General features: G+C 46.0%; 3 protein-coding genes and 2 long non-coding RNA genes across 7 annotated transcripts in view; 2 read left to right on the forward strand and 3 right to left on the reverse strand.

The window, feature by feature from the left end:
* The window catches only part of KCNIP1 (potassium voltage-gated channel interacting protein 1), a 342,478-nt gene extending 327,837 nt beyond the window's left edge, over nucleotides 1–14,641 (reverse strand). The window contains exon 1 of the mRNA XM_029942876.1: nucleotides 14,511–14,641. Coding sequence (XP_029798736.1) covers nucleotides 14,511–14,598 — 88 coding nt within the window. The 5' untranslated portion in view covers nucleotides 14,599–14,641. The remainder of the gene's footprint in view (nucleotides 1–14,510) is intronic.
* A 14,911-nt stretch (nucleotides 14,642–29,552) lies between these two features.
* Nucleotides 29,553–32,203, reverse strand: LOC115294839. The gene is made up of 4 exons (XR_003910178.1): nucleotides 31,942–32,203; nucleotides 31,462–31,522; nucleotides 31,197–31,309; nucleotides 29,553–29,840 (listed from the first exon to the last, which is right to left on the reverse strand). It is a non-coding gene; the product is annotated as an uncharacterized LOC115294839 (long non-coding RNA).
* Nucleotides 29,962–38,853, forward strand: LOC115294838. The gene is made up of 4 exons (XR_003910177.1): nucleotides 29,962–30,303; nucleotides 30,672–30,822; nucleotides 31,297–31,402; nucleotides 38,510–38,853. It is a non-coding gene; the product is annotated as an uncharacterized LOC115294838 (long non-coding RNA).
* Nucleotides 38,854–62,318: 23,465 nt separating this feature from the next.
* LCP2 (lymphocyte cytosolic protein 2) lies at nucleotides 62,319–106,424 on the forward strand. 2 transcript variants are annotated; one of them, XM_029942880.1, is made up of 21 exons: nucleotides 62,319–62,657; nucleotides 67,222–67,284; nucleotides 73,048–73,094; nucleotides 81,967–82,032; nucleotides 82,473–82,519; nucleotides 83,133–83,170; nucleotides 86,011–86,212; nucleotides 88,382–88,479; nucleotides 90,001–90,067; nucleotides 90,170–90,253; nucleotides 92,828–92,853; nucleotides 92,962–92,981; nucleotides 93,079–93,186; nucleotides 94,916–94,946; nucleotides 97,141–97,153; nucleotides 97,830–97,959; nucleotides 99,319–99,368; nucleotides 101,732–101,826; nucleotides 102,444–102,521; nucleotides 104,012–104,167; nucleotides 105,685–106,424. In XM_029942880.1, the coding sequence occupies exons 1-21, from the start codon at nucleotides 62,580–62,582 to the stop codon at nucleotides 105,805–105,807; spliced, it is 1,620 nt and encodes a 539-aa protein (XP_029798740.1). In that variant the 5' UTR covers nucleotides 62,319–62,579; the 3' UTR covers nucleotides 105,808–106,424. The 2 variants fall into 2 exon arrangements, with proteins under 2 accessions (XP_029798740.1, XP_029798741.1); XM_029942881.1 differs by having other exon boundaries at nucleotides 62,321–62,657; nucleotides 82,473–82,504.
* A 1,399-nt stretch (nucleotides 106,425–107,823) lies between these two features.
* On the reverse strand, nucleotides 107,824–116,022 carry C6H5orf58 (chromosome 6 C5orf58 homolog). Of its 2 annotated transcripts, XM_029942882.1 has the most exons (4): nucleotides 115,924–116,022; nucleotides 114,058–114,130; nucleotides 113,218–113,317; nucleotides 107,824–108,102 (listed from the first exon to the last, which is right to left on the reverse strand). In XM_029942882.1, exons 3-4 carry the CDS (start codon nucleotides 113,309–113,311, stop codon nucleotides 107,951–107,953), a joined length of 246 nt encoding a protein of 81 aa, XP_029798742.1. In that variant the 5' UTR covers nucleotides 113,312–113,317; nucleotides 114,058–114,130; nucleotides 115,924–116,022; the 3' UTR covers nucleotides 107,824–107,950. The 2 variants fall into 2 exon arrangements, with proteins under 2 accessions (XP_029798742.1, XP_029798743.1); XM_029942883.1 differs by lacking the exons at nucleotides 114,058–114,130; nucleotides 115,924–116,022 and having other exon boundaries at nucleotides 113,218–113,318.
* Between the last annotated feature and the right edge of the window lie 21,583 nt (nucleotides 116,023–137,605).

Consider the following 137,605-nt stretch of genomic DNA (forward strand, 5'->3'; position numbering starts at 1 on the left):
GGCTCTGGATGTTAAGCTCGTTCTCTGAATGGAGTGCTGGCCCTCCTGTCCTATCTGCTACTGGTACTCGGATTCTAGGTAGGGAAAGGGAAGGCAGAGAGAACGTTGAAGTCTCTGACTCTGTTCTGGCCAGCATGGGTGATTTCAGTCAACCAGCCATTTTCTGAGACCCAGGAGGTTTGATTAGGCTACAATTGTGAGGAGACATAACCTCAGGCCTTATAAATAGCAGTAACACATAAAGGCAAAAACAGGCGATCATTTGTTGAGCTCTTGATTGACACAGCATTGCACTAAACACTTACATGCATTACTTCAATAAACCTGCAAGACTGATATTATTGTGTCCACTTTCCAGCAGAGACCAAGACTCAAAGAGGTGATGGGACTTCTGAAAGTCAAACAGCTTCCAAAGGGTAATGGTTGACTTCAGAGTCTGATGAACCCCACAAATCATCTTCCTCGAAAGTCCTGAATCCCTAAGGGCTGGAGCACTGGCAGGCCACTGTCTGCAGCCTCCAGTGGCCTTTGCTGTTGACTGGTCCCTTCACACACCCACAGAAGGGCCTCTCAGCCAAATGGAAGAGACTAGAAAATAGTGCCAGTCTTTTCCCTGTGGCAACACTACCCTCTTTCCACAGGAAGAATAAATCTAAGATTAACTAAATGACCCATAGCTATAGTGACAGAAAGGTAGTTTTCAGGATGGGGCGCTAAGGAACCACACAAATGGCTCAGGCCTTATCACAGGATCACTGATGTCTTACCAAAGGGTAAATGTGAATGGACAGAAAGACACAGGAAGGTGGAATACAGAACCAGGCCCTTTAATAGGAAGTCAAGGCAGAGACTGTAGGGAAAGGGAAGAATATTCAGAGGCCCAGAATCAAGGCCACTTTTGCTGCCCACTTTGTAGGTGGGCCTTGGGCTTCTCATCTGCCTTGTCAACCCCTCAGCTTCCACTGAGTCCTGCTATGTGTCAGGTCCTGCCTCAACTGCCGGGAAAGTGGTGACGGCCACAACGGTTCCTGCCCCCACTTCCCACTCTTAGTGGGCAAGCTAGACCAGAAGCGAGTGAATCAATGTGTAATGTCATTGCATGAGTGGTGAGTGTTATGTGGAAAAACAAGGTGGTGTCAGGGGACAGAAAGTGCCTGGTGTGTGTGTGTGTGTGTGTGTGTGTGTGTGTGTGTGTTGGTGGGGGAGATAAGCAGGGGGTGCTGGACCATGGGGAATGTGTCGGACAGAGCAAGGTAAGCTCTGACACAGAGTCCAGTGGGGGTGACAGGAGCTGCGCAGTCCACACGCTGATGGTGCTGGTGTGGCTGGGATGCACCGCAGGGAGAAGGAGACCAGAAGTGGAGGATGGAAATGCAGAGGGAAGATCGAGCAAAGCCTGTCAGCCCCCGAGAAGTCTGCATTTGACCCCAGGTGTGTCTAGAAACCACTGGTGGCAGAGTTGTGAGCAAGTGGATAATGGGATTCCTTTTGTATTTTAAAATTATGGGAATGGATGAGTAGCAATGGATGAATGGATAAAAGAAATAATGGTATATCCATACATGGAATATTATTCAGCCTGCAAAAGGAACGGACTTCTGACACACACATGGATGAACCTTGAACACGTTGTTAAGTGAGGTAAGTCAGATGCAAAAGGACACATACTGTGTGATTCCATTATATGCAGTACCTAGAATAGGTAGATTTATACAGATAGGAAGTGTGTGGTGGTTACCAGTGTTGGGGGAGGGGGAAGGGGAGCTGGTGTTTAATGAGGACACAGTTTCAGTTTGGGATACTGAAAAGTTCTGGAGATGGATGGCGGTGATGGTTGACAATGGTATGAATGTATTTATGGCACTGAATGGTATGCCTAAAAATTGTAAAAATGGTAAATACTATTTTATGTATATTTGCTGCAATAAAAAACATGGGAAAGGATGCTATGCAGAGACTTGTCTCTGAGGATAGATTACTTTTCTTTCTAGGGTTGCCATAGCATGAAATCACATACAGGGTGACTTGGTAGAAATTATTTTTCCATGGTTCTGGAGACTGGAAGTCCAAGGTCAAAGTGCTGACAGGGTTGAGACCTCTCTGCCAAGACCTTTGTCCTTCACTTGCAGGTAACTGCTGTGTTCTTGCCGAGTCTTCATGTGGCCTTTGGTTTATGTATGCCTTTCTCCTTTTTAATTTTTTCTATTTACACATGTATTTCATTAGGATTTTATAATTTGATACATTAAAATTTTTTTTTAATGTTTTATTTATTTTTGATACAGAGGGAGACAGAGCAGGAGAGGGGGAGGGTCAGAGAGAGGAGACACAGAACCAGAAGCAGGCTCCAGGCTCTGAGCCAGCTGTCAGTACAGAGCCCGGATGCGGGGCTCAAACCCACAAACGTGAGATCTGACCTGAGCCAAAGCCAGAGGCTTAACCAACTGAGCCACCCAGGCGCCCCAATTTGATACATTTTTAAACATTTAAAAAAAAATTTACATCCAAGTTAGTTAGCAGATAGTACAATAATGATTTCAAGAGTAGATTCTAGTGATTGATCCCCTACTTACACACCCAGTGCTCATCCCACAAGTGTCCTTCTTAATTCCCCCTGTCCATTTAGCCCATCCCCCCACCCACAACCACTCCAGAACCCATTTATTCTCTGTATTTAAGAGTCTCTTATGGTTTGCCCCCTCCCATTTTTATATTATTTTTGCTTCTTTTCTTTTATGTTTATCTGTTTTGTATCTCAAATTCACATGTGAGTGAAATCATGGGATATTTGTCTTTCTCTGACTGGCTAATTTTGCCTAGCAGAGTACACTCTAGTTCCATCCACATTGTTGCAAATGGCAAGATTTCATTCTTGTTGATTGCTGAGTAATACTTCATTATATATATATATATATATCACAACTTCTTTATCCATTCATCTGTCAATGGACAGTTGAGCTCATTCCATGCTTTGGCCACGGTCAACAGTGCTCTATAAACATTGGGGTGCATGTGCCTCTTCGAACAGCACACCTATATCCTTTGGATAAATACATAGCAGTGCAATTGCTGGGTCATAGGGTAGTTTTATTTTTAATTTTTTGAGGAACCTCCAAACTGTTTTCCAGAGTGGCTGCACCAGTTTGCACTCCTACCAGCAGTGCAAAAGAGTTCCTCTTTCTCCACATCCTCGCCAACATCTGTCATTGCCTGAGTCATTAGGTTTAGCCATTCTGACAGCTGTGAGGTGGTGTCTCATTGTGGTTTTGATTTGTATAACCTTCATGATGAGTGATGTAGAGCATTTTTTCCTGTGTCTGTTGGCCACCTGGATGTCTTCTTTGGAAAAGTATCTATTCATGTCTTTTGCCCATTTCTTCACCAGGTTATTTGTTTTTTGGGTGTTGAGTTTGATAAATTCTTTATAGATTTTGGATACTAACCCTTTATCTGATATGTTATTTGCAAGTATCTTCTCCCATTCCATTGGTTGCCTTTTAGTTTTGCTGTTTCCTTGCCATGGTGAAGTTTTTACCTTGATGAGGTCCCAATAGTTAATTTTTGCTTCTGTTTCCCTTGTCTCAGCTGTGTTGAGTAAGAAATGTTGAGTCAGAAGTTGCTGAAGCTGAGGTCAAAGAGGTTTTTGCCTGCTTTCTCCTTTAGGGTTTTGATGGCTTCCTGTCTCATGTTTAGGTCTTTCATCCATTTTGAGGTAATATTTGTGTATGGTGTAAGAAAGTGGTCCAGGTTCATTCTTCTGCATGTTGCTGTCCAATTTTCTCAATGCCATTTGCTGAAAAGACTGTCTTTTTTCCAGGGATATTCTTTCCTGCTTAGTTAGCCATACATTTGTGGGTCCATTTCTGGGTTCTCTTTTCTGCTCCAGTGATCTCTGTGTCTTTTTTGTGCCAGTACCATACTGTCTTGTATACTTTGTAATACCTCTTGAAGTCCAGAATTGTGATGCCTCCAGCTTTGGTTTTCTTTTTCAGGATTGTTTTGACTATTCAGGGTCTTTTCTAGTTCCATTCAAATGTTAGGATTGTTTGTTCTAGCTCTATGAAGAATGCTGGTTTTATTTTGCTAGGGAGCCCACTGAATATGTAGATTGCTTTGGGTAGCATAGACATTTTAACAATATTTGTTCTTCCAATCCATGAGCATGGAATATTTTTCATATTTTTGGTGTCTTCAATTTCTTTCATGAGCTTTCTATAGGTTTCAGTGTATAGGTTTTTTCATCTCTTTGGTTAAATTCATTCCTAATTATTTTATGGTTTTTGGTGCAATTGTAAATGGGATTAATTCCTTGGTTTCCCATTCTGCTATTTCATTATTGGTGTATAGAAATGCAATCAATTTCAGTGCATTGATTTTATAACCCTGAGACTTTGCTGTATTCATGGATCAGGTCAACAGTTTTTTGGTGGGATCTTTTGGGTTTCCCATATAGAGTATCATATTGTCTGCAAAGAGTAAAAGTTTGACTTCTTCCTTTGGATGCCTTTATTAATTGCTGGGGCTAAAACTCCCAATACTATGTTGAATAACAGTGGCGAGAGTGGACATCCTTGTCATGTTCCTGACCTTAGGGGGAAAGGTCTCAGCTTTTCCTCATCAATGATACTAGCAGTGGGTCTCCTGTATATAGCTTTTATGATCTTGAGGTATGAACCTTTATCCCTACTTTCTTGAGGATTTTTATCAAGGAAGCATGCTGTATTTTGTCAAGTGCTTTCTCTGCATCTATTGAGAGGATTATATGGTTCTTGTTCTTTCTTTTATTGATGTGATGGATCATATTGATTGTTTTGCAGATATTGAACCAGCCCTGCATCCCAGTTATAAATCCCACTTACTCGTAGTGAATAATTCTTTCAATATATTGTTGGATCTGGTTGGCCAGTATCTTGCTGAGGATTTTTGCATCCATGTTCACCAGGAAAATTGGTCTGTAGTTCTCCTTTTTAGTGGGGTCTTTGTCTGGTTCTGGAATCAAGGTAATGCTGGCTTCATAGAATGAGTTTGGAAGTTTTCCTTCCATTTCTATTTTTTTTTTTTGGAACAGCTTCAAAAGAATAGGTGTTAACTCTTCTTTAAATGTTTGTTTGAATGTTTGGTAGAATTCCTCTGGAAAGCCACCTGACCCTGGATTCTTGTTTATGGGGTGATTTTTTTATTACTAGTTCAATTTATTTACTGGTTATGGGTCTGTTCAAATTTTCTATTTCTTCCTATTTGAGTTTTAGTAGTTAGTTTATATGTTTCTAGAAATTTGTCCATCTTTTCCAGATTGCCCAATTTATTGGCATATAATTGCTCATAATATTATTGCTTGTATTTCTCCAGTATTGATTGTGATCTCTCCTCTTTCATTTTGTGTGTGCTTTTCTTCTTAAAGGACACCAGTCCTATCTGATCAGGATCTTACCCTGTGACCTCATTTAGCCTTAATTACCTCTTTTAAGGTGTAATCTCCAAGTACAGGCATATTAGGGGGTTAGGGCTCCAACAAATGAATTGGAGGGGTGGCACAGTTCAGTCCATAACAGAGGGTGACAGTGCTGAGGGGTCTGACCTAGAGAGTGTTCCTTTAACACTGCCTGGAATCTTTAGTCACAACCTTGGCTCTGCCACCTTGGGAAGTTATTCAACGTCTCCCACCCTTAGATGAGAATAGTGAGCATAGGTAACTTGCAGCTAAGACTGGACTGAATATGAGGACCCTCGGAAAGCCCCAGCAAATAAACAGCCCTCAAGGGATTGTGGCAATTATTATTTGCTACATGGTTCCTGTTGAGTGTGGAATGATAGGCTGCTGTTTCTGGGCTTGCAATGCACAGGCAGAGTTAACCAGCACAAGGATGCCAGCATGTTCTGCAGCCCAGCATGACTCCTGCTGTCCCAGGCTCCAAATGACAGCTGGTTCCAAGCTGATGTTTGCAGATAGTGAGCGGCAAGTCTGGACTTGCCTCTGTCTGCCTCCTATAGATGATTTGAAAAATGCCATCCAAACTGATCCAGGGTTAATCAAAAGATTACAGAAAGAAAATTAGGGCAGGCTAACCCTGGCCTCCCAGACTCAAGCATCAGAATCACATCTCTCTCCCTGACTTCTGCTCAGCTTCTACTCCCAACCCATCTCTTTCCAGCAAGAGGTGGAAATTGGCCAGACTGACATGAGAGCCGGAAGGCTTGCAGGGTGACAGGGAGGCGTTTTATTTCCTTCCTGTGCTTGCAGTGTGAGCTGTCTGGCCAAGTCTCCTGTAGTTTCTGTTTGCCTGGAAAAGATGGCCCTCGATGGTGGTTTGCAGTGTAGATGGGGGACTTAGGTCTCAGGGGAATTGTCTGTAATTGTGCTGCTTTGGTCAGAAGAGAGGTCTTAACCTCTGGTTTCTGAAAGGAATCTTGGTCAAACTGAGGGCTCAGCTTTTTCTTCATTGCTTTCCCATCCTGGATCTGAGTTTTAGAAATGGAGGGCATGAAAATGAGAGTGGCAAATTGGGAACTTGGAGGCAGACAGCCTGACTTCCACTTCCAGCTCTGTTCCATGCTGACCATGTGACTCAGAGCCTGGCCCTTCCCTTTCTAAAGCTCTGAATTTCTCATCTGTAAATGGGCCTAACTTGAGCTCCCACCTTCTCACACTCTTGTGTGTGCACAGTGCTTAGAGCAGAGTCAGGCCCAGAGCAGATGCTGTGACGAGGATTGCAATTATTGGTACTGAACCCTGTAACTCTGAAACTGGACACGAACTTCAAATCAGCAACTCTTTCATTTTAGAGATGAAGAAAATAAGGCCCAGAGAAGGAAGACACTTACTCTGTGAGCAAATGTGAAGATTTGAATTTGAACTCAGGCTTTGTGCCAAAGCTGTTATTCACTGTAGGTCTAAGAACATGGAGTGGACATATGGTGGCTCTAACCAGAGAGAACCAGGGTTAGCTTTGTGTTCATGGCCTTCCTGACCTCACACCAATAGGAGAAAGGGGTTCTTCTGCCTCCAGACTAGGATCTATGAGGAATACAGGGAGGACAGTCATTGGTGGTGGCAAACACCTTCCCTCACATCTTTTCCTGGGGTCCTGGGCTCCCTTCTATCCAGCTGGCCTGGGGAGCCTCTGTTGTCTCATCTCCGCTTCCTCTCCTCTCCCCAACCTCTGCCCTTCTGTGGGGCCCTCAGAGCCTGGGTCTTCCTTCCTGCCCTCCTGGTTGTGGTGCAGATGGACACTGAGGGGACACTGGCCAGCTGTGGTGGACATGCAGTGTAGGCCTTCTGCTGAGGGACCAATCTCACAGAGCACATGAGAACTGGATGGAGGGGGACCAAACCCTTGCTCTGTATTGCACTGACCCAACATGTCATCAAGGTCATTCTGATTGATCGCTTCTGTCACACTCCAGCACAGAATTCAGAACAGGAAGATGAGACCAGGCCTCCAAAAGGGACTCTGGCTACAAGGCCCAATTCTGTTGGGTAGGGAAGTTTCAGTCACTGTATATTCAACATACATCAGCTACTCAAAAAATGAAAACCAAACCCAACACATGAGCCTTTGTAGGGTTCATGTCCTCATGGGAGGGGGGTAGGAAATACATAAACCACTAAATGAAAAGGATCATTTCAGCTGTTGACAAGGTTTTGATTACAGAAGTTGTAATCGAGAGCGATAGGACCTGGGGGTGGGGGTGACTTTGGAGGAGCAGCCCATCTGGAAAAGAGCTGGAAGAGGACAGAACCCATAGCTCACTTCATTCAGCAATGCCTCCTTTCTCCTGGCTACCAGTGCAAGGTCTCATCACATGAGAAGACAGGGGCAGAACCTGACCTTTACCAAGCAGCTGCTAGGTGCTACATACTGCATGCATCACATGCACCATCTTGCTCAATCTTCTGGTAGCCTCATGCAGTAGGAATTACTGGCCCCACTTTCCAGGGGAGGACAGAGACTCAAAATGGGAAACAGCTTGTCCAAGGCTATCCTGTGAGGAAGTGGAAAGGATTTTAACCCAGGGTTGGCTGGCTCTAGAGCCATTCTTTGGCTTTCCCTGCATCTTCCAGGCTTCTTTCCTGGCTACATCACATGCCACCTCCACACTTGGGAATCAACAGCTCTCAAGGACTTGGGGCCTGGAGTCTAGTGGGAGAGGGGCCAGGGAAGATTCTGTAACCCTGTGAGGTCTGGGGAAGGTGAAAGTCACACTGGCATGGTAAGCAATCTCCAGGTCTCCAAAGACCAATTAAGACCTCACTTGATCCACTCCACCCTTGTCTTGATATCACAGCCCATGGAGCCCCTCCCACCTGCCAGAGGGGCCCATTTCCAGCTACTTTTAATTTGGAACAAACTAGCCACTCCCCCATGATCCTGAAGTTAATAGGATGTCTGTGCAGCAGTGTCAGGATAAGCAGCCCTGAACAAATTATTCCTGCCTAGTATTAGAGTTATCTGGAAGAGAGGCCTGGTGGCCCTAAAGAAGGACAGCTTGGGGTGGTGGGGGGCCCCACCTTCCTCTGCTACGGTACTTTGGGGGCCCTAGAGAGCACCTGGCCAGCCAAATGGGCAAGAGAGTGATGGGCATGATGTAGGGGGCCAAGGATGAGAGGCAGACAGGCTAGTGGACGTGGAAAGAGCCCAGGCAGGCTTATTCCCCACACTGGTGGGCACTGACTATGACTAAAGGGGCAGGCATGGACCAGAACCCCCAGCAACTGAACGCTCTGCCTATGACAAGGCACAGACAGCACTCAGAGGCTCCTGAATGCAACCAGGAACCTAAAATGACCCAGTGCCAGCCCATACTGCCAGGACAGGAACTGGCTGGGACCTGGGGTGGTGGGAACTCTCTCTGGCCCCAGCCAAGGGAAGTGCACACAAGCTGAGCTTCTCATGGGACAAAGGGCATCCTCTTTTTGACAGAGTGCTCTGTCACATCACACAGACCCCAGGGCTCCCAGGGTGAGTGCCGTTACTTTCCCAGAGAATTCTAGTAAACAGCGAGTCTCTTAACTCCAGAGTGTCTGGTGCCTAAAACCTTGTGTATTTCCACACTGACATGACCACTCCTCACACTTGCCGTATAAGAAGGGAGCGTGGCGGAGAGGGTCCCTCATAACCTTGGAGCCCATTCAACATCTGGTAGGTGCCTTGGCCCCAGTGTACCTATCTGAGAGATGAGAGTGACGCTGGAAGAGCGTGTATGTAGACGTCTTGCTGACCTTGGCCTGCAGAGTGTTCTCTTCCCCATACAGCTCATTCCTTAACTCAGGCCATGCCACATTAAGGAATTTGTCACAATCCTTTGGAAGATGGGTGGCTTCCCTGAAGAGCCCCAGCTGGTACAACAGTTCTTGACAAACCCACCTACAAAATTAGTGGGAAGCTGGGGGCACTCTTTGCCAGTGACAGATCCCCTCTGAGGTGTCTTCTCCAGCTCTGTGGCATGGAGAGGCAAGCACCTGGTCTTGGCCCCAGTGGGACCTGGGTTTCAATCCCAACTCTGCCACTTACTGCCAGCTGGGCCACCTGGCTTAATTAAAGGTCAGTTTTCTTATCTGTTAGAATGGTGATTGCAATATCTATTCCGAAGGTCAGGACTGGGGCATGACAGGAGAGATGCCTAGGGCACAGAGGTTAAGGAGGGACTCACCCTCAGCTCCCTCCAAGTGCAGGGTCACCACTTGCCTTGCTAGCTGCATTCTCCTCACTGAATTAGGAAACAACCTTGTGCCGTTGGTACTGTTATTATCTCCAATTAAAAGTGAGGAACCTTAGCTGAGGGAGGCTGTGTACCTCACCCAAGCTCACACAGCTGGTAGATGACAGAGCTGGGACTCAAGCTGGGCCTGCCTGAAGGCAGAGCCAAGTTCAAGGTCAGTTTCTTGAAGGGAAGAGGCAAGAGGAACAGTATGTCTCTGACAGGTCTAAAGCACAGAGAGAAACAACCGGCCTTCCTGGGAGAAGGAAGTTGGGACTCCAGGGCATTGTCCCTAAGATATATCTTACAAGGTCAGCCCACCACCCCTCCCCCACCCTGCAGCCATGCGGATGGCCTGGACAACTAGAATCTTTCCTGGATGGCATTCTTCCTTCCTGCTGGCTTTGGCTTCACCATCTGTGCCTGCGGTGACAGATGAGTTCCCAAAGTGCAGAAGGAGATGGGCTTTTAAACCTCCCCAACCAGAGTGGAGGCTGAGCAACTTCTGCTCCCACCCGTGGCTTCACCAGGCTCTCAGGCTGGGCTTCTGCTCAGCTAAAGAGCCGGGTAGGGCTTGGCTCTGGGTCATGCTATTAACATCTAATCTAAGAAGGTAATCGGGTGTGGGAAATGTCTCAAAGGTTGGTCTTAGCACTAGGTAGGGCCTTAGGAAAGCAAGTTCTGTAGAGGGGAATCAAATCTTCTAGAGAGGCCACTCTGAGAGGCTGTGCTGGCTCTGAAGAAGCAAGCCTTAGTGAGATGGAGTCCGTGCCCTGAGGCGCTCACAGTCCTGAGTATCAGCTAATAACTGCAGTCACATCAACAAACATTTCCCGAGCACTTAATATGCAGGGAGCTTTATATACACAACCTTGTTTAACCCTATAAGGAGGACTTTGTGATTCCATTTTATAGATTAGGTCCCTGAGGCCAGAGAGATGAAGGACCCTGCAGGAGACTTCCTAGCCAGTGTGCAGGGGACCCAAGGATGTCCCAGCCCAGCAACCAATTGTGCTTTCCTCTGCGTAACTGATTTACAAACTTTTTTTTTTCAAGTGAGAGAAACTCATTCTTTAAATTTCAAAGAAATTCAGTACATAAAACAAATCAAAGTAGCGCTGAAGGGGCACGCATGGGTGTCTCAGATCTTCCCCCAAACAGCCTCCCCTTGTGGGGACAATTAAATACCCCTCCTGAGACACCGAGAAAGCTCAGGGAGGTTCCGAACCATTTGTCTGGCTGGAGGCTCCCCCTCTGGCCGCAGATTCAGGTCCTGCAGCTGGACAGAGTACAGAGAGCCTACACTGAGCAACTCTGGGACAGGAGCTTGCACAGTGAGTTCTAGAAAGCTCCCACTCTAAAATCTTCTCGGGGCCCTCAGCTGGTGTCTGTGTCCTGAGTTGCTGTTTCGTCCATTTAATGCTATTGGTGATGCGGCCACTGCCGGCCAGGCACTTGACAAGTAGCTCTGGCCACCGGAGAGCATGTGATCCCTGCCCCCACGGGGCTCAAGTCCAGTGGGGAAGACAGCCTTTAGCAAACATATTTTTTAAAGGAATTGGGATCACAGATTGTGGTCACAGCTATAAAGCAAAAGCTCAAGGTCAAGGATATGTGTCAGCAAGAGGACCTGATCAGTTCATCCCTGAAAAGGGCACCTGTGAGAAGTCTGGACCCCCGCCTCAGCTTAGACCAGAGGGAAAGGGATTGCTAAGCTCAAGGGCAGGCGGTTGGGGTCCGGGAATGGAAGGACGGGGAGGGGTGGTCGTGGGCTTTCCCTGTTCTCCAGGTATTTCCAAGGCAGGTAAGAAATAACGAGTTGCCCCTGTGACCAGCAGGTACCTGGTCCTACAGAATCTTTACATTCCTCAGTTCTTTTTTTAAAAAATGTTTATTTATTTATTTTGAAAGAGAGAGAGAGAGAGAGCAGAGGAGGAGCAGAGAGAGAGGAAGAGAATCCCAAGCAGGCTCCACGCTGACAGTGTGGAGCCCACTGTGGGGCTGGACCTGAGCCAAGATTAAGAGCCGGGCCCTAACTGAGCCACCTAGGCACCCCTACATTTCCCAGCTCTGGAATGGAGAAAGAAAAATCCTTCTAAGGGCTGGATTATTGCAAATTGAGGACTCAGGACAATGAATAATGAGTAAGGGAAATCACAAACCCAACAATCATTAAACTAATGTAATGTGTCCACGTAGCTCTAATCTATAGTCACCAGGGCTGGCCTATGCATAAGAAAGACCTTTCTTTGCTCCCCTGCTCCAGCCCTGGCCCTGCTCCCATGGTCATTTATTTGACAAATATTTAGCAAACACCTGGGTTGGGCAGAACAGCAGTTTCCCAGCGCGTGCCTGGCGCGGAGCCAGGGCTGTGTGTAAACATTAGGTGTTCTCTGCAGACTGGAGAGACACAGTCTTGCCCGGTCACCCACTGGGAACCGCTCCCCTGCTCTCCCTGGCTCTAGGAAACTCAGTAAGGATGCAGGTCAGAGAAAGGCCAAGTGGCCACTAGGTCCCCAGGGTGGATCCCTGTGAAGTCCTTTTTGTGTCCCATGGATCTTAGCCTCTAGGATTCTGGGGGACATCCTGCCCTGCTGTCTGGTTTCTCTGTAGAGGCCAGCACTCCAGTGCCACGCTCTCTGCTAGTGCCAGCCTGCTTCCATCTGCCCAGTCCTGCTGATGGCCATGCATTCAGCCTGTGCCTCCCCAGCACGCACATTTCTTGATGGAGGACTTGTGTCATATCTCCATGTGTCTAGTGTCCAGCAGTTAGCGTGGCACAGCGTAGGTGCTCAGTGAATAAATGTCAAGCAAATGATTGTAGGCAAATACGCAGAAGACTGTATCTCCCCACTCACTTATTCAAATAGCCATCTATCCACTCTCTCTCCTCTCTGTCCCTCTCCTTTCTCTCTCCCTCTCCCCCTCCCACTTTTGCACGTGCTCTCTCCCTAATTGACTCATTTTCTCACACTTATCCTTATTGCTGGGATCTCGCTCTCCCTCAGGTGCTGCCTGGAGGGCACAGACTCACCTGTGGTCAGCTACATTAGAGGCCTTTTGATTCAGGTCCTGCAGACAGCATGGCCCAGGTCACTCTCTCCAGACCCAGGCCCATCTCAGCCCCTGACGGCTCCCTCCCATCTGTAGAGGGGTACCAGGTCTCAGCTTCCCTGGTTCCTTTCGATAGTGCTAAGAGGTAAACAGGTTGCAGGTAATGGACTCATTTTACAGATGAGGAGGCTGAGGCTCAGAGAGCTGAGGCTTGCATGGAGAGCAAAGCCAGAGTTGAGACCTAGGTTTCCTGAGTCTGAGCCAAAGCTCGCTCTTTCTGCTATGCCTCTGGGAAGCCGAAGCTGCCCCTCAGCCCTCCTCCTCTGAGATCATGGAATCCGTGACGCGGGGAGAAAATACCATTTTTCTGGAAGGATTGAATTTCGGCAAGGGCTCTGCTCTATCCTCTAAGCCTGCCTCTCTCCTCCTCACCTCTGTCCATCCTCCAGGGGCCCTAGTGAATCTGCCCACAGCCTGGGCCTCGGAATTGAGCGGTCTGTCTCCCTTGAGTGTCCTGGAAGGCAGCGCCCTATTTCAGAAGCATAGTGGGGTCAGAGCAAGGGTGACGACGGGGCCCGAGGAAAGAGTCAGGCAAACCCCATTATCTCCCTCCCCCACCTGCCTGCTGCACAGGCTGGACCTGCCGGGCCCGAGGCACCTGCCCCATGGCATCAGAGCTGGCCACACGCAGCCTTTATCTTCTCTCCTTGTCATTTCAAAAAATCCCAGTCAAGGGTTTGTGTCCCTCCCTCCTTCCCTGAATACCCTGCCTGCTGCTTCCAATGCGTCTCCCCCAAAGACTCTTTCCTCCTGAAAGAGGGCATGAATATTTAAAGACTTTTTTTCAGCCAGTGAAACCACATCATGCTGCTGCTCTCTCTTTAAATTTTATCTCCAGAAAGTTAGCCCGAGCGTCTCTGAGCGCCTCACCCTCCCTGGCACAGTGTAATCGGGGGCCCCAGGGACAGGAACGGCCCTGAGAAGTTAGCCTTCCCTCTCCAGCCTGGGGCTGACTCATGTGCACACAGTCCTGGGTCTGTTCCACAGCCTCTTTCTGGGCTGCCTGGGGAGTCGAACCTGCCAACCCCCTGCCGCCCCACTTCTTGGAGAAGTAGAGAAGACAGACATTGACATAGAGGACATTGACATTTCAGAGGGACGATGGGCATCCCAGAAAGCAGAATGATGTACAGAGCCCCAGAAACGCAGGACCTGGAACCCAGTGAGAGAAAACTCTCACCACACCAGACCCAGAGCTGATCCAAATCCGAATCCTGTGCTCGCCCAGGCATGGTGGATCCCAGCCCCACTGCCATTTCCTGCTAGCCTCCCCACGCATCTCTGTTCTACAGAATTACTCACAGCCCACCGCATTAAATCTCTCCTTTATCAACAAGACACAACACTCCCTGGATAACTTCTTGAAACTCCAGTCACACTAAGCAGCTTCCAGTGCTCTGGGAAGGGCTCTGTCCCTCTGCTCGTCTGTAACCAATCAGCCACACACCACCAAATCCATTTCCAAAGTTCCAGGCAATTATGGCCGGCTGAGCTCCCTGGCCTGGTGCCTGCCTGCTCAGAGCCAGGACCCAGGCTGTCAGCGACCCCAAACCTGAATCCAAGCCACCCATTTCCCCCCACCCTCCTCTGAGACCTCAGCACACCAGAACCGCCACAGTCACCACACCAAGGCACTTGCCATGTTGGCCAGCCACCGCATTAAGACAGAAGACGAGGGTCAAGGCCAGGCTCCCTACCTTTGCTGAGGGTCCCAGTGATGAGCTTAAAGATGGTCTGGGCAAATTTCACGAACCCAAGCTTGCATCTTTTGGAGCAGCCGCTCATGGTGGCAGAGGGAAGGCAGGCTCTGCTGTCAGCGCCCAGAAGGGAAGGCACCCACCTTGCGCGGTCCTGGAACTTGGAGCCAGCCTAGGCACCCCCTGAGAGACGGATGGACCCCAGAAGCTCTGGGAACAGAAGAGCTGCCTCTGCAGTGAGTCCAGCGTCTGCATCCGGAAAGCCTGCAGGGCACGATGTTTGCTCCCTTCCTCCCTCCCTCCACCCCCTCCTGCTGTCCACTCAAGTCCTCACCAGGGGAGGATCTGGGGATGCCAGGGCCGGGAGAGGGACGCACTGCCAGGGCACAGGGCGCTCCGAGGGCGCTGAGGAGGAGTGATGCTGAGCGGAGCCGGCGGGGAGGAGCTGGAGCTCTCCCAGGCTTTGCTGTCTTTCTTACATGGCAGTGGTAATGTAGCAATTAATACTCGAGTCAGAAGGGAGGGGACAGCTACGCAAAAACACTCCGCTCAGCAGCTCCTGCACGCTCTCCCGCTCTTTCCTTCCTGGTTAATCTAATAGATCAATTCTCCCAGCCTCGATCGGGATGTGGGAAAACTCCCCTCAGAGCCAAAAGCTGAGCTCGCACTCAGTGGAAAGTTCGCAGGCGGCAGCTCAGAAGCCTGGTTTGCATCATGAAGGCTGAGTGCGGAGCCCGCGGGAGCTGGCCTGTGCGGTTCCTGTGCGGTTCCCGGGGCATCAGCGGCAGGGGCCCTCTCCCTCCGTGACTCGGAGGGCCAATGCCTCCGACCGCCTCGGGCTCCAGGTGCCCGACTCCAAGTCGGCTGCCCCACCAGCTCGCAGCCCCGACACAGCTGGCTAGAGTCTGTGCGCTCTCATTAGGATAGCAGTGCAATCAGGGCTTTCCGTGATGATGAAAGTGTTCCTCAGAAATGCCACAGGGGAATTGGATGTGATCACAGTATAATACTCTGAGAAGTAAAACTGCAAGGCGATATGCAAATATCAAGCCCAGGGTGCAAATATGCTTAATAAGAAGTCTGGTTGCCTTTTGGTCCCATGGACTGCACAGGTCGGAAGGGACCTCAGCGGATGTCTCATGCCACCCCCTGTACAGGGCATGAACCTCCCCCGTGACACCCCCACTTTAGTTTCCTTGGCGATTCAGAAGGTCCTCCTGGGCCATGAGCATGGGCACTGTCCGGGCACGTGGCCCCGAGCAGCAGATAGGAAGCTACTTTCAGCTGAACAAGGCTATACCGGGGAGAGCCTTTCTCTTCCCTCCATCAGTCCTTCTCTTCCTCTCTTGTCTCCTGTTATCTGCTTCTCTGGGAGGTTGGAGAAGAACACATTGCTTAAGAACCAGAGAACGAGAACGGGCCACCAGTTGATAAAATGCCAGATAAGTGGAATTCACGCTCCACGCCTGATTTCTTCCATCTTCCATGAGTCATGTAGAAGCGAAGCTTGAAGCAAAGCTCAGCCCTGGGGGGTGCAGGGGTAGGGGGGGTCACCGTCAAATTTCAGCTCTAAGACCAGGCCCTGGAGACAGCCCACAGCACAGAGCCCCAAAGTGGCCTGTGTGCTCTGACTCACCAGCATGGTATGAGTCACAAACACACAGAGAAAGGCGTTGTGACAGAAAATAATCCCATTGTTATCTCAGGGTTTGAAATTGCCACACTATTCACTCTTTGCCTTCAGGTATTGAAGGTCCCAGTTAAAACGCACATGGTATCTGGGAGGGTTAATGTCTTTTGTTCACTTATTCAGTATTCATTATTTACCAAGCTCCCGGGATGTAGAAAGCACCAAGCCAGGCCAAGTGGATGCACAAGGTCAGGGCCCTCCCGACCGTACGGTGGATTCATCATCAGGCACCAAACCCTTGTCAAGAGTCCGTTTGTCTGATGAACTGTGTCCACTTTGCAGAATCTTAGTGAAATGGAGACACAAAGCAGGTAGGTGTGAAGAAGGAGAAGAAGGGGCACCTGGGAGGCTCATTCCGTCGGTTAAGTGTTCGACTTCAGTTCAGGTCATGATCTCCCAGTTTGTGGGCTTGAGCGGTGTCGTGTTCTGCTCTGACAGCTTAGAGCCTGGAGCCTGCTTCAGATTCAGTGTGTCCCTCTCTCTCTGCCCTCCCTTGCTTGTGCTCTGTCTCTGTCCTCTCAAAAGTAAATAAAAATGTTAAAAAAAATTTTTTTTTAAAAAGGAGAAGGGAAGAACTAGATCATGGAACACACCTGGTGGGCAAGGAGCAGACCGAGATCGGTGCTATCTCCACTGGGGAGGGAGAGAGAGTTTAGAGAAAGATGGAGGGAGAGGCTGTGGCAGCTACCTGGCCATCTGCCAAGGAGAGTGCTACCCTCTGAACTTTGGAGAACAGAACTCCTAGCTACACCCTGGTGCTTCTCTCTCCCATCCCACACGGGGCAGGGACGCTGAAGACTGAGAAGCCAGAAGAAACAGTGGCTGTGACTTTAGTGGCATTAAGCTAATGCCACTAAAGGACTGCCTGGGGCCTCAACCCTGGCCAGGAATCTGTGGGAAAAGGGACTCCCAGAAGGCCATGGGCCGCATCTGTTCCTGGATGACAGGAGATGTTTGGGGGCGTAGGGCATTTGGGCTCCAGCTCCAAAACCTGGAATCGCAGCATTTGGAACATAGTAGCGGGGAAGAAAACAACAGCGCTGTTTGTCTGAGGGAGCTGGCAAATCCTGGGAGCCAGTATCTCAGCCCCCTCCAGGTAAGACAGGTAATGGTTGAGAGCACCACCCTTTGCTGCAGGCATTGAAACACCTGCTGCTCGTTCATTCCACACATATGGATGCTGAAGACACAGCACCTTGGGCTCTGCCCTGGACGCTGAGCACACAGTGAGGATGGAAACAAGTCCCTGGGCTTACTGGGGTCACATTCTTGTGGCCAAAGGACATTGGGTTGCATACAGGACTCTGCTGTGAAGGAAAAGAGAGCTTATTGAGCGGGTGGAGAGGGATGGGAGCTTCTAGGTTCCAGAGTCACTGAGAAAAGCTCTGCTCCATTAAATGACCTTTAAGCAGAGACCTGAACCAGCCACAAAGCCTTTCGGGGTAATAACTGTTCCAGCCGAAAGAACAGCAAGTACAAAGGCCAACGACAGGCCTGAGGTTCTAGGGTCTGCAATCTAAGAGCCTCAGTTATTCCTTCTGGAAAATGGGACTAATAACCCTTACCTCATCGATGAAATCAATGTGCTTAATAGAGTGTCTGGCATAGTAAGCCACTCTGTCAGTGGCAGAGGTCATTATTACTGCTCCTATTATGGCCACTCTTGTGGTGCTGCCCGCAGGCCTGCCCCAGCCCCTAAAACAGCTCCATAAAAGTAGAGGCCATATAGGTAAAGCTTTGTGATTACCAAAAATCCTAGAGCTAGGCTCCAATTTTTAATCTCCCCTCGTAGTAACTCAAACACTAAGCATTTCAGATTCTCCGCTGATCTCAGTAAGGACCAAGTATTTGAACTCTCAGCATTGGAGAAACGACTTGGGCCCAGAGAGGGTCAGTGGGCTCCAAACTAGCACATGGCAGAACCCCCAGAAATGTGGGCAAGGTGTTTAGTGTGCCAAAAACATTCCCCACAAAGGAAGGCCCGTTGCATCAGTATTAAATTCATGATAGAAGAGTATAGGAAGGAATCGTTCTCTGCCCAAAGACCAGACTATTCTGCAACTAAGGGACAGAAAAGGCCACACAGTAATGGAGCATTCAGGTGGCACCAGGGAAATTAGATCATCAGCAGGTTTGTAATTAGTCAGACTCCCTGTCACAGATGTGCATTAGCAGAGGGAACTTGGGAAGACAGTTACTGCCCTGCCTGACACTGTTTACAGGAGTCTTCACACAGCACTTCCAGAGGGCGGAGGAGAGGCAGATAGGCTCCAGATGTCGGCGTGGCCCACAAGAGTGTGCTGAGCCCTCCGAGAGCAAGGCTAAGAGAGGACAGACGTGCTGTCCTTTAGAAGGCTGAAAGGCTGTCCTCACGATGAGGACAGGGACAGCAGCATTCACTGACAGTCTTACGTATGCAGTTATCTTCACACATGTAATCCTTAGAGCCCTGTGAGCAGAGTATTATTATGTTGCCCCTTCTATAGATGAGGAGAGGAGACGGGCCCAGAGAGGGAAAGGAACTTGTCGATGGCCACACTGATAAGGCAGAATTTGAATCTAAGACCACTTGACATTTGACTCTAAAATTCATGGAAATTTAGGGCCCCTGGGGTGTCTCAGTCAGTTAAGCATCTCACTTCAGCTCAGGTCATGATCTCGTGTTTCCTGGGTTCAAGCCCCACATTGGGCTCTGTGCTGACAGCTCAGAGCCTGGAGCCTGCTCCAGTTTTGTTGACTCTTTCTCTCTCTCTCTTTCTCTCTCTCTCTCTCTCTCTCTCCCCCCTACCCCACTCACACTCTGTGTCTCTCTCTCTCTCAAAAATAAATAAACATTGAAAAAGTTTAAAATTCATGGAAATTTACTTCCTATCTCACCAAGGCTCAAAATTAAAGCAACTGGCAATTTGAGGAAGATGTATTTCACTTTGATTTGAAAGAAACAAGCAGCTATTATAATCATAAACTCCCTGTTCCTGGAAACATAATGGAGTGAGTTGAGACAAAGGCCCTGGGAAGAATTTCGTACCCCCAGCATGGCTGTGGGGGTAGGTGGGGAGGTGGAGAGGGGCGTGGCCAGGCACAGATAGAGTCACACAACAGCCAGGAGACAGCCACACCAGGTATTTTGACAGCAAGAATTTCACATCAAGCCTTGTTATCCGTGTATCGGAGAACTGACAAGACAGAGGGGACACTGAGGAATCACAGAGGTGGTAACTAGAGGAAGCAGCTGCCAGGTTTAGCCCCCGGCAGGGGACAAAGAACTGGGATTCTCAGAACCTAGAAGCCTGGGGGAGGGGCTCTGTGTGGCAGAGACCCATTCCTCTGAGGATGGGATGCCGCTGGCTGGCTGGTGCTGGTGTCTCTGAAGCGGAATTATGAGGTTGATTCTGGGAGTTCAAAAAATACGTATCAGAAATGAACCGGAACCTGATGCCACTGCTAGTTGCACTGGGGACAAGGGCAGGAGCAGAAAGCCTCCTGGAAGGAACGTGGCCCTCTCCTCCAGCCTGCAGCCTCCTTTTCCCCTGCTGGCAGAGCCTACCTTGGGGCTGCTGGCAAAGCAGAAATGTGGCTTGCAGCAGAGTCCCAACCATGCATCACTGAGCAGAACCGAGAAGGGAGCTCTTGGAGCTGCAGGTGAGTAGCTTAACCAGCTTGGTCTAGGTGTCTTCCCTTCCAAAATTGTAGAATCCCACCTTGTGCCAGGCACTGAGGATACACCCATAAGTAAGACAACACCCCTTCCCTTGTGGAAATTGCATTATAGGGGTGGAGTGGGATAGGGGTGCTCAGGCTATAAGCAAGCAAACAAACGTATAAGGTAAAGGATTTCAGAGCATGCAAATATTTGAAGCAAATGGTGACCTGTCTGTATTTTCTAACGAGCAGGATAGGGTCCTCTCAGAGCTCGCCAACCAGTTCATGATAGACTAACCAGCCATTAAGATGAAGAGGTCAGATTCCATGGGAGTCATGGTCATTATAAAAATAATCACCTTGATTTGCTAGACTGTTACCAGACGCTGTGCTGGGTGTTGTATTTGGATTATCTGGGTCTTACAACAAGCACCTGAGGTCACTATTATTTATTACACCCATTTTACAGATGAGAAAGTAGAGGCTCAGTCAGATTTGGTGATTTGCTCCAAGGGAGGAGGTTGAGCCAGTGGGACTGGTGACTGATCAGAGGAAAGTCTGGGGAACAGGAGGGGGTCAAAAGCCACCAGTAGTTTTGCAAACAAAACCAGGAAAGATGTAAAGAGGATCAGTTCTGGGGAGGGAGATAATTACAGATTCCACATGTCTTGGGGATAGACACATCCAGCTGGTAAGTGGAAATGAAAGTGAGGAGGAACTCAGGAGGGAGGACCGGGATTCCAGAATTCTCATAAATAAATGATTTTTTTTTGTTGCTGCTCAGGAAAAAAATAATAAATGTGTTATCCCAGCAGGCCAAACATATTAGCATCTAAATACAGGCTTACACAGGTGGGTAAAAAAGGCAATTTCCTAAGAATTAAATCAGATTTTATTTTTTTCCTCTAATTCTCAGGAAAAAAAATCCCTTCTGCTTCCATGGATCCTCAGAGAGGGAGGAATTCGCCTTGCTTGAGGGGCACGCCAGCTCCATGTTCTCAGTGGACCCTGCTGTAATTATGAGAAACTGATGCCTGAGGACCGATGGAAATTCATCAGCACTGCTGGCTGGACGTCCTCAGGCTCATTTGCGTGGAGGACAGGGCAGCTGCTGGCTGGGTCCAACGTCCTCTGCACTGGAGGTGTCAGCAGATCCCCAGGGCCCGGCTGTGGGCTGCGGGAGCCATGCCCTCTACAGAACGGGCAAGAAGCAGTGGTGTGCGTCCAGGCAAAAACGGAGAAGAGACCAAGTTGGGCCCTGAAGCCACCCCTTCTCCCTCTGTGTCCCCAGTTGCTGCCCTATGGCTGCCCACTGGCATGTCCTGCCCATTGCTGTCTTCTGTCCCCACAACACACTACGCTCACAACCGGACTCAGTCCTGGAACCCCATGGGGACCCCTTTATTTTGTAATCATGGAAAGAGAACACTCACTTGTAACCAGACACCAGAGGCCACGGGTGTGGGCTGTGTTTGCTCCAGGCTGACCAACAGAGAGCTCTGAGACAGGCCAATTTAGGTCTCAGGGCTGATTCCCCCCACTGCCTCCCAGAGTCACTAAAAGCAGCTCCTCAAAATGCAGAGATAGAGCTTGGGTCCCAATTCCTAGATGGGTCCTGGATGCTTCTATTCTCCTAGTTTCTCATCAACATACACCTGTCCTGTGTGCCCAGTAGTCAGGGTCCTGCTCTTTGCAAATAGCCCACAAGGCTTCTCCATCATTCTCCAGCTCAACAAAGCATATCATCAGCCTCTGGGACAGCCGGGCTGCGACACTCGGAATCATTGTCGACTGGCTCTCAGACCTCATCCTCTTCCTCTCTGTATCAGTTTACTGTGTCTGCTGTAACAAAACACCTCATGCTGAGAGGCTGAAAACAGCAGGAAGTTCACCTCTCACAGTTCTGGAGGCTGGGAAGGGTTGGCTTTGGGGAGAAACTGTGCCTTTGTGGCTCTGAGGCAAGGTGTCAATAATAGCAAAGGGGAAATCAGTCATGGTGCCTGGTCCCTTTTGTTTTTGTGATTCTTTCACCCCCTTCCCCCACAAGTCAGGTTCTATCCGGCCAGGTCTGCTGCAGAATAGGGGAGCTGGCCTCAATGTTCACAGCCAGGCCAGAATAACTGGTCCCCTCTACCTTTAAGGCCCCACATCTAGACAGTGGGGAGAATGGTCACATGACCATTCACAAGGCCAAACCACAGGCAGCTCCTGGTCGAAGTCAGAACAATCTTTCTAGAATCCATCCAGAGACAGTGATGGAGGGAATTGGAAAGGAAGCATTTGCCAGTTAAATAAGAGTCCCTTTAAATATTCATCCTCTTATTGGTAATTACATCAGTGTCCAGAGGGGCTTGGCAGAGTCTTGGGTGGCTAATGGGCAGGCGGGAGACAGAGGTGCATTTGCATAGGGCACGTAGTGGGGTGCTGAGGAGGGGCCGTTTCCCATACTCTTGTATGATTTTCACTGCGGATCCGGATCACCGCCCCTTGTCACCATGCCTCAGACAGCAAAACCAACTCAACTCTTAGAGGAATTCAAGCCAGTGCCAAGCTGGTGGGTTCCGGGAAGGGCAAGAGGCAGTAGGCTGCCGGAGGTAACTCTAAGCTTCATTGGGTGGTTTGTGTCATTTTTCTCCATCTAGCCTATAACCTTGCTCATGGTAGGAAGGTGTCTGTCACTCCTTTTACCAATACCCCCGCCACCCCTGACCCCAGGAGATCTCCCTGCTGCAGAATCAATACCCCTGACTTTTGCACCACCTTCATGCTCCTATAAACAGAAGAAAGGTGGGCAGCCCCCTGTGTCTGTTTCAGCCTCAGTTTCTTGTCTGTGATATGGTTGTATAACAGCTTCCAGGTTGGGGGTATCTAGATGAGGATAATTGAAATAGTACATGAGAATTTCATTTCTAAATTGCAAATTGTACACAAGCATTAAAGGTCATAGGTTTTAAGAGGCAGTGGCCAGCTCCTACATCTCCAATTTATGTGACTTTAGATAAAGGAAACCATTTAAGCCTCAATTTCCCCATCTGTAGAATAAGGGTAATAATAGTACTAACATCATATGATTATTGTATTCAGTGAAAATGTGTGTAGGACCTGGCACATAGTAAGTGCTCAATAATGGCAGCTATTATTATCCGCAGTCTCTGTTGTCATTATTGTTGTAACACTAACCAGAGAGCACACTATACAGATGAAGAAACTGAGATTCATAACTGGCCTGTCTGGGGTGTTCCGACCCCACATGGAATTATCTGGAATCTTGAATTATTGGGAGTCTTGCCACCTTACTACCCACAGTTCTTGTCTGCTTCCTTACTACTCATAGCTCTTCTCTCTCTCTCTCTCTCTCTCTCTCTCTCTCTCTCTCTCTCTGGCAGGAGTCTGAGAGCTAGGTGTCCTTGGGCTTCCAAGTCCCAGAGCAAGAGGACAAAGGACTGGACATAAGGTGAGTTTCCTGGGCCCCCTTCCTTCTATGGCTCCAGCTTAGGTTGGAAAGGGTATGAGGCCCTGCGTCCCTAGAAGTAGCAGTGAACTATGTCCTCACAGGACACACCTAAGATGCTGCCATGTAGATGGAAAAATGCTTGGGTTTGATTCTCTGACTTCCAGATGGGGAGCAGAGACCCCTCAAAAATAATTGTGCAGTGGGAACAAAGAGAGGCATTGGAGCCCCTCTCTGGGGCCTTCCACATCTCCCCCTGCTCTGGTGTCCATCCTTCATTCTCTCCCCTCTCCTGTCCACATGAATGGGGACCTTGGAGAGAAATAAAAATGTCAAAGAGAGAAAGAAGTTATTTTGCCATCAGCTGGCACCTAAATTCCTTTTAGGGAAGGACTTGTCTTTGTTGGGGTCTGGGTCCTAAATGTCGCCTTGATATACAAAAGTTGACAGAAGACACAGGAAAAAATGCTTAAACTTCTCTGCTATAGGAGCAAACAGGAGTTGGGATGGGAGAGAACTGATGGGGGTTCAGGAAGAGGAGAGGGAGGCTGACCTGCAGGCACCGGAAGTAGCCAGAGGAGTAGTCTTGGAAGATGCATGTCTGACATTCAACTTCCAGTCATCTGTGTGGCTCTGAGGGAAACTTCTTCTATGTCTTATGACGTTGGCTACACCCAAGGGATTTGTCAGATTTTTTTTAATGAAATTAGGAGAAGGGGCTATATTACAAATTCAGATAGATTTGATGTAGAATAGGTCCAGGGCACGTAGGAAACCAAGCGAGTCCCTAGCTGGCTTAATTCAGTGAGGTCCAGGTGACTGGGCAAAACTCTACCCTACCCATAACCCCCACCTCTGCATAATAGCAGAGAGGTTGAAAAGGTGAAGGGTCTGCTACTTGGTGGGGGGACATGCAGACAAAACTCATTTGAGTCTTGAAGGATAAGGTCTCTGAGCTGATTTCTCTGTTTCAGACAAAATAGAAACACCAACAACAGCTTGTGTATTATCTTCCCAGAGTGCTTTCCCATATTTTGTCTCTTTTAACCTCAGTTCTTTCCATTTTTAGACAAGGAGACTGCAGCCCTGAGAGGTCATGTGACTCGTTCCCAGGTACACTGGCCAGGGTCTGCTCCTTACTGCTCTTGGACCTCTGCTGACTCAGCAGAGCCCAGGCATCTGGTTGCAAAAGTTTGCTAATCATTAGGATGCTAAGTGGCTCCAAAAATACTGGGTGGTGGCTTCCAGGAGGCAAAGCTGAGCCTGGAAGTGGGAGTCGTGACCAATCTTTGTCATGATCCACACACCCCTGCCCCTAGCCCAGGTGTGGTGGTGGTGGTGGTGGGCTGGCATCAAGGACAAGCCCAACAGGACCAGAAGTATGTGCCTGATGTGGCAGAGGAAGGTGAGGAGGCCACCTCCAGTGGAGGCCTGGGGGTTGAGCTACATGCAGCTAGACCCAGGGATCCGTATGTGCACAGCTGGAGAAAGTTCAGGTTCAGAGACAAGTACCACAGAAGAGTGAGCATTCCAGACAGCTCTGCTGCAGAGTTGTTGCTGTCCTTGGTAGCCACAGGAGGTGTCATTTTTGACCAGGACTGACCCAACCCTATCATCTTCGTGATGGGAAGGAAGTTCTGTGGAGGTTGCTTTGTGCCTAGGATGCTGGTGTTTTCTGCACTGCCCCAATGCCTCACTAGAGGGAGCCCAAGTTCCCACTCCCCACCTGCCAGGTGTGGCCTCCCTTCTGTCCAAGAGGGGAGGTGCATCTAGGCAGCCCTCCCTCCTAGTATTGGGGAGGTCACAGCCAACTCTGGAAAATGTTTTCAGGAAGCACAGGCAGCAAAGACTACAAAATGGTGCTCTTTCTCCTCACAGCTGGTGAGAATTTAGGACCCACACACTGAATCTTGTGGTCTGTATTCTACCCTAAGCCTGTTCCCCCATCCCTGAATCTGAACTCTTCTTAACAAGTCCCACCAAGCACAGAGTCCCGGAAACCCTGACACAGGATGGGGGACGGGAGCGGCTCAGCTGTGTGCTTGGCAACAATGATAAGACCTGTCAAGGAGGCAATTTGGTGGTCAGACCCGTGGGCTCTGGAGTCAGAAGATTTTGTTTCCAAATTTCCCCCAACTAGATTTGATTGCCAAGAGACTAGGAACATTGTCTATCTTGTGTACCACAAAATCCCCGATGCCTGGAATAGAGTCTGGCACACAGAAAGCAGTCGATATTTTATGAATAAACCAGTGGCTCTGACCTTCCTCCTTCTTTAACCTTGCGCTGGCTACCTCATCTCTTTGAGCCTCAGTTTCCCTTTCTGTAAAGCGGGACAAAAACATACTTACCAGACAGGTGGTGATGAAGACTCAAGAGTATGTGTGTAGTATCTAGTAAGCCTCTAACAATAAATAGCAGTGACTAGCAGTTCGTATGTGCCAGCCACTCTCTGAGGTCCTGGGTATGCCCGTGTGGCGTTCATGGGTGTACATGCGCTTGTGTGTCCTCCCAGGAGGGTGGTTCCATTATTATCTTACTTTTACAGTTGAGGAAGCTGAGACACAGAGAGGGGCTGTGTGCATCCAAAGTTGTTCTGCTGGTAAGTGGTGGTGGAAGCAGATTTCTAAGCCAAGTAAGTCTGCTTCCACAGCTTTGCTCTCATGCTTAGAAACTGCTTACTTCAAGTCCTTCTGGATCTGGTATTCTGCAAACAACGATGTACTGTTTTGGGTCATTTTGTGCAGGGGACAAGACGAGTCTCCAGCCATCCTTTTCTGCACCAGATACTTCTATTTTTTTTATTTTTTAAATGTTTTATTTATTTTTGAGAGAGAGACAGCATGAGCAGGGGAGGGTCAGAGAGAGAGGGAGGCACAGAATCTGAAGACAGGCTCCAGGCTCTGAGCTACTTGTCAGCACAGAGCCCACAAACTGTGAGATCATGACCTGAGCCGAAGTCCGGTGCTTAACTGACTGAGCTACCCAGGCGCCCCTGCACCTGACACTTCTAAGGCCTATATGACCACAGGCACCTGAGAGCTGATGAATTGAGTTGCCCAAGGACGTGATGATCAATCACTAAGTGTCAGACATGGAACCCAGCCTTGCATCTTGCTGCTGAGTGGAGACAAGATGAGCTCAAGGAGTTCCCTGCCAGCCCTAGGGGCTCTCAGCCTTGGGCATCCATCAGAATCTCCCAGGATGCGAGTCAAGTGAGGATGCCAGTGCCCACGCCCAGCTGGCAGATGCTGATTCTGTAGGTAGACTTTGGGGCCTGAATCTTTTGACAAGCACACTGAGCCAGCGTTCTTTCTACTTTGGGAAATCTGCGGGGGGAAAAGATCTACTAAATGGGTATGGAAGGAATGAGCAGGCCTGTTTTGGCTTTTTAAGAAAGAGGGAAATGCCAAAGAGATGTTAGTCTATGGCTAGTTCCCCGTGCCCCGTCACTGCCAGCCCCCGTCCCCCACCCCCCACAAACAACATTCCCATGGCCCACCCTCCAAGGGATGTGTTGAGTCGCCTCCAAGGCAGCCACCCAGCCCTACCAATGGGAAGAAAACATTAAGCCTGGATAGAGGGACTGAGTAGGGAATCTGAGCTCCACCCTTTGTCCTGCTCTTCCACCTCCCTTTGCTTCCACTGGAAAAAAGAAAATTGCCAAGTAATTGCTCCGTTACACCCCCCGCTGATCCCTGGTCTTCTTTCTTGCTGAGATTATAATTAGGGAATCAGTAAATTTAAATAGAAAATCCATGAGCAGCGCAGAACTTTCATTTTTCAAATGCTGTTTCCTGTACCTTGTAAGTGCCACTTGTGGGCATGTGGCAGGGCGAGGCCCCACATCAGGTGAAGGCAGGAAGCTAGAGAGCCCCTTGGCTCTTTGCAAAGGCACAGGAGCAATACCAGCAGCCTGGGGAAGAATTTGCTGTGTGCAGGAGGCTGGGCCAAGTGTTTCCCAAGCTTTGTCATATCCATCCTTGGAGGTATCACTAATTTTATTCCCATTTTACAGGTGAAGAAACTAAGGCTTGGAGAGATAATGATTTGCCCAAGGTCACACAGCTATTAGGGGACAGAACAAAGACTTGAAGTCCCATGCATCTGAGCCCTTAGCCTATGACTACACTGCAATTTGACTGCTTTTCCAATGCAGTGTTGGCCTAAATTACAGGTTCTAGTAAATTCCAATTCCAGGTTGCATGGTCCCTCTTCTTCCCCACCAAAGCCTGGATGCAGCCACAGCCTGCCTTCTCCCTTGTATCCCCAGGATTCTCAGGTCAAAGCCAAGCTCCTGGAAGGGTTGAGACAGAAGAAAGGAATTTTGTCTGTCCAGTGAGTTGTAGTTTCTCCCTGGACTAGTAACACTGGGCCCTCAAAACAGCCTCTCTGGGCAGGAGGACCAATCCCTTCACCTCCATCTCTATTTTAGAGATGATGGAATCAGAGCCTGCAGCAAGAAGAAATGACTTTGCCCAAGATGCCTTAACCATTAGCTACAGGCCGATGGAGTTGTGTTGGGTGCCCCCTGGCCCCTGCCAGAGCAGAGCTGGTTCTACAGGGCTGGGATCGGGTGGTAGGCAATGGGCCTGTCCAAACAGAAATGCAAACAGGCGATAGGCAGGGCAAGGAAAGGAAGCTCACATTTCTTGGTCATGTGTTAGCTGCTAATTGGAAGGGATTTTGGAGCCGTCCTGTCAACAGTGCTTTTTGCTGTGACTTTCTGCATATCATGCAAAAAGTGAGAGTGTTTTATGGTCCTCATCTGGATGAGATGATGTGAGGACCAGCTGGGATGGTGGATCTAAGCTCGGACTCAGGGCAGTGCTGAATACATGGCAGTTGGGTACAGAAACCAGTAGCTATTGCCTTGTTTAATATTATTAACAATTCTTATAATAAGGCTGTGAGGTATGAATATCTCCATTTTCCAGATGGGAAACCAAGGCTCTGAAAGATTAGGTGATTTGATTCAGGCACACATCTCATAAGCAGCAGATCCTGGGTTCTGACTGGGGGCTGTATGATCCCAGGCCCACTGTTCCCCTTCCATGACATGATCTCCAGTGTGGGGACAACAGTAGGACAGGGATATGCAGGGACAAGAGGACATAAAGTGCCCCAGACAGATCAATCGATGACCTGGGCCTCCAGGATGAGTTTCTGTGCCTTGTCTACTATATTTCTCAACCATCTTGCAGAAAAATCCAAAAGGTATAAGTCATCCTATAGGACAGGAACAAAGGCCCTGGGGACCTTGCTGCTGCTTAACTGGCCCTGGTCCCTATGGAACTTTCCTGGGTTGCCAGTCATCTGCTGCGAGGGTTTGCTATTTAGTAGTAAATAAGAACAAATCCCCCTTTAAGCCCTTTCTGCTCTCTTCATATCTTATTTATGATTTTTAAAAAATACTTAAGAACTATCTCACTTTTTTCTTTCCCTTTGCCCTTTTGATTTTTAGTGTTTCTCTCTGGTTTTTTTTTAGGTTTTTTTTTATGTTTTTTAGTTATTTTTGAGAGACAGAGATAGACAGTGCAAGATGGAGAGGGTCAGAGAGAGAGGGAGACACAGAATCCGAAGCAGGCTTCAAGCTCTGAGCCAGCTGTCAGCCCAGAGCCTGATGTGGGGCTTGAACCCACAAACCATGAGATCATGATCTGACCCGAAGCCGGATGCTTAACCAACTGAGCCACCCAGGTGCCCGTCTCTCTGTCTCTTTGTATCATATTCTGCCTCCCACTTTCCCGCTTTGCTTCTGACTTTGTCTCTTGGCTTGGGGACATTGAGTGGGTTAATCTCTGAAATCAGAAGGAGCGTCAGACCTCCTCCTTTCTGACACTCCCCTCCCCAAGCACCCTGGCCTCCTGGGCCCAGCACCAGCTCAGCACCTTGGTGAAGGCAAACCCTTTTATGTATGGCTGTAATTTTCCCTGGCCTCAGAAACTCACAGCTGAGCTCTCTCCTCATATTCCTAAATGTAAATAAACATCATTCCCAGATGGGAAGGGCAGGGTCATAAATTGGCTATGTTTCTGCAAAGCAGGACTTTTTAACCAGAAAAAGGCAGACTCTGGTCTTCCTACCTGGAGGGGGCAGAGAGGAGAGAGTCCAGAGGGCCCAGAGAATGGGAGGGAAAAAGAAAGAACAAGTGAAGGCAGGGGAGAAGGAGAGAGGGGGATAGAGGGATGGGAGAGACTGCAGAAAGGTCCGTGAGAGCCACCCCATCTCCCTCACATTGTAAATAAAGAATTTAAAATTACGTTTTCCATTTCACTGACAAGGAAACTGAGGCCACAGCAGCCTCAGCGCAATACAGAAGAAGGCAGATTTTTCTTCACAATTAACAGCGGTGCAGCAAGGCAGGGACGGAGGGAGTTTTGGAGCTCCCGAGGCCCCAGGAACTGAAAAACCACATTCTGCATCCTCTTTCTTCCAGCGGAACGGAACTGGCTCTTCTAGTCGAAACCTGCTGTTCTGCTGATTTCGCTTTGCATGCCAAATGCATCTGGGGCTTCCGCAGTCTTCCAGAGAAACAGCACATTTCCTAGGGAGCAAACACTGCTGCTTGATTCTTGTTCTTTTCAGTTTGGGGGTCCATCCAGCAAACAACAGTCAGATCCTCTTTGCTAAGAGAGGTTGTGCAAGGATGCAATCATCTTAGCAGGAAATGGCGGCCAGACAGGATACAATGGGGGCAAGGGTGTTGATTCAGGGTTCAGGAGAGGCCTCACCATATAAGGGATGGAGGGAAACCCCAGGTGACAGGCTCCAGCCCCCTGGACATTCCCGTGCTTCTCCTGGCACAGTCTGCAGCATGCTTAAAGCAGTAGCATTGGGATTTTCATCACACTGGGGCCAACCCAGGGCTCAGGAGCTAATCGGCCGTGCAGCTTGTGACCCTTGGAGAAAGGCCATATTTTGGCCAAACAGCATTTCCTGTAGCTGTGGACTGGGTGGTGGGGGGAGAGGTGGGAGAAGAGAGAAATGCTGCTCTGCCCTCTGCTGGAGTAAGCACAATCAGATCCTCATGGGGTGGGCACAATCAGATCTCCATGTGGAGGGCACAATCAGATTTCTGTGGGGAGGGCAGAATCATATGTGTGTGGGGGCAGACACAATCAGATCTCTGTGGGCCGGGCACAGTCAGATCTCCATGGGACAGGCACAGTCAGATCTCCGTGCGGAGGGCACAATCAGATCCCCATGGGGAGGGCACAGTCAGATCTCCATGGGATGGGCACAGTCAGATCCCCATGGGAAGGGCACAGTCAGATCTCCATGGGGAGGGCACAGCCAGATCTCCATAGGGTGGCACAGTCAGATCTCCAGTAAACTGTGGCCTGGGGAACAGGCTCTCACATCTCTCTGGTTTCAGGTTATCTGAGCGGAAACCCTTTGAGCCCCATTCTTTGGGAGTGAAGGAACCTTTGAGACGTTGCCTGGCCATTGTGGAATCTTGGCACTGGGCTTGGAGAAGACAATGACCAGAACTCAGAATGGTTTTGACATGTCTCAGCTCTTGTGCTGTAAGACGTTTTCTTTTCTGATAAACCTTCACTAACAATATTTGTCTGTTATGTTCCCTTTTCTCCCAAAAGGCAAGTGTAGGCACCTACCCCACCTCTGGGTTCAGTGATGTGTCTTCTGTTTCCTAAGTGACTATCTGGGTTTCTTTTCTTCCTGTGATTTGTCTGGACGGTGCCATTTTGCACTGACCTCTTGTCTGGGGTAAGTGCCTGGGCACCCACCCACCCTCGGCCTCAGAAGCCCTCTGTGACCGGTGACAAGTGCTGGTTTTGGGTCACCAGAACAGCCCTGTGGCAGCCTCCGAGTGCCCTGGGATGGATCAGCTGCAGGAGAGCTGCTCTCCAGCAGTGCTCACCATCAGAGCTAGACTCACCATCTAGAGGACTGGATGGAGGGGTGGCAGGCAGCTAGGGATGTTCTCAAAGTCTGTTGGCTTTGCTTGGTTTGTCTCTCTCCTCTCTGTCCCTTTCAAGGACAATGGGTAGTCTGCATGTGGATCACAAGAACATGGGGGCAGAACGGAAGATGCCTGATCCAAGTCTTCCTGAAGACCCATCTTCCCCATTCTCAAGGAGCTGTGTAAGCATCCCTCATGGATTCCAGGGTTCCCCTCCCCAGCAGCCCCATGCCCCTCCTACCACCATGATGCTTTATGAAGAGAAGACTCCTTCCCCAATTCTTTGATTAGTCTGAGCTGGGCTGAGGAGAGAAAACACTGTGGTTACAACAGATCTCACCATGTTTCCTCACACACTGAGGGTAGGGGGAGGACTAGATGGAGGGGTGGCAGGCAGGGCTGGGAGCATGCCATGGTGTTCTCATTTATTGTCTCCCCAAAGGCACTAGCTCCTAAAGAAAAGTTTGAAAGCGCCAGTAACTAGTTGTGGTGCTGGATATGCATGGCCTCAGTTTTCATTCCCGTGCCTTCCCTTTGCATTTAATGTGAGCACATACATGCACATACTTCCCTCACCATCCATGGTAGAGTCTGCACAGTTTATATTAGCCCCCTTTCCCATGCTCTGCCCCCGTCCATATGCCACACCCGTGGCACCAACCCCAGGCCTAAGCCTCGTCCCAGGAACATGGGCCTTTACCAGGAACAAGGGCATGCTTACCCCTGGAGAAAGATGGGCAAAGGGACCAAGGACCTTCCAAGCCACGGTACAGATGTGGGAATTTCCCCGTGGGCCAGAACCTCCTCTCCTTCTCAGCAACTCCTCTTGGCCTCAAAAATAAGAGGGCGGTCTTATGCCCCCAAACAAAATGGAATTGCCTGTGACTCATACCTGGCCTTGTTGGTTGAGAAACCTACTTCCTGGGGTTGGAGGGTGGGGGAACTGTGAGGAACTGGGATCAGGGTGTGCTTGCGCGCGCGCGTGTGTGTGTGTGTGTGTGTGTGTGTGTGTGTTCACAGTTGGCTTCTTAGGAAAATGATCTGGAGAGGCCCAAAGTCGGTTGGGACATTTTTTGCAAGGAGAAAACAAGAACTGAGTGAGAACTAAACTACTTCAGTGTCTTGAAGCCAAATTATCTGCTCCCATTCTGTTGGGAAGGGAAGGCACTTTGGAGGCAGGTTCCGGGGGCCCTCGGAAGAGGCTCTGTGGGATGTCATTCTGGAAGCTCCCAGCTCCCGCCTCCTCCTGGGCTTTTAAAACCTCGGAGAGGCCACACTGCCTTCCTTCCTCTGCCACTGGTCTTGACAGGCTGATCTGCTTCGGGGGCAATGGGGACTGTCGTCTGGATCTTGAGGGAACAAGAAGTGAAGCTGTTTTGGTTTCTGTTTGCATTTCGTTTGTTATTGTCACAAATGGGAAATATCAATTGACTTGGATATAAAATGGGGAACTGAGACACAATGCATGATTTTTGCCATTTTCTCATTCTTGTAGAATAGGAGTGAAGAACGAAGGTGCTTTCTAATGGTACAACTTTTAGGCAACAAGGTCATTGTTATAAGCGAGAAAAAGAGAACAAATGGTGTTTGTTGAAACTTACTATTTTACCAAATGATCTTATTTAATCTTGAAATTTTTTTATTTTTAGTGTTTTTTATTTATTTTTGAGAAAGAGAGAGAGATAGCGTGAGCAGGGGAGGGTCAGAGAGAGAGAGAGACAAGCAGATGCTGAAGACAGGCTCCAGGCTCGGAGCTAGTTGTCAGCACAGAGCCTGATGTGGAGTTTGAACCCACAAACCATGATATCATGACCTGAGCCAAAGCTGGACACTCAACCCACTGAGCCACCCAGAGACCCCTGATCTTATTTAATTTTACATCAGACTCAATGACAAGGGTACTTATGTCCCCTGTTATGGTGGGGATGCTGAAGCTGAGTGGTGAAGTGACTTGTCCAAGGTCTTATATGTAGAGATAAATGCCTGAGAAAGGATTTAAAATCTGGGCTGACTATTGCCAAACTTCTGTGCTTCCCAAGTTCTCACATCATCCCTGGCTCTCTTCCCCTCATCCCCACCCCTTGCCTATAATCACTCTTCTCCCAGGATCCTGAGTAGATGTTCTAGAAACAGTCCTGGACCAGGAAGTAAGGGCTAGCCTTGGACTTTTTCTAGACAGGGATGCTCTCTGTCCCCTTGTTCTGGCTCTGAGATAGAGCCAAAAGTTTGTCCAACAGCAACCTGAGTGGAGCTCAGGACAAAGGTGGTCTCACCTGAGACCAGGTGGTCAAGGAAGACCAGGTAAAGTGACACTGACAGTTCAATGCAGAGAGAAGCCACAAACTAAACTCCAAACAATGCACATGTGCTATGTTTATGTATTCACTTACTCCTTCATTCACTGAATAATTAGCTGAGCGTCTAACTTGGAATGAAATGCAAACTCTTTTCCATGGCCTGCAAGATGCTACATGATCCTGTCCCTGTAGACCTTTTCAAACTCATCCCACCCCTCCACTGCTTACTCTGCTCTTTTCTGTCCCTCAAACACACAAAGCTCACTCCCATATCAGGACTTTCTGCCACTCTTTTCTTGGCTGCTTCTTCACTACCATTTGGGCCTCATTACAAATACCAGCTTCTTATAAGGTGACCTGACCATTCTTTATAAACCAACACCCTCTGTGACACCACTCTGGTTAATTTACTTTCTAGTAAGTCTTGCTCACCTATCTTGCTTTTTGCTTCTCTTATTTCCATATTCTGTGTCCCCCCCTCCACTAGAGTTAGGGGTAGTGAGAGCAGGGCCTTCATCTATCTTATTCCTCTCTATATCCACAGAGCCTAGAAAATGGCTGATACATGGAGGATATTCAGAAATATTTGTTGGATGGATGGATGGATGGATGGATGGATGGATGGATGGATGGAGGATGGATGGATGAATGGATGGATGGATAGATGGATGGATAGGTGGATAGATGGACACAAACATTGACAGATGAGTATATAGATGGATGAATAAATGAAGTGATGAATTGATAAATAGATAGATAAATGGATTGATAAATGGTATATACTAGGTACCAGGTCCAAGTAGGGGTATAGAGATTGAAGAGTTGACTGTGAAGTAGAGATCTTCTCAGAGTCAGGTAGATGTGACTAGGTAGAGTAGATGTTCTGGGAGAAGAAAGAAGCATATCTGGGGTAGAAAGGAGGAAGAGGTCTATTCTTGCTGTGGATGATAGGGAGGTGACACTTCCAGTCATGAAAGATAACATGGTGATTAGCTAGGTGATCAATGAATTTAAGAGTTTTCTCTATAGCCCAGGAAAAGGTAAAGAGGCTGAACTCAGTCTTATGCAGCTTAGAAACTGCAAGCTGTTTCATTTGGTGAAACATAGGGTGTGAAACATCTTGTGTTGTTCACTGCTGCAACTGCAGTGTTAGCATCTAGTTAGTTACTCTACTATTGGCATTTGATAATAGTACTCAAGACTAGGTACTCAAAAATTATTGTTGAAGAGAGGAACAAAAGGAGAGCACAGTGAGAAGTAAGACTGGCAAGGTTGACCAGACTAAGGAATTTAGACCTTAGCAGGAGGACAATGGGAAGTCACATAAAGATTGATAGGATGTAGGTTTCTGACAGCCACCCACCCCACTGCAGCACAGGAAATGTGCTGGGGAAAGGCCATGCTGAAACAGAAAGCAGTTAGACTATGGTAGAGTCCCAGTGAGAGATGAGAGGTGGTCCAGGAGAGATGAGAGGTGGATTGGGAGAGAAGTTGGGGAACTGAGCTATGAGAAGATGGTTTATATGAGGAGGTAGAGAGATGCCCCAGAGATCTGAGGAAGAGAGACTTTACAGGATTTCATCCTTGATTCTTTATGGATGAGGAAGGGAATGGAGTGGGAATGGAAGGAGAGGAAGGCTCCCAGTCTCCAGCCAGAATGACTACATGCGGGTCATTGGAATAAACAATGTACTGGGGAGGGGAGATATTAATTATGCAGCTAATGAAAGTTATGTTTCAGGATTGCTCACTTCCATGGGCCACTTTCAAAACCCTGAACCTGATTTGGTATTCACTGCTTTAGTTTTCTCAAAGAGCCTTTCTCTATCCAATTATAGAAGCTCCAGGCCTTACCAAGCCTGGATCTTCTTCTGGAAAATAATGGAGATAATTTGGGGGGAAAGATTGTAAGTTCCATTTGGAGCATGTGGAGTTTGAGATGGACGAAAGGCCTCCAGTTGGAGATGTTTTGCAAGGAGCATGTGTGGTGGTTAGAGCATAGGTCAGCATTCAGATCCTGGCTTCAAGCTGAGTGAATCTGGGCAAAGTGTTTGGGAATCTGTCTGTGCTCAGTAAAATGGGACAATAATATTAGTAGCACTTTCCTGAGTTTGTTGTAAAGATCAGGTGAGATAATGTATGTAAAATACTTTAACGGTGCCTAGGGCACGGTAGGTCCTCACTACAAGCTATGTGTCAGCTCTTGGTATTCTGCGGGGAAGTACAGATCTGAGGGTCATCAGAGTGGTGGAAGCCTTGGAAGGATCGCGCAGGAAGAATGTGTTAGGGCATGATAAGAAGGCCAAGGATGGAGCTCTGATGTTTATCAGGGTGATGAAAGGAAGAGGAACCAGCAAGAGAGGCTGACAAGGATCAGCCAAAGGGGTGAGGGTGGGGGGAGGAGTGGGTCCTGGAAGCCTGAGGAGGAGAGACTGTCCAGCGGGCACTTGGTCATGAGTGTCACCTGCTGCTGAGCGTCAAGGCTCTGGCGTGGGCTTTGGGGAAGTCATGATTGAGTTCGCCTGAGGGATTCAGAGTGGCTCTGGACACTGAGAAATGAACGTGTGTGCAGAGAGCAAGCGTAGACCATCCTCCAGAGGACCCTAGCCATGGGAAATGGAGAACAGAGGGAGAGAAAGAGAGAGAGAGAGAGAGAGAGAGGGAGAGAACTTTGGGGTGGTTGGTTGGTTTTGTTTCTGGAGGACACAAGTTATTTAAAGATGAAACTCACAGGCTTTGGAGCCTGTGAAGAAGAGTTGCAGCAAAAGATTTGAAATTTGGGAAAACAATGAAATAATTGATAGGAAATGTGAATGATCCTGGAAGGATCAAAGACAAAGGGAAGGTTGAACTCCTAATGACTCTCGAGTCTAGAAGGAAGGGGGTGAATGAGGAAGTTATAAGTTAGTGTGTGTGTAGGAGGACAGGAAGTGGGGAGTTATGTCTGTTGGCCTCAGTTTTACTCTGTGAAATGGGATAATAGGTTATCTGTGGAAATAGGCGATACATAGCATCTCTCCAACTGCAGGGCATTTAGGAGAAATTGTGACTAAGAAACTTAAAATCTCAAAGGAGAAACCAGGGCTGCGGGAACCAAAGCTGACGACGAAGCTATTAATAATGTCCTTATAAATTATTTCATATCAAGTAATACAAAGCAATGAACACCACACCAAGAGAAGACAGCTTCAGAGGCACTTTGCACATCTTTATTAGTACTGCGCGGTCTCTGTAATTTACTATCCTTTGTTTGCTTGCTGGCTGCTCGAAGCTTTTAAGGTTCTCCCTACCCTGCAGTTTAAACAAAACGCTTACAAATTTATTTTTTTAATTATGAATAATTTCAAACACACAGCAAAGTTGAAAGAATTTTATAGTGCATACCAATGCTTCTATCATTAACATTTTACTAAGCTTGTTTATTTAAATAAGCTTTTCATTTTAGGATAGTGTTGAGTCAACAGAAAAATCGTGAAGAATAGTGCAGAGCTCCCACATCTGATGTACCACTTTCCTCCATTATTGACGTCATACAATAATATAGTACATTTGTCACAATCAATAAACTAATAGTGATGCATTATTATTAGCTAAGGTCCACAATTTTTTCAGATTTCCTTAGTTTTTGCCTAATATCCTTTTTCTATTCCAAGATCCCATCCAGGACTCCACATTACATTCTATTGTCCTGTTTTCTTAGGTTCCTTTCAGCTGTGACATTTTCTTAGGCTTTCCTTGCTTTTAATGACTTCAACAGTTTGAGAGATAATGGTCAGGTATTTTGTAGAATGTCCCTCACTTGGGATTTGTCTGATGAATTTCGTTTTTAGAAAATTAATTAATAACTTATTTTTCCATCTTTATTGAGATATAATTGACATATAACATTGTGGGTGTTTAAGGTGTACAGTGTATTGGGTTGACACACTCACATACTATGAAACAATTGCCACAGTAACTTAGTTAACACCCCAACATCTCATATAATTAGCATTTCTTTTTTATGGTTAGAACATTTGAGATCTACTTCCTTAGTAACTTTTAAGTTTATAATACAGTACCATTAACTATTACCCCCAAGCTATGACTGATATTTCCCTGACTGTCCCCATCCCCCAGATTCTAGCAACCACCCTTCTACTCTGTTTCTCAGAATTAAACTTTTTTAGATTCCACATACAAGTGAGATCATACAGTATGTGGCTTTTTCTGCTTGACTTATCTCTCTTACCAAAATGCCCTGTATGTTATCACAAATGGCAGGAATTCCTTATTTTTTAATTTTTAAAGTTTATTTATTTTGAGAGGGAGAGAGAGAGAGGCAGAGAGAGAAGGAGAGAGAGAATCCCAAGCAGGCTCTGCATTGAAGTACAGAGCCTGATGCAGGGCTTGATCTCAGGACCCCTGAGATCATGACCTGAACCAAAATCAAGAGTCAGATACAACCGACTGAGCCACCCCGGTGCCCCAAATATTCCTTCTTTCTCTTGGCTGAATAATCTTCTGGTGTGTGTGTGTGTGTGTGTGTGTGTGTGTACACCATATTTTCCTTATTCATTTGTCTATCGATGGACCCTTAGCTTGTTTTCATACCTCACCTGACATGTTGATCTCCCCATGATTACAATGGGGTTATGGGTTTTGGGAAGAAAGATCACAGAGGTAAAATGCCATTCACATCACATCACATCAAGGGCACACACTATCCACATGGCTTATCATTGTGGATGTTGGTCTCGATCACCAGGCTGAGTTAGTGTTTGCCAGGTTTCTCTACTGTAAACTCTTTTTCCTCTTTTCATGTGTCCCCATTGGAAGGAAGTCACTGTGTGCAGCCCACAGATGAAAAGAAGAGAGCTGGCTCTACTTCACTGAGGGCTCATACTTGTTTTTCTCACCCACCAATTAGCCACGCCTCCATCCATCATTCCATATTTAGAAAAATATATATACCTCAAAATAAATATGCAAATTTATTTTCTTTTGTTGCAGGTGATGGGATGTGAAGGGATTATTGTTCCTGTGCCCTGTCTAGTCCTTATCCTAAGTTTCAGCTGTATGCACCTTCTGGGTTCTGCCTTCTGGGTCCCACTGGGATCCCTAAATCACAAAATACTGTCAGTCATCAAAAGGAAATAAGCACGGACTGTTGACTGCATTTGGTTTCAAACCAAGTAGATGTTTCTCAAGGTCATTGCCAGTCTCTGGTCTGCCACGGCACCGTCTTGCCAGCATACGTGGGCAGTTCCCTACACACCGGCTGCCTCTGGCCTGTTCTTCCATTGCTTATAGGGCTTCAATGCAATAAATAAAGAGAATAAATAAGCCTCTGCTGATCTTTTGGTTTCATTCTTATGTCCTAATTCCCTCTTTTGCTAAGGATCTCCATCGAAAGGGACACTAGATTCACACACTGAAACTGAAATTCTCCAAATCCCAATACATATGCATACATTAGATTTTCATTTCACATGAAGTGAACTTGGAGTTGAGGACAGATATGTTGTGTTTCATAACATACATACAACAGAACATAACTACCACACATTTTGCAAATATGCCAAATTAGATACTTTGTGCTGATGTGCAAATAGCTGCATGGGTCTAGCCCCATGGGAAGAATAACTAGAGGCTGTTGGATTTGATATGAATTTGGCCAATTGTTGCTTAAGTAGAAACTACTTCAGAGTCTCATCTTTCAGCCCTCACCATACTTCTCTGTTGACACTCATCACACTTTGTCCTGTCTTCCGTCTCTTCCATCTATGTCATCCCGGATGTCCCATGAGCCCTGGACATATGGTGATCAGAACAACCCCAAATGATTTGCTGGTTGGATGGATAAATGTAATTTCTAAATATTTTCTAAGAAATGCCTGATCTTTTGCTTATGCCGTTCAGTCTTCCTTCCTCAATTCAGACTTATTAGTAGTGATGGCTGACAACCTTCAAAGTATATTGTTGCTTCCAGGATTTAAAAAAAATTACATTTTAAATTAACACACAGTAATACTGACATTTATATGACTGTGTGTAGTTCTATGAATTTAATATCTTGGTGTGTGGCAACCACCACAATCAGGATGTAGAACAGGTTTTAACACCCCGGAAAAAGCCCTTCTGCCCCACCTTTGTAACCTTACCCCCACCCCACCCCCACATTCCCAGACCCTGGCAATCACGGATAGTTCTCTATCACTACATTGTCTTTTTGAGAATGTCGTATGTATGGAATCTCATATTATATAATCTTTTGGGACTGACTTCTTTAACTGCAAATGATACCTTTGAGATGTTGCATTTTTCAATAATGGCTCATTTGTTTCACTGCAGACTGACATCCCATGGTATAGACGTACCGCCTTTGTCTGCCCATTCACCAGCTGAAAAGGCATCTGGGGGGTTTACATTTCTTGACAGTTATGAATAGAACTGCTATAAACATGAATGTATGGGTTTGTGTGAACATAAATTTTCATTTCTCTAGGGCAAATACCTAAGAATGGGACTGCTAGTTCATATGGTAAGTGAGTAGTTAGCTGTATCAGTAATGGCCAAACTATTTTCCAGAGTGGCTGTATGATTTTGTATTCTCACTAACGGTATGAAAATTGAAATTCCCTTGCTATCCAGCCTCTTATAATGGAGCAGGCTTTGGATCTGGGACTTCATTTTCCTCCTGACTAGACCAGCAGTGTGGGATCCCAGGGTCAAAGCCAGCCTTAGCAGTGTGCGTCGGTGCATCTGAGAGCTTAGTGACCTAGCGAGGTCTGCTTCCCCAGCCACATGGATGCGCGCACTCTCCTGGAGGCACAGCACACTCCCTCTTGCTCCGGGACTTCTGGAAGCCTTGAGTTTTGATTTGCATTTGCATTATTTGCATTTTTTGTATTATTTGACTGCTACTCTTTGATACCTTCTCTATGACAAGCACTTTGCTGAGCACTGTCTTGCTCTTTATTATTGTTAAATATCTCAAACACAGTACATGATGATAAATCCCAACATACCCCTCCCTCACTCCAATTTGAGTAATTAATATTTTGCCCATTTTGCTTCAGATCCTTTTGTTTTAAAACTTACAACATTACAAATACATTGGAGTTTCCCTTCCCTTTGTTTCTCTCTCCCTTCCTAAAAACAGTTGCTTTCCAAAAATTGGTAGGCAGTCTCCTCCATGTTTTTATACACTTACTACAAATGTAAATATTCATAAAGAACATATGGTATTGTTTGCTTAAAGCCTTTCCCTTTTTTTAAAAAAAGTAATGTTTATTTATTTCTGAGAGAGACACAGAGACAGAGTGAGAGTGGGGGAGGGGCCGGGAGAGAGGGAGACACAGAATCCAAAGCAGGCTCCAGGCTCTGAGCTGTCAGCACAGAATCCATGTGGGGCTCAAACTCACGAACCATGAGATCATGACCTGAGCTGAAGTCAGACTCAACCAACTGAGCCACCCAGGTGCCCCAGCTCTTACCCTTTAAAAAATGTTTTTAAATGTTTGTTTACTTTTGAAAGAGAGACAGAGACAGAGACAGAAACAGAGACAGAGGCGTAAGCAGGGGAGAGGGCAGAGAGAGGGAAACAGAAAATCTGAAGTGGCTCCAGGCTCTGAGCAGTCAGCACCGAGCCCGACGGGGGACTTGAACTCATGGACCATGAGATCATGACCTGAGCTGAGGTCGGACGCTGAACCCTCTGAGCCACCCAGACACTCCAACACTTTCCCTTTTTTATTGTGATACGAAACATAACATGAAATCTATTAACAAATGTTTATGCATAGTATACAGTAGTGTCAGCTGTATGCACTCTGCTGCACAGAAGTTCTCTGGAGCTTTTCCGTCTTGCAGGACAGAAATTGCAGACCCATTGAACAGCAACTTCCACTACCCCTTCCAGACCCGGCAACCACCATTCTACTTCCTTCTGCTGCTAAGTTGTACTTGACTACTTTAGATCCTTCATGTAAGTGGAATAATGCAATTTATCCTTCTGAGGCTGGCTTATTTTGTTGAGCATAATGTCCTCAAGGGTCATCCTTGTTGTAGCATGTGATAGGACTTCTTTCTTTTTTAAGGGTGAATCATGTGCCCCCCCCCCATGTTCACTATGGCATTATTTGTAATATGGGGTGCCTGGGTGGCTCAGTTGGTTAAGCATCCAGCTTCAGCTCAGGTCATGATCTCACAGTTCATGCGTTCAAGCCCCAAGTCGGGCTCCGTGCTGACAGCTCAGAGCCCTAGAGCCTGCTTCAGATTCTGTGTCTCCCTCTCTATGCCCCTCTCCTGCTCATGCTTTCTCTCCGTCTCTCAAAAATAAATAAAAATGTTTTAAAAATTTAAAAAAATAGCCAAAAGTGTGGAAGCAGCCTAAATGTCCTTCAATGGATGAATGGATAATGAAAATGTGGTATAGCCATATGATTAAATATTATCACATCTTTTCCCTTTTAATATATTACCAAACTTAATCTCTTTGCATATTATTATTCCCATTTTACAGGTGAGGAGACGAAGGCCCAGCTAAATTAAATGATTCACCCAAAGATCAATAGTAAATAAAGGTGACTTGCAAATACCTGCTTGACTTAAACGTGGCCTCCCTCACCCCTCTGCACCTCCCTTGTCATACTCCACCACAGCACAGAGAAAGGTCAGCACTCCATTATTCCTGTGGCCCTATGCTAACCAGTGCCACCGCACCGACACCAGAGAGCCACAGGGATGGATTCCCTGCCTGTCTTGCTCAGGAGGATAGGGACTCGGGTCTGACACCTGGGAAACAGGTAAAAAGTTCTCAGTGAATGTTGCAAGAAAACAATGAACAAGCAGAAAGTGGCTTGGATCTAAACTCCAAAGTGAGGGCAAGCTTCATCCATGACCTTGACGCCAGCTGAAACCCTTCATTTTCTAATTCACGGGCTTCCCAGAACTTCCCTTTATATTCAGTAAAACCCCTACTTGCCTCTATCATTTGCTCGTTTGAGCTCGACAGAAAAGCCTATCTCTCTGGCTCAGCTTTGGTTTGGATGGTACTTCCAGGTAAAGGCTAATTGACCAATCGCAAGTGGAAACTTAAAGATCGCCCATCACAAGTGAAGAGGAGGTATCAAGATTCACATCCAGGACCAGAATCTGGCCTTAGACTCTTTTCTGAGGTTTTTCCCACGCTATTGGAGTCTCGAATTTCAGACCCTCATATCTCATGATCGTGGTTTTTGTTTTCTCTAAGATTAACCAGTTCTATTTGTTTATGATTTTATATTAATACAATTAATTTTTTTAACTTTAAAAAATCTTTTCCTTTTTCTGAACAACGTCCATGAAATCATGAGTTAGGTGAGCTCATTGTATTTTTCTAACACATGGCCTTATATGTGTGTGAACACCGTGCACAATATTAATATCTGTCAAACGTGTGTGTCCTAAGTCACAGCGCTGTGTGTGCCATGCCAGCAGATCTCTGCATAATACCGAGCTGCCGTTCTGGGGGTGCCTGGGTCTGGCCACCCTGACTGCATGACTCAGGAATTAATCTGGTGTGTAGGCCTCCGTAGGAAAATCGAACCAAAGAGTCACACTCTGTTATAGCTCAGGGCTCCAGACCCAGGCTAGCCCAGGCTGCACTAGCTATTTCCTGATACGTGAGTTGTCTAGGAGGGGGGTTTCTGCTAAGGACCTATAACCCAGAGCTACATTTCCTTATCCATAAACTGGGGTCAAAAAATGCAGAATATAAAAAATTTCTTCTTCTTTTTTTAATGCTTATTTATTATTGAGAGAGACAGAGCACAAGCAGGGGAGGGGCAGGGAGAGAGGGAGACACAGAATCTGAAGCAGGTTCTAGGCTCTGAGGTGCAGAACCCATGCAGGGCTCGAACCCTCGAACTGAGAGATCATGACCTGAGCCAAAGTCAGATGCTTAACACACTGAACCATCCAGGCGCCTCAAAAATCCAGACTCTTAAATACAAAAAACAGACTGGTGGTTAATGTGATGAGCACTGAGTAATGTAGGCAATTGTTGAATTACTACAGTATACACCAGAAACTAATATAACACTGAATGTTAATTATGCATCAATAAAAAAACTTAAAAATTAAATTTCATAAAAAGAAGAAAAAAGGATCTCTGGAGATCAGACTAGGTTTTTAGTTATAAGCAGCAGATACTGACTCTGCATGAAACAACAAATGACTGGCCTTGAAGAGCTGGGGGGCTGGGGCTCAAAGAACTGAAAGGAATGGGAACAGGCTGGGAAGTGGGCAGCCAGCCGTCGTGGATCTCAGAGGCCTAGGCGATGCACCCATAGTGCTCCAGGTGGTCCAGCGGAACCCATGTCTCTCTTCATGCCTTGAGCTCAGGGCTCAGAATCCTGGGACATGGCGCCGGATGGGCCATGTCAATAGGGGAAAGGGGTAGGGAAATTGCCCCCTGAGATTCTCCAGCATAATACAAACCCCTTCCATGTGACCGCCCTGATGGGAGCAGTCCCTGAGGGATGTGCTAAGCATGGATTGGAAGCAGGGAGGTGACTTTGGATGGTGAAAAGTGGCAACCAACAAACATTGACCAGTTCAAACTGTTTTGAGAATTTGAAATAATTTGTCTAAAGTGATTGAGGGACTGCTTAGTACCTAAATGGTTAATTCTATGGCCTGGGAAGATATATGGAAACCTGTAAGGTAAGGTAAAGACAGGAACTCCTGAATAGAAGAATAGAATAGAATAGAAAATGGAATAAAATATAAAATAAAATAAAGTAACATAACATAAAGTAGCATAAAATAAAATAGATCACTAGTTATCTTTCTGGGAGGACTTGAAAGAGCCAGTGTAGAACTACACTTAAAACTCCCTCTTTTCCAGGGGTTCCTGGCTGGGGGGCTCAGTAAGTTAAGCATCCAACTTCCACTCAGGTAATGCTCTCATGGTCCACGGGTTCAAAACCTGCATCGGGCTCTGTGCTGACAGCTCAGAGCCTGGAGTCTGCTTTAGATTCTGTGTCTCCCTCTCTCTCTGCCTCTTCCATGCTTGTGCTCTGTGTCTCTCCTCTCTCTCAAAAATAAATATTAAAAATAAATAAATGTTTTTAAAAATTCCCTCTTTTCCAGACCAAGCCACCAGTTATGAACAGCAGTCTCTAATACAAGGCTTCTGCAGATAGAGCCAGTTGGAGGCAGGACTTACATTGCCAAAGGACACTTAACTGGAAAACATTGCCAAAGGACACTTAACTGGAAAACAGCACAGCCTCCAGAATGCCTGTGTCCTCAGGAACGGAAGGGGCCCCTGGGCTACGCTGCTTAGCCAGCACTCTGAACCAGAAGGCACACTTCACCGCCTGAGAGACTGGTCTAGGATGGAAAGAAAAATATAACATCACAAGAGAAGGTTTAACACTAAGGGATGACTGGAGCATCTGGGTGACTCAGTCAGTTGGGCATTCAGCTCTTGATCTTAGCTCAGGTCATGATCTCATAGTTCGTAGGTTCCAAACCCATAGCAGGCTCTGCACTGACAGCATGGAGACTGTTTGGGATTCTCTCTTCCTCTCTCTACCCCTCCCCTGGTATGCTTTCTCTCTCTCTCTAAGTAAATAAACCAAAAACAAACAACAAACAAACAAACAAAAACAACTAAGGGCTGTTAGTTGTTAAACTAAACTTAACCTTGTTAAAAGACCCAAGACCATGCTCTTTTCTGGATATAAGAGAAATGACACTTTGGTAAGTGTTTTTGCCAGAATGAAACAAAAACAGCATCCTTTTCTCTACAAGTCTCCAAACACCCAGTTTATAGGTACCTTCTGGCATTTCCAGTGCCAGTTTGCAGTCTGGGGCTCAGCTAGCTATAAGAATTACCTGGGAGTCTGCGAATGAGACAGACCTCTGGGGCCCACCTGGAGACCTGAGCTAGGGCCCTCACTGAGACCACAGGATCTGTGTTTCCCTAAGTACAACCCGCAAAGGAGTCTTTGACCTGGTGGCCAAGCCTGAGTTAGCTCTTCCTTTGACCTGGATAAGGCTTTATGAAAATACAGTCTGTTAAGCCAAATAATATTTCATGGGGCATATTAAGGAACACTGAATTACAAAACAAAATAGGGTAAATAGTCAAAGAAATTAACTCATCTCCTCCCATGAGAATCATCGCTACATTAGTTTGAAATCATTCTTAACAGTTTAACAGATCTCTTAAGGACCTCAACTAAACAATTTATTATATTGGTTCAGATTATTGTGCCTACTTAATAACAGTTCCAGCTACTATGTGCTGGAGCCTCACTTGGTACCCTGTGGGATGGGTTTTAAACACCTGATTGCATTTAATTCCCAACTAAACACATCATATCACATAATGTGATATGATTCCATTTCACAGCTGAAAAAGCTGAGGCTTGGTACAGTTTTACCTAAGTCAAAGTCAAGATTCGAACCCCAAAATCTATTGACTTCTATGCTGTGTTTGATAGGATCACTCTGGCATTTAAAAAATCATTGTTCCAAGTGTGATGCTGATATTCCCACCAGTCACCCTTGGCATAAACCAGATAACTGACGTTTCTCTGGGGCTTTTCTCTGGTGGGCACTGGGGCACCATCCACCATCCCACTGAAAGCAGGTGGAGTGAACACCAAAGCAGCCTTGGCGGGAGGAAATGGCATAAAATGATGATACGTGCCCCTCTCCCCTGCTGCCAGGAGCCAAGATTAAAACTTCCTTGGTAGAGATCCGTGGGTGAAGTGTAGCAAAATTATAAAAGTTCATACCCTCCACCTGAGCAAGTGTACATCCAGCAATTTACCCTAAGATGCCTGTGTGTAGCAGTTTAGTTGAAAGAATGTTTGCTTCTGAGTTGGTTATAATAGTGAAATTTGGAAACTACCTAAGTATCCAGCCATGGGAAATTATCGAAGTCAGTTCTAGTACCTGCATATTGCGGGACGTGCTGCAGCCACTTTAAAGCTGCTTTGGGATGCTATTCAACCGTGTGGGAAGTTGCTCACAATACGCTGAATATATTTAAAAAAAAACGAAGAGGTTATAAAGAATTGTATGAAGAGTGTGATCCCATTATCACAGTGCGAATTTTTTTTTAAAAAGGAAATAAATTCTGTGTTTAATTTTTATTATTCTTACTTCTTGTTTGTATTTTGTTGTTTCCATAATGACTGTGTTTTAACTTTGTAGATAGGAAAAAAGCCATAACTTTGTTCAAACAAAATAAAACATGAAGGTAACAGACAACTTGAAGGGATCTGGGTGGTACATGTGTATAAAGGCACTGGCCTCCTTACGGGCCCCTCTGGCTATCTCCCAGACCTCTGCCTTCTGACTGGCTCAGCACTCCAGACACCCAGGGATTCACAACATTCTAAACAGGGGTGCCTCGGAGTCTTCCTGGAAATGCAAAAATCCCCACAGGCCGTGTTGGTTATGTCATAGGAAGTCTGGTTTCCGTGCTTGCTGTCACAGGGTGCTTGCGACACGTGTGCCTCTGACCCTCCAACCCTGGCTACGCCTGCAGATCCCTCCAGTTTTTTCACTTTTAGGAGAAACCAAAGAGAAAGCAAGCTGAAAAGTCAGCTTCTGGAGGGATTCCCACACCTTGGATAGTCAGAAACGGAAATGAACATGCACTCTGGTTTTCTATGGCCCAAATGATAGGCTGGCGGCAGCCTCATACTTGGGACAGCTGGACCTCATAAAGCTCATTCACTTATGTGTGCCAGGCACCTGTCACTCCTAAGGACACCATGTTGACCTGCCTTCTCAGAGACACCCTTCTAGTGGGAGAGAGAAGCAGTCAGATGACCACTCCTGGGTGGCGCTACATGGGGGTAGGTGCAGCACACCCTGAAAGCCTTAGGAGAGAGTCCTACCTCACATTCGGAAGCTCAAAGAAGTCTTCCCAAAAAAGTGATGCTCAGCATTGATAGGGAAGAGACTTAGAGAAGGGACCCTTTACACATTCTCATAGAAGGGACAAGATAATGTTCTTAATTTGTATTGAGTCATCTGAAGTGATTCTTGAGGTACTTTCCAGATAAGTGGATTCTGTCATGGGGCCCTAGAGCCAGGTGATTAGAGAAGAGCTGAGAAGCAGCAGGAGGGCTCCATAAGTCTGGGGAGGCAGGGGAACGGCAACCAAAGTCAAAGCCAGGCATCAGGACCTCCTCAGCTTGGATCTGAAGGGGTTGGGGCAGAGAGGGAGAATGAAGGTGTTTGAGGCCTAGACAGAGATGGAGGGGGCAGCAGACGCTGAGAGGCAAGCAGCTCTGAGAAAGGCCCCCAGGGGGAGCTCGAGGGAGCCACTGCTGTCAGCTCTCTCCACTGTGACTGTTGCTTTAAGCTTCCTCAGCCTCTGGTGCCAGTAAGAGAAAAAGTCTGATAGGGAGCCCAACCGGAGAAAAGAGGGACAAGGATAGAAAAAGAGCTGATTGACATTAGGCCTAACAGGGGAGATAGAATATACTACTTAACAAAGAAGGGCTGGCAATAAGAGGCAAAGATGCCCCTACTCAGTTAGTGGTTAAGAAGCCTGGCAACACCCTGTGACGTCCCCAAGGTCAGCCATGCACCGCCCCAGCCTCGAGATGGCTTGACTCAACCCAAGACAGCTTCCCAGCCTGGCCCCGCCTCCCAGGGATTGCTTCCTCCCTGCTGTGTCTGGCACCCACCCAGCATGAGGTGACCTTTCCCGACCACCCAATGGGGATGATACCTCCGCTGTGCTTTCTCACAGCTGACATGTCTCCATGTGTCCACAGCAGTCCTCCCTCCCGGAAACGGCTTTCTTGCTGCATTCATTGTTTTCTCTCCCACTGCTCCCTGAGGGCAGGGCCCTGTCTTGTTCATCACCATAATCTAGTGCTTAGAACAGTGCCTGGTACATACTATGGCTTGACACAGAATTGCTGGATGAATGAATGAATGAATGAATGATAAATAATGAATGGTGATTATGTCTGGGGGAAAGAAAACTAGGTCCAGAATTAGACATGGACAGGCCCAGTATTAAACTCAACTCCATCACCTGCTCTGGGATAATCTTGAAACACAGGGTCCCGGTTTGTAAAATTAGCTATGCAAGGATTGTGGATTTGCAATGTGCCTTATACAGGACAAGTGTTCTAAAAGGTAGCCATTTAATTTTATTACAACGATAAAGAATAAGGAGGAGAATTTTGCTGTTAAAACAGAGGAGGGATGGGTAGGCGTCCAGAATGGCCAGCTGGTAGGCTGGGGAGGCACACTCCCTGCATGGGTCAGGAAGGGGAGGTGGGAAGGGGAAGACGCTTGACCCGCTCTAAGGCCGTCTAGGCCATCACACAGTGGGAAGGAGAGGCTAAGCTGCCCGGTGTCTCAGCTCTCAAGAGTAGACTGAGTGTGGTTGCTTAGGCCACCCCTGGGCGGGTACCCGGGCAAACTCATGACCCACCATGATTGCTCAGAAGCATGAGTACTTCAAGGGAGGGTGCTGAGCTAGCTTAGCTCCCCAACCGCACTCCCTCATCAGGCCCCAGACATGGGGCCGTATCTGTAAACTTTACTGTGTAGACAGCCACGATAGAGAAACCAAATGGGGTATCTTGGCGTCTTGTTCCCTTTCTTTCACATGATGCAGCTGACTGTTCAGATATTGCCATTGAGTCAGGACTGCAGAAAAAGGAAAATTTAGCCAAACAGAAGAATACAGCCTAAAAAAATGGGGAAATGAGGAAAGACACAGCCGGGTCATTGGGAAAAGCACACAGAGAAAAAAAACACTTATTGAGAGCTCTGAGAACAAAGGGAAACTTGAATGAAGTGGTGGGAGAAGGGGAGAGTACAGGGACAGGGGTGGGAAGTCTGGGACTCCAGTGCAAGCTGTCCCTTAACTGCTGTGTGGGTGTAGAACAGTGGCTACCCGTCTCTGTGCTTGAGTTTTCACAGTTATCATCTGTTTCTCGCTCCTTACCTCTATCATTCATTCACTGATTCATTGATTCAAAAATACATCCCAAGTACCTAGTTTGTGCCGGGACTGCTGTGAGCACTGGGAATTCAGTAATGAGCAAAGCTGACAAAAATCCCCAACCTCACATTTACTCCCCACAGTAAACAAAACCAGGAAAATATGCTGTATCCTAGTTTAGGGTAAGTGCTAAGTGGGGGAAAGTAGGGAAGGGTGACAGGGAGCCTTTTCTGAAAGGATGACTTCAGTCCAGGGTGAGTCAAGACCTAAGGAAGTAAGGGAGTGAGCCAGGATGTCACCTGGGAAAAGTGGGTACCAGGCAGAGGGACAGCCAGTGGGCAGGGCTGCCTTGAGTGTGAAACTTTCTCATCTCCATTCCTTTCAGTGTTACCAGCCAGCTTGCTGTCTGCAGCAGCTCCTCGGGGGCCTCCTTGCCTCTGCCCATGAGTAGGGTGACCCTGCAACAAGGAAGTCAGACCCCAGCACTTCTCTGCTCAAAGCTGGCCAGGTGCTCCTACTACACTCAGAACAGATAGTGGTCCTTCACTCTCTCCTGAGCCTGGCTCTCTCCTCTCTCCTTAGTTCACTCCTTTCCAGCTCCTCTGCTATAGCCAGGCTGCTGTTTCTGGAACACATAAGCAGCTACAGCCTTAGGGACTTTGCCCATGGCCTCTGTCAAGATGTCCTTCCCTGGTTACCTGAGTCTGGCCTCTGACTTTATGCAGATGCCACCTCCTTCAGAGAGCCACCCTCACCAACCTGTCCACACGGGCAGCCATCCCTCACTGTGCTTTCTCTGTTTTTATAGCATTCATTACTCCTATCATTTTATACATTCATAGTAATAGCTGTAATTGATCAGATGGTTACTGAATGATGAACACTGTTCCAAACATCCAAGAATTAATTTAACTTCTCCCTGAAGATGGCATTATTATTAACTACATTTCTAGATCAATAACCTGCGATACAAAGAGGTTAAGAAATTTTCTCAAGGCTCCCAGCTGGAGAGCGTCAGGGAAAATTCAAATCCTGGAGCATCCGTTATTAGCCATGACACGCTGGACCAGCACTACCCAAAAAACTTGGTGATGATGGAAACAGTTCTGTGTCCATAACCGTAGCCATTGGTTACAAGTGCCTATTGATGGGGCACCATCGGTTGGGCATCTGACTTCGGCTCAGGTCATGATCTCACAGTCCATGAGTTTGAGCCCCGCATTCAGGCTCTGTGCTGACAGCTAGCTCAGAGCCCGGAGCCTGCTTCAGATCTTGTGTCTCCCTCTCTCTCTCTCTCTGACCCTCCCCTGCTCACGCTGTCTTTTTCTCTCTCAAAAATAAATAAAACATTAAAAAAAAAAAAAAACAAGTGCCTGCTGAGTGCTTGAAATGTGTGTGGCCAAGGAATTGAAATTTTAATTTTATTTCATTTTAATTATTTTTAATTTAAATAGCCACATGTGGCTGGTGGCCACCATAGGATAGTGGAGCCCTAGAGCCTCCTATTTGTTGTTTTGTTAATGTCTGTCTCCCACATGAGGACAGAATTTCTCTGTGCCTCAGTTTCCTTATTTTATAGTGGTAAAAATACTACATATGACTGTTGTGAGCCTGTTGTGAATATATATATCACACAATTTTATTACATTTTCTATCTATCTATCTATCTATCTATCTATCTATCTATCATCTATCTAGTATGTAAAGGGCTTAGAACGTAGTCTGGCACAAAGTACATACTCAATGCTTGTTAATTATCATAACCATTACCATTCCTATTATTATTATGAGGCTCCAAATGTTCAAGGACTTTGCTCACTGGTGAATCCCGTTACGTAGAACAACCTTAGCACATATTAGGTGCTCAATAAATAGTTTTTGAATGAATAAGTGAATTGAATTACATGGAACTTGGACAAAAATCAACTGCCACAAACTCAAACTCTTTGGGGACCTGGGCAGGGACTGTAATAATGAGTGAAGAGGAATTGTCTAAGATAGTGGAGGAGGACTGGGGACTATGGCAAACTGAAAAGAACATGCTCCAGGTAAAGGCTTTCAAGATTATTTTCTGGGAGTGGGGACAGCAGGGAGCACTGTGGTCCCAACAAGACACCCATAGCTAAAAGGTGCATGTGAGCTGTCACTCTGGGGGACTTCACTGCTCTGTAATTACAAGTGTCCAGTTCTCTTTCCCCGTGATTCAACTCTACACATTCCACAGTCTTGAGGCATCCTTTCTTTGTATGTAAAGCACTCCTGGACCCAGGACTCAGAAAGCCAATGCCAGAGATGGTGCTGAATGAGGATGCATTTGTTCATGAAGGTGCCTCAGACAAATAAAGGAAAGTTTTCTAGCTTTCCTTTATTTCCTACATGTGGTAGGAAAGAAGGGAGGAAGGAAGGAAGGAAGGAAGGAAGGAAGGAAGGAAGGAAGGAAGGAAGGAAGGAAGGAAGGAAGAAAGAAAGAAAGAAAGAAAGAAAGAAAGAAAGAAAGAAAGAAAGAAAGATATGTGAATGGCTTATGTAACAGGAATGCCAGTCTTGGAAATGGCAGCTGAGTGGACAGCAATGACAAGGAAAGGATTCAACACAATGCCCTGTGTCTAGAAAGAAGTCTTTTTTGGGACAGAGTCTGAGGTCTGAAAACAGTGCCTGTGATCTACCTTCTTGAGCTCCAGGGGACATTCATTTTGTTTTGTTGCTGAACAGAACAGTTGGCAAAATGGCCTACACCGTTTGAATTGCCATTTCTTTCTTTCTGCAGTGCAGTTGTGTTTATGGAAGGCACAAGTGCATACGACGCACCTGGATGCCATTCTAAGAATCAGCATCCCTAGTGTGAGTCACTACTGTGTGATCCTGGGTGTCTCTCAGGCACGAATTAGGTCAGCAGGCACTTCCAACATAGAAGGCAATATGTCGTTCAGAGTCTAAGTCAGAAGTGGCTTGCAGGAACTCTACGTCAACACGGGTCGTGGTTTTTTAAAACTTAGTTGATATATTATTCTTCTACTGCTGCTATGACAAATTATCACAAATTTAGTGACTCAAAACAATACAAGTTCATTATCTTACACTTCTGGAAATAAAATCTCTGACTGAGGTCTTACTAGGCTAAAAAGAGGGCTGTGTTCCTTCCCAAACGGTCTAGAAGACAATCTCTTTCGCTGCCTTTCCCCACTATCACTCACGGCCTGTGGCTTGTGGCCTCCTTCCTCCATTTTCAGAACCAGGACATCACATCTCTGTGCCTTTCTTCCACAGTCACATCTCCATGGACTCCCTCTTCTCCCTCCCTATGCTACGCCATTGTCAAGGACTCATGTGATTACATTGGCCCCACCCAGATATTGTGGGATAATCTCCCTATTTAAAGGTCAGCTGATCAGCAATCTGAATGAATACTTTTTTGCCATGTAACTGAATATATTCACAGATTCCAAGATTAGGACATTGACTGAATTGCCTTTATTTTTTAAAAATCTTTATTTTTGAGAGATAGAGAAAGAGTACGAGCAGGCAAGGAACAGAAAGAGAGGCAGACACAGAATCCAAAGCAGGCTCCAGGCTCTGAGCTGTCAGCAAAGACATGACCTGAGTCAAAGTTGGACTGAGCCACCCAGGCACCCCCAGACTGCCTCCTTAGACTGCCTCCTTAGACTGCATCTACTTTTTTTTTTTTGACATAAAATCAAGTTTTCTAGCTTTCCTTAAGTAAATTATCTGGTGACTGGTGACACTGGGCCCCAATCTTGCACAAGCAGGCCCTCATTACAACATGGTGACAATGAGCTTGAACTGAGCTGTTCTCTCTTTGCCCCAGACTTCACCCCTTCTTATCATCTTTCTGACTATTGTCCAGTAAGTTGCCATTTTATTTCCCTGAGCCACTGCTTTTCCTACCAACTTTTGTCACTCACCTGCATGTCCCCCTGCCTGTATCAGCCTGTGAACTTCCTAATTAATAGGAAAGCTCAACTCTGTCACTTTTGCTATCTGTCTTCTTTCAGAGGTATCACAGAGTAGTGTATGCAGTTGATCCCTACCCACATGTGATAAGGGGAGCTTGGTGTTACGTGCAACCTGGGAGATTCACGGTAATGGAGAGCTAACTGCCCCTGTGGGCCGGTGCCTGGGAAGGGATGAGTGAGTCAGGTGAGCTCCCAACAGTGGACAGTGCTGGCAAGGATCAACATCTACCATGTGCCAGGGACTGTACTCTGTGCTTGTGATATTCTTTGGTTGAATCCTCCCAACGGCTCTCTGAGGTGGATCTTACTATTTAGTTTTGCCTCTCCCCCTGTCACAACCATGGCATGGAGAAGTTAAGTAAGTTGCCCAAGGTCACACAGTGGGAGAGTAAGTGTTGGGGTTTAGACGTGTTACTCTGACTCCAGAATGATTCTTGACTCCCATGGCTTCTGTCAGTAGAGAGAGAGAATTGCATGTGGGTTCAAGATTTTGTGGGGGTAGGCTTGGGAGGAGAGGCTGGACCACAGGCATCATGCTAGTGGGTTCTCCAGAATGGACTTGAGTCCATCTAAGTTCCCAGGTTCATGCAGGAAACCACTGAAACAGGGATGAAAGTCCTCTGTCAGAGAATGCTGCAGCTTGGGGAAGTTTTGGCCTGAAGTTGCTTTCGTGAGACTTCCTAAATCATAAGCCCAGCAGTACCGGAGTACGAGAGGCTTGTGAGAGGCCATGAACTCTATAACAGATTAACTGGGAACAATGGTAGGGTTGGGGAGGGAGGCGGGAAGCTTGTTGTGAGAATCTAACACTTCTGTTAGCTTTTCACCACATTAAAATTAGAACTGTGAGCCCATATAGTTTCCCAGATTTAAAACTAGAGTGGCCCCTCCAGGTCAAGGCAGTGCTCCGAGGAGGTCCCATTGAATAGCTGGGCAGGAAAAGCCTCGAGGCTCATGGTCATATGCTTGAACATACCTCCACCTAGGTGACATGGGAGGCTTCTGCCTGTGACACATGGGATTCTGACTTCTTGCTAAATGCAAACACAGTCCCCATTTGCCAAGACAAGTAAGGCATAGAGGATTCTATTTGATGAGGGCAGATGACACCTCACAAAAGACTAGCCAAGGCACCAAGCCTCACGTCGGGCTCTGTGCTGACAGCTCACAGCCTGGAGCCTGCTTTGGATTCTATGTCTCCCTCTCTCTGCCCCTCACTCACTCATGCTCTGTCTCTCTCTCTCCCTCTCAAAAATGAATAAACGTTAAAGAAAAAAAAAAAACTATTCCAGGACAGGAGTAATCCATTCCTGGGGGCTATCCTGCAAATGGGCACCCTATTCAGTTACCGCATGCTTAACCCGCCGAGCCACTCAGGAGCCCCTGGAATAGTTTTTATAGTGTCCCTTCCCCTTTCAAAAAGTCCCAGTTTAGCTGATACTATAGATGATCATCCTCTGATGATCCTCTGTGAAAGGTTTCAAAATAAATCCTCTATATCAGGTTCTTGGTATCTTTTTTGTTTCTATCTCCAAAGAGAAAATGGATAGAAAATTAATCAGCTACTGCAAAGTCTCATAGAAAGTGAGAGCTGCAAAGAAGCTCTAGAAATTGTCTGGAGAAACAAAACAAGCATACGGCATCTCTATTACAGTCCAGACGCCGTTCAGGCGCGTAAGATGAACACCATTGCTCTCAAAAGTGCCAAGAGGAATGTTAAGTATTATTAGCCTCTTGTAAAGAAGAGGAAGCTGTAAAACAGCCTCAAGGTCAGACATGGGTTGATGGCGCTACCGTGATTAGAATCCAAGCCTGGGACCTCCCACCTCCAAGCCCACAGCTCTTAACCTTACCCTAGCCACAGCATTTTCCTCCCCTTGACGTTTTTTTTGACAAATGAAAGAGGTCCATGTATCCTGAGAGAGTTATGAATTTTTTATTGTGCTGTGATCTGGATATTTGTGTCAAATTCATATATTGAAATCCTAATGCCCAATACAATGGTATTAGAAGGCACGGCCTTCCTGGGGTGCTTAGGTCGTGAGGGTGGAGCCCTCCTGAATGGGATTAGTGCCCTTAGAACAGAGATTGCACAGTGCTCTCCAGCCTGTTCTGTCACAGGAGGGCACAGACAGGGGGTGCTGACCATCACCAGGAAGAGGGCTTTCACCTGCACATGACCACGCTGGCGCCTTGATCTTGGAAGGCCGGCCTCCAGAACCGCAGGAAATAAATTGAAGTTGTTTGTAAGCCACGCAGTCTGCAGTATTTTGTTATAGCAGCCGGAACTGGGGTCAGACAAGTTGCAAACAGAACCCAGTTCTGTACGAGATGTGAAACAAGGTAACTTACTAGACAGATACAGGCTATTCACATATTTACAAGGATGGTTTTAAGAAGCCGGCTTGAACATGAAGAAGCCAGACAACTCTGGTGACTCCAGAGAGGGGCACTGCAGGCTTCCTAAGGGTCCCAGCTGGAGTGAATGTGGGCAGTCACTCTCCCCCCTTACTCTCCTCCTCTCTTACAGCACCCCCTTCCCACCCCCGAGTCAGCCCCACTCAGGTGAGTTGTGGCCCCTCATCATCTCTTCCTACTTGCAGGGTGTGTTTAAGGGATCCAGTGGGCCTGTGGCACTCACCCAGCTTTAGAATTGGCAAGGCTGTATTTGTTTTAGTAGAGAGAAACATATATGTTTCAAGATCCATTATTTTAGAACTCAAATAGAGAATAATCTCTCTCTCATAGCCTAATAAATACAGTTGGCATGACCTGTTCTGGGTAAATACTAATTATTCACCTAATAAAATTTCCATCCTTGGAAACTGCATCTTTCAGAGGAAAGAGTCATAGCATCAGATAGGTCTGATTTCAAATCCAAGATTCCATTTCTGATTATTTGTGAGACCACAGACAGGAATCTGTTCTCTGCAAGTCTTTCTCTGCCATCGGCAAAAGGGGTATATATCCTCTATCTCCCTTTCCCAAAAGCACTCAAAAGGATCACATACATATAAGATTCTAGCATTCCTTTCCCCAAACCCTTGAGGTCTCACGGAAGAGTTGGATAGACATAGTATGTGTTTTCTAGATCTTCTCCCCAAACCTCTAACCCACCCCTTCTGAGGAACCCATCGGCTATTCCAAAACTGTGCTCACAGGAAAGTTCTGACACTCACAGGAAGTAAGGAGTAAAGGACTGATAAGGACCACAAAGTGACCCTCCTATGACAGTGTACTGGAAGATGCATTCTGTCTGAGTCAAAAATCTGGAAAGTCAGATAGAAGCTGGTGGCCAGGGCACTGATATTTTCAAGGCAGGAAATGCAGCCAACATCAGCAGCTCTAGAAATAGTGAGGGAGCCACAAGCCCCAGGCTGCAGGTGAAGCAGGAAAGTCCAGACTGCAGGTTAACAGCTAAGTGACTTGGCGACACTGAAAGGACAAGTCATAAAAGTAGCAGAATGAAAGGAAATCCACCTAAGTCCTGAGTTGGCATTCCTGATCCACATTTACTTGCTATGGGGCTGTGGGAAAGTGAATTTTGGTCTCTCAACATCTGTAAAATGGGAGCACTGCCATCTAGTCATAGGACTTTTGTGAGTATCAAAAGGGCTGCCCTTCCCCCAATTCTGCCCTCTACAGCGTGCCCGAGGAGGGGGGCAACACCTTTTCTCTTTTATCGAGATGAGAAGCCTGCCTTCCCCTCTCCTGCCCCTGCCCACATCCCACCCACCCCTGTGGGTGCTTGGGGAGTTTCCCTGGGTGGTGGAGCTCTCTGAGGATAGGCTGCTGAAGTCAAAAATAGGGCGGATGAAGAAGGGAGGCCTGACAGGAAGTCCAAATAAGCACTTCCTCCCACCCACTTTCAAATTTCTGAGGTGCCTCAGTGAAAACAGTGGAGAAAGAGACAGAGAAGATGAAAAAAAAAACACATGTATTCTTTCTGAAAAGAATGAAATTGTCAGCTCTGAGGAAGTGGAAAATATTGCTTCGGATTGTCTCACATGCAGCAGCTGATGCCCGCTTTCCTCATGCATGTCCCAGGACGGGGGAGGTGATGACAGTGTCCCGTGTGGGGAGGGAGGGAGGAGAGCCCGGGGGCTGTCAGGACAGAGTGCAGTGTGAGCTGGAGAAGGGCTGCGGTGTCCTGGCACCAGTCTCTCCCCACCTTGCCCACCCTGCAGCCTGCAGGCGCACAGGAATGAGCACAGGTATGTGCATCCGCAGTTGCATGGCAGGTCCGCCCCTCCTAGGGCAGGATTCGGTGTCTTTGTGTGTGGCCACTGGGTGTGTGGAGCCCAGGAAGGTGGTCAGGGCCCCTTCTCGGCCTTCCTGCTTTCCCGGTACAGGAGGGAGGATTCCACACTTTCACCACCGGCCTCTGAGAATGCAGGGGAAAGCTGTCCCCTCCTTGTGAAGGTGACAGCTGTAGTCCTGCTCCCTTACAGGCAAACCCACCCAGGCCCTAAAGAAAGTTCAGTAGCAGTTCACTTTAGTCGTACCTCATCAAGTGGCACATCTAGCCATAAAACGTTGGTGGAGGTGAGGCTGGGGTGAAGCCACGTGAGAGCATTGTCTCTCCATTGCCCACAGTGCTTCATGTCCTCACCCTCTCTGGGCCACATGCCACCACCTTTCTCTCTTCCCAGCCGAGACCCTCTGACAAATCAAATCCAGATAAGCACATCCTCCTACCCACCTTCTAATGCCACAGGGACCTCTCCTAGGGGGGTCAACACACCCTTCCCTCCAAAGTCCCTACTTTCCATTCTCTCCTGGTCTCTAATGACAGCTCCCCAGACCCCTGCCCCTGCTCTACATGCAGAAGCTGTAGCTCCCAATTCTCTTCTAATGAGTGGCTTATCTTTCTCACCCCTGAAACTAGCTGTGAAGAAGACAGTTATCTCCCCACCTGATTCTGCTGTGGGTTAGTGGGAGAGAGGGGGGTTTCAAGTCCAGATGGGGTGGGGGGGGATACTGGGGAGATCCCCCACTCTGGGTTGTGGTATGAGATTCATACATCTGCTTTTTGTCCCTAAGGTCAGAAATTTGACGCATCGCTCCCTACAAGCTCCCTTTCTTGTCCACAAGCTCATTGATCGCACTTTTAAAATCCCTATTCCGTGAGCCCCTGTTCCCCCATGCCAGCACATCACTCTTATTGTGTTGGGCTGTGAGACTGTTTGCCTTATTCCTGGTCTGGAGATAATATCGTAAAGCTTTAAGAGGCCTCTGCCAAACTTCCCATTTGCTCCTTCATGAGTCCTGGGTTTCTCCACCTGCTTGAGGGAGAGGGAGAGAGGGGAGAGGGCATTCCCACCCAGGCCATGGCTTTAATCACTACACCTTACCTGCTCCTCTCTCTGCTCTGCTTCGTGCTTGAGGCCAGGACTGATGTCCATTTGAGGATTGGTGTGAGCGGGCCTGGCCTTCACCACACTCTCCCCTCTGCTGTGGGCGGCACCCAGAGGCTGCTATGATGCCTTCCCATTTTACAGGCAAGGAGGCTGAGGCTGGGCCAAGGGAGCCAGCCTGCATGGGATCACCATGGTCTTCCTGGCATTCTGAGCCTTTCTCGGGGACTAACTGGCCCTGCCCCCCAAGCTTCTGGAACCCTCAGCCAGAGACAGGAGATGTGAAATTCATGAGTGTTGAGAAATCACTGAGGACTGAGGAAGAGGAAAGGCGTCAGGCCCAAGGCAACCTGCTTCCTTTCACGTCACCTGCTCTGGCCAACCCAGCTGGCTTTGTGAGGAAGGGGCTGTGGTTCTATACAGACTGGTCACCAAAGTCCTGCCTTCAAAAGCCAGTGGCTGGGTTCTCTTTGTGACTTGTCCAGACTGGCCATCTCCTTGCTCTTCTTCATGGAAAGGAGACTGATAGAGTAGGACAGAACACAGGCCCTGGAGACAGAGATGAGTTTGAATCCCTACTCTACCTGGGTGACTTATGTAACATCTCAGAGCCTTGAGGTGGCAGAGAGGTAAAGACAGGGGCTCTGGACCCAGAGAGTGTCCCAGCTGAGACCTGGCTGCACAACCAACTTGCTGGGTGTAAAGCAGCACATAGCTTTACCTCTCTGAGCCTCAGTTTTCTGTTCCATAAAATAAAAGAGATGATAGTGCCAGGATACATGGGTGGCCCAGTCAGTTAAGCATCTAACTCTTGATTTCAGATCAGATCATAATCTCACAGTCCATAAGATCAAGCCCCATGTCACATTCTCTCAAGATTTCCTCCCCCTCTCTCTCTGCCCTCTCCTATTCACATGTGTACTGTCTCTCAAAAAAAAAATAAACATTAAAAAAATTAATGCCGATATTTAAATAAGACAGTGGCAAGTTCTTAGTCTAGTCCCTGGCATGTGAGAAGGACGTCCCCTGTTTCAGCTGTGATGATTCTTATCGTCATCATCACCTGTCATCCATGTTTCTTACCTGCCGTATCTCTCTTCTAAATGGGCTCCATGCAGACTATAGATGGCAAGGATGTGGAGAGACAGGCACCCTCCTACACTGTTGGTGGGAACGTAAACTGGTACGGTTGCTCTGGAAAACAGTGTGGAGGTCCCTCAAAAAATTAACAATAGAACTCCCCTATGACCCAGCAATAGCACTGCTGGGGATCTACCCAAAAGGTACAGGAGTGCTGAGGCATAGGAGCACATGTACCCCAATGTTCATAGTGGCACTTTCAACAATGGAAGGAGCCTAAATGTCCATCACCTGATGAATGGGTCAAGAAGATGTGGTTTATCTATACAATGGAACACTACATGGCAATGAGAAAGAATGAAAACTGGCCATTCTTAGCAACACGGATGGAACTCGAGGGTGTCATGCTAAGTGAAATAAGTCAGGCAGAGAAGGACAGATACCATGTGTTTTCACTCATAAGTGGAACAGGAGAAACTTAACAGAGGACCATGGGTGAGGGAAGGGGGAAATAGTTGGGGAGAGGGAGGGGGGTAAACCATGAGAGACTCTGGAATACTGAGAACAAACTGAGGGCTGAGGGGGGAGGGGGAGAGGGGAATGGAGGTGATGGGCATGGAGGAGGGCACTTGTTGGGATGAGCACTGGGTGATATATGGAAACCAACTTGACGATAAACTATAAAAGAAAATAAATAAATGGGCTCCATGCATAGTCCATCTTGACCACATTTAGTGGATAGCTCCTTCAAAGGAACCTAACATTTAGCTAGACCCTAATTCAATTGCTGTGTTTCTGTAGATATTTATTCTCCTGAGTGGGAGTGAACATTTTTTGAAAATGCTTCTACTTGTAAGGACGATCTTAGATATTCCTTTCCACAGGTTCTGTGTGTTCTGTTTGCTCATGAAACACACACCAACAAGCATACCCATAGGTCCAGAATGTCTTCTCATTGCTCTGTCTTCCAAGGGTCTGCAAATATCAGCTAATTCCATGACATTCTTAGACTAGTCTACCTGAAAGTGATTTCTCTCTCTCTCTCTCTCTCTCTCTCTCTCTCTCTCTCTCTCTCTCTCTCTCTCTCTCTTCAAAAAGCTTTTTGTCATGTGCCACTATTAGAAACACCAAGTGACCTCTCCCACCAACACTGGGCTTTAGAACAGCAGGGTTGTGCCCTGTAGAGCATAGTTAGTCATTGAGAGCTCTTAGGTACCAAGCCTTGGTGCAGAACCCTGGCGGGGCTGCCTTGGTTGATGACTGACAACTCAAGCACCCCTGGCAGCACACGTTATGGGCCACCTCCCAGGTGCCGGGCCTGGAATGAAATGTGCATCTCCTCTAAGCTCACAATGACCTGGAGAGGCTGGTGCAGTGAGAGTGGGCTCTTTAGATTGTGTGTAAGTGAGAACTGTGCACGGCCAAAGCTACCCTTGAAAAGGCTTCAAGAAGTTACTTCCCCAGGGACCAACACAGTGTCACCCAGTAAGTGCGACAGAGCTTGATCCTTTCGTCAAACATCAGAACTGCTGGCTGTGTGTGTGTGTGTGTGTGTGTGTGTGTGTGTGTGTAGCATTAGCTGAAGTGGGGAACCTGTATTTAAAGACTGTGATGTTGCACAAATGTATTTGCTTTCATACACCAGATTCACCCTCTACCAATGACATACTTATACCATGAGAGGAGCACAAAGTCTGAGATCAGCTAAGAAAGCAACAGATTCCTCTGTCCTGTCACAGGGCCATTCCAGGAAAGGTACTCTTTGGGTAGAAGATATAGAGGAATGAATAGTGACTACAGTCTATGGTGGAAATGGTGGAGAACATAATCCATGGCAGCATCAGCAGCGATCATTATTTTTTTGCTCTTAGTATTTTTCCTTAAATGCTGTCCAGTTACCTGCATCTAAGGTTTATGTGTGCAAGAAACACTTTCTCTGTTTTCCTATTTTACAGATATGGGCGACTCAGATTCCTAGATTGTGTGAGTTGCACAGCATGGGAACAATCATGCCAGGAGTTAAGCCTGGGTGGCCTACTCACTCACCCAGAATCCTCTAGTACCTGTAAGGAGGCAGCTGAAGGGATGTCGGCATTATCCTTCCGGCAGAGACTTAGGGATGGTTGGAAAGCATTAAGAGGCCATGCTCCTTCCCCCGGCAGTTTGCTGATGTGGGAGATTATCTACACGTTAGGTCAACCGTCAAAATAGATTTTCATCTGCAAAGACCCAGCCACGTAGGACTGCAGTATAAACATCTGGGGGCCAGGAGTTCTAATGGAAACACGCTTGGACTCACACTGGAGTCTAAGTGCCTTTCACTGCCCCTCCCACAGGGCTGGGGTGGCCAGAACTAGGGCGAGATTACCAACCCTGTCACTCTCTCTACCTCTCCAGCCCCCAGAGCTAGGCTTCCTTGTTTACTTATTTAGAGCCTAGCAGAGGAAGTGGTAAAGGAAACTTGCTGAGTCGTTTTCTGAGAAGAGACCATATTTGTTCGCAGAGGAAGCCGTCGCTTTCTGGGATCTGGTTACAGCAGAAAAGACCGCTGCTCCAACAAGGGTGTTCCAGACAGTAACTGGAAGTTGGAAGAGCCAAGGACACCTCCACGCTCTGGACTTGGGATTCTCTGTCCATGGGTGCAGTTCTCGTGCTCAGCTTGTGACTTCTGTCCTGGGAGAGCAACCATGGCATTGAGGAATGTGCCCTTTCGCTCAGACGTCCTGGCCTGGGACCCCGACAACCTTGCAGACTATTTCAGGAAGGTGAGTCTTGCTCTTTTGTTGGTGGTGAGGTTGACTGGCTGTGGCAGGCTGGGTAGAGCTTGAAGAAGGAGCCAGAATGTGAAAGGGATAAAATATAACAGAGGAACTTGCAACCCCATGGCTGCCTTCCTAGTTGAGCAGGTGCTATGTAGATTTACGTACACCACTGAGTGTTCTTGGCAAGGAGTTTTGGGGAGAAGGGGGGCCCTCAGTTGGATGTGTACCTACTAAGCGCCAGGGCTCATGTTTGTGCTCTGTAGTTACTGTCCCACTTAACACTCCCCAGTACTGCTGTCCTTCTGGTTGAGCTGTAAAATAGACTCTGGGAGCTAAGATAACCCAAAGCCCCAGGGACTGCACAGGACAGAAGTAGGATTCCAGTCACACCTGCTTGGCTTCCACGTCCATGCTCAGAGACTCAGAACTACTGTAACCACTAATGAGATCAAGGCTGCTTACTAGAAAGGGGTGAATGGAGCCCTGGGCCTGAAAGAAAGAAACGGCAGGGCAAGGGGGATGGACGAGGTTAGGATGAACAATGCCAAGAGGGCGTTTGGGCAGTCATTGCTCTTGACTTGAAAGAGGGTTCCTTAAGCCCTTACAGAGAACAGAGTCTCTTTGGAGCTTTAGGAGGGTCTTGTGAAGCAGGTGGAAAAACTGCTACGAGCTCCTGGTTGTGATTGGGAAACTGAGGCCCTTGACAGGAAGAGTTTTGCCAGCAGAGACCAAGCTTGTGGCAGGTCTGGTACTTGAGTATTGCCGATCTGCCTTACAGACTTGGAGGAGTTGCTCAAGGACCCCTGTGCTTGGCCATGTGCTGGGGGGACCACAGGTCACACATCTGCTGGGGCAGATCCTAAGACACATGACTCAGGAACTGTATACCCTGTTCAAGGGATAAAAAGACCAGCAAGGGACATCTGAGTTTCTAACGCCCCCCTCCCTGAAAGCTGGGATGGAATTCAGTTGACACTCCAGATGGTTGTAAAGATGAGATTTTTAAAGCCATGACTTTAGGGGTGCCTGGGTGGCTCAGTCGGTTGGGTGTCCGGCTTTGGCTCAGGTCATGATCTCACGGTTCGTGGGTTCGAGCCCCACATTGGGCTCTATGCTGACAGCTAGCTCAGAGGCTGGAGCCTGCTTCAGATTCTGTATCTCCCTCTCTCTGACCCTCCCCTGCTCACACACTCTCTCTCAAAAATAAATAAAAAACATAATAAAAAAATTTAGAGTCATTTAAGTCAACTTTCTGTGTTTCCTGGGGGGTGGAATGGGGCTCCCCAGGACACAAGACACATGGAGTCTATAGTAGCTAACTGTTCTTCCTCACCCCAAAGAAGAAAGATGTGAGGATACAGAGTCGGGTGTGGCATGACAGAGGCACAGCCCACAGACCCTGTTATCTGCTGTTTTGTGTACAACGCATTTTTGTTCTTTTCTCCAAAAGGCCACAATAAACTTTAGGCGTTCATCACTGTGGGGGCAAAGATGATTGGGACAAATGACTTTTGAAGGATTTTTCTGAATGTTTTTCTTAAATTAGAACAAATAAATTAGGGCAAGAAGGTGAAATCTGCCAAGATGCTATAAAGTGTCATGTTAGCTCAAATGAAGAAAGGAGAAACTAATTGAGAATTACTGAGAAGATCCTGGAAACAGACCAAGATGCATAGACAGGCCCCATTTTCAGTGTGAGGAGAACTATAGAACCTGGTTGGGCAACAGCAAAATCCATGAGCAAATCTTCCCTTAGTGCAGGGAGATGGATTACAGATCAGGGTGATTCAGGAAGATGGCCATCTGCCTGAGTTTGGGGGCAAGAGAGAGCTAGAGACTTGTCTACAGCACTGGGACAGGTTCCTTCTGCATACATAAAACAAAAAGCAAACAATGATGGTAGATTGAGGAGATTGCAGGGAATCTGTGATCCAGGAAGTCCAAGCCCCTCCATAGACTCAGATGGACACCCTTCAAATCCTGAGCTCCTCAGCTCCCCCAGAGAGAAAATTTTAAGTGAACTGACCTTGGAGTCATTTGAGGATGAATCTTAGTCATCAGATATCCTATTCAAAGGATCAGTGAGCAGGTGCAACTTCTAATGAAGCAGAGGGGCCAGACCCCCATTGGAGACACATCCCAGCCAGCTCTAAAGTCCGACAGGTGGCTCTACCACCTGCTAGCTTGCTGACCTTCCCTTAGTTACTCCACCTCTCTGTGCCTCAGCTTTCTCCTCAGTAAAACAGAGATACTAACAATAACTACCCTCATGGGATTGTTGAAAGAATGAAAGGAAATACAGCATGTGAAGCATTCTACAGATTGAGGGGCCAATTCATGTTTGATATTTCCTTTTTCCTGCTCTGTTTGCCAGACCCTAGCTGGGGAGGCCCATGCAGATTGGTGGCCTTTGTATCTTATGTGTTAGATATGTGTAGCTCTGTCTGGAACATAAGCCCCTGAGGAGAGAGTCATGTTTTGGATTTCTTGAACCCCTCCAGTTTCTTCTGAATTGGCAGGATCATCCCTCAGCAATGCAGTAGAGAGGCTGTGGCTCAGATCCATGAGTTCTAATCCCAGCGATGTTCCCAAACTACTGTGGGACCTTAGGCCAATCACTTCCCCTCTCTGGGTCTCAGTTGTGCCATCTACAACACAAGATACCTGCTCTAGACCACTGCCTACTGAAGCTGGGTGCTCATAAGAATCCTCTGAGTGCCTGCTAAAATACAGATTCTAGCTCCCAAGCTCAGGTAATGACTGGATCAGAATCAAACATCTAGGGTGACCCTAGTCTTCAGGGCTGTCTGTCTATATAGAGTCAAAATCAGCAGACTGCAAAATCAGAGCTTATCTGATAATAATGACAGCAAAAATGATGAATTAAAGGCACTTGAGTATTATAAGAACTACTCCTTCTCCTTTTGCGTGAAAATAAAAAAGGGAGGGAGGGGTGATGGTCATGATGGGGGGCACTTGTGGGGAGAAGCACTGGGTGTTATATGGAAACCCATTTGACAATAAACTATTAAAAAAAAAGATGATCAAGCTGCCTGCGTTCCACATTGACCTCTAAATCAGTTTTTTCTGAGCTTTCTACCATTTATTCCACCCTTTCAAGCCAAGAGACTACAACAATTATATTCATGTTTTAGATTGGTTGACCATAAAAAAAAGACCATGATTTGCCACCAAAAGAGGCTGCCACAAATTGTGAGCCTCACACTTGTGCTGAGAACAGAAGATTCTCTAGGACAAACATTGAACCTTAAATGCTCCAGCCCGAGATATACATTTGGAGATACCTCAAATGCAAATTCTTATGTGGTTGAAGACAAGGTGAAACAGAAAACCGATAAGATTGTCAATTAATGTGACTTTTTGGGAAAGCAACCAAGATAATTCCCATTGATCTTAGAGCTCTACTCTGAAAATCCAGCTTAATTTATCTTAAACAGAGGCATGCAAAAAGATATCTGTGATAGTCTAAAGTTTGATCTGGATGGTGTATTAGGATACACTAAAATTTATTCACTGGCTATAAGTTATACTGTTACTAGCAAAAAGGAGAGCATTCCTAACAGAGACATTAAAGCCTTGTTCTGAAGCCCAATTGTCCCCTCTGCCACCTGCTACCCATGGACCTCATGCAAGTTACTCTCCATCTGGAAGATGTGAGGGTTAAAGACTTAAGGCTGGTTGAAATACATAGAAGAGTGCCTGCCTTGTAGCAAGCACTCAATAATTACCAGTAGTTTCTTTTGCCATTATTGGAACAGCAGTTTGGTAAACAACCTAAATGATCAGCAATAAAGGAGCAATTTAATAAAATGATTGTTTAAAATGTTTGCAATAACATGAGGCAGTGCCTATATTAATCACTTTAAGGCAATTTTAAGAGAAAAAAGCCAAGATAATAAGATTAAATATGAATTATAACCTTGGTTATATTTAGAAATATTCTTAGAATAAAGCATTGTGGGGCACCTGGGTGGATCAGGGGTTACGCATCCAACTCTTGATTTCGGCTCAGGTTATGATCTCATGGTTCATGAGCTTAAGCCCTGCATCAGGCTCTGTGCTGATAGCGTGGAGCCTGATTGGGACTCTTGTTCTCTCTCTCTCCTCTCTTTCTCTCAAAAATCAATAAATAAACATTTTAAAAAGAATAAAGCATTGTAAGAAACACATCGGAATGTTCGCCAAGGCAGTCTTTGGGTGGCGAGACAATGGATGCTACCAATGTTCTTTCTCACCTCTTCTCTCCCTGCCTGAGGAACATGTGGCCACAGCCTGTATAGGCTTGAGACCATTCCCTTTCTGTAGGGGCTGGCCCCCAAACCTTAAATTGAGGCAGTTTCTCCATTTCAGAGAGTCCCAAGGGGCAAGTGAAAGCAGGGTTGAGGTGAGGATGGGGCCCCTCTGTGAGATAGTGGGGGGAAGGGCGGGAAGGGGGTCTGGCTAGCCACAAGTGCCACAAATTGCTAAGCTTCTGGGGCAGGCAAACGAGGGGAACCAATGGTATGGGCCTGCCTGCTACTGATATCACCTTCCCCTCTCTTTGCAGCTGAACTACAAAGACTGTGAAAAGGCAGTGAAAAAGCACCACATCGACGGGCAGCGGTTTTTGGTAAGTCCTGGCCAGCTTGACACATTGAGACCAAAGCTGTCCCACACTTTAACCAACTGTAGCAGGGCCAGCTGGTCTACCCTGTCCTTGGGGATGCCCAGGGTCAATGCCTGTGTTCAGGACCCTGACACAGCCCTACCAAATTCACGTAATTGGGTGTTTGCCAATGAAACACACATTCATTCTCTCTACTCCCTTGTATTGCAAAGAGTTTTAAGGGTAAGACTAACATGCAGCTCTACATGAGGACTAAGTCATGAAATAGAAAGGGGTGCACCTGTGACCAGTAGCGAGTGGCTGGGAGGTGGTCTGAGCGTTTCCCTTGAAATAGCACCTTTGCCTATAGACAAGATAGACCCTGACTGTACCAATCCAGCCCTTCCCAACTCATGTTTCCTCATCCTTCAGAAAGAAGCAGGAACAAGACTTCAAAGGTCTAATGGGTAGATGGTCCCAATTTAGATTTGGAGTGAGGAGGGCAAGATAAGTTGTGTTTCCCTGCAAGGCATGGTCAGTAGCAGTGAGGGAACTGGGCCATGAGACCTCAGGTTTAGAATGGGCCAGAGAGGTCACGTGCTCCGGCTTTCCACCCAGCACTCCAATCTGTTTCCTATATTGCCTTTCTGCCACTAACGTCTGCTTGAATTCTTTTAGTGATGGTGAGCTCACTACTATGCATAGTCATCTGTCCCTTTCTAGGCAGCTCTTAAGTTTTCATGCTGAGACCAAACTGTGCCCTGTTGGTCTGAGTTTTGCTTTCGTGTGCCATTTAAGACACATTTATGCACTGCTTCACCTAAATCATGCATGCATTGATCCATTCATTCACTTCACAGGCATTTTCTTGGGCTCCCTTTGCATACTGGACCATGCCACAACCTGAAAATATGGAGATGGCTAAGATGTGATTTCTGCTTTCCAGAAGCTGGTTGTATAGCAAATAAAAAAGTACTTTTGGAAGGCTCTAACCACCCCCTTTGCAAGGGAGGAAATGTATACAGAGGTGTGATGTGAATGTGCACTGAGGTGTGATGTGAATTTTCTAAGTCATGTACCTAGTAATTGGACTAAAGTACACATTTAATTTACTCTAACATTAGATGAGGTTTTTTTTTAAGTTTGTTAAATGCTTATTCATTTTTGAGAGCTAGTGTGAAAGCAGGGGAGGGGCAGAGAGAGAAGGAGACACAGAATCTGAAGCAGGCTCCAGGCTCCGAGTTGTCAGCATAGAACCTGACATAGGGCTCAAACCACAAATAGTGAGATTATGACCCGAGCTGAAGTTAGATGCTAAAACAACTAAACCACCCAGGCACCCCAATACTGCATGAGTTTTTAACAATGTTATTTCCTCATACTGAGCTTTGAGCCTATGGAACGCCTGGAGTTCTGTTGTTGCTTTTGCACATTAGTACTCAATGTAAGTATTTCCTTCTGGTGCCTTCAGCACTGAGAACTGAAATCGAGACTTATCAGTGCTGAGTGGACAAGGAGTAAGACATCTTTGAGGATGGTCCTGCTGACAGCCCTGATGCTCTGGGTCACCTTGAGCAAGCACTCGACTTCTGTGAGCCTCTCTCCTCTCCTCTTGCACACAAGCACTTTGGACTGGTTCGCAGTGGGTGACAGTCCCTTCCAGTCCCCACAGCACTCCCTGTGTGAACTGCAGGCCTACTAGGGCAGGATTGTCTCCGTGGCTGAGAGGTGGTGTCTGAACAGTTATGTCTCCTATGCTTTCATGTAGGATCTACCAGTCCCTGGAGACTGCTCTTCTGTTTATTGTGTGAGCAGGAGGAAGTGGAAAGAAGGAGACTAGGAGCCAGGCGAGCAGGGAGCAGAACGTGGGGCCTGACCCCACAACTGGGGTATTTAAAGACAGTTTCTGCTGATACCCACCCTCCACGCCAGGTGCTCTGGCTACAGTGTGAGCTCTGATCTGAGCTCTAATTTCTCATCTATCGCTCCTGCTTTTATAATACCCAGGACCATTCTGCTACTGAAGGCAGAAGTAGGAGGCCATAGTCTCTCTGTCTCTCCTCTTCACTGTTGGAGCAAATAGGTCCCTTGAATCTGTTGTGCTGCCATTTTGGTTTCCCAGTGAGAAGAGTAGGACCTTGTCTGGTGGGAAGGGGTGCCATGCTTTCAGAAGTTTGAAGAAGAGGACGAAATGTGTTAGGAACCTGTGTCAGTTGGGAAGGTGTGTGGCTGTCTGTAACAGACACCTGACCACAGTGGCTTAATCAAACAGGGCTTTATCTTTCTCAAGTGATAAGGAATCTAGAGTAGGCTCTAGGGGCTGGTGAATTACTGAAAGAAGTCACCCAGAACGCAGGCCCCATCTAGTCATGGAAAAAACTTGTGGCTTCTGTCCTACTGGTTGTAAGTTGGCTATGCCACCTCTAGACCTGCCATCCGCATTCCAGGCAGGATGGAGGGGGAAGGGCAAAGAGTAGAAGGCACACAGATGCGTGGGGAACACCTCTCCTTGCCTTCAGGAAAATAGTCACCTTTCCGGGAGTTCCATCCTGTAGACTTTGGGTTATATCTCACTGGCCACAACTGAGTCCTGAGAACTCTGCCATCTTCTTCTCTGAAGAAGTGTAGGGTGTTCAGTATTTTGGACTTGGTACATTTACTGCCCTGAACAAAATCCAGGTCCAGTCAGTAAGGGAGCGAGAGCGGGGATACCGGGCAGGCGGGCAGCAGTGTTCACACATGGCTCTGCCAGGTGGGGGCCATCTTGAAAATGCACACACCACATAATCACACTCCTGTCAGGGCACAAGTGATCATACAGGTAACCCAGACTTGCTGGAGGCTTTAGAAGGAGGTAGAGGAGGGGGTACATTACACAGTGGAACTCTCCAAAAATCCTATTTAAATATGTCTCATCTCTCCACCCAGTTTCTGTCCCTGTTCTAAAGGCCTTTCTCTTTCCCAACATCCTGCCTCTCTGTGTCTCCAGCCCTGCTCACATCCACCCTCTGGTTCACACTTTTCCTCAGATTCCCTCAGCTTACATCATCACCTTGGCCAAACAGTCAGTGGTCAGTCCCCAGCTCTCTGGCAGCCCCCGCGAAGTCCTGCACTCTGCATGCCAGCTGACATGAGTCTGGGTGCATCCCTGAGAGAAAGGAGAAGCAACTGTGTAGGGGTGTTAAAATTGAAATTCAAAAAAATTCATTTTTGAAAGACAGAGACAGAACACAAGTGGGGGAGGGGCAGAGAGAGAGGGAGACACAGAATCTGAAGCAGGCTCCAGGCTCCGAGCTATAAGCACAGCACTTGATGCAGGGTCTAAACCCACAAACCGTGAGATCATGACATGAGCCAAAGTCGGAGGCCTAACCAACTGAGCCACCCGGGTACCCAGTGTGGTAGGATGTTAAAATTAAAAAAAAGAGAGAGGGGTGCCTGGGTGGCTCAGTTGGTTGAGTATCTGGCTTCCTTAGGTCATAATCTCGCGGTTCATGGGTTCGAGCCCCATGTCCAGCTCTGGGTTGATGGCTACCTCAGAGCCTGGAGACTGTCTTTGGATTCTGTGTCTCCCTCTCTTTCTGACCTTCCCCTACTCATGCTGTCTCTCTCTCTCTCAAAAATAAATAAAACATTTAATTTTAAAAATTAAAAAAAGAGAGAGGCTAAGAAGCTTGACCAAAAGCCTGATTGTCAAATTGGTACAGTCACTCTGGAAAACAGTATGGAGATTCCTCAAAAAGTTAAAAATAGAACTACTCTATGCCCCAGCAGTTGCACTGCTCTATATTTACCCAAAGGATACAAAAATACAAATTCAAAAGGTCACATGCACCCTGATGTTTATAGTAGCAGTAGCAACAATAGCCAAACTATGGAAAGAGCCCAAATGTCCATTGAGTGATGAGTGGTATATATATGCAATGGATTATTACTCAGACCTGAAAAGGAATGAAATCTTGCCATTTACAACTATGTGGATGTGTGACTAGAGTGTATTGTGCAAAGTCAGAGAAAGACAAATATCATATGATTTCACTCATATGTGGAATTTAAGAAGCAAAACTGATGAACATAAGGGAAAGGTCAAAAGAAAGAAGGAAGCAAACAGTAAGAGACTCTTAATGACAGAGAACAGAGGACTGATGGAGGGAAGAAGGTGGGGCATGGACTAGATGAGTTATGGGTATTAAGGCTGATGAGCACTGGGTGTTGCACGTACGTGAGGAATCACTGAGTTCTACACCTGAATCCAATTACCATATATGTTAACTAACTAGAATTTAAATAAAAACTTGAAAAGAAATAAAAAAGCCTGATTGTCTCAGGACTCTGGGCCAACTCCCACCCCGATGCTGCTGCCAGGTCTACTGAGGGGGCTGGGTCAGACACTGCTCCGAGAGCCGGAGCCAATGAGCCCAACAAACACATAGCTAAGATGCCCCCGCCCCTGTGCCACTGGGTTCCAAGGGGAGTGTGCCCAGCTCTTACCCGGAGGCAGCAACAGTCTGCCAGGCTCCCAGTCCAGAGCAGAAGAAGCAAAACCTCCAAGAGCCAGCCAGACCCCAGCTTATTATTATTTATTTTCAAAATAAATTATTCAGTAAGGTTTATTATGCATATGGGGTGTGTCAAGCACTGAGCCAAGCGCAGGACCCGTATGATCTCATTCAGTGCTCACAACCCCTGAAATGTGCTCTTATTAGTACAATGATTCCTATTCTACAGGTAAAGAAACTGAGGCTCAGTGAGCCTAGGTGTGTGGCCCAAATCAGAAAGCTGTTAAGTGGATGAACCAAGCTTCAAATCCAGCCTGACTCCAGAGCTTCCATCCCAACCGCCCGGTTTTCTAGCCTCACTTAGAATGTCAGCGATCCCCTTCCCTGGCTCAGCATTCATTCCACGGATAGTGTGCTCAACCTCTCTTCTATTTCCAGTATAAGCACCCTGCCTCCCCTCCTCCCTCCAGGGCACCTTCTTCTCTTACCGTCGTTCCCCCCTGACTCCTTCCCTCCAGCATGGGCCACCGGGTCCCTCAAAGGGATCAGTTGTGGGAAGAGAAAATTGATCACAGATATCACAGAGCAAGGTTCCAGTTCCAGCTCCATTACCGACAAGCTAAAATTCCCTTAACATCCCAGTGCCTCAGCTTTCTCATCTATAAAATGGGAACACTGATAGTTCCTAAGTCAAAAAGGATTGATGTGAGGATTAATCAAGGTGCTAGTAAGGCAAAGGCCCAGAGTCAGTTCTTCACAACATGAGTTCCTCTCTGCTTTCCCCTCTCTGTTCCCTCAGGCATTCCCACATCTAGAGAATCCTACTAATGACCCTGATGAGAGAGGCTTTTGGGTGTGATGGTGGTATCAGGGCACAGATTCCTTCTCTGGGCTGGCTTCTCATGGCTCCTGCATATGGGGACTGAGAGGGACTTTGAAGTCAGCGGTAAGGGCCTCGGCAAGAGGTCACAGTGTGACCAAGTTCAGTCCACAGGACAAGTGATTTAGTTTTACAGGTTAGTTCTCATGGTGCGTGTTTGTTTGCTTAATTTAAAGTTATTTGTCAATATTTCGAACTCAGGAAATTACACATAAAATCCAGATTTGGGGGTTCCCTTTGAAAACATAGATCTGGCAACTCCAGGCCCACAGGCTCTTATGCAACATCTAGAAGCTCTGGCTTTGGATACAAGTGCCGAAGGCCCCAAGACTCCCTGTTCACGCCTCCCGCTCCTCACTTGGGCCCAGGCCCCTCCTGTGGGTTGTAACCTGCTCGTCTTCATTTCAGAACCTGACAGAAAATGACATCCAGAAGTTCCCTAAGCTCCGGGTGCCGTAAGTACTCCCCTGATTCCTAGAGTGTTTTGGGGGAACAGAGGCTGGAATGGGAAATAGCCCAGGGACAGCTGAGTCAGTTAACCTCACTGTTGGTCTGAACTGGGAAAGAGAACAGAAAGGCTAGAGGCAAGCACAGGCTGTGGGAAAGAGAAGTTGCATGATAAGTTGAAAGAAAAAAAAAAAAGAAGTAACAGATCCAGCCCAGCTGGTGGGCTGGCCTCCCTTGCCATAGGCCAGCCTAACTGTGGACCACGTTATCATTTCCTCTCTCCAGGGGGGTGGCTTGGGCACCAGCGTCACGAGGCTTGTTTCGTGAGGGTATCATCACCAGACCAGTGATTGCTTAAGCTTTCTGGACCACAGTTATCAGCTCTTTACAATAAGAGGTGGACTAGATGAAGAGTGGCGATGGCCCTCATTCTGTCTGTCACTGCTGCTTGCTTTGGAATGGCTGCCAGGGGCACTGTACCGAGAAGAATCCTGGGGGAGGGGGGGTTGTGATCCGTCACTGAGGTCCGGCAGTGCCCCAGTGCAGGCATGAGAAGACGTGTCATGCGCTTCGAAGTGCTGTGTGTTTTCATCCCTCTAGCAAAGGTCTCCCGGACTCAAAAGCTTACCAGAGCCAGGCAGGTGATATAAATGTGTAAAATGGGCCAGGTTGAACCACACAAAGTCCTATCAATTTCTCTTTCATTTTGCCACCTTTGAATAGTATGAAGAAATATTTCTCCACTATCAGAAAAACAATAGCACAATTACGATGGTAAGAGAGGTCACCAACACTATGCCTCATTGTCGGTGAAGAGATAGGGAGTGGTGGAGATTGTGACAAATCAGAGTATTTTCCGTCCCAAGAGAGCTGCAGCTGCTCAGTGTCAGTCCCTATGGACCTGATGGTGCCCCATCTTTGAACGCATCAAAAGGCACTAGAAATATCAGTTTTATGTAAGATATTCTTAGTATACATAATAAACACACATAATAATATATATTTATGCAATATATGTATACCAGGTCCTTGAGAGCATTTGGGTTTGCATCTCTGGGTCCCCATACAATCCTAATACTTCATTCATTTAATGAACTGCTACTAGATGCTGATACAGTGTCAGGCCCTGGTTAATTACTCAGGCTGCAGATATATAAGGGACAGAATCCCCACGCAGGACACGCACGTTCTAATGGGAGGGTCAGATATGCTAAGCAATCGTGTTATGATTGATTAATGGTGCTGTGGCACATGCATGGGCACATTCAGCGGAAGGAAGAAGGCAGGAGTCATTTTCCCCTTGGTGTTCAGGGAAGATTTGGGGAAGGCTGGGAGGCTAAGCTGGATCTTGACATATACTAGGAATGGTCAGATAAAGACTGGGTTGAAGGACGTTCTAGGAATGGGGACTATACTGCAAAGGCACGGGCACCAGGAAGTTTAATGGAACTACGAGTGGTTCAGAGCCCCTGGGGCCTGCACACAGGGTACACACAACATAGAGGCTGCAGAAACTAGTCACAGGTTAGAAGGGTCCTATGAGCTGTCCTAAGGAGTCCAAGAGGGCTGCGGAGGTGAGTGCAATGTAGAGAACGCAAAGGTAGAACTGGTGTCTCAGCTTTCTCCAGGGCATGTGAAAGATGACAGGGGAAGGGCCCAGCCTCTGGCTTGGCATCCAGCTAGGAGGTGATGGACATGACCTGCTAACAAGATGGGAGCCTCAGCAAGCGTGTGGCCCTAGAGATGTAGGGTGCAGGGCGGAGGGGATTTAATCAGAGCAGTGGAATGAAAGAGATAAGGAAGCCACTTTCAGCTTGGAAGATCCTTTTTCATCTTAAGGCTGAGCTCAGTTGATGTCTTGAGCCATGCCTGAGTGCCTGGAGAAGGAGGCGGGGTGAGAAGCGGCTGCTGGGTAGTGTGGAAGTAAACACTCATGTTGCAGGTGCGGTAGGGGTGGGGTGCTCTTTAGAAATTTGAAAACTGAAACAAAATCCCTCTCCAATGTATGCATGTGTGCCCCTGACAAGCCATGAACCTGCCCATGGAACATGAAGGTGAATGGGGAGTGGTGTGGGAAGGTCCGGGCTGCCCTGATTAGGTGGCACTCAGCGTGACTGTCCCTCTTGGCACCAATCCCAGCTCTACTTCTAATGAGCTCTGTGCTTGGGATGAGTCCCTAGTCTCCTCTCAGTTTCCCAGTGTATAAACTAAAGGAATGCGACTGTAGGGGCTCACTCTTTTAAAGGTTATAATTTTAGGTATGAACAGGCAGACAGATGAGCTTAGTGAGTAAAAGTACGGGCTCTGAGGTCTGACTACTTGAGACCCAATTCTTCCATTCACCAGCTGTGAGTCTGTGGACAAGTTATCTGGGTTCCCTGAGCCTCAGCTTTCTCATCTGTAAAATGGGGATGATAATAAAACCTACCTCAAAGAGCTAGTGGGAAGGTTAGAGGAAATAATAAAATGTGCTGAAGAAGTGTTAGCTATTCCTGTTATTTTATGGAAAATCCCAATGAGTACAATTCTGTTTTTACTAATTGTTCTATCCTGCAAAACGGGAAGGATTAAGGACTAGAAAGGCATGGGCTTTGGAGCAAGGGAGAGCCAAGTGCCAGAGCAGGCTCTGCCTCTCACCAGCCACGGGAACTGGGGGAAGTCCCATCAACCCCTGTGCCTGTCTCTTCATCTAGAAGGGAAACGAACTAGCTCTGGGTTATAAAGGAGGCAGCCCACGTGAGATGCCCAGGGGGGCCCTTGATGCATATAGATATTCAATACTGATTTGTTTCATTCCCTGGAACATAGGTTCATTTGCCATAATCATTACCCTAAAGGGCTATGGGAAAGAAATTGTGTTTATGCACAGCAGACCAAAACAAGATTATGCTCCTCTGAATATCTTGATTTTCTTCTCTCATGCTTAAAAAAAACAAACAAAACTCTATTAAATAGATTTGTAAGAAGGCAGATTCTGGTGAGGAAGGCTTTGTCTGCAGATCCGGCTACCAGCTACCCTCTCAGTCTCCCAGAGATACCTGGATACTGTAACAGAGGAGAGTTTTTAAATAAAACAACAGGGCACCTGGGTGGCTCAGTCAGTTAAGCACCCAGCTTCAGCTCAGGTCATGATCTCACGGTTCGTGGGTTTGAGCCCCGTGTCGGGCTCTGTGCTGACAGCTAGCTCAGAACCTGGAGGTTGCTTCGGATTCTGTCTCTGTCTCTGTCTCTGTCTCTGTCTCTGTCTCTCTCTCTCTCTCTCTGACCCTCCCCTACTTGTGCTGTCTCTGTCTCTCAAAAATAAATTATAAAAAAAAACATTAAATAAAACAACAAAGCTTCCCTTATAGGGACGGGCTTAAAACCCATGGTATAACTGAGCATTATCTGGTTAAATCAGTAGAATACATGTTAAAATCTGTTGATGCCTATTTGGAGTTTATTTTTAAAATGTTATGAATTTTATATTTAAATCCATAGTATAGCCTATAAAAATAAGGAGAAGGGAGTGATGGGGTGGTGGTGTAGGCAACAGGTTGGATGAGTCTCTTTATATCATGGGTTCCCATTGTATCTATTACCGAGAGTGGAATTAGGCTGGGAAAAAGCTAAGATCCCGTCAAAGGGGTGATGTGATGATACCGTTTATCTGTTCATCCTCCTGATGAAGCCGTAGGTCTCCTAATAGCAGAGACAGCAAGGAAGGAAAGAGGCCGGAGGAAGGCCGGAAGGAGGGAGCCAGTGGTAAATTGGCCTGCTTGTGCGCCTTAAAGAATGTGACCAAGCCTCAGCTGAATTGCCAGGGCGACAGGTCTGTCTGCCCTGTTCCTTCCCTCTCACATTCATTGGCTAATCCCGGAGCAGGTAGCCAGTCCTCCCCACGTGAGAAGGGCCTCCTCTCAACTGATGGCCACTCCTTCTCCCCCGAAAGCAAGTACAGACACCTCACTTCCTCAGTCAGCCCCACAGTAAGACTGCTCACATGACCCTTGACAAGTCCCTCTCTCAGTGCCTCACTTTCGTGGGTGGTAAAAATGGGAATAATTTAATTTGCCAAAATAATAATATTAAATAATAATAATTTAATCTCTCAAAACAATTGTGAAGCCCAAGTAAAATACTACACGTAAATTATCAGGGGGTCTAAGGCTGAGAAGCAGGGAGACCAGGCTAGGTCCTCCATCTCTTGCTTCCCACCCACCCGTGGTTCTCCCCTGAGGCCTGAGATGGTGACAAAAGGCACATTCCTGAGCCCCAGGACCCACACCTGGCTTTTCACATGACAGGGGCAGACCTTGCAGAGGTTTGGCTCTTGGTTCCAGGAGGGTGACCCTCAGAGGTGGGACATCCTTTAGAGAAGGATGAAATGCAGAGCAAGAGCCTGAGGGAGAGTGTGAGTGTATGCTGGGTGCCCCGGGGGAGCTGGCGCAGGACGGAGGTCAGGCAGGCAGTGAGGTGGGGGGAGCTGGAGATGAGGCTGCCCGAGAGGACAGAGCTGAGCAAAACGGGCCGCCGGCTCTGGGCCTCGGAGTGTGCTCATCTGGGAGGCACCAGCATGCCCTCTGGAATCAGAGTCAAGGGAGCAGGCCTTCCACTGTGGGGGGGCCTGGAAGAGAGGGGGGAGGAAGCTCTCTCCAGTTCTTCCAGGGATAGCTGAGGCAAACAAATGCATTTACATTGTAAGCCCATGAACTCCACAGGAGCACTTGCCACAGAGCAGGCCACACAGGGATCGTTCCTGGAAGGATGTACTCTTCCTGCGTTCTATGGGGTCGAGTACTTTCTGTCTTATTCTGTTTCCTGCCTGCCTGGGCTTTTCCCTCCCCCCCTCCCTGCCCTCCTCTCTGCCTGCCTTTCTTTTTATACTGTCCTTCTTACTTCCCTGTGACCAGCAAAGTTGATTTCAAAACCCAGAGTGGGCCTCCATTTGCCCTTGGTAAAGCACAAGGAACCACTGAGAGGGAGCCCATCTCCTCCCTCACCTCCTCCTCCTCCCCCTGCCACATCTCTTCCTGCCCATCTCCTCTCCTTCCATCTCCTCCTCCTCCTCCCCCACCTCGTCCCCCCATCTCTCCTTCCATCTCCTCCTCATCCTCTGTCTCCTTCCCCACCTCCATCTCCTCCTACTCCTCTCCCACCTCCTTTTCCCACACCTCCTCCTCCCCCCTCCATCTTCTCCTCTTCCCCTTCCGTCTCCTCCCCTTCACCCCTCCTCCATGTCACCCCCTCTTCCATCTCCCCCTCCACCATCTCCTTCTCCCCATCTCTTCCTCTGCCTCCTCCTGATCTATCTCTTCCACCACTTTCTCCTTCTCCATATGCTCCTCTTCCTCCTCCTTTATCTCCTTCTCTTCCATCTCCTCCTTCATCTGTTCCTCCTCCGTCTGCTGCTGCTTCTCCTCCATCTCCTCGATCTCCTCTTCTTCCTCCCTTTCTCTTCTCCCTCCATCTCCTCCCCCATCCTCCATCTTCTCCTCCCTCACTTCCTCCTCCTCCCCCATCTTCTCTCCCTCCATCTCCCCTACCTCCTCCATCTGCTCCTCCACCATTTCCTCTCCCTTCATCTCCTCCTCCTCCTCCATCTCCTCCTTCTTATCTCCTCCTCCTTCTCCTCCTCTCCCTAAAATTAAAAACAAATCCAAGAATACAAAAAATAACAAAGATTGATTTCACAACCTTTTAAAACTGTGGGAATCACCCTGGAAACTTGGTGTTATTGCTCCCAGGCCTCCCCCATGTAGGTTCTGATAGGTTAAGTCCACAGTGAGCCTAATAGTCTGTGTTTATAACGGGTGTGACCAGTCAAGCTGGTCAGGGATTCCCCGACCAGGGTTTCGCTCTTATTTGGCTGGTGAGGAACTGGAGCGGAGGGAGGACAAATGTCTTGCCGTGGTATTGTAGCAGGCACTGCTGGTGGGGCAGGGTGCTGCAGTCAGATCAGACCCCGAACAAGGAGCCACACTTCGCGGAAGGCCTGTGGCTGAGAAGCCAAAGACTGGCCCCTATCATGCAGCGAGCCAGGGATGCAACTGTGCTGGAAGCACCTCGCTACAATGGCTTGACTTCCTATTGGATGGTTCAGCCCCAATTAAGCAGCCAGTTTGTCCCTAAAACCAGGCAAAGCAGAGAGAATTTTGCCTACCTGCCACCCAGCCTGGTGCTGGGTGAGGCCTGGCTTCGTGGGGAGGAGGAGGAATGAGTCACCTCCGGCCGCTCACGGTCACGTGGTTCTCTGAGGGTGTGAGAATGGGGGTCAACTTTGAAGCTCACACACAGCAACCACACCCCTGGCCCGGCCGTCAGCACTGCCGCCTGCCCACTCGCCCCTCAGTAGTGGTCCCAGCTGGCTGGGCAGGTGTCCTCTGAGGCCTGGCGGGCGCCGGCAGCCCGTGTTTCCCTGCGAGCTGGCCTGATGGGCCCTGCTCTGCCCTTTGTCACCTCTTTGCCGCTCTCCTGTCAGGGCCTGCGGTTTGACATTTCCTTCCTTCGCCAGTTAGAGCCCCAGAAGCCTCCAGCCTGGCTGCTAAAGATACTGGTAAGAAGAGACACCACAGAGAGCGGGAGGTCTTTTCAGGACCAAAGCAGCCATGTGGGCTGGTCAGGGCCTGGCAAGCTCTGTGGGACGGGCACTCTGAGGGGTGGCCCAGCTCTCCTTTCCTCAGGTCATTGTGAAAGGTCACCCCTGTGTGGAGGCTGGCTCATCTTCAGCTGCAACCCCACCCTACTTGTGTACTCCTGTCCCCCTCACCCAGCCCCCACCTCGCTTGCATGTATATATACACAATACTTAGAATTTCACTTCCTTAAATGTTCATTGTTTATCTGTCCGTCTCCACTAGCATGTACGCTCCTTGAGATCATGGGCCTTTGCTTTATTCATTGAGGCTTCTTGAGCTCTCAGCAGGCTCGCTGGCTCTTTGAAGGCCCTCAGCGTGTACGTTGAATGAAGGCGTGCCTGTGTGGGAGTGGCTGCTGGGGCCACCACTGCCTGACCTGGCCAGGAGGCAGGACACCAGCAAGCCCTCCTTTGTGGCTGTGGGAGCCATCCATCCCCCATGTCAGAGGAGGGAGGAGAGGGACCCCCATCAGCTTCTCAAAATAATCGCTTAAAGGAAACAAAAGAAGAGTGTCCCAAGCACTCTGGTGGTGCGACTAGGAAGACCACCACTGTGAGGTCCCCAACCCTGCTGTAAAGCATCTCCCCAGTCTGGGCAGTGTGAAGTCCCAACAGTGACATTACAGTGGAGGACGAGACATTGCCCTCTCCCTTGCTCCATCCCCCTAAGCCCAAGTGTGTCTATAAAATCTATCCTGTCGTTCTAGTGAGGGAGAAGGGCTGTGAGCAGCAGTGCCCTGGAACCGCAAGGAAGTGGGGGGCTGGGCGCCTGGGGGCGCGATGAGGGAAGCAGGAAGTAGTGGATGCTAAGGACCACCTTTGCCAACTTAGCTATTTGGTTTTAGGCCCAACTAGTTACCTTGTGCTGGTCACTTAGCAGAAGGAATGTGGATACAGGCTCATTCCCAGATGGGCCTCCCGGGGAGCTTGTAGTGATATAATGAAAATTAACACAAGGCTGTGGTGTGTTGAAAATATGCTGCCCTGGTAATTAGGGAGCCTGGCCTCTGGGGCAGGTGTGTTTTTGTGGGGAGGGTTTGGCTTCGTCACTAACCCACTCCATGGGCCAATCCCTTCCTTGGTCTGAGCTTCTGTGGCCTCATTTATAAATTTTTTTTTAATGTTTGTTTTTGAGAAAGAGAGACAGAGACAGAGCGTGAGCAGGGGAGGGGCAGAGAGAGAGGGAGACAGAGAATCTGAAGCAGGCTCCAGGCTCTGAGCTGTCAGCACAGAGCCTGACGAGGGGCTCAAACTCATGGGCCACAAGATCATGACCTGAGCTGAAGTCAGATGCTCATCTGACTGAGCCACCCAGGTGCTCCAGTGGCCTCATCTATAAAATGAGATGAATGAGATCATCACTGAGGCTCCCCACAGCTCCTCCCCAAATCTCTCAGAAGTACTGAGCCTGTTGACTAACAAGGGCTTTCTTGGTCTCGGTGGTGGGTGTGCAGGGAGGCTGGAGTGTCCTGTACTGGATATTTGAGAGATCTTGCAGACTGGACACTTACTGCTAGGGTGCGCAGGAGGTGCGGTCCTGTTCGTGAAGGCCTTCTTTGCTCTGGAGTTTGAGGATTTGTTAGCTCACAACACCCAAGGACTAAGAGAATCCTCAAAGGTCCTGACTGAGGCCATGACCTCAGGAAATGGATGAATCAAGGAGTCTCCCACTCTGTGCCCCAACTGGGAATGCTTCTCCAGATTTTATAAAAATCCATGTCACTGAGGAGTCAAAGAGGGGAGAATAAAAGGAGACATCCAAAGGACCACTCACCAGGGCTCCTGTTAAACTCTGTGACAAGCAGCTGATTCCTCCAGGTTTCAGAGATGCTTTAGGGTTCTTGGAGGCCGGCTATCACCACAAGGATGTTAAGCCAAGTGTCAGGGAACCTCAGCCCCAGGACCAGTAAGACAATCAAGTACTTGTGTCCAGGGGGTAAGGCTACAGGATGTGAGAGAAGGGGAGTCAAGTGAGAGCCGGAGTCTTCACAGAGGGCCTCTGAGCCTCACTGAGGAGGTGAGCCGGCGCAGAGGGCCTCCTGCACAGGAGCAGCCACTGTGAGGGGATGAAGTTGGCAAGTTCTGGGAGGAAGTGAGGAGCAGAGGCCCCCGTGGAGGGGACTGGCTGGAGGCCAGAGGAGGCTGGTCATGCTTGGCCAGGATGTCTGAGATTACACAGATGCGGGAGCTCCAGGACTAACAGGAAGGTTTGGTTGAGGCAACAGACGCTGTGTTAGTCACCTTCTCCATCATTCCGCTCATAGGATTCTCAGTAAGCTAAGTCAAGAAATCAACAAGAATGAAGAAAGAAGGAGCATTTTCACACGCAAGTAAGTGGGGAAGCCAAGGGCCCGGTGTCACTGTGACGAAACCCAAAGTTTCCAAATCAAAGCTGAACCTTAAGTGGGAAGCACGGGATGGGTTTTGCCCAAATGTGTGCTATGTGGCACTCCTTCAGTCCCAGGGCTTGAAGCTGGTGCCAAGGAGGGGAGGGAGAGTTTCATTTCTCTGCCCTGCATCCTGCCCCCGGGGTCTGGGACTCTGGGGGAACTTCCCTTTGAAAGTCAGACAGTCACACGCTCCCAGTTACACCACCAATGTGACTTTGATTGTTTGATAGGCTGGCCCGGGTGTCTAAGCAACAAGGACACCGGTCCTGGGTGGTGAGATGTACCCCCTGCTGGGGGCACCTCTTGCAGGGTGGGACGAGGGAAGATGGAAGTGCCCCTAAGTCAGTAGCACCGTTAACGCAATGCCTTTTCCCTTGCAGACCCCAAGTCCAGCGGTTTCCTGAAGAGCCAGGTAAAGGTGTCAGGGGTAAGAGTGATGTGTTGGGAGGTGACAGATACTTCACTTCTGTCTGCTGGCTCCTAGGGCTACTAGGGTATGGTGCAGGTGACCTAATTCATTTGTCTGCCTGGCAGCTCTTACTCAGAAGGAGGTTGGGGTCCAGACTGAGAGCAGGAGAGATGTTACTATGCCAGGCGCCTGGCTGTATGGCCCCTGCCCAGATGGGATCCTCTGCAGGTCTAAAATGAGGAACTCTGGTGAGGCATAGGAGGACCCAGGTTCTGACTGAGCACCTGGGCAAACCAGTGCCCTGCTTCTGGGTCTTTAAAGCAGTTTTCAACTGTTAAATTGCACCATGTTACAGGGCAGATCCCTGGGCCCCACCCAGTCCTGCTGAAATCCAGGGATAGGTCCCCAGTGACTGTTATATAGTGAAAGGTTGAGAACTTCTTCCTTCTGGTAGAATGAGCTGCTCAGGGAGAAACTAGAGCTGATACTAAACTAACCCCCAGATACGGCAAAGGCAGGATGAAAGCCTGGGATGGACAGTGGTGGGAGAGCACATCAGAAGGGGAGCTGCTCTCACTTTCTTTCTAGAGGCCTCCTTTGGTACTGATGACGATGTTATCTCCTTCCACAGAAAGCCATGAAGAAGACAACGGGGGCTGGTCATCTTTTGTGAGTACAGTGTGGGCTCTCCTTGCACCCTTACAGCACTTTCCAGAACACCTTTGAACTAAGGAACTCACACAGCGCCACAAGGGGCAAGGCCTCTAACAAGATACCAGTACCCCCTGGTGGGAGTGGGGCATAAGATGTGTTCTATAAAGGTCAGATAGTAAATATGTCCAACTTTGCCATCCACTTGGCCCGCAGCTCACCCACTCCCAACAAAAGCCATAGATGATTTCTGAACAGCTGTGCTTGGCTGTGTGCCAATAAACCTTTATTTGTAAACACAGAAGGTGGGCCCGACTTGGCCCATGGAGTGCAGTTTGCAGATCAGACCATTATTCTCTATTATCACCCCCACAGCAGGGCCTTCCCCCAACTCCCTCCCCTAGCTGGTCTATGCTAAACTAGCTTTAAAATAGCGTTTCTTACAGGGGCACCTGTGTGGCTCAGTCGGCTAAGTGTCTGACTCTTGATTTTAGCTCAGGTCCTGATCTCATGGTTTGTGGGTCTGAGCCCTGCATTGGGCTTTGCACTGACATGCAGAGCCTGCTTGGGATCCCTGTCTCCCTCTCTCTACCCCTCCCCTGCTCGCTCTCTCTCTCTCTCTCTCTCTCTCTCTCTCTCTCTCTCTTTCAAAATAAATAAACATTAAAACATTTTTTAAAAAATAGCTTTTCTTATAGACTTAAGTCTCCACTGGTGAAACAGAGGGAAAGGGATTTCAGAATCAACTATTAGCCCACAATGACCTCAGGGAAGGGCCAAACCAAGTAGGTTTTATGTTTGAGGGTCACAGTGAGCTCTTGGAGAGGCTGATGAAGCCTGGATGTCCTCCCCCAGAAGACTGCATTCACTGTCACTGCGTGACGCTGGGCTCTGGCTGAGAAGACCGTTATGGCCCATCGCCAGATGTGTTCATTCTGCAGACAAGCGGCTGAGCCCAGTGGAGAGTGGGGCTTACACAGAGCCACACAGCTAATTACAGGCAGCCCTGGGACCCAGGTGGCCTGACCCTCAGTCTAGTGGTCTTTCTGGTAAGCAGCTGCCTCAGTGCCTTGAGGAAGCAGGTAAAACATTCCCTGTCCTATTGGGATTCTGGCAAAAGGAAGCACTGAATTTGAAAAATGCTAGCTAAGTCTCTGCTTTCTACAAGAAGACAAAGAAATTGGGCAGATTTATGTTGTACAAAAGGGAAAGGAGACCAGAGATTCACCCGAACTGTTCACATTTTTGCACAGAAGCTGCATCTTGGCCACTGCTTGCCTGGTGGTCCCTCCTGGCCGGGAGCCTAGCCTGTGGCTGGTGTCCTTCACCCCTCCACGAACAGAGGTTTTCTGTTAGTGCTGCCTCCACACTCATGCATTCCAGGACACACGCAGGCCTGCACAAAGCACCAGCTGGGCAGGGTTGAGATAAGGACCCCCTCCTGTGAGCACTTTGCAGCACAGACCACACATACACATGCAGAATATGATTAGGAACGGACCCATGCATGCACACTTAGGAGACAAATCACTGGGGAAAGCCACAGTTCTAAAGTGGAGAGGAAAAGTCTGCTGTTGAGAAAGACCTCCAGGTAAAGGCCGGTGGCAAGCAGGAGCGATGAGGCTGAGGTGTGCAGGCTGAGACAATCTAGGGACTCCTCTGTCGGTCAAGGGCAGTCACAATAGGGCCTGGAGAGGGGCGGAGGCCACTATTCCCGAGTTCCCTGACTCAGCGGTTCTGTCACCCGCTCTCGAGTTGCAGGGGCACAGAAGACAGGCTGGAGACTTTCTGAGAGTTCAGGAGGACACTCAACCTCACTTTGCCTTCCACTATTTTAAAAAACAGTCCTCGATCAAACATGAACACAGCAATCTTTCAACAGAACAATGTAGACAGTCTTTTGTAAGTGCCCTAGCAAAGCTGGGAGGATTTCTAGGGTATTGGTACACACCTTTCCTCATCAAGATGCAACTTCCTGCCGCTTCTTTCCATACTGCCCTTGACGTTAGAGAACTGCCCTGGGCTCGCTAGTACCCACCTGACTTTGGCACGAGAGTGGGAGGGCCCGCGTCTCTCGGGGGCTGATGGAGCCGCCCCGCTTGGGAAATCCTTACTGACTGTCCACTTTCGTGAGCTCCCTCAAAGGCAGTCACGCAGTCCCCAGGGCTCACTTTCCCTGAGACCCACAAAGCAGCACACATAAAATACAACAGAACGTTTAAAATTTAGAAAGAGAGTCTCTTCCAAAAAAGCGGCTTTAAACTCAGTGTCAGATGTCATGAATAATAAGCTGTTGTTTCTATACGTTCGGCTCTCAGCAAAAAGAATAGCACAGCCCTGACTCTCCTCTCTCAGGCACAATTTAATCTGCCTTCTAATTAACAGGCTTTGGTTATCTGGTCTCCCCATTAGCATGGCCTTCACCACCGCACTAGATTATAATGAGAACAAGCGCTTTGAGCACAGGCACACTAAGAACAGAACTGACAATTAACTAGCGGCATCCCAAATGCTCCAGGCGTTTAGTCTTCCTCGTGGTGATGCCTGGAATAAAAAACATGTTTACTCAAAACAGAGGCGACTCTTGCGCCCCTCTATTCCAGTGTGCTCCTCATTTCTTTTGCTTTTCTCTCTTGTGAAAAAAGGTGCAGAGGGAAATGCACTCGCTTCGTGGTCCCAAGGCCTTGACAGAGACCCAAGTCCACAACTTGCTAGCCCTCTGATTTGTACTCCCCAACCTCAGAGTCCTCATTGGTAAAATGGGAGTGGCCATCCTAGTGCGGGCAGATAGGAGATGCAGGCACGAGGGTACCACGGAGCCTCCACAAACTGGGCTGTCCCCGTCACTGTGTTGGTAGGAGGAAGATGACTATGAAAGCCCCAATGACGATCAGGAGGGGGAGGACGACGGTGACTATGAATCCCCCAACGAGGAGGAGGAAGGGGCGCCCGTGGAAGACGACGCGGATTACGAGCCACCGCCCTCCAATGACGAGGAGGCCTTGCAGAACTCCATCCTGCCCGCCAAGCCTTTCTCCAACTCCAACTCCATGTACATTGGTAAGGCCCCGGCAGCCTGCCCCGCCCGTGCAGCACAACAGTGTCCGCCAAAACCATCTCGGCTCCTTACCGGCTGTGTGGCTTTGGGCAAGTGACTCCACCTCTCTGGGCCTCAATTTCCTCATCTGTGAAACTGATGGATAATTACCATACAGAGACACAGAGCTTTGCTGTGGGGATTATGAATACTGAGGACAAACCGTTGTCTGTGGTGGCTGGTGTTGGCATTGAACTACACTGAAGGGTATTGGCAGCAACAGTTCATGCTGTGTGCTGCTTAGGCACTCGGCAATGCCTTCCTGTTTCTCCCCATCTTTTGAGCAACTCATAGATACGTGACACTTCCACCCACAAACTGCCACAACAAACATAATGATACTGAGGGGGCTTGATCCTAACGTAAACATCTCTGAACAGTATTTAAGATCTTTACTGTCGGTCTGCTCCTATCAGCCTGTTTCTCCCCCATTTATTCATTTATCCATTCACCAAAAATTACCATCTCCCATTGGGAGCCAGGCATTGTTCTACATGCTGGACTCTGAAATCAGCCAGAAAGAAGACACGGCCTCGCCTCATGGGGCTACACTCCAGGTGTGGTGGTGACAGAAAGTAAGTCCATGCCCATGTGCAGAGCTGAGGATCAAAGAGTCAGCTTTCTAGCTGATCTATAATCGTGATCTATAATCAGGAAAAATTGGTGCCACGAGTCCGTTATGCCATACACCACTTTTGTCATTTTAAAGCCCTTTCACAAACACTTTGTCATTTCATTTTGTGTTTTTACCCACACTGTGTGATGTGAGGAACAACTCTCAGGCCTACTGCACATACAGGGAAACTGAGGCCCAGAAATGGATAATTAAGTGGTTGAGTGCCTCGTATGCGCTGGTTATGGAGACACAGAGTGAAGAAGACAGTCCTCACCCAAAGAATTCATAGTCCAGTGGGTGAGGGAACATCAAACAAACGCAGCACACATGACTCTGGGGTTGCTGCCCTCCGGTTATGGGTTTAAGCCGAAATTTAACAGATGAGTGGGAGCCGTGAAGGTGGATGTTCTTGCAGGAGGAAGGCGGTGCAGAGGCTCTGGGCTGGAAGGAGTGCGGCGTGTCAGAGGGGCTGAGAGCTGGCCAGTGGGAGTGAGATTAGGCCAGGCGTGTCCGAGTTCGGAGCCCCACTCTCCGAGAGCAGTACCTCTCCAAGACCCGGACTGCGGTCAGGCAGCAGAGGCCCCGGGGCACAAAGCGTAAGGAGGCCCTCGGTCACAGTCCAGGCCTGGCCTTTCCTCCGCCAAAGGAGAGGGACACTGCCAGCCTATCAACTTGGCCTAGGAACACTTCGGTGAGATCAGAATACTGTGAGCTCTTGTCCAAAGCAAGCCAAGTAACCCGTTTAGAGTCTGAGATTAGGGGGCACCTGGCTGGCTCCAACAGTGGTGCCTGTGAGTCTTGATCGCAGGGTTATAAACAGGAGCCCCAAGTTGAGTGTAGAGATTAATTAAAAATAAAATCTTACCAGAAAAAAAAAAAGAGTCTATGATTCTGAAAAAAGAGTTGGTGGCCAGCCCCACCCTTTAAGGGAAGAGATGAGCAAAAGGAGGAAGTGGGAGGGGAGGTCAGCCCAGAGCATTTATGAGGGGAAGGAGGGGACCATGATAGGATCCCCTGAGCCACCAGCCGACTTAACCCTGTCCTGGCAGCTGTGTGTGTATGTGTGTGTTGTGTATGTGTGTGTGTGTGTGTGTGTGTGAGAGAGAGAGAGAGAGAGAGAGAGATTGATCCAGGCCGGCTGGCGTTGGTGCTGGTGGGGGTCTGTGGGATGAGGAGCCCTTGGGTGTTTGTCTGCGTGCAAATGTGTGTGAATGACCCGGGCAGCCTGGCGTTGGCACTGGTGGGGTCTGAAGGATGAGGTGCCCCTGGGTGTGTGTCTGTGTGTGTGTGTGTGTGTGTGTGTGTGTCTGTGTGTGTGTGTGTCTGTGTGCGAATGTGTGTGAATGACCCAGGCAGCCTGGCGTTGGCACTGGTGGGGTCTGAGGGATGGGGCCCCCTGAAGGCAAGGATGCTCAGAGCCGGGCATGGGGTGGTCTGTTCCGGGGCAGTCCACACCCACCTCAGTGTGGCATTTCCGCTTTGATCTCACTGTTCTGCTGCCCTCGCCCTTCCGCAGACCGGCCCCCCTCCAGCAAAGTCTCGCAGCAGCCGCCAGTGCCCCCCCAGAGACCCATGGCCGTGCTCCCTCCTCCGCCTGCAGGCCGGAGTCACGCGGTAGGTCTCCTCGCTTTCTTCCCTGGTGCTGTGTCCACTCTGATCCCTCCTTTGCCAGAAAGAAGGGAAGAGTATACGTATCTTCACCCAACGCTGACCAGTAAGAAAGGATTATATGCAGGCTGGGAACATGCAAAACCCAGAACTCAGTGATTTTTAGTCACGTCATAGTGCATATCATCGCCATTTTCCTTTTACCACAAACAATTTAAACTACTTGTATAATAAAAGGTCTCCTTCTGCCATTTATTGTGCTATTATTTTCCACCTTTAAAATAAATATAAACTGTGAAATAAACTCTGAAGGACCTAGCAGAGTCTACGGCCCCTACTGCTACTGCCTGGGTCCATGGTGCCTTCTCTCGCCTGAGAGACGTGCGCCACCTGCTGGCCGAAGGCGGAAATTCCACCGGCAAGTGGCTTGAGCCGCCAAGGTTTACAATGCAGTGAACCCAGGAGTAAAGAGAGAGGCAGCAAATCCCCTTTCCTCTTTCTTCAAGGTTACAGTTCCAGGTCCTGTGGGTCCAATTAAGAGAGACCCAAAGAAGTTCAGGTTAACATGTCAATAGCTGAAAATGTGTTCTTTTCACAAGGGATCTGAGCACTTAAAAGGCGGTGGCAAATGCCAAAGTGTCAGGGCTAGTAGGAGGAAGAGAATGTATTTTCCCACAGGTTCAAGATGCAGACCACACCACCATTGGGGATCTTCATTCAAGCATATATGGCTTCCTCCTGCTTGTGCAGTTTTCTTGCAAAGGGGACTCCGGGCTGAATTGATCTACAAATGCATTTTGCTTTCAAATCTGAAAGCATCCACCTTCACTATAGGGATGCAGAATTCACTCATTCAGTCAACAGATTAGCTACTAGTGTGTGCCAAACAGTGTTCTTCTTGTTGAGAAGAGAGCATGAACAAGGCAAATACAGTCCCTGCTTTTATGAAGGTTCAATTTTGGCTAGGGGGAGAGACAGATACTAAACAAGTAAACAGATGTATCCACAAGATAATCTGAGTAGTGATGTGTGGTTAGCGAGACAGAAAACCCAATGACTTGTGACTTGATAACTTGATGATGGGTGGGGAGGTGACACTGAGCTGGACAGAATGAGCCAGTGGTGGCAGGCGCTGGGGAAAGAGCATTCTAGGCAGAGGAAAATATAAACACCAAGAGAAGAAAGAGGGCATGAGCTCGGGATTTTGCAGGAACTGCAAGAAGACCTGTAGAGTGGGGCTCAGTGTGCACTGGAGCGAGGAGTCTAAGAGGGAGTTGGAAGAGTAGGCACACGACCAGTTGTACTGTGTGCCCAGTGTGACAGGGGCCGCTTGAGGGCTTGGGGAGGGAGTGACATGCTCACCACCTTGGATGAAAGAGCGTGGGATGGGGAGCTCAGGTAACAGGCTACTCTCCAGGTGAAAAACGGAGGTGAAGACAGAGTGAGATTTGGTGGGGATAAGGTCACCAGGACTTGTGGATGTGTCATCTTGAGATGCTACCTGACATGTGGCTCTTTTTTAAACAGCCACTCCCCCCACCCCAGCCCAACCACGAAGAGCCTAGCAGAAGTAGAAACCATAAACCAGCAAAGCGTAAGTACAGGGGCTTCCCTCTCTTGCCCACCAGTGTCCCCGTTCCCTCACTTCCAGCCAACTGCGTTCTTCTTTTAAATGACTTGTCTTTTTCCCTTCCAGTCCCTGCTCCTTCCATAGACAGAAGCACGAAACCTCCCCTCGACCGTTCGTTAGCCCCATTGGACAGAGAGCCCTTCACGCTAGGTTGGTATCACTCTATTTGATGCACAGTAACAATGGCCAATACGTATAGAGTGCTTATGGCATGATTTACACATGTACGCCCACAATCCGAGTGATACTGTAAAGTGGGACTATTAGAATCGTCCTCATTTCGCATATGGGGCAACTGAGGCACAAAGAGATAACTTTCCCAGATCACTCAGCTACCAAGTGATGAGTGTACAGCCCGGAGTAGAGAGGTTTTCAGAGTTGTCTCCTTCTTTGTAAGGTGGCTGTTCTGGAAGGAGAAACTTCTTTATAAAATTCAAAGGTGCTATTCAAACTGAGGATTGTTTATGGTTGTACACGAGCAGTTGATCGAACTGTGGGTATCCTACCGTCCTTTCCCCCCAGAACTGTCCCAGAGTGTTCTTGGATTACAGCTACCTCTATATGAATCTATTTTCAACTCGACTCTAAAACTTAGCTACCATTTATTGAGCACCTACTATGGGGTAAGTGCTTTGCCTACCCAAAATAATTTACCTACATTATCCTCACACCAACCCAACAAAGGAGGTGTATTATTACTCCCATTTTGTAGATGATGAGAGGTTGAATAGTTTTTCCAAATTTACATAAGTAGGTGCAGGATTTGAACCCATGTCTTTCTGACTTCAATGTGGGTGCTTTTCTACCACATCATGCTGCAGTTGGAGACCCTGGATTTTCCTTGATGTGGGGTAGAGGGGTCCTGGGGAAGGAAGCTACAAGCCTTGAGAGACAAGGGGCCCAGAAACCCAGCCCCACCCAACCCTCCTGACCTGTATTCTGAGCAAAGCATTTAGGCTTTGTGACCTAAGGTTCCTCTCTGCAAAATGAATTTCAGTTCTTAGATTTGAGGCTCCTGCTTGCTGCTTTTCCCTGAACTGCACCACAGCTCTGATGAGTCACGAGGAGCTGTGTGGGCTACTTGAGTGTAGAGTGGTCTGCTGCAGAGGGCTATTCAAGTTCTATGAAAAGGAGACCGACAGATTCAACTTCAGACTCCGGGTGTGCTTTCGCCCATAAGTCAAAGCGTCAGCACAGTAGAATACTGACATCGAATCCTTCAGAGTCACCTCCTGACCAAAGGTTGTCTTTTAAAAGGATTCTTAAAAAAAAATTAAATACATCCTTACTTGACAATACCTACTCTTGAATTACTTCCTTGTCTGTGATGTTTTGAGAGACCTGAACCCTTATAGTGCTGAGTCTTAAGAGAGAGACTTTTAACAGTGCCCAGAGAATCTGTATAAATCAGAAGATTTTTTTAAAAAAGAAAATCTACCTACGCCTAAGTATATAAATATAAGTTTTCTGGGTAACGCTTTAAAGTTGAGTTTTCATCCTAGGACCAAAGTTATGAATAATACACATTTTTTACGCCACCAAAATGGTCTACTCCTAGGCAGTGAGTTCTTCACAGTAAGACAAGATTCCGAGGACTTCTTAACGGCCCGGGCTGTACCTCCTGTTGTGAAAGTCATGTCCTCATTCACCAGCGGGTGTTCACTGTACAGAGGTCTAGGAAGGAGGGAAAGAGAGAACACCATGTATTGTGTGCCTGATTCTGCATATAAATTTTTGCCTGATCTTTACAACAAAGCTATGCATTTTAGATCTATAATCCTGATTTTACAGCTGAGGAAATTGAGACTCAAAGACTTTAAGTAACTTGTTCAAGGCATACAGAATTTGCTGGTAGACCTGGCTGAATACAGTTAAGTGGTACTTTTATTTCACTGAAGACATAGGACATAATCTACTCCAAGGGACTTCAGACAGAATAAAAAAATAAAGTGCTTTGAAAAACTCTGCAATGCAGAGTTCTCAGGTACACCTAGCATTTCTTCAGGGAGCTGGCATGTCATCTGCTCCAAGAGAAAAGTAAAAGGAAGAAAGAAACAAAACCCAACACAATTAAAACAAAGTGATTTGCACTCTACCAGGACAACCTCCTGAAATGCTCTTCTCCAAATTAAAGGTTTTTCCAGAAAGTAAGCGTAATACTTTGTATGTCAAATGTACCACAGGATTGGAGGAAAATTAACTCTTCCATGGCAAATGGGTTTATTTCAGATACAGAAACAAGCTTAGGCGATACAAAAAACCTTTTAGTCAGTGAACTAGGCATAAAATCCCCAAGAGACATTAATCCTTCTTATCATCAGTTACATAAAATAAAATGTTGAAAAGAATCACAGAATCCAGAATATTTTTTGTATGTACACAACTCTGTGTGATCTTGAGGAAGTCACTTAATTTCTCTGAGCCTATAAAATTAAGTGCTCTATATTGGGATCTTCCAGAGAGAGAGAGAGAGAGAGAGAGAGAGAGAGAGATTGTGAGTGAGGGAGGAGCAGAGAGAGGGAGACAGAGAATCTGAAGCAGGCTCTGTGCTGTCAGTCCAAAGCCTGATGTGGGACTCAAACCCACAAATCGTGAGAGCATGGCCTGAGCTGAAGCTGGACACCTCAACCAACTAGCCATCTAGGCACCCTCCAAACTATGTTTTAATACTTCATGCTTAGCTGATAAAGTATTCAAGGCCTGCCTGCTATTTGTCATTTACAGGAAAGAAGCCGGCATTTCCTGACAAGGTAAGCTGTTTCCCTATTTTGTTTTGTTTTCATTTGTTTTATTTTGTATCTTGTCTTTATTCTGAGAAGTGCTGAGGATGCTCACATGTCTCCCCTCCTGTCTTACAGCCCTCGGCCCCAGTGGGAAGGTAAGGTGCCTTGTTGCATCCGGCGAGGGTACACGGTATATGCTGTACAAACACAGGTCAGTTTCCTTCCCACACCGCCTCTCTCTCAATGCTACAGGCCTCTCGGGGAGCATTTACCCAAGATGCAAAAGCCTCCTTTACCGCCAGCCACTGAAAGGCATGACAGAAGTAGCCCCCTGCCAGGGAAGAAGCCACCTGTGCCAAGGTAATGGTCTTCTGTTGCTTGAGTCTGTCATTCAGAGTGGTGATGCCAATAACCTGCCTGGTATTGGCCTTCAAAAGAACTGAACGTCAGGGTGTTCCTGGCGAAGAGTGGATGTTCGCGGCTATGGCTTGAGGAATTCTGGCTTTTCAGGTTGGATGTAAAGTGCTGGGTCCCTCTGAAGACCGATGATAGTGACCTGGCAGGGAAGGCTAGAGAGCTTCTCCATCAGGGGGACGGCAATGGCCGCTGTTGATGGAGAACTTATCCTCAACCAGTCATACCATAGCCGTGTTTTCCTGTCATCTCCGTACATGGGAACTGCACCTTCCACTTTATTTTCAGGACAGGTAGCAGATAGAAAATAACTGGGAGCCGTTTTTAGTCGCTGTGTCTTCCTCACTGCTCAACCGCACTCTGTAATGGCAGAATACTGAAGTCTGCGCTAGTATTTCTGAATTTACTATAAAGTGTTTGGGGCCTACGTAACAAATGGCATAAATGTCTCTGGGGTCAGGCCTCACCTTACTACTTATTAAGGGCATAGCCAAGGCTTCTGTTTTTCCCATCAGGATTCAAACTGTTGCTGTTGCTTGGCTAGTGTGATGATTAAATCAGAGCCAGGCCTAGAGTACACCAAACCCCTCCGGTATCAAGTTAGTAGTATAATGGAATAAATACTTTTAATGTACTTTTTTAAAGGTTATTTGAGGGAGAGGGGGTGACACAGAGAGAATGTGTACACGCAAATGAGGTGAGATCATGACCTGAGCTGAAATCAGGAGTTAGAGGCTGAAGTGACTGAGCCACCCAGGCACCCCTAATGGAATATATATTTTTTTAATTTTCAATGTTTATTTATTTTTGAGAGAAAGAGAGAGAGAGAAAGCACAATCAGGGGAGGGACAGAGAGAAAGGAAAACACAGAATCCAAAGCAAGTTCCAGGCTCTGAGCTGTCAGTGCAGAGTCTGATTTGGAGCTCAAACTCACAGACCGCGAGATCATGACCTGAGCAAAAGTCAGATGCTTAACCAACCGAGCCACCCAGGCGCCTCTTTAAAAATTTCAATGAATGTAAAAAATATCAACAATGAACAAAATATCAAAAGTTCAAATAAACACATGATAGGATGACAGCATGTGAAGCATCTGGCACATAGGGGGGCCTCCTTCCCGCCCCCGCTCTGAGGCTACCTGACGTGGGCCCAGGCGCGCTGCCTGCCATAGCTCTAAGGCGGTGGTCGCCAAATCTGTCGGACTAGCTCGTGCATCTGGGAAAAGTCCCACAGTGCTAGCACTTTCCAAGTGTCTTCCCCTCACCCGAAGAGTGAGCCCTGAAATGGCTGTTTTTAAAACATCAGCAAAGGAGAATATTACCTAAGATGTTTTCATTTGCTTAGAGAAACATCTACTCAGTGAAATTTAATAGCTACTAAAGAGTTAGTTTGCTGACTAAACCTTTTTTATATATATGTAATTATTTGCTGCAGTAGCTAAAAGAACAAAGGTTTGCCTAGCTCAGCTCACAATAGTGACAGAACGTTGAGTCACCAAACCTTCCCTCCTCTTCTGCTCCCCTGCTTTTCTGCTGGGGGGTTTTCTTCCCATTTTATCACAGCTCAGAGGGTTTGATTTCTCATTATTAGAGTAAGTGAAGCCATCTATATTCTGAGGCCGGCTGGCTGAAACTCTTCATGCTCAGTTCTTTTTCTTTGCCCTCATTCATTTCAGGCATGGATGGGGACCAGACAGAAGAGAGAATGTAAGTACAGAGTATTATTTGGTGAATGCTTGGGATGGGGAAAATCAGCGCAGTCTCTGTGGAGTCGGGGGGCCATGCCAGTCTCAGATGTCACTGAAGCCCAGCACAGGGACCAAGGCCTGCACGCAGTAGGCTCTTAAACACTGGTGCCTGTGGGGCCTCCACCTTTTCCACCTGCCCACAGCGCTGCAGTGCTCAGCTCTTGTTCCTCTGAGAGCTCCCAGGGGCGCTGGGTTCATTGCTGCCCCAGCGTCAGGTGGAGATTCACCAGGTAAAGTAACAGTGGTTGAAGGAAGCATAAAAGACAGGGTGCCCAAGGGTCTGGGCCGCAGAGCAAACTGACAAGGCCTCTGTTTTCCCATTTAATAAGTCTGTGATCTGAACACAAGAGGTAATGGCAATTATTTAATTCCGCTAAGGGCATGTTGGCAAGTTAGTTACTTTTGGGGACGCAGTTTGCCTGGGCAAGAGCAATGGCAGTTTTATGTCCAGCTTTAGCAATGAAAACCTTATGTCCCAGGAGCCCCATCAGTGTCACACAAACTGGGACTGGGACAAGTTGGTTGTCCGAGCTTTACACATGTTTTGCATTTAATGACCCCATGAAGAATCATTATTTCTTTTTTACTAAGAGGAGATCGAAGCTTGGAAGGGGTAAGATATTCATCGCAAGTTGCACAGCTAGTAAGTAGGCAGGATTGGAATCCAGGTCTGTCTGACTTCCTCTCGGCTATAACCTCTCCGAAGGCGATCACATCCCTGCCACGATTCAAGGGCTCAGCCCACAAGGGCCTGCTGTCTTGCAGCTCTGTACTAGATGCTCTGCTGGTTCAGATGAAGAGCAAAGATTTGAGGGACATGCAGACCCAATACACAACAGACCCCATGCAGTAGCCTGCGATCATGGGATGAGCTCCAGAGGAGGAGGGAAGAAAGTGATCCAGGGGGCTTGAGGGGCCAGAAGTGACTTGTGAGAGGGGAGACTGATAGTGTCATTGGATGATGAGGAGACCACAGAATAGAATCATCCTAAGAAAAAGCCCGGATGCATTCCAGCCTCAGGAATGTCCTGAGTAAAGGCAGGTGGGGACAATACCTATTGACCCTATGCCTATTGACCCTATGGGGCTAGCAAGGACAACAGCTTGGCTGCAGAGCCAAGAGACCAAGGGACAAAAAGGAGACAAGAGTCTAAGTGAAGGTAACTTTATATTCCTGAGGTTCTCAGAGTTGGGAAGGGTTGATGCTCATGAGAGTCAGAGCTGTGGAAAGAAACACAACATGGTTGCAATGGTGTTAAAGAGGGATTTCATTGTTTCCTGAGCCCATGTGTGTTTAATTATGCAGCCCTTTGCTGGGACTCCCAATTGGCCAACTGGGATGAGTGATTCTGGCTATGATCCTTCTTGTCTTGTCTCAATGGCAGGACTAATGACAGTAAACTTTTACTGAGCATTCCACATATAACAGGAACATATAATCACCAACTTAATAACTTGTAACAACACTTTGAATAAGGTGGTCTTTATCAGTGTGCTGGCCTAGCAAAACAAGTCCAAGTTAACAGTTGTGGTCTGCTAGTCAATGGCAAAATGGTTTCACCTCTTCAAACATCATTTCTCATCTGAGGGGTGTAGCAAAAAGCTCCTCCCTTGCCTGTTACACAGGCTGCCTGAAGATAAACGTAGCAATGTAGACACACCTTGTAAGACACATGATATGTAAGGTGGAGTTGCTTTTAAGGGAAGCGGCCAAAAGAAGGCTGAGCTTTGGGCCAGACAAATCAGGGCTCCAATCCATTTCTGGAATCCTCAACAAGTTAGGACTCCTTTCTGAGTGCCGTGTTTCCATTTGTAAAAAGAGGACATTAAATTTTTAAAGGGTTGCTAGGAGAATTGGATGAGATATCGTGTATAAATATTAGTAGATACTGCCATTATTATTGTGTCTTTAGGCCCTCTTGGGCACCTCAGAACCTATTTTATGTTAATATGTAAGGAGAGTCTCAGATTAGAGCATCCTAAGAACTTATGAACCACTTAGCAAGTTCTACTATTCTTCACAACATATTATGGAGACATACAACTGCTAAAGAAAGAAACAGACACATTTATGTGATTGAGAAATGCAGTTCTCTTAGGAATTATGTTTTGATGATAGACTAATGCCTTTTATTTTTCCTTCCCTTTACCAGGATGAAGATGATGGTATGTTCAGAAAAGCTTTCCTATAACTTGTAACTCATCCCTTCATTTTCTTGCTCAAGAATTCACATGGAATTATTTAGTACAGAAGCCCCATAGACATAATTATAATTGTTAAATTAATATTAAGTGGACATAGATCAGTTGGTATACTGCATAACTATAATAAAATGGAATTGTCTGGGTTCCCAAAGAGAACTGTTACTTTCATAAGTAATGGTGCAAATGACTTAAAATTAAAAATTATATATATGGTTTGATAGATTTCTAATGTTTATGCCTTCTAACACAGGAAGGGATCACTAACTGCAGATAAATGAGATAGCATAAAATTTGGCTTACATAAAACAAAACTTGTGAATCATTTCTGAAATTCATATGGTTTCCAACTGACAATTTTCTGCAAAGATAGCGTTTCAAAAATGAAAAAATAAAATAAAATAAATGCATATTATAGACAATGATCTAGAATGGCAGCATTTGAATGCGTTCTAAGGTAGTGAGTCGTCTAGAAAACCCCGGGGGGTGGGATTCCCTTATACCACTTCCTAATTATGTTTGATCTCTTGGAGTTTTCTATCTCCCTGTAGACTAGCGGTTTCTGATTGGGGAGCAGCTCTGGAATGCTTCTGTGACACCTGGATGCTGACAGTCTTTTATTTTTCCTTTTCCCCCACAGTGCTTCAAAGACCTCTGCCTCAGCCCACAATGCTCTCCATGAGCTCCAACACTTTCCCTTCCAGATCCACCAAGCCATCGCCCAAGCACACCCTCCCATCGCCTCACATGCCCGGAGTGTTCTCTGAAAGGTCCGTGGTAACGTCGTTCAATGCTAACTTAACATCATCCCCAGGTCCACTGATAAGAACTAATGTCTGGTGGGTTGGGAGAGAAAGAAATGAGCTGTCAAAGGCAGACCTGAACACTCTGGGTCTTCAGAAACAAACTCAAGCTGAGCATACAGACACACGTGTTAATTCACTGTTATTCTTGGAGCCTCTCTGCTTGGGGTTGGAGGCTACAGAATTGACTGCCCCATGGTCGCCGAAGCAGAATGCACCCCTGGGCAGGGTTTCAAGGGAATGTTTTCACTTTGTGAATTAAAACAAACACTCAAGAAACCCAATTAATTTAGGTACTTGGAGTTTATCCAGATAGCAGATGCGAGGACCTAGCTGGTGTGTGAGGTCACTGCACAGGCCCTGTCCCTAGCAGGCCCGCTTTCTCAGGGCCCATGAGGAGGCTGTCCAGGGGTGGAGGCACAGACAGGAGAAAGACTCAGGCCATTCCTCCCTAAACAAAACCAGGAGCTGCTCCCTGGTGTCCCCAGAGCCACCAGACTTTTGAGTTTATTCCCTCCTTTACTTTGCGAAGGGAATGGCCCAGTCTGCACTTTAAATACGGGAGAAAACTTAACTGCTGGCAGGACCTCATTGTCCCTGCCAGATATCTGGAAGGATTCTCAAATGTTTTTCATTTTCCATGGGTGCCTCTTGCTCTGATTTTCTGCTCTTCTTCTCATCCTTTTAGCTGGTTTTCTCCCACCATTTTCCCATTCTGCTTCATCTGACACTGGGCCCAGCTCTGTCCCTCCTTCTGCTGAGCACTACTCAGTGACATCGCTGAGTGGGGTTGACTTTGACAGGTTTGGACTAGTGGGTGGGTGAACGGCTCCTTGGCGTGGAGCGGGCAGCATTTTGAGGGCCGTCACCGGTGCCTCTCCCCATCCCGGCCCTGAGGATGCTGCTGCAGTGCCACTCGGCCCTCCGTGGGTATTTCGCCCAGCCACCTGCCCATTAGGCCCCGGGATTCACTGTTCCCAAACCACATGCTCATTCATATATCTTCCTGACCAAAGGAGAAGTCTTCTCCCCGGGGACGTCTGCCTTTCTCCAAACTCAAAGGCCTTACGCTGCAGCCAACTTTAAAAACAACTTTCCAGTACCCTTTACAGGTTATGTTGTTTTGGTTTGTGGCGTCTATTAGAATTTGGGACAGTCCACTTTGGGACAGTCGTGACATGTGCCCCGCCATCCCCTCCTCTTTGCTCAGCTGCCGCAGCTTCAGTCAAGGATGAAGCAGATTCTGCCCGGGTTTCCCCAGCCCAGCTTCCCCATCAGCCTCTTCAGCCCAGCCCAACTCAATTCAGTTCTTTTCTGTCTCCACAGTCACAGTGGCTTCCCACAGAGTGCCTCCCTGCCGCCGTACTTCTCGCAAGGTTTGTACTCTGGGCTCTAGTGACCTGCTCCAGGCAACATGCCTCCATGACCAGATTCCTAACCTGTCCCAAAGCCTTGTGGCAAAGGTTTGGTTGTCTCCTAAAAGCGAGGCAATCGGTTTCCTCACTCAGTACTTGATTCAGTTTCTGTGGTGTGCCAAGGGCTAGGAATGCTAGGATGCTACATACGCACACACACAAGTACACACACACACACACACACACCACCTCAGAAAGGCAGCTTGGCCTTCCTTAATCTTCCCACATACAGCTGTTCCTTTCTGCTATTTTTAGATGGTGCTCAGGGTAGCGCTTGGCTTTCTCTATAGCGTTAGGTTTCTATGATCCACCCTTGAGTTGTGTTGAGGAACGTGATTAGAACACAGATTAAAAGAACACAAGCCCCCAAGATTCTGATTCAGTAAGTCTGGATGAGGACCTGCATTTTTAATAATATCTTCTCTGGTGTCCATGACTAGTATCTGCTGAGGGTGCTGTCAAACTTTAGTATGAACACAGATAACTTGAGAATTCTATTAAAATTCAGATTCTAATTCAGTGGGTCTGGGGTGGGGTGTGAGATTCTGCATTTCTAGCAAGTTCTCATGTGATGCTGATACTACTGGTCCACGGACCACTTTGAGTAGCAGCAAAGGCCTACAAGGCAGGACTAGACTGTGTCTATTTTTTAGCCTTAGAGACTTGCAAGTGATTGGCACATGCTAGGTACTTTTTAAAATGTTGAATGACTGAGTGTCAAATGACTGTGGGAAGTTACCCGACTCTAGTAAATAGATTTTCATCGTGCCAGGAAACTTGCCTAGTGTTGCCACATTTTCTGATTATTTGAAGATCTCAATAGTAAGGGTGGTGTGTGGATGCGATAAAAAGTAGTATATTGTCTGCTGCAAATATGACTTTATGGTGCTGACCTGCAAATGCAGAAGCAGAAAGAGAATGATTCCATGCAGTATAGGCCTTGGTTATATCCATTAACCGCATAGTTAGGTTTCATTCATTCAATACACAGTATAAAAGCCCCTGCCACACTGGACTGCAAAGGTGGGGATAGGGAAAATCGGTAGGCCTTGGGAGCCATAGGAAGGAAGAGCAACAGTTCAGGGCAATCTGATCTGCTTATTTAGAAGCAGGCAATGAACATTGTGGTAGACAATTGTGCCAGAAGGGCTCAGGAGACTGCAGCCCTTCCCAGGTGACTCTCCTGGGAAGGCATGTGGATGGCAGAACCCTGCCCAGAACCACATGCAGTGCTTGTTAAGTGCAGATTGGATGATTCAAGTTCTCCCTGGGATTCTTACGCATGCCCAGTAATGTTTGGGAATCATGGATTGGAGTCCTGACTCTGCCATTAAGAGCACATGATTCATTCAGACTCTCTGAGCCTCTGTTTCCTCATACTCAAAAAGAAGAGAGTACCCATCTTGTGGTGTTGCTGTAAGGGGTAAAGAAAGGGTACATGGGTGTACTCAAGGCCTGGGCAGCGTAGTGCTGAATAAGTATTTGTTGAATAAATGAATGAATGACACATGAATAATACAGAGAACATTCAGCTCACAGAATTTTTCAGTTCTTAACAGCTGTCCTGGCATATAGAAAATAGCCTTGGCAATTAAAACACAATCAAACCTTTCCTGAGATTAGGAAACACATCCTCAGAAAGTTTCAGGGAAGCGTAAACAAGAAAATACCACGGTAGGGAAGGTGAGACACGAATGCTGGGTAGTTGACAGGTGCCTAACGAAGACTTCCTCATTGATCAGGTAGTTGGCAGGGTCTTCTGTGAGAGCTGAACACTTCTACCTCTTCAGAAAATGCAGTAAAGAACAGTAGGTAGCAAACTCTGGTTCTAGAGGCTGACAATATTTTCAGGGTAGTTTCACATTGTCTTGGGTAACTTACATTTCTTTTTGTGTAAAGAATGAGAACACAGTTATCTTTATTACTGCATTGTCACCCTTGCAGTGGTGGGGAGCCCCTTCTGCGTGTGCTGGCGTCAGAAAAATCGGTCTCTTGAATATTGGGTTTGATGATCACATTCAAACCACAGTGACTTTTTCATTAATGGACTAGTTATTTTATATTATTTAACACTCCCATTAAAGAAGTCACTCACATGGGTGGAACTGTTCCCAAAATTTCACTGGCAAGGCTACAGAACAGTGCCTGCATGGCCAACAGCCCTTGTGCTTTTGAGCAAGTGACAAGTATTTTTGAAGCTCTGGCTTCTTCAAATGTGAATTGCTGGGAACAGTTGCAAGGGCATTTTAGGGGGGAAATGTATGACAGAAAATGAAAACTAACTGACAGCAAGTTAACTTTCAAAATGCTATATACTTTTGAAGGCCTTAGCAACAGACCACCTCCCAGAGCTGAAGGCAGAAACTTTTCCTTACCAGTTCCAAACAAACCTCGGCCACTGTCTCCTGGGGAAGAAGAGGTAATAAAACACATGTTTTTATGTTATTTTATTTTTTTCCCCAGCAAATAACCAAAGCTCCCATTGGATACTCCTTTGTATTTTTATTATTATTTTATATTACCTTTAATTTTTTTTTTTTTTTTTTAGTGAAAAACATTAAAGGGGAGGGTCCAGATGAAAAATAGGTTCTTTTTCCTTGGTGTTTTTCCATAGTCTTCCAATAGCATATGTGTGTTTTGTATTTAATGAGATAAATAATCCTATTCTTCATTTGTCTTCTGGCTTATGACCTTGAATAAGTCACTTAACTGCTCATTAAGCCCAATTTTTTAATTAAATATATTATACTAAACTGAAGAAATTATTACATCTGTATCTTTTCTGATTAAAGGTTCCATTATATACAGAATGCTTATTCACAGCTACCTTGGCAACCATGATAAAACGCAGTTCAATCAAAATATCTTCTATTTAGCCCCACCTAAGTGATTCTATATTCAAATTAAAAAAGCAAATGTTTCAAAGCTCACGGAATTGAGGTGGTGATTTATGAAAATGATTACTTGGAGGCTTTTCTTTTCGCTTACACATATAACTGCAAAATTTATTCAGTTTTTAAAAATTTACATTTTCAGAACTCATTAAATGAAGAGTGGTACGTTTCTTATATTACCCGACCAGAGGCGGAAGCTGCTCTTAGAAAGATAAACCAGGTACTGTGCCAAAGTTTATTTTTAAGTAGTTATAAATATTAATGGGAGGAGAAAAAGGGAGCTGGCTTTGACTGAGCTCCAATTATGGGCTAGGAATTCTGCTAGGTGACATTCATGCTGTTATACCAAGGGGACCCATTAGTGGCAGCTTTACACCCACCAGCATCCATAGTAATGATTCCTAGGATCTGGGAGAAATCTAAATTACGGCAGTCATGCGGCGGGCAGAATCCAAGGAGCTTTTATTAACGAAAAAGGTCTGTCTTGTCACAGGAAGCATACCTTATCAAAAGAAGGCTCTTTCCCCCAAACTTCTAACATCTTACTGTTACCATCTGAATTTCTAATACACAACTGCCATCCACACCGATGTGAAGGGATCCATTATGGAGACAGGCAGCAGCAAGTTTCTGCCCTTTCCCCTAGACATTTCTAGGGGTCCTTAACCAGATTTCCTGTGGTTTCTGGATTCTTTAAATCTATGTGTCAGAGGAAGAAGAGCAAAAAGATTCTTCATCTCTCACATCTTCAGTCTGTAAGAATAGTTCGCAATCTTTGCTGCGCATTTAAATCACTTGGGAAACTTTAAACATTCTGATTCCTGGATTTCACCTGGAGAGATTCGGGTTTATTTAGTCAGGTGTTTTGTGTGGGTTCTGAGAGTCTTCAAAACTCTGAATTCTAAATTCTAGGCTGTGAATCACTGGTCCACAGGTCTATTTGTTGAACAGAAGATATTCTGAATGGAATTTCCTCAACTGGCATAAAAACAAAGGAAAGCCATTGTTGCAGGTTGCAGCCTATTTGAAGCTGTCATCATTCAATACACAAAGGGGGGAGTGGTTTAAATGCTGTCTTACTAATTGATCCTACTTTAATATTAGATCTTTACGGTATCAACATTATGTAGCAGTAATTTATGGAATGACATTTTCAAGTACAGGACAAATCACACGATTTCAGTAAATAGAAAAAAAAGGTGATAACGCAAGACAGTACACATCTGTTTATGTTCAGGTATTTACTGATGAACATTTAATGTGGAGATCATGAGATTTTTAAATGGGTGAATGTCACAGGCATTTGAGTGTTTTCTGACTTTTGCGGTGGAAAGTACGGGTTAGGGAATTAGCTCCCAGGAGTAGGAAGATAAATTGTCAGTTAACCAATAAAGTCCTTATTTTGTCTGGCCCTTTATCCACTCAACCACTTATAATTTGTTTTAGAATTGAAAAAAGGGGATTTCTCTTTTATCAGGAGACTTCAAAAAGTCTCTTTGAAATGTGGGAATTTCTCTGATACAATCTTTGCTGCCCCTGGACAACCAAGAAACCCATTGCACATGGGACTGTGATGTTTCAGGCACTACATGTTCACTGACTTGTCAACTAGGAAGATTCCAGATCTCTCCAGGCTTGTCTACCGCTCTTACAGGCAACAGAAATACTGCCGTTTATTGCTCACATAATAATAAGAATTTATTCTTTTAGGATGGCACTTTTCTCGTTAGAGACAGCTCTAAAAAAACAATAACCAATCCATATGTCCTCATGGTGTTGTACAAAGATAAAGTTTACAACATACAGATCCGTTACCAAGAGGAGAGCCAAGTCTACTTGTTGGGAACTGGACTCCGAGGTAAAGAGGTAAGGAATTTTAGTTACAGAATTTACCCTAATCCTCCGTTTATGCCATTCTGCACACCTACCTATATGGAACCTGGCTGTACCATTCTTTGGGGGTCCACACTGTCTGGCAACTTTAGAGTTAACTCACATTGGTGAAGCCCGTCCTTTACTGGAAGGAAAGTGGCAATAGCTACCTCTGCCATGGAGTCATTCTTGTATTTCCCATTCCAACTAGTCTAAAATCACATGTATAACTTTTAAAATTTAAAAAGTTAACATTTAAATTAAAAAATATACAGTTAGGTGGTATCAAAGATAAGCCCCTTCTTTCATTCTCCTCTGTAACGTAATTTTAATGTAAGATTGCAGCATATTTACAAGGCTGTATTTTAAAACTGACATCTGGAAAAGGGTAAAGAAAATAGAATTCTTGTTGTTATTATTTAAATACTTGGGTCATTTCTCAAGAGAAATTTTCCAATGGTCAATGTTTATGCTAATTACTTTTTGGATGATAATAAAAAAAAACTGCTTTTGCAAAGGAAACTCATAGCCAAACTTCAGCCCCAAACATGTTCTTTAAGTTCAAAGGCCCAGGAGGAGGATGGGTCAACTCAAACATTTCCAGAATGAAAACAGCTAACCCTTAGACTCCACTCCAAATATTTTAAAGTTGCAATCATATAAATGAGTAGGAAAAAACACATGAATCTGGTCCAATGTTCAGTGTGGCCAGGGCTGCTTGGTGCTGTAGAAGCTGAGAGGTGTCTGCTCTCCAGAATTTCTCTTGGTCTGGTGTGGAAACCAGAAGTCCAAACCACAGGCCGCAGCCCTGGCGGGCGGCATCCGGCAAAGCGGTCTTGGAGCAAGTGCAGAATCGTGTCTGGGGATCCTGTGTGATTCTGACCCACGTCTAGAAGGCTGGATGGGTTTTACTCCAGTCTGACCATCAGGGATAAGGTGATGAAGGCAAAGGGTGCAAAGACTTGGCTGCAGAGCCCTTGTGAGTGTGGAGATGACAGTGAGGACAGAGCAGAGAGATCATGAAGATCATGACAACCTGTGCAACGCGACAGGGTATCACCTCCAGACACCGGGATGCCATCCGACCACCTGATTCTTTATAGCCCCTCACACTCTTAGTGACAAAGGGGGAAGTAGGGATACAGAAACCAACATCAAAAACCCAAAGAGAGCAACGCTAAGACTAAGGTTTCATAGTTAGACCTCCTTATATTTATGACCTCCATGAACTTAAAATATATACATATACATATATATATATCCATATATATCCATACACATATTTACATCATCTTCATCCATAATTTGTTGGATGTTTAAAAATTATTTTTTCAAAGTTCTACAGAAAACTCATGAAAATATTTGCTGAATGTTACGTATTTTTTCTTGCCATCCTCATAACTTGAAGAGGTAGGGTCTTATGCAGATAAAAAAAACTGAGAGTTAAATTCAAATGCTTGGCTTCTCTACTCATTCCAATGTTGATTTATCTCCTCATTTTGAATTTTTAGGACTTTTTGTCTGTGTCAGATATCATCGACTACTTCAGGAAAATGCCACTTCTGCTCATTGATGGGAAAAACCGAGGCTCCAGATACCAGTGCACATTAACGCATTCGGCAGGTTATCCCTAGCAAGTCAGCCACGCCAACGAACCTTCCGTCTGGTTCTGTTGCCAGCAGGGGACGATCAGCCAACCTCACTGAAGGGACAAACACTTAGGACTGAATCGACCCCCTCAGCATGAACATAGGGTTTTGACCTTTCGCATAAAAAAGTGTTTGAAATGAAGACTGTCAAAGATCTCCTAATTTATTTATTCTTCTTCAATGTTTGTTAAGCGCATGATGTTCACACTTGAAGTCTAGTAGTGCACTGTAATAATTCATTTAAAAAATGTGTATTTTGGAATAGCCATTTCAAAGTACAGTAGTTTACATGGCGACAAATAATTTGGAGCAAGTTTAAAAACACTGAAACAGTAATAGTTTTTGGTTATCACATAAAACTGATTTTTTTTTTACAGACAAACCTTTGTTAATCAGAGGCAATCATCGGTTTTATATATATATAATTTGAAAATTTCTAAAATTCACTTTCTCGGCAGCAATAATTTAAGAGGCTTCAAACTACTTCATCCTTTCTTATTTGGTGTCTTTTGCTGAGGGGGATTTTTGTGTACTTTTTTATGAAAAATAAATGCATGATGGGGTAACTTCCTAGGATTAAAATGAATTTACCTTCTGCTTTAGTTCTGTGTTCCTCAAACTATTGACTTTGTTTAGGCCATACTATTGCATTGTAGTTTTAATGCAAATTTAAGCCACAAATACCAGAAGAAATCATTTTAAATTTAGAGATGAGGCTTTGGTGTCAAATAGATCTGATGTAAGTTCATCATATACCGACACCCGCATCCCACCACCTCTGCACCTCCAAACCATTTTCTAGTGATGCGGATTTTACGAGGTCTTACTGCAAAGAGGAAAGAGCAATGCATATACACGGGAAAATGTGATCAGACTCCCCTGTTAGAGGCCTTTCTTCTATCTCTTTTATCCCCTGACAACTCTACATAAAGCCCTTCTCATCATCCTAGTATGGCTTTATAAATTCTTTGAAGCACTTCAGCTCTGCCTCAGCTTACATATCTCACTTAACAGACAGTAGTAGGTGTTTAGTACAACAAAAACCAGGCACTTGGTTGTCTTCAAGTTTTCCCCTTTGGGGCCTTGGTTATTATTCCACAACTTTTATTAAAAACAAAAATTCTTGGCTTCCCTGCTTAATCTACAAGTTTTCCAGTGGCAAAAGTATCCTGCCTGTTCATTTTCATAAGCTAATTAACAGAATATAAGAAGGAGGCTTAGAAGTCACCTGGTTAAAATTGACGGTTTGCTAAGGTAACACGTATGTGAAGACTTTTAGCCAGTGATGAGGACAATGTTTCTTCATCAAGCTTCATCCTCACAAACTGGGAGTTCTCAGTTTAGGGTCCAGAGCCTGGGAGTTCTAAAGCTTAAAAATCTGCATTCATTTACAAGTTTACTCAACAGGATTTCAACAAGCATTTATTTAGTGCCTATTCTGTGTTAAACAAGAAGCTGGGTGGTGAGGATAGCAGACACTGGGAGCTGGCCCTGTGTCTTCCTTTATGGTGTGCTATCCTTTATATCTGCAAATCTCTACAATGAAGGAGGTAGTAGACTTCAAAGCAACTACCTGGTGGCGAGTCATGTCGGCTGCCAGGCCTCTCCCCTCTCCCCTCTCCCCTGCCATGTGTAGGAGTCCAGCTTATAACAGAAGATGAGGTCAACGCACAGAAATAGAACCAGGACACAGACGTGTGATAAATTAGTAGAGTCCCTGAAGTCTGTCTCAACCATGGACTTCCAGAGCACATGACCCAATAAATGCTTCAGCTAGCTTGAGTTGTTTTTGGCACTTGTTGCCAGGAGAGATCTGATTAATACAAACTGTTTCCACCTGCTTACAATTTGGTTAAGCCTCTTTCAAAGTTAGCCAAATTCAAGCATAAAATGAAGGATAAGCAACAAACGCCCCATGGCCAATTTCCTATGTCATATTCTTGTCACTAGGGCACTAGCCATTCCTTGAAATATTGAAATAATAAAACAGCCTTAAAAATATTAAATATTTACAATTCATATTTTTATTTTCTTTTTTATCATATCAAATATATTAGTAAACTCCATTCTCCAGATATGTGTTAATTCCACAATAAATAGTTATATATTCACAACAAACAAAAAGAAATCAGACAGAAAAACTGTTAGAAGCAAAGGATACATCTGATATTTTAGATTCATCAAAGAGGGGGGTGTTTCCTTCTGTTTCCTCTAAGTCTTCTGTCTTCACAGGATGATTCAAATGTAAAGTAAGGTCACAAAGTAGCAACTGGGAGAGTTCTATGTAAAACAAAATAATAGAAGATACTATCTTGGAGCACATATATATCAGAGACAACTATTATCACTTTTTTTTTTTAAGATTTTATTTTTAAATAATCTCTATACCAAACATGGGGCTCAAACCCACAACCCCAAGATCAAAAGTTGCATGCTCTACCGACTGAGCCAGTCAGGGGTCCCTATTATTGCTTTTAGTAGCTATTTCTAATTCTTAAGTTTTCTCCTAAGTAATTATTGATCAGAGCACAATTAAGTGTGCCCTGTCACGACTTAAGGTCAAATTTATGAACTATAAAATAAGCATGACATAAAAATTAGCTAGCAGGCTTTTAGTTCAATTGTATGCTAAACTGCAACTTGAGTTATGCAAATTTGATTTATGCTTTTTTAACTTACTGTTTTTATGTTATGTATGTACAGAGAAGAAAATAGATCTATAAGGCATGTTACAAAAAAATAGGAGTTTCTATCTCCAAGAGGCAACCACTTTTAACTTTTTTTCCCACTTATATTGTTTTTCCTGCTTTTGTTGTTTTGTGTGTGTCTGTTTAGTGTTTTCTGGCTTTGTTTGGGGGTAGGTTGGCATTTACCTCTGTATCTCTAAGTGACGTATTTTATTTTTTCAATTGTAGGTATTATCTATCTGCTTCTGACTACAGAAGGTTAAGACATAGCTCTTTTCACTCACCCCCACACCCCTAGAGAGTACTTAAGAATACAATTTTTGATAGCTCAGGATTTAAAGGTTAACATTTTTTGATTATACATATATGCTTCACAGCTGAGCTTTGCAGTTCATTTCTCTTCCTGCACAGTACCACCAAATCACGGTTGATAATTTTCTTTTCTCATTGCTTAATTATCATAAATATATTCCAAATCTTCCCTGGTTGGGCAGATCTTCTTTTGGTACAGCCAGGTGCCTTAGCGGTCCACTGCTGAAAAGCCTCTCCTCTCCTAGAACCTTCTGATCTACTCTAGTCTGGACTGACTGCTCTGAACAGCACGCACCAGGGAACTGCGTTCACCGCTATCCCAGAGATTCCTTCCATGCCTCCCTTGGGTGGAGTATCCCTTTCCCAGACCTTGTTTGCTGGAACAGAACCCCAGTAACTTCTGGAAGGTGGGCCACTTATGCGTGAAAATTTCTCTCTCTACACTAATGCTTAATAGATGGGGTGACTATAGAAATCTAGATTAGAAATCATGTTTCTGCAGATTTTCAAAGGACTTCTAGCTTCCAGTGTTGCTATGGGAATTTTCATGATTTTAATTCTTAATCATTGTTTCTCTTTAGAAACGTCAAGGACCTTTTTGTTTTTCCAGAACAAAATCTCACAGGATTGTCCCTTCGGGGTCTACTCTCAACCACGGTGTCGGTTTCTTTCATTATAGAAACTCCGGTCCCTCAGCTCTTTACATTTTTCTCAGGTTATTTCTTTAATGAACCCCTCCCCATGCATTGTCTGTGTTCTTTCTGACACTGCTGTTTACCAAATGTTGAACTTCCTTGACTGATCATGTAAGTTTTTCTCCCTAAAACTTTCCATCTCAATTTTTTTGCTCTGCACTCTAGGGGATTGTCTTCATTTTATCTTTAAGCCCTTCTAGAGTTTATTTCTATTGTTGTATCTTTAATTTCCAAGAATTCCCTTCTCTAAACTTTTTTTTTAATAGGTTCATGTTCCTGTTTCATGGACATGGCATCTTCTCTTGTTTCTCTTTAGCTACTGACAGTTTCTTGGGAGTTTTCATCTCATTTCATGATTTCTATGTCTTCCTCATTGACTGAATCTATGTATTGACTTTGTCTCTGCTTTTCATATTAGATGCTTCCATCAAATACCAATTCCATCACAGCTATCAGCTCATATTTAAGACCATGGCACTGGAAACTCTGTGCCTATGGCAGGCTATATTCGGGGTATTTTGGTTGGCTGGGTATTTTGTTGAGGGGAACATCTGTGATCAATATCTTTAGGTTTTGGGGTTGTTTTTTTTAGACTGGTCAGATTACTGACAGAAAAATCTGCTTGAGGGTATAAATCTGGCTGCCAAGGTTTTGTAGCCAAGTAGGAAAAGAAAGCTGGGGGTCTTATAATTCAATATGTAAACTTTGTCCTAATACCCTTGTTTTCAGTATAGTACTCTTTCCTTCAACCTGTGGCTAGTGGCTCCAGGCCAGAGTCTCTTAGGGCATAAACCTCAAGTTTTCTGCCCTATGAACAGTTGCCTCGTTATACAGAGAGGGGAAGAGAACTTCAGGGCCTACAACTTCTTAGATATTTAACCAGTCTTCCTGCCCTTAGCTCCCCCTTTACCCCTACTTCCAGAGGATTCTGAGGCCACCACGTATTGAGTCTTTGAGGTTATTCATTGGCTTTAACCAGCCAGCTCATGGTTCAAACTTTGGTTTACTTAACTTGCTTTTTATTTCACTCTTAACTTTTCCTTGTGGATTTTCGTCTCTTTAAAATCACATTAAATCTAAATGTCAAGTTTACTAGCGACTAGTGTGACCTTGGAAAAGTCAGTTAACTTCTATCTTCTTCTGTATCTGTAAATGCCAATGGTAGTATTTCCTACCTCACAAGGTTGTAATGATAATTGAATCCGTTTACATAGAGCTCTTGCAAAGGTATCTGGATTATGGCAAATGCTATGTGTCAGCTACTGACATTATTATTTAGAGAAGGGAAGTGTGGCTAACTGGAATGTGGTTCATTTAATCTTCCATGTTTGCCAGTGCCCATTTACTCTAGGTCTACAAGTCCCTCTTTCCTAAGTGCCTGACCTCTTCCGCAGCTTCTCAGGAACACAACCATTATATTGACTAGCTCTATTTTATGTCACAAAAGAATAATCCCCAAACTAGCACAGTTAGATAATCAAGTTTAAGAGAAATCTAAAGCTTCTCTGTGTTAAATGAGTGCAAGCAGCCAGAAAACAATTATTCATTTAACAAACACTTCCAAGAACCTATTATTTCAAGGCACTGTGTTAATGGCTAGGAATACCCTTAAGGAGCTTACTGTTGAGCAGGGATAGGACAAGTAAGTAAACATGCAATTTTAACACAGTGTGACAGGTAATAGGAAAAGGCAGGAAAGATAACAAGCTTGCTTAACAAAGTTTTTCCAGTGTAAGTAACCTTGACTAACGGGGTGGAGTGGAGGTGGGGGTGCAGCAGTGGGCATTTCAGAAGATGTATCTGTTAGGGTACAGACACGAGAAAGGAGGAACAATATAGATTTGCAAATAGTTCAGCATGGCTGTAGCACAGATGGGCTGGGATAAAAGACGACGACACTGGAGAGGTAGACAGGGTCTTATAGTCCATTCCAGGAGGTCTGAACTTATTCTGGGGCAACAGTAAGCTAACGACTCACATCTTAGACAGAAAATTCTTGCTGTTATCATTGAGATTGGTTTTTCTTTTTAATGTTTGTTTATGAGACAGACAGAGACAGAGCCTGAGCAGGGGAGGGGTGGAGAGGGAGACGCAGAATCCGAAGCAGGCTCCAGGCTCTGAGCTGTCAGCACACAGCCTGATGCGGGGCCCGAACTCACAAACCATGAGGTCATGACCTGAGCCGAAGTTGGCCACTTAACCGGCTGAGCCACCCAGGCACCCTGAGATCGGTTTTGAGAGATGATAAATTAAGCAAAGATACCCAGATTTCTTTAGACCAGATGCCTCAGAGTCTTTGTACTACGAATTTTTGAGATAAACATACAGCACAAAGCACTTCCCAAACTTATCTGACCATAAGAACATGGACTCTGTTCTTACTGCAAACCAACTAGCAATATCTCAGGGTTCGCAGATCGAAGTCTGGGAAATACTTCCCTGGGAAGAACACGTAGAAAAAACATAATCAGCACTCACTATTTGGTGCCTAACTAACAACCATTTCCCTCTTCTTGGTGGCACAACTTGATTCCATTTGAGGTGATCCTCTCCCCAGCTCCAACAGTAAGTTCTAACTGGTCCAAACTGGTTTTGGCAGTCCCATTCCCCTTGACAGTGGCTGGTGCAAGCATATGCCTTAGCCTCGAATCTGGCCATGAAAGGATGGGGAAAACAGGCTGGAGGGACCTGGGGGAAAGGCTTTCATAGAGACAAGGCACATACAGTGTTTGCAGACGGCCACACCCGCAGGTAATAAGCACGAGTGATAAACGGAGTGAACATAACAGAGCAGAAAAATGGAGAGGACCTGGTACAGGCAGCAGCCTTTACAATTCTGAATTAATTCTGGGGCTGTCCTACCTTGGGTCCTCTCATTTCCTTATTGTATAAGCCACGTGAAGTTGGTATTTTGTATTAGCTGAATTCCTTGTCACGGTCAGTTACGGAGAAGCTATCTTCAAATATCCAAGAGCTGTCATAAGAAGAATACCTACATATTCACTGAAGTTTCCCATCTAGAAATAGGACCAGCGCATGAAAGAAAAGGGGAACAGACTTCAGCTCGTCCATAAGGAGGAGCTGTCTACACAGGAAGAGGCTGACTGGTGGGATAGGGAGTTCTCCAACATAGGAAATATTTGGTCAGGGATAGACTGTCCCTAGAAATACTCAGTCATGGGCGTTTTTACATGTCTGGGGTAAAATAAGAGAATGTGACGGGAATGACTAAACATCATGAACTGTAAGGTCTAATCTTACTTATGAATCTGTCTACAATGAAGAAGCCTTAACTCGCGGAATCAAACAAACTTGTAATTTTTAATTTGGAAGGAACCTTAGGGGCTTAGAAAGATTAGTGGATAGGGACACAGAATGTTGCAGAATGTGACACCATCGCGCAATAGTTTATTGAAGGGAAGGAAAGGAAGTAAATTTAGAGGGGGTTAGTTAGGCAACAGCATAAGCTTGTTAGTGTCAGGGATGGGAATTCAAGTCTGCTAACTCCCTGGAAAATTCTCAAACATAATTTTTCCTTAGAGATCTGGTTCATATTACAGTGTAAACATTGCTGGAGAAGTAGAGAAATCCTAATTAGTAGGCAAAAATCAGTTATATCCCAGCAGAAGCACCCTTGGGCTCTACTGTTGGTTTTATAAATATGGGATGCAAACATTTTAATTCAGTGGTTCCACACTTACCTTGCATCTTCTTTAACTCCAAAGAAATCGTCTTGATGTTTTTAATTATGGCTTCCATGTTCAGCTTATGGTCAGTAACATTATTCTTAAACATCTGACTCTAAAAGAGAAACAAAAGGAATAAATCAGAACATCTACGTGTACTTCGAAAACACTTAAATTTTCAGTATTTCTAAAAGGAAAATCTGTTATTTCAGAACTAAAAGAATTGGAAATAGTCAATATAATGGTTAGATTATAACATATTGGGGCATCAACTTGTTTATATTTTCCAAACAAAGACATCTCCAACTAAGATTCATAGGATGAGGTTTCTTCTTTAATGACACTAGATGACTTGATGGGACTCTTCCAACGGAAATGCAAATGTCCCCTGTTCAGAAAGTCTCAGCACTTATAAGCCATCTTATAATTAAGCATTCATATAAAACCTTCTCTATTTTGTTTATCTAAGGCAGTGTATTTTTCTAACTTATTTTTGAAGGACATGGTCCACAGTAAAACTTGAAGTAAGATTCAATTATAATTCATAAACTAAGAAGATGGTAAAACAGCCACTTTTATTTTAGCTTTGGCAATACACTTTTAAAAATTCCGGCTAACTGAAATGTGTAAATCAACGGGTTACAATGCTGTATGTAGAGTACATATGTTTTAACCAATTGTGTCAGATACAAATACAAAAACAGGTTTACTAGAAACTAATCTTAACCACTCAAATCTCTCAAAATGACTTGAAATAATAACCCACAATTAGCATGCACAACCCCAGCAATGTGAAAGGCGGGTAATTACGTGCCAGGCTGCTGGTCCAAGATAATGAGAATAAAATAAACTAACCTTTAAGTCAACTTCTTGCCTCTGCTTTCTTCTGAGTCCAGAAATTTATTCTATTTCACTCACTCCAGAGCCACTACAAATAAATAAAAATTTTGTTTTCCAAACAATGAATAAAATATATTTTGCCTCCACCTACAAGACCCTACAAGCCAAAAAGGGAATGGTAGCTGTCTTACTTGGTTGGGTATAGCAAATCAAGAGATTTATGTTTGAGGGGAAAAGAAAAGTGATGGGAAGGGGAGGGGAGGGGGTGGGAAGGAAAGAAAAGGAAGGGAAGAAAGGGCCAGGAGGGAAAAGAAGGGAAGAGGAAGGGAAGGGGAAGGGGGAGGGGTGGGGAGGGGAAGGGAAAGGAGGAGGAAGGAAAAGAAAGGAAGAGAAAGGAAGGGAAAGGAAGGGGAAAGAAAGGGAGGAGAGGAAGAGAAAAAGGAAAAAGTAGAGATGGTAGAATTAAAGAACTTTAAAAAGGAAGAAGGGGGGCGCCTGGGTGGCTCAGTTGGTTAAGCATCCGACCTCAGCTCCGGTCATGATCTCACTCTCAGTGAGTTGGAGCCCTCACTGGGCTCTGTGCTGACAGCTCGGAGCCTGGAGCCTGCTTTGGATTCTGTGTCTGCCTTTCTCTCTGCTCCTCCCCAGCTCATGCTCTGTCGCTCTCTCAAAAATAAATAAACATGGAAAAAAGTTTTTAAATTTACAATGGCTTAAACAATAAAAATAAAAACATCAACAGGCAAGTAGAAACTGAGTGGATAGAGACGAGCCCAAGAAAGTTGACCCTCCCGCCAGCGGGGTCTGGTTTTCCAGCACCCTTGCGTGCCCCTGGATGGGGGCAGGGGGGTTCAGGAGGCAGAGCGGGGGCTGGACCCCGCTGGACTGGAGAGATGGGTTAGGCCTTCTCTCAGAAAAACGAGAGGTGGTCAAAGGGCATTGCTCAGAAGTGACAAGTAGTGAGCAGGCTCTACGGACAGAGGAACTGTGGACTCCGTTCCAAGATACCTTCGACACTAAGGCAGCAGCCTCCAACCAGGCGGCCTGGAGGCACAGTTCTGGTCCTCAACCTGAGGCGGGATTATCACCGCCTCAGCTTTTGTTCTGAAGGACAACCCCTCCCCCTCATCCCAACCTACTCTTGATGTCAAGTGTAGGACTCTTTGCCTAGCTCTAGATCTTGACATTTTTCTCCTTTTTTCTAAAAGTTTTAATATTTTTTTAATGTTTTATTTATTTTTTTTTTTGAGAGAGAGAGAGAGAGAGAAAGCACGAGCATGGGAGGGTCAGAAAGAGAGGGAGACATAGGATCCGAAGCAGGCTCCAGGCTCCGAGCTAGCCGTCAGCACAGAGCCCTACGCGGGACTCCAACCCTGGAACTGTGAGATCATGACCTGAGCTGAATTTGGATGCTCAACCGACTGAGCCACCCAGGCGCTCCTCCTTTTTTCTAAAAGTTTTAAAGGTTTATGTTTTACATTTAAATCTATGACCCATTTTTAGTTAATTTTTGAATAAAGTATAAGGCTTAGGTCAGGCCCGCCCAACCGCCACTGGTGACTGAAGATAGCCTTGAAGTGTCCACAACCCTTCTGCTCCCCAACCGGACCATAACCACGGAAAACGCACTCAGTGTGAGCCTGGCCTCGGGACGACCACCCCCACCGCCTGAATCCATCCAACCATCAGCCCCTTCTGGATCCAACCCAGGTCTGTGAGGAGCCTCGGCCCTCTCGGCCTGCCCACTCGGACGCTGACGACGGAGCCCGAAGCAGCCAGGAAATTTCAACAGGCTCCACCTCCCCCCACCCTAAACCCGATTAGGATTATTTGGGACCCAGGAACCTCGTTTTGCCCACAAACCAACCTGTTTAGACCCACCTGGCCAGCCAACCTTCACCAAAGCTCTGACCGCAAGTGGGGCGGAGCTGAAAGCGGATGACGGGAATGTACTTCCTGATTGGCCAGCTTCTCTGGCTGGTGCATCCTGGGAGTTGTAGTTCCTGGCAAGGCCCAGGCGGAGAAAGTTCTGGATGGGACACTGGAAGTGACTAGCACTGACCTGTGGGCTGCGAGGGAGAGTGGAAAAGGCGCTGACATTTTGCTTCCTGTGTGCCAGGCACTGTGCTACGAGCTTCCCAGCCCTAAATCTGCGTTTAATTTTTACAGTATGAGAGTGATTATGGCCAGACTCTGGGCTGAAACTGCTCAGATTTGAATCTAACGCCAGCATTATGTTTAGGTAGAGAGATGCTGATAAACACTTTAATCATTTAGAGTCCAAATGTCCTCATCTATCATGTGGAGGTAATACTAACTGCCTTCTATTTTTCTTTTGAGGGTTAAGTGAGAGAATGCATCAAAGGGGCTTGGCAGATGACGTGGCCAATAAATGTTAGCTATTACCGTTCCTATGAATCCAAACCGATGAGTGAAGAGGACAGTAGAGTGCAGTACTTGCCGGTGGAGAAGCTGGGATTCAAGCCATCTTTGTTAGATTCTCTGGCACTACAGAGGAATCTCTGGCACCACCATCTCTGGGGCTGACTCTAAAGGCATTTCTTAGCGCCCTCAGGAGTGGGGAATGGCCTTAGACTTCCTAAACAGTCTTTGCCTTCTCTAAGCCTCCCCTAAAATACCCAGCAGCCTATGTAACCAGTCTTTTCCTGACAGCCCGCAGCTATACATAGTCTGTTGTGTATTTTATATTGTTACTTTCAGTTTGACACTAGCGATTGTTGTCTGATGCAGAGTTAGATGAGGAGGGACATGCAGAACCAGCTTCAGCCCTAAGGAGAAGTACCTATGTCATCTCGGAAAGGAGTACCTGCCTTCCTCCCAACCGGTTTCCTCTCTGTTTTCTTATGAGAGGGACGGGCTAGATCAGTGTTTCCTAAATTTCACTCACTGTAAGGCCACTGTAATGACTATTTGCTCTAAACTACGTAGTACCTATTTTATTACCTTAGCATTTTAAATTTACTCTCTTTTAAAATTTAAATCTACTCAAAATGTTTTTATATATCATCGATGGAAACAGGAGGTGATAGGAAAAATAAAGACAATGGAAACAAGACAGTATTTGTACCCATCAAAACATTCTTGCCTCCTGATGACTGTGTTCCTGCAGCTAGATTTGCTTTGTTAAAATCGTTATTATGTATTCGAGAAGTGTTAAAGATAGTCTAGCACAAACGGAGGATTTCTTTTTGATGTGATTAGGATTGAAAGAGTTGGACAGGGAATAACTCTCACTCGTGATTACGCATTGTTTAATGCTGTGTACAATATAAAACCATCTCTCGTATCCCTCTTGGGATATGTCCCACCCTTTGCTCCACCTAGAATTAGGTGCTGTCCCTTTCTAAGACATCTTCTTAATGTGCTTTGGGTGCCTTTCAAAACTCACCTCAATCCTGGAAGGAGTCTTCCTGAATTAACCCAACCCAAATCTGCAGTTTCATACCAGTCTCTCTGCCAAGGCTTCCCTCACTCATGTTAACTGTGGACACTTGATGGTGTCAGTCTTGCATTTTCTTATTTCTTATATATGCGCTGAGCACTTTTTTTTTTTCCTTATTCTTTGAGTGCTGATTAAGGGGGGAAAAAGAGGCACAGAAGGTTAGCTCACAAACATTCACTTAGCACTCACTGTGTATTTAGAATGTTAGAAGGGAACCAGAATGGCCCAGTTGGTTAAGCATCCGACACTTGGTTTCGGCTCAGGTCATGATCTCACAGTTCGTGAGTTCAAGCCCTACTTCAGGCTCTGTGCTGACAGCCTAGAGTCTACTTGGGATTCTCTCTCTCTCTCTCTCTCTCTCTCTGTCTCCCTCCCCTCCTTGCTCTCTCTATTTCAAAATAAATTAATAAACTTAAAAAAATAGAATGATGTTAGAAGCTTTCATCTTCTGACTACTCTCTGCGGTAGCTATTATCACCCCAGCAGTGTGGAAAACAAAGCTTGAGATCAGAGACTGTGCTCAGGGACACAGGAACCAGATTCACATTCTGTCTGTGCAACTCCAGAGTCTTCTGTTCTTTTCTCTGCACCAAGTTGTCTCCCAGACCAGGGCACCATCTGTTGAAACAAGTATATCTTGACTCCATAATGTCCGGGAGTCACAGATAACTGAACTTAAACATGCATGTACTAATGCACATACAAGCAAGTGACCAACAGAGTGAGCAACATTTATTTTTGAAATTAAGTACATTAACAAAACAAAAATAACTGCTATCACTGTTTTTATAAAAGCAGAGATAATTTAACATCAAAAGAGAAAGGAAGAAAGAAGGAAGGTTGTAGTAATTTCAGAGTAAGACCAACTTAATAAAAAAATCTTACCAGATGTGTCTTTTTTTTTCCTCCTCCTTAACACTGACACAGACAACTGAAAACTGGACCTCAGACCTGCATCTGCATGGGTGTTTGGAAACCCCACATAGGTTAAAGCAGGAGGAAATAAGGTGTTTAAGAGAAGTAGGGTGAAAAGCATAGGTGGGTTGAGAGAGCATGAAGACTGAGAATCTGGAAAAGCCAGAGGCGATGGGGGCTGGGATTTTAGGATGTGGCATCTGTGGGACCCCACCATCTCAGACACACTGACCCCGTTCACAGGGTGCAGTAGGTGTTTGAAGTTCCCGTCTCAGCTCAGATACCCATGGATTAGGATTATGCTTCTAGAACTTCCAATGAATCCAAAGACCTCCCACTTATCCTGAATGCTGATGACTTCCTATAAGTGGATTCAGGTGCTGTAATTTGGAAAAGATCATCATTAAGCCTTTAAAGAAAAAAGAAAGAGGAATCAATTTTCTGTTTCTTCAAAATAAGTGGTATAAAAAGAAAAAAAGAGATGTGGACTCAGAAGATAAATTGTAATAATGTATTTTCCTTCATAAATATGTCTTAGAGCAATGATGACTACTTATTGCAGTGATTTTCCTCCTCAAGTAATTATAGATTCTTTTTTCTTCTCCTGAGAAAATAAAACTTTAAAAGCACGATCTGCTACTTCTTGAGACTGTTATAGATGAGGGCCTAAAAAATCTATCTTCCTTAATAAGTTTGCAATGCTCTACTAGAACTCAACACAGGTTACTGTTGTTGATTCTAATGTTAATCAAATAAAGAAGATTAAAGAGCTGGTAAATTCTCCCATAAAAAGAAAAACTGTTACAGAACAGCAAGGTGATTAAGTGTTTTATGGAGTCGGGTGTGAGTGCCTCAGTTACTTTTATTACCAATTTTTGATTTAAAGTCTTTGTTTCCAGGAAATCAAATTGAGTAGAATATCTCACTTCTTGAACTTGCTCTCAGAGTTCCCATTCACATTTCCCTGCTCATCGTCAATTAGAGGTGTTGGTCTTTGTGCCTGCAGACTGGCTTCCTGCAGGAGAGCCAATTTCCATCTGAATATGGCTTTGCTCAACCTTCTTGCATACAAACTTAGAAGGTGACAAACACATGTTTAGATCATAACTCGTGGGGCATGGCCAGTATTGATAGATCAAGGTAATCTCAACGTGCCACAGCATCTAATGCTCTGCCCATAGCCAATCACATAAAAAAGCCAGAAGGCACATGACTTTTGCCACTCTGGTCTGAGGTGAAAGAGGGGTTCCCTGGGCACTGTCTTCTTCAAACAGCTGATGTTCCATTGAGCAAAATCATTTTCTTTTTCTCCAGAAGAAATACTTCTGAGCTACAGAAAGATGTTGTTAACGAAAACCCACATTGCTCACTGTAACTAAAATGTTTTCACTTCTAATTAAGAAATTATGTAAAAGAAGGAAATTCTGCCATTTTTGAAACTGGGATGGATCATGAGGCCATTATGCTGAGTGAATATGTCAGGCAGAGACTTCTATGTAGAATCTAAACACATGGAACTCATAGAAACAGATTGTAGAATGGCGGTTGCTAGAGATTAGGGGTGGAGGGAAATGTGAAGATGTTAAGGAAAGGGTACAGATTTTCACTTATAAGATGAATAAATTCCAAGGATCCAAACTGGTGACTATTGTCAACAATGCTCTCTTGTATATTTGTAAGTTGCTATGAAAGTATACTTTTAATGTTTTCACCATAAAAACAATAAAATGCTTATTATGTAAAGTCAAGGATGTATAACTAACCTTCCTGTGGTAAACATTTCACAATAGATATGCATATAAAATCATCCCATTGTACACCTTAAACTTAATGTTATATGTCAATTATACCTCAATAAAGCTGAGGAAAAAAGAAATTATAGTCTGTACCAACATTTTCCTCTGAAATAGGAAGCTACCCAAATACAGTTGCCAGATAAAATACAGAACATCCAGTTAAATTTGAATTTTCAGTAAACAACAAATAATTTTTTACTGTATTTCCTGAATATTGTGCAGCACATACTTATATTAAAAATTCATTTGTTTATCTAAGAATCAAATTTAACTGGGAATCCTGTACTTTTATTTGGACGATTTGGCAACCCTAGGCCCCAAACACTTCAACCCTAAAAAGAAAAGCAAACAGTCTGAAGGCTTGTAGATTCAGTAGGTATGGAAGCCAAGAGAGAATATTGAAGTTTTCCAACTTGATGCCAGAAATAATAAAATGCATACACTTACTGTGCCAGAATCTGGCTCTCTTCTTCCTTCAACATTCCTGTGATGCGAGAATGAGGCTAGGTCTTTGAGAGAGCAGATGGGCAAAAGCTGACGCTATTCAACATGGCGCTGTTTTTGACAGTCTGAAAACTCTTTGTGCTCGGCTTTTTAGAAAATGCTTTCATCCAGCAAGGCATATTCATGACACGAGTTGTGTTTATTTCCAGAGATCCACCAATCAGAGAAATCCTTTTCTGTCCCCAAATAAAATATGTTTCCAATTCTATCATGTCAGCCCAGCATCCCCTGACGATACTTCTCCTGTTTATTAAAGACATAGATCCTAATCAGATGTTTCTTCCCCTAGGCAACACCCTCAACTCCCTATGGCTCACCCACATCAGCCAGCCGTGCGCTGAAAAATGAACATCTTCGTGAAAAATTATATTATGTTCATGAAGTTAATTACAATAGAACGTGTGTATGCACTTTTTTTTTTAATGAAACAATGTATATGGGCATAAAAGCAAGGTTGGAAGAATATATGCCCAAATGTTAACAACAATCTCTGGGTAGTGAGATTTACGGGTGATTTCATTTCTCTGTGTTTATTTATTTAGCCCAGCCATGACTTTAGTTCCAAATTCTTCTCTATATCTTACACTCCAGGGCATTTCTCAGCGTGGTACAACATCAATCACTGTAAAGCAGAGTTTCTTAAGCTTTACGGTGCACAACAATTACTTACAATGCTTGTGAAAATGCAGATTCCCAGGCTCTCCCCAAAGACTTTAATTTAGTATGTCTAAGGTGGGGGTCCTTAAATCTGCATTCTTGATTCCTCCTTCTTCCATTTTAACCTAGTTCGACTGCAGACCATTCTGGAAGGAATAGTGACTTAAGGTCTTCGTTGGGCATCTTTCACAAAACCCACATGCATGACCATAGGTGAAACTTACTTTAACCACTGATGCCAGAATTCAGTCACTACACACACACACACACACACACACACACACACACACACATTATATATATATGTATATATATATATATATATACATATATATATATATATATACACATACACACACACATATATATGAATGTATATATAATTTTCAAGCATAAAGGCATAAATCAGGTCCATTTAATTTCTCTTTGAAAGAAAACGGTGTTTTGGGTGGAAGTCTCCCTCCCCAGCACAGCAGTGGAGACTCATCCTGTCTGCTTGGTTCTTGGAGAGGGGAAGAAGGGGATGCACATTCTTTCCAGCTTCCAGTTCTCCCTAATTTAGGTCTTTATTCCTTCTGTTTCCTAGGCTTTTTGTTTGTTTGCTTCCAGTTTCACTTGCCACCATGCCAGAAAGTCTAGCACTAAGGTCTGTGATTTCATGTGGCTTTTAGAGACATTGACATGCTGATATGTAACTCTTGGTACTGGAGCCCTGCCCACTCCTAGCGCTGGGGCCATGCCCTGGGTGTGGGAAGCCACCAGGCCCTTCCTAGCTGCTGCTCGCAATGGCATCCTCCTTGGTTTTGTCACTGCTGCTCCCGCCTGCTATGATCTGCCCACTCTACATACTACAGCTGAAGGAGCTTTTTAAGGTGTAAATTAGATCATGTCATTCTCTCCTTTCAAACCCTCCAGTGGTTTCCTGCAGCCCTGAGAAAAAACCCCTACCTGCCGACCCTGTCCATAAGGCCCTGAGCTCCAGTCTCTCTCCCCCTCAGTGACTCACTCCGTGCCCACGCCAACATTGTTTTGCAGTTGTTTCTTTCTGACCCTCCCACGCTGGATCCTTTTCATGCTTTGGGGTTCAGAGAAGCCATCCTCCTCTGCCACCCCACTCTCTACCCCAGGCTTTTGTTTCCATAGGACACCCGATATAATTTGTAGCTTTAAAATGTATGTTTCTGTTTTCTTTTTCATTTTGTTTGGGTCACACATATATACCTCTTGGAAGGGCAGGAAACTTTCGTCTTGTTCCCCATCGCCCACGCATTGTTATCGTTGTACCGTATGCCTCGCACAGCTCCGGGAATGTAGTAAGTGCTCGATACATCTCTGAGTCCTTCTCTTCAGCCCGAGTAAATGAATCGGCAGGCTGCTATAGTGGTGTCCTTGCGAGTCAGAGAAACCAAGCGGTGCTGTAGCACCTGCCGCTCTGCTGGACGGCCAGCAAAGCTCTGACAGCGGGGACCCCCCCTGGCTTCTGAGCCTTCTGAAAGGGGGAGCACCCCCGTGGTGGTGAAGCAGAGAGTAGCTGAACCACAGCAATGTGAACACTGAGCATTCCCCCTCCGTTCCGTCTGCTTTCTCACTCTGGCTCACAGACCAAAGATCCCAGACGGCCATGAAAAGCAGACTCATGGCTGCTCTAGAAAACAAAAGCAGGTCCGAAAGCAGGCTTGTGTGGGAAGGATCATGAAACTCCGGTCCCTGATAAAGGAAGCATCAGGGCTGTGGATCATCACTTGAATAAAAATCAAATGACTTAGGATCTGTCCAAAATGAAGGATGTTTTAATACTTTGTGTGTAAAAACACTGATATTTTGCTTCTTTTTTATTAAACGGATTTTATTATTTTCAGAATCTTGTCAGCATAATCATTTTATGGGTGGATGAAATACTCAGCCCCTGCCGCTGCAGGGGCTCTTTCACAGCAATTACCTTGTGGCACTTTCACTGTAATTAGGTTTTTGCCAAGGATTTTTTCCCCGGGTCTGTGTAATAAATGAAATATGACCAGAATTTAAATTTGTCAATTACAAGCAAGCGTAGTGCATAAACACACCACAGAGCCATGAATTCCAAACCACAGGCTGTTGCTGGGGGCCAGACGCTCTGAAAATTAAAATGGAAATAAAACTACTGACTGGCAAGCAAAAAGTGGCCCCCAAAGAAAGCAAATCTCCCCTAACGCTCATACATGATTCTACCCAACCGTGTGAGCTCTTGATTACAAATTCTTTAGCTTGATACTGACAAGTCAAGGAATAGCAGTAGATTTGTGTTAAAATAATCCACATGGGCCTCTGATATCCTACCCTATGAATTCCTATGTTTCTTGAGGCCAGAGCCAAAAGATCTTGGACATGGCGGTGCAGACCCCCTCTGCAGTATGCAGCCTCATAGTGGTAGTCTCTTTGAGTGGCTCAAGGACAGACAGATTTGGGGACTGGGTCTGCTGTCTCCCAGCAGCTGCTATTTTCACTGACCTGACTTCCATAATTGCTCCTCTGGGGCCCTCTGCCGACAGTCTCTTGTACAGGGGGAAATTCGAGGAGTTTGCACTGTTGAGGACTCTGACAAATCATCTAGTTCATTAAAACAACCATCAAACAAAAGCAAGTTTTTATTTTATTTATTTTTTATTTTTTTAATAGTTTATTGTCAAATTGGTTTCCATACAACACCCAGTGCTTCTCCCCACAAGTGCCCCCCACCATGACCATCACCCCCTCCCCCTCCCCCTCCCCTTTCAGTCCATGGTTGGTCTTCAGTACTCAGTAGTCTCCCTTGATCTGTGTCCCTCACTCTCCCCCGCTCTCTTTCCCCCTTCCTCTCCCCATGGTCCCCTGCCAGGTCTCTCCTCTTAGACCTATGAATGCAAACATATGGTATCTATCCTTCTCTGCCTGACTTATTTCGCTTAGCATGACACCCTCAAGGTCCATCCACTTTGCTACAAAAGCAAAATTTTTAAATTTGAATGTATAAAAGCTCTAGGCAAAGAAAAAGGAATTCATATTTTAAAAAGATGTTTATTTTGAGAGAGAGAAAGCATGAGCAGGGGAGAGGTAGAGAGAGAGAATTTCAAGCAGGCCCTGTGCTGTCAGTGCAGAGCCCAACATGTGGCTTAAACTCATGAAACATGAGGTCATGAACTGAGCCAAAACCAAGAGTCATGTTTAACTGACTGAGCCACCCAGGGATCCCAGGAACTCACATTTTTATAAAGTTACTGAGTATGTGCATTAATGCACGCAGTGAATCTCTCTTGAGTATTTCTTCTTTGTGTCTGTGTCAGACACCAAGTTTTAGACATTTAGTGGTTGAGCCCAAACCCACAAGTCTCTTGCGGATCTGCAACCAGACACGGACAGCTCATGGTCTTGAGGAGGAGACAAATTGGGGTCCACAAATGGCACAGATACATATTAAGTGACAATTAATTAGGAAATTTACAGGAAGAAGACATATCATGGCGGGACAGCTTTCAGGGAGTGTGTCCCTGGGGTAGGAGCGTTCAGACTGAGATCAGAAGGGGAGAAGAACATTTGTGGCAGAGGGAACAAAGTGTTCATGGGCCCTATGTCAGAAGACAGCCTAGCAGATATGATGGCTTGAAGGCGTGTCTGGCAAGGCTGGGGTGAGGAGTGAGGGGTGCCTATGGCAAAAAGGCTGGGGTGCAGGGTGTGAGGGGGTGCCTACGGCAAAAAGAGACTGGAGAAGGAGAGAGTCCAGACTCTGGGAGGGCCATGAGGGTTGTGTGGAGGATTATGGTCTCTAATGATACCTTCAAAAGCCACTAAGGGTTCTTAAACAGGTGGAGGATGGGAATGGTGGTGGTTGATATAATCATACTTGTGGTTTGGAAAGATGATCCTGGCTTCATGAACTTCAAGAGACAAAAAGAGGAAAAGAATAGGCTCAGGAAGTCCAGTTAAGAGTCTAGTGCAGTAGTCCATGTGAAAGATGGCAGTGAGTTGCTCAAAATGGTGGCCAAAGAGATGGAAATGAGATTTGAGAGTGTTTAGGGGGATAGAAACAGCACTGACTTGGTGATGAGTGATACATAGTGATGGAAGGAAGGGGATGTTCCAAATGGCCTGGGTTATCTCATTTCATTGTTCCAGCCATGCAAAATAGCATTACCCCCATTTTACACATGGGGGAATTGAGCTCAGAGCGGTTTACTGTTGGGCTTGAGATCATTCACTTGGGAAATGGCACAGCCATACGTCTACTACTCCCTCATAGCATCTCTCATGATGTAGGGGTTGTTTTCTCAGGAACTCCTCTTCCCCACATCCTCTCAATGTATCCCCTACATCTTTTTTTTTTAATGTTTCTTATTTATTTGGAGAAAGAAAGAAACCATGAGCAGGGAGGAGCAAAGAGAGAGGGAGAGAGAAAATCCCAGGTGGGCTCTACATTGTAAGCATGAGTCTGATGCAAGACTCAGTCTCACAGACTATTAAATCATGACCTGATCCAAAATCAAGAATTGGATTCTCAACTGACAGAGCCACCTAGGCACCCCCCAGCATTCTTAAGAACAGTCCAGATACTTGCTTTGTTTGTTTCCTTGTCTTTCTTTTCTGCTAGACTGTGAGCTTCTTGAGGCTCATATTGTTAGGCTTTTATTTGTCCCTGTATTGTCACTATTTAGTCCAGTGCCTGGCTCAGGGTAGGAGCCAGGGAGCATTTATTGAGTGAATAAGAAAATCTTCGCCCATCTCCTAGAGAAGGGAACTAGTTGGAGGGCAATGTGCATTTTAAACAACATTCTCACTGGCCTAATTTTCTTTTATACCAGGACCACAGTTTGGGAATTTTTGCTGGAATGCTCAAAAGGGACTTTCAAAAAGAATCTAGAAGTTTCTAGTAGCCTAGTGTGTTAAAAGAGCACAGGTTTAGAATCTTGTGGCTCTGGTTTTACATCCCAGCCCCTTGGTTTATAAGTTGTACATCCTAGAATATTTATCATCTCTGAGTAGTCAGGGTCCTTATATGGTAAAGCAAGAAAATTTCAGTTTTTACTTAATAGGGCTATTGTGAATATTGCATTTGGTCATCTGTGCTAAGTGCTTGGCACATTCATATATAAATTTCCTATTTTTTGTAGGAAAGCAGGGTCAGAATTTCATGGCTTGCCAAGAACATGGGTGGGACTGGTACTTTCTCTCCACCTGATCTCAAAGTTCCTGTCACTTACAGACTCCTCTTCCTGTGGTTTATACTGGAATGAGGAAAGAGGAAGTTGGCTCCCTGGGCATCCCTGACAAGCTGACAGATGTCCCCTAAGGCAGCCTTCAACAGAGAGCTCTTTATTATTATTATATTATTATTATTATTATTATTGTTATTATTATTATTATTATTAGTGATTTACAGTGTGTGCCTACAAGCCTCTGGGCACGATCATGGGATTGGAATGGAATTAATAAATTGGATCTGGTTCTTGCTTAATTCATGGCTCTGACAAAATTAAAAGTGGAGATAGGCAGAAGAGCCTAAGCAAACAAAGTGTTCCAAGGCCTGGATTCTGGGACACATAGGGCTATAGAAAGAACACTTCACAGACAGACATCCAGATGGAGTAGAGAAGCCTGAGAACACCCTAGAAAGTAACAAATCTTTTCCAAAAGGAATCCAAACCTGTTGGATTTAGGCAATCCAAGACCCTGGGATCATATATGCATCAGTTCAAATTCTGACTGTACTGCTTATTTCTATAATCTGAACAAATGGCTCAAGGTCACTCAGCTGGTTATTTGCAGAACTGGATTTTGATGCAAATCTTAACCCAAGCCTGTGACTTTTAGCCATTTTAAGACAGAAGAAATAATTTCCCTTCTATTCTTCTAAGTTCTTGGTTGAGACACCCTATAATAAAAGACAGAATAATAGGAGAAAAACAGACAGAAGTTTTATTAACATTGTTAAAAAACAAAAATTAAACTGAATAATTTTTTTTTTCTTGAGTGTGCACACAAACATGCATGGGAGAAGGGGAGGGAGAGAAAGAATCTTAAGCAGGCTCCATGCCCAGTGCGGAGCCCAATGTAGGGCTCAATCCCATAACTGTGAGATTGTGACCTGAGCTAAAATCAAGAGTCAGAGGCTCAACTGACTGAGCCACCCAGGCACCCCCAACTGAGTAAATTTTAAGGATCTTACTGACCTCATTCAATCATTCATGAATCTGGCAGCATCCCATCTACTTGATAGAACGGAGCTCTGAGGAGCTGTATAAAAAAAGACGTATAGGCAAAAGAGAGAAAGAACAAGGAAGTTAAACTGGGCAAAAAACCCCCATGTTGGTTATTGCAAGATTTCTTTCCTTTAGGGGATCATAAGGGGTCTATCAGGCAGATTACCTAACTAGTGCTGATCAGGTGATTCCTGACGTACTGGTTTAAGATTCCATTTTGGGGAGATCCGAAACTGTAATTTAATTAAGTCTGGGTTTGGTGATGTGAGACTTAACATAAGTGACTCCATTTTGGAGATATTGTCTTATTGTCATTTTGTTAGCAAAATATACGTATATGTTATGTATATATGGGAGATATCCAGAAAAACTGAGTGCCTCTCCAAGACAGCCTCAGCCACCAGCTTAAACACCATCTTCCTCCAGACAACAGAAAGATGTTGGGAAGGGGAGAAGGATGGCCAATTTTCTGGAGGTTACCAGAAAAAGCATACGAAGTAAGGATAAGTAAGGATGAAGTCAGTGCCGTCTTCACTAATAAGAGTGTTTTGTACTTTAGAGCCATCCTTCTCTTCTTAGTAGAGAGAGAGAAACACTTGCAAATGGCGGCTTTCTTTATGAATGTAAGTGTACCTTACAAAAGGGTAACTTCTACTCTGTTTTATAGCTTCTCCTATGTCTGCAGGTTCTCAAAAGCAATCAGCTCAAAATCATACTTATGCCAAAGAGGCATATTTTGGAGTGGTGTATTCTGCTACCCTTCGCTATTATATTGTTTAAAAACATAGTATGGCATATTGTGATTTGTGTTTATTGCATAACTATGAAATTCCTTAAAATGAATGCCTAGTATACAGATGGGGTTCAATATATGCATGCTAGAAATTTTGCTATCTTAGATTTTTTTCCTCTTGAAATTCCTCGCCCCCTCAACACCCCACTCCCACCGCACAAACAATTATATTGATCAGTGGAACAATCATGTTAGAGAGATACATCTTGAGACCTTCATAAAATACCAAGTTCACAATATAAAAATAATCTCTCCATAGCATGGGGCTGTCTTTCAAACATCGTTTTCCCCCTAAGTGATGAGATCCCTGGGTAAATCACATCACACATTAACCACACTGACTTTTCCCCCCATCACCCTATGGGCACACTTCACAAAGAAACAGTTTTATCTTACAAGAATTGCCCCACATGTGCTGCAGAGTCAAGGGGTGATGCAAGGGGGCAACGGGCAGTGGTGTGGCTCTCTGCCACTCGTTCAAGGTCAGCGCGATTCAAATTTACCCCTCAGCAAGATGTCAACCAGCCATGTGTCACTCAGTACCCTTTGGGTGCTGGCCCATAGTGGAAGCCAGCAAATGCCAGGCCAGAGTCAGTAGAGGTGTGAAGCCCCCCGGGGGCTATTCCTTCCCCAAGGCCAGGCCCAACCTTCTTTTGGACCACAAATACCCTGTCCTACTTTGATCCTGAATTTTCTAACATTTCCAAGCTTACATCTTATCATACTTGATGTTTTGTTTTTAATGTACATTTTTTCCTAGCTACAAAACTAAAACCATCCTGGGCCACCCAGAAAAGCACCCAGAAATAAAAACAAAAAATCACCTGCCATCTCTCCATGTAGGGACTGTAACTGCTAACATTTTGGGCAAAGCCTTCCTGTCTATCTACTCCTCCCGCCCCACCCCCACTTCACTGTACAGTTTTTGAAAAGAGTTATTCCCTCAAATGTTCTCATGTTTAAGAAAAGGGGAGAAAAAAGTCCTTATGTTATCCCTTCCAGAAAGAACCCAAGTAATCCCTATTATGTAAACCCTTTCAAAGAAACAGTCTGTTCCAAACTGTCATGAAGTCATTTGTTGCTATAGTGATGCTTGGCCCAAGAGTGCACTAAACAACCATCCTGACTCCAGCCTCTAAGCAGAAGCTGCTAGTATCTTTCTCAGAACTCTTCAGGGGGGCTCATTTTGTCCAAGTTATTCATTTAAATTAGCAGCTCCTTTCTTAGTCACTTGAATTTCTTTTGCTTCCTAGGAAGCCACAGAAGGGGGCTGAGAAAGCAGTAGAGCCATAAATTGGGAGGCTGAGGACGGGGGCACACAGAACTCCTTCCTGGTGGCCTTCTGAGGACCTGAGACAGAGGCAGGCTCTTTTCTCTGCCCGGGACCCAGTCTACCATCTTAGATGCATGTCACCCAAGACAAAGTAAGGTTAGGTGTCAGGCTTCGGAGGACAATCATGGTGAAAGTTTAGACAACATCATATTTAGTCAACCCCATGTAGCTTTTCTGAACTAAAAATATGGAGAAAATCTCACAGAGAATATTCTGGAAAGCTTTTTGCAATCTTACAAACAGCTGCAGGATAAAGGCTGAAGGGATGAGGGGTGGGAATGGGGGGAAATATTCAACATGTTTAATGTACATGATTTCATTTGATTCTGACAACACTCCTAGAGAGGCAGGCAGCATTTCTTTCTTTCTTTTTTTTTTTTTTTTTCCTGTTTTACAGATAAGGAAGCCAAGACTTGGAGAGATTAAGTGACTTGCCCAGGATCCCTGACAAGGAAGTGGCAGAGCCGGTTTCAAGCCCTTGCTCTTCACCTTGGAAACTGCTCTCTTGACCTTCACATTATATTGCCTTAAAGGACTGGAATAGACACATATGGAGCTCCTACTATATGCACAGGATGCTAGAGATTTTACATCCATTGTTTACATGTCACAATTGGCCTGTGTAGGTGCTATCATTCCCATTTGTCAGCTAGGAAAGCTGAGACCCAGAGATGCAGCACACTCAGGCTTGTGCAGCCAGCTGTAGTACACAAGGGTTGGACTCATGGCTGCTTGGCTTCAAAGCCTATGCTTCTTTCTCTACACAGCGTTGCCTGGTACCTAAGCATCATTAAGCCTGATACCTTCTTTTTACAAATGAGGATACAGAGCCCTGGAAATACTAAGTGGCTTGCCCAATGTCATCCTTCAAGGTCTAGAGACTGCCTCCCTCCAGCCTGAGCAAGCAGACTGAAGAGAGTTCATTTGCTCTAAGCTGGCCTGGTGTGCATTCGGTCAAGTCCCAAGGGTGGCTGTCTATAAAGGCTACTGTACTTGAAGAGTGTGTCTTCAGTGTGGGATCACACTGGAGTCTTGAGCCATTTCTTCTCTGTTCCTCATCATCTCGCCCCCCTAACTCAGCTTTGTCAAGCCCTATGTCCAGGAGAATTCATCCTGGAATTAAAGCATCAAAGGCCTTCCTCCAAACAACATTTCTGATGTTAGGCCTTATTAATTAGTCCTGTTCTCTCCCTGCTGGGTCACTGAGGTTGGTAGTATGGCTTCGAAAGGTCACAGACCTGTCAATCAGGCTGCCTGATGACTTCCTGTTGCAGGTTCTGGTAACTGCTCTCTCCCGTTCCCCTTCAGGCTAGGGGTAGAAATGGTGCCGGGCTGTTTTTAGCCACAGGGGTACTGCCCCAGAACCCTCTGTTTCGCCCAATCTTGCCCACACTTTTGTAAACTGTCTCTTTAATAATTATCCAATTAGAGTATTTCCTGCTGGGACCCTGACAAATTCACTCCCCCAGCTATTCTCTGACTCATCACCCAATTTCTTTCCCGCCCAATACTTACCACGTTTGGTAATTGTTCCATTTATTATGTATTTGCTTTCTTAATGTCTTTTTCTCCTCCAGAATGCAAACTCAGGTGGACCATGACTTTATTGAGTTATTATAAAACATTGTTCCCTAAAGTCAGGATGTCCATCTTCTCAGCCCTGCTGTCAGTGTTGCCGGAAGTTTGCAGGAATGATTGGTTGCAATTGGATATAATGTTGGTGACCATCTCAACTGAAAGGTTCTTTCTAAGACTCTTTTTCAGGGTGCAAGCAAAGGTTGCAGGTCAGGTTTATACCTGACCCCGATTGCCATTTGCTTCTCTGGATTTATTTGTCCTGGATAATTTCCACTATGATGATGCTCTCAGGATCATAACTATCATCATGCCAAGGTCAAATTCATCTCAACCAGCACTGGGTAGTGCTGCCATGTGGTGGCCTGTCTCCAGGGAAAGGGAAACCCACCTGTGTGGAACCTGACTTGCCTTGACTGTGGTTCTCGGATGTTCATTGTCTGGCCAAACGCTCTAGGAGAAATCCCATGGAATGTACACTTGAGAAAAGAAATGAAAACTCCACTCACAGGTCCACCCAGATAATTTATTAAAGGACGTTCAGGAAGAGCCATCCATTTGGTGCCTGAAGGAAGACTCACATTTCAGACCCACAGGGACCAGTGCTCTCAAAATCATGGGCGTCAGGACTGCCCCTGCTGCTTTCTGAGGACAGCCTCAGCTTGGCTTCACTAGCCAAAGCTTTTAGCCTTGCATTAGCTGCAGAGGTAGACAGTATTGAGCTTGAACTTCAGGCTCTGGAGTCTTGTAACTTGATTCAAATCCTGGCTTTCCCACTTTAGAACTACAAGACTCTAAGCAGCTCACTTAACTTTCCTGGACCTCAGTTTTTCATCTGTATGATGGGAACGCCTACATCTTCTCCCGAGGGTTGTGACAATTAGGCTGAATGAGATAATGCAGGAAAGGCACTGAGTGCACACCGATGAAGGGTAAGCTGCAAACTTAGGGAGATGTTATATTTCCCTTCAGCCAGTTCTGCTGGATAATTTTTAAACAACCCAGTTTCCCAGTCACTTAATCTTGAACCCCTTCTGTATTACCTTTCCTTTGAGTGTCAGTGTTTTCCAAAAAGTAGTCATTTAGATTGTTTTTTATTTCCCCTCCAATCAAAAGCTTAAAAAGGCTTAGTTGTCATTCCTTTGAGAACCCTGGTGGGCAGGTTACAGAAGATGCTTAGTGAGAAGAAGCATTTCCCCAGGGGCCTCCCAGTCCTGCCCTGGAGCTCTTTAGCCATTCCACCCCATCTGGGTTCATAGGCCAAGGAGCTTTTTGGGAGACAGGGCACATGTGAACTAGTGAAGGAAGCACGGGTTTGGGGCTGGACAGGTTATGGCTGAAATCCCAAATCTGCCACTTACTTAGATGAGTGAATTCATGTGCCCTATTTCATGGCTCTAGCCCCAATGTCCTCATTTGTGAATATCGTGTGAGAAACATTTGGGCCCAGGGCTCAGAAATGGAAGCTATTTCTATTATGCTGAGGGATTTATTCTTTACCCTGCAAGAGCTGCTAATATATTTGGGATGATAAAATGAGTACTTCTAAAATGCCCATGTTGGGTCAAATAGTGACTACTGGTTAAAGGTCTTGAGGGGCCCTGGGTGGCTCAATGGGTTAAACGTCTGACTTCAGCTCCGGTCAGGATCACAACAGTTCATAATCTCATGGTCCGTGAGTTTGAGCCCTGTGTCAGGCTCTGTGCCGACAGCTCAGAGGCTAGAGCCTGCTTCAGATTCTGTGTCTCCCACTCTCTCTGCCCTTCCCAACTCGTGCTCTGTCTCTGTCTCTCTCTCATTAAAAAAAAGTTCTTGAGTGATTGCCATTTCTGAGCTTTCTAATCACACTACAGATGGCTGCCTGGACTTCAGTATTAATCTGATCAAAGGCTAATTTCTTCACTTTTTTTCTTCATTTTTGGAGGGAGTATGCTGAAGTTCACAATTAAATGCTCAGAACAAGACAATTCCTACAAGTAGTACTGCCTCTGGCCGCTCCACATCACTCAAAAGAGAGCAATGACCCTGACAGGTGATTCTGAGGTGTGGGGCCTGCCCAGTGCCCGGTCCTGCATCATGGCTGAGAAAGCTGCCCCCTGGCCTTGCCCCTCCCTCTCCAGCTCTACCCCACACTCTGTCATTCCCCAGACACACCAGGGTGCTCTGTGTGGTTTTGCCCTGGCCGCCACGATGCCCTCCCCTCCTGTTTTCTCGCCGTCTGTTCTTCTTCCAGACGCAGACGCTGTGACTCACCAAAGCTCTCAAACAGTGCTTCTCAAAGCCTGGGCTTTGACAGGGGCCAGTGTGCAAACCGGTGCCGGTGTGCAAGGAGGGAAGGGCGAAGACAGCGATTCAGCAGACTAATTCTATGTCTGCTGAATCTAATAAGCATAAGCTTATGCTATTATTTTGTATATCTCTGCTTCTTAATTTTCACTTTTATTGTTTTCTTTTTTTCCAGAAATATTGGTGCGTGAGGAAACAGAGAAGCCGAAACAGCACTCGTGCTTCCCGCAGGGGGTCTGATAAGCACTGCTCCAGGCAAATGTTCCCAGCTATGGCTTGATAGCCCGTGAGTTCTCCCCAGCCTCACCTTCCTCTCCATCCCTCCTTCCACCATATTCCAGCTCCTGCATCTGACCTTGAACCTGCAGGTGTGCACCTCCTCCTGCTGGCAGCTCTTCCGACCTGTCGACCTGTCCCCATTTAGCTTCTGCTCCCCAGTCATCTAGGGCAGCTCAGACGTGACTTCCTCAGCCAGACCTTCCCAACACACCCTCAGTCTCAGGGGTCTCCTTGTCCTCTTGTAACACGTGTTATTCCGCTTTCTGCCCAGCACCGATCCCAGCGGGAGAGTTTCCTGGGAGTTCCGCTGTTTATGCTAGACCGACCTGGTTCCCCAGCCCCGTGAAGGCACGCACCATCATCATACTGGCTTGTCCGTTACCATCTCCTCATTTCCAGGAAGATGCCTGGCACATATGAGGTGCCCAGGGAACATTTTTATGTTTGGCTCATTAAATGATTGAGGGAATGGATAATCAACAGAACTCCAAGATCACTATAGCCATGTTAGTGAACCATTTGCCTGCCTGGGAAGAGGTGCTCATTCCATCTTCCTGACCCTTCTTATGCTTTACTGAGCCTTCTCTGAAAATTGTATTTCTTCCACTATATACACCCCCAGAGGCAAGGCCTTGCCATCAGGGAGAACTGAGTTTAAAATCCTAGTTTCTCTACCAACCAGCTAAAGAACCTTAGGCAAGTGGTCTGAGCTCTCTGAGACTCAGTTTTCTTCCACCTACCTCACAGGATTGTTGGAAGGTTAGATGAGAGGGTAAAATTAAAGATACCGAGCAGACTGGCCCAGAGTAGATGCCCAATCAGCACTAGCTCCTTTCTCCTCCTCTCCTGCCCCGTGCTCTGCTATGACTTGACGAAGCCACAGGCAGTGCCTTGGCCATCTCTGTGCCTCTGGAGCCTGAGATACAGCAGGTGCTAAATGTAAGCGTGTTGAGTGAACGGATAAGTAAATAATTATTAAGTTATTATCATTATTAAATTGTTAAATAAAAAGTACTTCTGCCAAGTGATCAATATCTTCAGTTTCTTAATCCACAAAAGGGGGGAATAGTAAGCTTTATTGCTAAGAGAATTAAAATAATGCATGTATGTGCTTAACACAGAGGCTTTCGATAATTGGTAGTTGTTATCATTATAAATAATAATAATAATAAATACATTAGATGGTATCTCCCAATTCTCAGGACCAAGTTTGTTTGAAGTAAATCAAATAAGCAAGTAAAAAAAAAAGCTGTGGGCAGTGGTTTGTTTGGCTGGACTCCCGAGGTGTAGTGAGGGGGTGTAAGTAGGTCCCACTTCAGCCAGTCTGGCTATAGTCAGGAGAGACAGCAGGGGGAGCTGTTTCCTCAGTAGAGAGACAGCCCACTCACCAGAGCGGCTTTGCTTCAGATTTTGAGAACGGAGTTTAGCTGTAGGTTTGAGGAGCAGCAAGTTCCCATGGCAGGAATCCAGTAGGTTCTGAACAGAGGTCCCCTGATGATGACTCTTGTGTCTGGGGCCCTACATATCAGCCTCTTGTCTTTGGCTGGCTTCGGCCTGCAGGCTAGGCACTCAGCCTCTTTTCCATTGCCAACCTGAAGGGAGGCATCACAGAGTATGGACGGAAGAGGGAGAGAAGCAGAGAACAGGACTCCAGCACCTCAAGGTGCACCCCCTCCCCCGCACTGTTGCATTTGGCTCCGCTGCCCTCACCAGGCCCCACTGGGGGCGGAGCGGACGGGTGGTGCTGAGGCTGCCAGGGCTGCCCTTCCTTATTCTCACTGACTGGCACAAAGGCCCCTGTGGGCTAGCCCCAGCCTTTAAAGCACAGCCGGTGTTCATCAGGGTACGAATATACAGAAATATTTACAAATTTTAAAAATAGGGTATTTTAAATTTGTTCCAAAATCCTGTTGACAGTGGAGTCGGGAGAATGTAAGTGAAACAAGGGTGGTCATGAGTTATGTGTGATGATACAGGCAAGTTCACTGTACTTCTCCTTCAGAATGTATTTGAAGTTTTTCCGTAATACAGTTTTTAAAATGGGATCCGTAGTTCCTTGCCTGGGATCTTGCCTGGCAATATTAGGCATCTTTCCAGTGAAGACAGAGGAGGCAGGCTACAGAGTAGCACTGGTAGGTGATGTTTATCACTCTCAAAAGTCACCACTGTCAGAGCTGGATAAAAAGAAAGACGCCAGGTAGGCATGTTTAAGCAATTCTTTCAGAAGAAGGAGGAGGATAACATTTGATTGGGCCTTGAAGGGCGCATGTAAGTTAGCCAAGCAGACAAGCGCATTTCTTGCCCTATGCCTGGAATCAGCCATTTCTGCCACGAAACCCTGCTTCTTTGTACCAGTTAATGGCATTCAGAACCTACAGTCTGGAAGGGCTGCTTTTAAAAACATAACCCTACTGCCATGATCATACCTAAATATTTAACAATCATTCCTTAAAATAGAAATCCTCTTAATAAAATTTTTTAGAGCTCATTTATTTATTTTTGAGAGAAAGAGAGAGAGAGAGGCCGAGGGAGGAGAGAGAGAATCCCAAACAGGCTGTGCGCTGAGAGTGTAGAGCCTGACGCAGGGTTTGATCTCACAAAATGTGAAATCATGACCTGACCCGAGATCAAGACTCAGACCCTTTACTGACTAAGCCACCCAGGCACCTCTGTAAGTTCCCTTAAAATAATACCTCTCATGTGAAATTTTCAAAGCATATTCACTTATCTTGACTTTCACATCCTATTCTCACAACTTACCTTCAAAATGTATTGTGTGAAGCAGTGATACTAACAATATGTGCTAGTCACTACGTGAGGGGCTTCACATAACTCACTGACCACTTGCAACATGCCGAAGGGTAAGGAATATTATTCCTATTTCAGAGATAGGAAAACTGAGGCCTAGAAATGAAATCACTTTCTTATAAATAGAAGCTCATACAGAATAATGTAAATGGCCTAATTCTGGGCCCTCTGCTCTTTGTTCTATGATATGTGAGGAATAGGACATATGTGGAAGGCAGATGTTATCATTTTTTTGCAGACATTATAATTTTTAAATGTCATTTAAGGGGCGTCTGAGTCCATTAAGCATCTGACTTCGGCTCAGGTCATGATCTCATAGTCTGTGGGTTCGAGCCTTGCTTTGGCCTCTGTGCTGACAGCTCAGAGCCTGGAGCCTGCTTCAGATTCTATGTCTCCCTCTCTCTCTACCCCTTCTCTGCTCACTCTCTGTTTCTGTCTCTCAAAATTAAAAAAAAGAAATAAAGACATTAGAAAAAAATTTTTAAGTGTCATTTAAATATATAGTTATTTGTTGCTGGTTATTATGAGGTGTTATCTTAGTCTATATTTAAACAACCCCTAATAAAATAAATTATGTTTGCCTTGGATGTAACTGGTCTTTCTAAAAAGTATTATTATTGGAAATAACAAAATTTCACCACCTACTTTAGAGAAAAACCTGTGTTTATTTTCTCTTCTTTATAGTGAACTTGAAAGCCAAGGATCTTAGTGAAATCAATTTTAGGGATTTTCCAGAGAGGGTTGCAAGCTGTTTATCAAATTCACATTGATTTTCCCCCCCACAGGAATTGCCAACTACACAGGTAGAGCAAAGAGGATTTTCTTTCTGCCTTCTTATAGCCCTCCTAAAGAAATACCTTTGAAACAAAAATGCAGAAATAAATACACACATCCATGGTCCTCCAGGCTCTGAGGTTACAATCTGTAATTATTTCTCTTGTTTAA

The sequence above is a fragment of the Suricata suricatta genome, chromosome 6 (genome assembly GCF_006229205.1).
Source record: "Suricata suricatta isolate VVHF042 chromosome 6, meerkat_22Aug2017_6uvM2_HiC, whole genome shotgun sequence".
Classification (NCBI taxonomy): domain Eukaryota; kingdom Metazoa; phylum Chordata; class Mammalia; order Carnivora; family Herpestidae; genus Suricata; species Suricata suricatta.

Coding starts and splice junctions, on each gene's coding strand:
- LCP2 (XM_029942880.1), top strand. CDS start 62,580: ATGGCATTGAGGAATGTGCCCTTTCGCTCAGACGTCCTGGCCTGGGAC. Junction 88,480..90,000: donor CTGCAGGCCGGAGTCACGCG/GTAGGTCTCCTC, acceptor TTTTTTAAACAG/CCACTCCCCCCACCCCAGCC. Junction 102,522..104,011: donor CTCTTAGAAAGATAAACCAG/GTACTGTGCCAA, acceptor TTATTCTTTTAG/GATGGCACTTTTCTCGTTAG.
- C6H5orf58 (XM_029942882.1), bottom strand. CDS start 113,311: ATGTTTAAGAATAATGTTACTGACCATAAGCTGAACATGGAAGCCATA. Junction 108,103..113,217: donor GGAGTTAAAGAAGATGCAAG/GTAAGTGTGGAA, acceptor TGTTTTACATAG/AACTCTCCCAGTTGCTACTT.